We start from the raw sequence: 133704 nt of genomic DNA, 5'->3' as shown, positions 1-133704 counted from the left end.
AAATAAATAAATAAATAAATAAATAAATAAATAAATATTAAATAAAGTACAGATTTATTCTTGTGAATGACAAATCATCCATAAAATCAAGGATGTGGTTTATAGAATAGGTAGATTGCTTGGCTAAACTGTTTATATTATTGTTAATCTTAATAGAATAATTAAGGAATACAGAAACATCTATCAGGAATGTATGTTAGGACCTCTACTTTCAGCCAAGATGAAGGCCAGCGCTCTCACCAGGAATGGCTACAAAAGCTTAAAAAGCTTACAAAATACACAAAACAATATCTGCTTGAAGGCAGTGAGGAACTTCGGGGGAAATTCAGACTTAAGCACCAAGATTCTGGAGAAGGAAGAAACTTGGAGAGGAGAGTTGGCATTCTGCAATTGATTTTTCCTCTGGCAAACTAGCACTTGCTTACTCTGAGCACTAAGCAAGAGGCCAAGGACAAGGTCATGGATGTGGGCTGGAGGTCACTAACAGGCAGAGAAGGCAACAGGATTTTTGGCAGTTTTGGGAAGTAGAAAAATGGGAATTTTATGAGTCTGGGATGCCATTGAGAAGGGTGTTTGGAAAATCAAGCTTGACACTTGATCTGTTTTCCCAAATTCCTATGCTGCATGGAACAGGATATTAAGAAACTAAGCAGAAAACCTGTGTAAGTACAGCTGAGGTTTTTCAGTCTCAAAAAACTCACCAAGAAGAGAGGGTCACAGTGGGCACCCCCAGGTCCTTAGATGGAGTCTTTGGAGGGTGTTTTGCTATATCAAAAAGATAACACATTATTTCTCATAATTCTGGAGGTTGCAAAGTCCAAGATCAAGGCATCGACAAATTCAGTGTGGTGAGAGTAGGCTTTCTGGTTCATAGACAACCATCTTTTCACTGTGTCTTCACAAGGTGGGAGGGACAAGAGAACTCTCCAGGGTCTCTTTTATAAGGGCACTACTCCCATTCATGAGGACCTCTCCCTCATGACCTAATTACCCTCCAAAGGCCCCATCTATAATACCACATTAAGGGTGACAATTTCAACATACGAACTTTGGGGAGACATAAACATTCAGTCTATACAAGAGGCATCCTCTCTAAGAACAGGGATGGATCAGAGGTGGAAAAGAACCTCATAAAAACTATAATGCACTCTATGACATTCTGGAAAAGGTGAAACTATGAGGACAAAAGTAAGATCAATAGTTGCCAGGGGTTTGGGCTTGGGAGGGATAAATAGGTGGAACGTAGAAGATTTTTAAGGCAGTGAAACTATTCTTTATGATACTATGATGGTGGGTACCCGTCATATACATTTGTCAAAACCCACAGAATGCACAGTACCTAGAGCAAACCTAAAGCAGACTACAGACTTTGATGCATGATGATGCATCACTGTAGAGTCATCCTTGGTTTAAAAAAAAAAAAAAAAAAAAAAGCAGCATTCTGGTAAGGGATGTTGATAATGGGGAGGCTATGCATGTATAAAGGTAGGGGCATACAGGAACTCTGTACTTTCTGCTCATTTTTTTTTTTTTTCTGTGAACGTAACACTGTTCAAAAAAACAAAAAAAATCTAAAATCAAAACAAAACCCTGTAATGCAGCCTGCAGTCTATCTCTGATTGGATTAAAGTAGTCAACTCACTCAAAGAGGAAGGGGGAAAGCCTCTCTAGAGAAATATTTCATCCCTAAGCCTCTACAATGTTTAAGAAACAATGTCTGGCACTTTCAGGAGATATTTATCAGACATTCTAGGAGACAGAAACAATTACTAAAAGCCATAAATAAAAAACAGAAATGGACATATTGATCCAGATATTTTAGTTATCAAAAACATTTAATATAAGTATGATTAATATACTGAGGAAAAACAGATGAAAAAATGGATGCTATTAGTATAAATATCAGAGTACAAAATATATCAAAAAGCTAGCAATTTCACAAAGCTAGTATTTCACATTTATTGAATGCTTATTTTGTGCCAGGCATTGTTGTAAGTGATTCTTAAATTTCTCACAATAATCCTGTGAAATAAACACTGTACTATTATTGCCCCCACTTTACAAATGAGAAAACTGAAGCACAAGATGGGTAAATAAATGCTTATGGCCAAATGACTTATAAATGGCAGAGTTAGAATTTGAACTCATGTAGTCCAACTCGAGAGGCCTCAGTTTTATCACCGTGCTATCTAGAGTATCCATCTCCTACAACTACAATAGCCACAGATGATAATGTTTTGGTTAAAGAGATGTAGGACCTTGACAGTTCAAATTACTCAGGTCACCAAAATATTTTCTGTTTTCTCATAGCCTCAAAAGATGAGAATGTGTGAGTTCTAAACCTTAACCAAAATTGCTCAGAGATGTATTCTTGAAGCCATGCTCCCAGTAATACTCATCAGAAAGTACTAAACTCAGAAGAAATGTGTCTAATTTTAGGTAGACTAAAAATAGAAAATAAAAACAAGGATGTGAAATCCGATCAAAAATAGTGCTTAATATTAACCACCACCTAACTTACTTTTGCACACTTTTGCCTGGACACACTTTAATTATTATAATTGCCACCTGTGAATTCTTCAGTGCAGAACTACAGTTAATTCATTCATCCCACCCATGGGGAGATAATTTGGAACAAAATTCCACCAGATGCATAGGTCTCGACTTTTTAGCAGTAGTCACTCCCTGAATAAACCAAGTCTCCATCCTTGGGTACACACTGTTCTTGTTGACAGACAGGATGGTTTACTGTCTTACCAGGCAAACGTTTAAGAAATGTATTTGAAAGAACAGTGGACTCCTCAGCAGGAAAACTCTCCCTGTCTCCTGTACTCCTTTTCCCAACAGTTTATTTCCACTGCCAGAAATATTTGTCATTTGATTTGATTTCTCCAGGTCTCTTCTAGACAGATCAAACATTTCTCATCATTTTTACCTTAGTATGAATTAATGAATGACTCAATTTCATGGACAGCCAGCTGTGATCAGAGACATAAAGAAGTTGGTGTTTCCACTGGAATGTAGTAAGTAAAAGTCATGACAATTTTTGAGAATAAATTACTGGACTGTTATTTCTTAACCACTACAAAATGAAGTGTAAGGTAATCTTCCTCTTAGAATTGTGGTGAAGACTTCATTAGAACAATGAGAATAAATATGCTTAGGATAATATTAGGTGTCTAATAAATGCTGGCTTTTATAATTAATTATAATGACTTTGTCAATAATGGAGAAATTTAAAGGAATAAGATATATTTTAAAAGATGGCAAGATGGTTATGGTAGTAGATCTGAATAAAGTTTAATAAAAGAGTACAAATAAGCCCTCAACTCACAGAGCTACATTTCATTGTTCAACATCATTTTTGCTGCTTTGGATGATACATGAAAGACTAGGATGCATCTTGTGATCTGGTTAGCATGCAAACTTAAATACTCATAAATTTATAAATCCATTTAATACATTTAAGAAATTTTTTGGGGGGCGCCTGGGTGGCTCATTTGGTTAGGCGGCCGACTTCAGCTCAGGTCACGATCTCGCCGTCCGTGAGTTCGAGCCCCGCGTCGGGCTCTGTGCTGACAGCTCAGAGCCTGGAGCCTGTTTCAGATTCTGTGTCTCCCTCTCTCTGACCTTCCCCCGTTCATGCTCTGTCTCTCTCTGTCTCAAAAAATAAATAAACATTAAAAATTAAAAAAAAAAGAAAAAAAAATTTTGTGGAATCAGAATTTCAGGTTTATAGTTAAAATCTTTTCTCTCCACTTATCCAGTAAACTATTATCTCTTCCTATGTCCATTTGCTTCTGAACAAAGTAATCACTTAACGTAATGCCCACTCATGCAGGCTTAGGTGCCCTATGGCTTTTCTTATATGAAAATTATCTTCCTGACTTAGTATCAGCAGGATATGCGCCAGTGAGCTATTTTTTTTTCCAATAATAGCAGTAGATTATATATATACTCCAACATTTTCTCAGTGAGTTCCATTTGTAACCAGAAGCAAACCCTTACAAGCTTGTTAAGAGGTTTTATAAATGCAGTTGGGCTACAGAGTAAAAAGAAGCCAATTAATTGTCTCCCAGGGTGCAAGAATTCAGGAGTTACCTCATTAGTGCCATGCTCTTACCAACCTGGCCTCTCAGAATGATTACTCCGAGTCTAGTTTTCTGGTTAACTTTGTGGATGATGAATGTTTACTCAATCACCTGAGAAATATGTATATCAATGAATTAGTGTGGCTGAAGAGAAAGATCTATAAAGGCAGAAATCTGTGTTTAAACTAGAATAGCATGTAGAGGGACAGGCGTGGCTGGAGTACTCAGAGTCACTGATCATTGGTCAGTGGCTTGATCACTTACCAACTATTTGACCTTGAGCAAGTACTTCATGGGCCTCTTGCTTTTTCACAGGACAAACAATATTGTTAGACTGCAGGGTTTCTAACTTTCCTTTCTCACCCTAACATTCTGCTAATCTTATGTACTGAAGAGGAAATTGAAGTTAAAGACTTTTTGTTTCTTATTAAGAGGTGCCACTTTCAAAGGCTACTATACTAGTTACATATGTGGACATAGAAGATTTCAGTAAAATTAAATTACACTGAAGAGCGTCTGTCTGGCTCAGTTGGAAGAGCATGGGACTCTTCATCTCCAGGTCATGAGTCCAAGCTCCATATTGGGTGTGGAGATGACTTACATACATACATACATACATACATACATACATACATACATAAACTTAAAAAAATTAAATTACAGGGGTGCCTGGGTGGCTCAGTCGGTTGAGCGTCTGGCTTCGGCTCAGGTCATGATCTCATGGTTGGTGAGTTCGAGCCCCACATCGGGCTCTGTGCTGACAGCTCAGAGCCTGGAGCCTGCTTCGGATTCTGTGTCTTCCTTTCTGTTCCTCCCCTGCTCAAACTCTGCCTCTGTCTCTCAAAAATAAATAAAGATTAAAAAAATTTTTTTAAGTAAAAAAAAAATTAAATTACACAGACTACCGAAATAAAAGCCAACTAATTTTCTCAAGAATCGCTTTCAAATGTACCTTCAAAGTCACATGAATGGACCACACAAATATAGTTAATTGATTTTTACAAAGGCACAAAGATAATTCAGTGGATAAAGTGGATAATTCAGTCTTTAAGTGGTGGTGCAACAGGTGGACATTCATACACAAAATGAATAAATAACACTAGACACAGATGTTACACATTTCACAAAAATTAACTTTAAATATCTCATAGAAGGTTGAGTATAACTACTTATCTCTGAAGTGTGGGCTGCATATAGTAGTGACTTCCTTCCGAAGAGTAGAGATGGAAAACAGGAAAAAAAAAAAGTAACTTTCTGGTAGAAAAACCTGACAAACACCACCTCAGTCAGGTGATCAAGGTCAGCATCATCAGCTATAGGTCATGTTGATAACATATACTCCTGATACAATTGTTGCTGGTCTTCCTCCATAAAACTCAAAAACCCAGTCTAATCATAAGGACAAAAATCAGACAAGTCCTAATTGAGAGACCTTCTACAAAATACCTCATCAACACCTCTCAAAACTGTGAAGGCCAGCAAAAACAAGAAAAGTCAAAGAAAATGCCATAAACAAGAGGAACCTAAGAAGACATGATGACTGGGGCATCTGGGTGGGTGGCCCAGTCGGTTGAGAATCCAACTCTTCATTTCAGCTCAGGTCATGATCCCAGGGTCATGGGATCAAGCTCCTAGTCAGGCTCCTTGTTGAGCACATGGAGCCTGCTTAAGATTTTCTTTCTCTCTCCCTCTGCCCCTCTCCCGCATGCCCACACATTCTCTCTCTCTCTCTCTCTCTCTCTCTCTCTCTCTCTCTCTGTCTGTCTCTCCCTCTAGAAAGAAAGGAAGGAAGAAGACATGATGACTACATGTAATGTTATACATTGGACTGAATCCTAGAACAGAAAAAAGACATTAGCTAAAAACAAAGGGAATATGAATAAAGAAAAGACTTCGGTTAATTATAACGTATCACTATTAGCTCATTAGTTGTGTTGTGGTTACCATATTAAGGTAAGATGCTAAAAATAGGGGAAATTGGGTTGGGGTATATGGAACTCTCTCTACTATGTTTGTAATTGTTCTGTAAACCTTAAACTATCCTAAAATTAAGAGTTTATTAATAAAAAAACATATGAACTGTTTGTGTATTTCTAGGCAAAATGTTCATACCAATAATACTGCTTTGAATTTTTTTGTCTCACTTTCCTTCATAGTAAATGGTATAGCTGCTACATAATATTGTTGGTCCTTTAAGGATCCTTCGATTTTGGAATTAAGTTGCATCCATAGAATTACATCTTTGAAAGTAGAGTATTACCAACCAAAACTAAGAGAAAAACAGTTCACTTTTTGTGTATATTTTATCAAACAAAGCAATAATAACAAACCATTATCTTTTTTTTTTAAGTTTATTTTGAGAGAGACAGAGACAGAGAGACAGAGAGAGAGAGCAGGGGAGGGACAGAGAGAGAGGGAGAGACAGAATCCCAAGCAGGCTCCACACTGCCAGCGCAGAGCCCAATACAGGACCCTAACCCACAAACCGTGAGATCATGACCTGAGCTGAGATCAAGAGTCAGATGCTCAACCGACTGAGCCACCCAGGCGCCCCAACAAACCATTATCTTAAGAAGAAGAAACAAACAGGAATCCCCACTGATTTGGGGGTGATCTTATTCTGTAAAATTAAATGATATGGAGTGTGCTTAAATAGGCAAAAAGCTACAGGAGACTGGATTCTCTATTGTACTGTTAGTTTCTCCCCAGTTAGTTACTCTTTGATGTGTTGCCTGTTAAAATGTTTCCCAAGAATGTGGTCTGGCACACACCTTGCTGTGCTGAGTGCTCAGACACTTGCATTTTTGTCCTAATTTACCCACCAACAACTTGTGTGACAGGAAGTCTCTACTGTTTTCTGTGTCAAAATGTGGAATTGGGTAAGCTGACCTCCAAGCTCTCTTCCTGTTTTATGACTGTAGACATAAGAGTAACTTATTACCACGAGGTGACACAGTAGCATGCATTTGTTTTTCAGATTATCTGGTTTCACCTGGCACAGAGTGGGGACGTCAGGAAAAGATGTGGGATGGGCAAGATAAAAAAAACAGCTGAAGTTTAATCTAGAAACGCGAAGTGTTTGAGGGGATCTGGCTCCAAATATTTGAAGAATTGTCGTGTGGGAAGGGATAGCAGACATGTTCTGGGAAATTCCAGGGAACAAACTTAAGGCCAACAGAGATGTAGGAATGGCCTACATCTGAACCAGAGTAACCTTTGAGGATGGTGGCATCAGTCACAGATGTCCCAAAGGAGAGTGGCTCACTGGAACAGCGGTGGTGTCTCCTCACAGCTGAGGAGGTAAATTCCCACTCACCTGCCTCATTTGTTTTTAAAACTGCCTTGCCTTCCTCACCACATCCCTTCCTACCAACCTTATTCCTCTCCCCCAGAGTTTCTGATCCCAACCCTGCAATGGTTTCTACTACAAATATTTCATGACTGTCAGGTGTTTAGGACGGAGAAAAACAAGCTTGAGAGGCACTGCCCTAGATCATTGAAAAGCCCTCTGCTAGGCTAACAGTCTGCAACTACTTGAGAAAGCATCATCTCTGCAGAGCTTCGCCCCTCAGCGGTGCTCTAGTCCCCGGACAGCCGTTCCTCTTTCCAGGCCACCAGCACATCCCCGTGGAATATCTCCGTTCACACACAAGACCTTATTTCATAATTAAGGCCATTTCATCGTACTTGGAATCAGCTCTTACTGGCTTTTTTTAAATGCTTAAAACTCCTCCTACATATTTTAATCCAGCTACCTAGGAGATCTATGTAAGAACTCTCCCTAAATTCACAATCTATTTTGGTGGGGAAAGGCCTGTTTTGCCAAACTGCAACATTAAAATCTGGGGAACTTATTTCTCCCCTCAGCTGGGAGGAAAGCCACAGGCACTGAGTACACATTCCAGTTATCCATCTTTAAGTGATGTATTGGTTGAAAGCCACAATGCATTCATTACAGACGGGCCTTCCTAGGATAATGGCTTTTTCTCTGAGACCACACTTCCCTTCCAGGCCATCAGTGAAAATGAGAAAAGCACAAATACACTTGGCAGGCAACCGTCCTGAGGCATCCTGCCATTCACATCTTCCCTAACAACTCAGAAAACAAGCATATGAAACATAGGAAACGTCCTCACGGAGCAAGGAAATAATCTGAAACCTTTCTTTCTAGTTTCCTCCTGGTCAGAGCAAAGCTTGAGATCACCACACTTCAGTCTAATACTGAAAACACAGTCTTGTCAGAAGACATAAACATCAAAGGACGGCATCTGTTAATTTTTATAGACTAAGTTGAGTGTCTGCTTCACATTTTATCAGTTTTATTGATAATAGGAACACATATAAGCAACCGCCTAGCTTGTAAGTCACATAATATTTTATTGTCTTTTTGTTGTTGTTTTGTTTTGTTTTTCCTAAAGAAGATAATCCAGGCAGTAAAATAATGGGCTGAGTGATGAAAACCTAAATTATGTCTAGCTAGGTTTCAGGCCAAGTTTATTGGAAGTTATCTGCTTCTGACCAGCCTCACCTGTTGCTGAGCATTCATTGCTATAGCAAGGCTATTCATGTATTTAATTCCTTCAAGGGGCCCCTTCCTCTCTCAGGGGGACATCACCCAGACAACTGTCACGTTGTGTGCTCCTGCTGTACTTAACAGCAAACTCTATTGTTGTTCTTATTACATTACATGGACGTCATCTGTTTCTACATGTCTGTCTCACATACTACAGTGTGAACTCTTTGAGGACTACCGGTAAGTCTTATTTGTCTTCATTCAGAATAACAGTTCAAAGTATGTTTGTTGAGGGAGTGACCAAAACCATGAACTGCCATCGGACAGTGAGGCCAAGTGGTTATGAAGATGTACTCTGATGGCAAGCGTCTATGTTTTTCAACTCTGGTTCCCCCATTTTTCAACTGTGTGACATCACACAATTATCCCATTTGCACCTCAGTTAATCTGTTAGATGGGGTAATAATAGGATTTCCTTCATAAGGTTGTTGAGTTAGTATATATGAAGCATGCAGAAGCATGGGTTTGTTGTGGTTGATATTGTTTTAATAAGATTATTATCACTAGGGAACAATAATACCCCTATTAATAATACTGGAAGAATTTCTCACATGGGTTCATGGTTCTTTGCATCAGAGCCTTTGATAGTAAGGAAGCAAGCCAGATATACACCACATGGTAGACAGACAGCAGAATGACATATAAATGTTCTCTGTCATCTGTGAATGAAATATAGCTAATATTGGGCAAGTACTCCCTATGTGCCAGGAATCTATTAGATATTTTATACATATAACATCTATTTTTTAGTAAACTTTATTTTTTAGAGCAGTTTTAGGTTCACAGAAAAATTTAGGGGATGGTACAGAGATTTTCCACTCATGTATAGCCTTCCCCATTATCAACATCCCCCCAGAGTGCTACATTTGTTACAACTGATGAGCCTACATTGACACATCAAGTACTCAAATCTATAGTCTACACTAGGGTTCACTCTTGGTGTTTTATATTCTATTCTATTCTGGACAAATGTATAATGACATGTATTCACCATTACAGTGTCATACAGAGTAGATTCATTGTCCTAAAAGTCCACTGCAAATGACCTCTTTACATTTTCAAAAAAATTGAGAGATATTATTAATATTATTATTTTTATTATTATTCTCATTTTTAAAAGATGAGGAAAATGAGGCTCAGTGAGTGTAAACAACTTATCAAGGATTATACACTAACAAGTGGATCATCTGGCCCCAGGACCCATTATCTTTCTATTCCACTGCTCCCAGTGGAACATGCAGAAAGCAGATGAGTCACAGGAATGTAATTAAATGTTCCCTACAGCAGTGACCAACTTATGAGGATATAATCCAGTGTCACCGGGCCTTTTCAGCCTATGATGCTAATGGGGTCTCAAGAACATTAATATCCAAATAATGGTGGGTTTTCAGCCCTGAATGTAGTCCACTGGATATATTTCTGGAAGTCAAAGTAGAATTAAGAAAAATATAGGAGTGCCTGGGTGGCTCAGTCAGTTAAGCGTCCAACTTTGGCTCAGGTCATAATCTTGAGATTTACAAGTTCGAGCCCTGCATCGGGCTTGGTAGTGACAGCTCAGAGCCTGGAGCCTGCTTCAGATTCTGTGTCTCCCTCTCTCTCTGCCCTTCCCTGGCTTGTGCTCTATCTCAAAAATAAATAAAAACATTAAAAAAATTTTTAATATATTTTAATGAAAGTCATTATTAAATTATTACATAGTCATAATAAAATAATAAATATTGCATAAAATTTCTCCTGGGAGTCCTCAGTCAAAACTACACTATGCCCAACTACAAAATTCTAAGGATGGATTTCATACTTTCTAGTCTACCACAGGTTACAGTTTATTTCCCAAAGAAGCACTAATGTAACTTAGTGTTTAAAAATCACACTACCTATCAAGTTTAAATAGTATCATATATTTTTTAAGTTTATTTATTTATTGGGGTGGGGGATGCATGCAAGCAGAGGAGGGGCAGAGAGCAAGAGGGGGAGAGAGAATGCCAAGCAGGCTCCCTGCTGTCAGCACAGAGGCCAACACACAGGGCTCAATCTCAAGAACTGCAAGGTCATGACCTGAGCCAAAATCAAGAGTCAGGAGTTCAATCCACAGAGCCACCCAGGTACCCTTATATACTATTATCTTCATTTGACTGAAGAAGCTGATTTTTGAGGTTAAATTAAGTTAAATGACTTGTCCAAAGTCATATAGTGAAAAAAAAGCAGAAGAGTGAAACAATTTTCAGCTTCCACGCTCTCTCTCTGACAATCGGCTCTTAGCCATTTAATGTGGCTTTGTGACAGGCACTGTGCCGAGTGAAGGCTGGAAGTAGAAAAGTGAATAAGACATAGTTCCTACCCTTGTTGAGGAGATAGACCCATAAATAATTATAATGAAATATAAAAATGGTGGTAGAAGATATACATAAAATGCCACTGGAACACATGGAATTCTTTAAAAAGGATGTGACATCTGAGCTGGGCGTTGGAGAATGAGTAGGAGTTTGCCCAGGAAGGGAAGTGCATTGTAAGCAGAAGGCAATGCTTGGGCGTGGAGTATGTGGGAAATGTGAGGGAGAGATTTCTTGATTCTTGCTGTATTTTAAAAGGTGAGATGTTTTAAATTATAATATTCATAATACAATAGTAATGAACCTTGCAAAAGTGTCCTTTAAGATGGCTACTTGTTAAGTACATACACACACACACACACACACACACACACACACAGACACATATGGACATATAGATTATTGAGATCCAAACATATGTATTTAAAGTCACTTAATACTGGTATACCATAGGACTATTATCTTAACTTTTGCCCTTAATCTGTCTTAGTGGTTCTTCTCTGGGGCCATTTTGACCCCAGGGGACATTTGGTAATGTCTGAAAACATTTTTGGTTATTACAACTTGAGCAGCGCAGAGATGTTACTGGTATCTAATGAACACAGACCAACACACTGCTAAACATCCTACAGTGTATAGGCCAACCCTGCACAATAAAGAATCATCCTACCTCAAATGTCAACTGTTGAGAATCCCTGCTCATCTGCCTAGAAGGCCATGATTCTCTCTCAGACTGCCAGCAAAGCCCAGAGCAGGAGGCCCCTGAATCAAACCACAGGCATTTCAATTTCAGCGGAAGCAGCATGGAGCTAATGGGCCTGCTCCTGCTTCCCAACCTGGCATAAAGTCTGCTCTGCATTATCTGGGTATGGAGATAGCATGGAAAAGACACAAAAAAACAAGTGGATCAGGGGGCCTGAGAACCAACATATCACTTAAAAATAGTTCACTAATGGTTTACCTAATAAACAGAACCACCAAACTAAGTTTTAAAGGCCCTCTCTCATTCTGTGAAGGGACACAGTATATTTTTGTGCATTGTTTTTCTCTCCTCTGCTTACTCAATAGTAATAAGAGCATCAGCCAACATTACTGAGCACTGACTGGATACCAAGCACTGCGCTGTTGCTTTATGTGAAGTATCTGGCTGAACCTTCCCCTGTTGCAATATGACTTCCAGAGTGTACATTTTCTCCCATTGGACACTTGCCCTTATTCTGAGAGAAAATACTGGAGCAGTTCCACAAAGAGGGCAGTTATCCACTGGGGAAACGACACATGGGTATCAGTTTTCACAGGGCAAGGCAGGACAGAAAATCCAGTCTTCAGACCAGGGGAGCTCAGTAAGCAGTTCTGGAGGACCTCTATCTCTCAGGTTGGGTGCTATTCTCTCAGAAGGCTCTTACCCTCAAGGAGCTAAGCGAGAGGGGGAAAAATATAGATGATATAGATGATATAGATATAGATAGAAATAGATACAGATGATATAGATATAGATTAGATATAGATATAGATACAGATATAGATATAGATATCAGCTTCTATTCCACAGAAGTCCATATTTAGATACCCTTGTGATAGATGAACCACTTATATTCCTCAATGATTCCAGGCAAGAACAGAATTATCTTATAAGCACTATGTTTCAGGGCACTTGGCTTAATCCAGGCCCAGTGCTGGGGTTCAAGCAGGAAGAGTTTAGCTATAAGAATCGCTTTGTTGGAGAAGTTTAGGGCAAAAGGAGACTGGGTAGGTGAGAAAAAAGGAGAAGGAGAAGGAAAACATAATGGCCTTTCCCAAGGCTCCCTCTACAGATTAGTCTGAGCCCTAGAGAGAGATGATTTTTCAACCGTTTTTGTCTTTGACTCCAGTAAGAAATGTGTTTTACCTGCCCCCAGCAAAAGTTTCATGAAACACTATATTTTCAAAAGTGACACACTGATCTTTTCTCCCCTGATTCCAATTTATTTTCTTTAATGTTGGCCTTGAACTAGTGGGTGAGTACATGTCCTGCTTTGTCCAGAGCAGTTCCAGTTTATACCTGTTGTCCGTGTGCAATTCTTTTTTAAAAATTTAAAAGTTTTTTCAATATTTATTTTTGAGAGAGAGAAAAACAGTTCAAGTGGGGGAAGGGACAGGGAGAGAGGGAGATAAAATCCAAAGCAGGCTCCGGGCTCTGAGCTGTCAGCACAGAGCCCAACGCAGGGCTTGAACCCACAAATCATGAGACCATGACCTGAGCCTAAGTCAGATACTTAACTGACTGAGCCACCAAGGCATTCCTGCCCTTGTGCAATTCTTAAAACCACCCTCTTTCACTGACTAAATTGATTTTATAACCCATCAGCTTCCATTTGGAAAAATCCTTCTATAGAGAAAGCCTCAAGCAGCATGTGAAGGAACGGGTTTCACAAGGAGAAAGAGCTGCCTCAGGGCTGAGATAACAGAAGGGAAATAGCTCAGTAGGGGGCTGCCCACTCCCAATTTCCAAACCAAGGTTTGGGGCTTTGGGGACACAGACATCAGGGATGTCTGTGAGATGTCGCCCCCAAGTGGTTTCTCATGAAGTCACCATGGGACTGGGTCCCTCTTCCATCACTCACAGAGGTTATAAAGAAGGCTTGTTGCCTCAACCCAGAGATTCACTGAGACACTGATAAAAGCTCGTGAAAGGACTTAGGTCCTATAGAATGCAGGTTGGGGCAATAACTCAGTAACACGGAGTTATTTCCGATAATATTTAAGCCCAGAGTTTTAAGAAATTAATTTTCACAAACATCTGTCTAACAAAAATATGCTAGAAAGAGATGAGTTGCTTAACAAAGCTGCTTACTCACAATAAGCTACTCAAAAAAATTTTTTTAACATACATTTTGTTTCCTTTACCTTTAAAAAGAAATTTTCTCATAGGTACAAAAGTTACAATAACTTTCCTGTGAATAAAATTTAAATTTGAAATAAACAGCACTGAACACTTTTAAAGTGTTTTCATCTATGGAAAAGGAAACTTTTAGTTACTTTAAACCGCTTTGGATATTCATTTGTTTTAATCCTTCCTCATGATTCCCCTGTCTTAAAATATATTTGAAATGCGTGAAATCAGACAGAATTTGTCATGATGTTGCAATTCTGGAGGAAGTATTTGGAAAGAGGACCGATCCATACTCTCCCCAAATATTGTATTCTTATCAGGAAAAGAGTCCTACATTTTTAAAAAGATATTTTACATTTCTACTTGAAATATTAGCAAAATGCATCAATTCTTTTTGTCTTCTGAAATATTTGTTTTAAAATTCTTATTGCCACTTCTCTCTCCTCAAAAGTCAAATTTTAAAAAACAGAAAAGCATCCTCAAACAATAAAAAAATTTTAAAGTTAAAAAAAATAAAAGCATTCTCAAAATCGATTGGTAACGAATGACATTTCCACCTTCTTTTTATTTGCTGGGGCTTCTGTGAGAGGCTTTAACAGCACCCCAGCATGAATCCGGCAATGTGTGCCGACACGTTCTTCTCATGTACCGGGTGAGGCTGGAGGCTTAAGACAACAGACAGCTTCTGGCTTTTTTTAGCTTTCCAGGCAAGGGCCCAAAAACAACTTGTTAAAATAGGTGTTTTAAGAAAGATAGAAATGAAAGAACTACAGTCCTGACTGAGTGCTTTGAAATGTCTTCTATACCTGTGGGTCCCTCCTCTAGAATACCAGACTTGCTTTGAAAGTGGTAAGCTGAACCTTTATTGTCCAAGTTCCAAAGGGATGCAAGAACACACATTTCTCTAATGCTGCACTTTATTCTCCAACGTTACACTAAGTATGGAGAGTAAAACAGTCAAGGGAACCAGTTCTGGTTGGTTCCAGAGACCTTATGCCTGGCTCCTTCATTCCTTCTGCAGCTCTTCTTCAAGCATCCTCTTTACTTGGCTCCCAGATGGCTCTGTGGCCTGGATTTCTTCCATCTCTCTGCTCCTGCTCCATCTCTTTTGCTGGGTCCTCCTCCTTTCCCCAAATTCTGAACATGGAGTGCATCTGGTTCAGTCTCTGGCTTGGTTCAGTGTCCTGTTTCTCTTTACCCACACTCACTCCTTAGCTCATCATTTATTCTCACCACCCTTAGTAAGTAAACTGTCTCCATTCTCATGGCTTCAAATTCCATCTATGTTAATGATTACAAAGTATGGAACTCAAAACACCTCCCATGGTTTCCAGGCTCACACATCTAGCAGCTGACTGAGTGTCTAATAGGCATCTCAACCTTAATGTGTCTACAACTGAGTACTAATATTACTCCCCCAATCTGCTCCTTCTACTGTCTTCTTCGTCTCAATTCATGACAACCCCAACTTCTCAGTTGCTCAGGCTGCAAACCTTGAAGCCATCCTTCATATTTCCTCTCACATTCTTCCTCTCACATTCTGTATCAGCAAACCTGGTTGTCTCTGCCTCAAAATGTAGCAAGAATTTGACTAACCCGTACTGCCATGTTATACAAGTCTAAGAGACCCCTCTGACATAGAACATATTGTGACTGATGCCTCTGGAAGTTCTGTGAGACCTCTCCCACTGTCACCATCCTAGTCCAACCACCACACTCTCTTACCTCATATGAGGGTACAAGGCTGTTACCCTCATATGAGGTAAGAGACCGTGGTGGTTGGACTAGGATGGTGACAGTGGGAGAGCCTTGTAACTGGTATCTCTGCTTCCCCCTTCCATCTATCCTCAAAATAATGCCACAGAGATTCTGGTAAAACCTAAGTCATAGCATATCATTTCTTACCTCAGAACTTTCCAGTGGTTTCTCAGTTCACTCAGAGTAAAAGCAAATATTTTACATTGACCTCGAAGACCCTACATGATACGGTCACGTATCACCACTCTGACATCATCCTCCGACACCCTGCTTCTCTTTCTCTACTCTTGGTACTCTGACCACTGTTCCTTGAGCATGCCAGGAAAACTACTACCACAGGCCTGGCACTTTCTGCTCCCACTGTGTGGAATATACTTACCCTATATTTCTCTCTTCCTTTAGATCTTTACTCAAATGTCACTGCTAGGTGAGGCCTGCCTTAGCTACCCTATCTATAATTTTAAACATCCCATCCTACACTTCCCTTTGCTTCTCTGCTTTGTTTCTTTTCTTTCTTTCTTTCTTCTTTCTTCTTTCTTCTTTCTTTCTTTCTTTCTTTCTTTCTTTCTTTCTTTCTTTCTTTCTTTTTTTCTCATCAGCACATACCACTATCTAAAGTTTTGGAGGCTACAACATTATCCTCCAGGATCCTGCAATAAACATTATCAGATGACTTTGATATGGTGCTCTGTCCCCAGTAGGTACAATACATGGGTCTAGGAATCAAGTGATGGAAGCGGAAATGCCCCTTTTACTACAATTCCCAGTGATCTAGTTGGAGAATTTGTGCTTCCTGTCCTGTCATCTCTGGCATCTGTGGGTTTAGAGGTCATGGTTTATAAAGGGCATACACTCTCTCCAGGGAACACAGCAAGATTCCCATAAATTAGGGCTGACTTGCCAAGAGACTAGCAAACAAGAAATGCAGCATGAGCCTGGCTGGCATAATTAACCCTAATCATCAGGAGGAGGTAACAACCTCTGCTACACAATGAGTACAAGAAAGAGTATGTCACATCTGGTGATTGACATGGACACCTCTGTATATTTCCTTGTTCCATTTTGATAGTAAATGGACAAATAGTCAAGCTACAGCCTGAGAAGGGCATGGTTACCAGAGGCAACATCATGATGCTAGGTGGGCCACAGAGACATGCAGGGAAGCTGAGGAGAGTAACCTAGAGTGGATCATATGGGAGCAAGAGGCCAACGACAGCAATAGGGACTGTGATTCACATCCCACCAGTCTTCTTCTTACAAGTAGTCCCAGGAAAGAAGCCCAACAGGAGCACCTGGGTGGCTCGGTCGGTGAGGGGTCTGACTTTGGCTCAGGTCATGATCTCACAGTTTGTAGGTTCAGGCCCCACGTCGGGCTCTGTGAGGACAACTCAGAACCTGGAGCCAGCTTCAGATTCTGGGTCTCCCTCTCTCTCTGCCCCTCCCCTGCTCGTGCTCTGTCTCTCTGTCTGTGTCTCTGTGTGTCTCTCTCTCAAAAATAAACATTAAAAAAAAGTTAAAAAAAAAAAAAAAAGAAGCCCAACAAAATTCTGGAAGGTCTGCTCCCAGAACTTTAGTAATGAAATGAATCTGAGCGGCAAAAGGGGAGGACTTCAGTGGAGGCTGTGTTGTGCCACCCAGATCCCCTTCGAGACAAAGGACTTATCCCCTAGGCATTCCTCCATTCAGGAGAGCAGTCAGCAGAGTCCTCAGCCATCAGTCCTCTATGGGGATTGTCTCAGCTAAGGAGATGCACCCTTAGATGCACCCTTAGATACACCCTTAGGAAGTCCACATCCAATGACTGCTTAATGTACAGTATAAAGCTTGTGGCCCCCACCCCCATCCCAACTTGGGACCACTCTGAAGGGCCAGCCCAGCTTTAGAGCTGCCTGTGAGGTTGGGTGAGTCCTTTGTTCAGACTGCATTATAGCCCAGCTTTTCTTTCTGCCAAGCCATGCTCCTTTCCCTTTCCTTCCTTTTCCTTCTCTTCCACAGGTATTAACCCCAAGGGTTCTCCTGGGTAAACTTCTTACTAATATCCACCTCAGATTCTTTCCAGGGAACCTAACCTATGGCCCGTTGAAATGCAGGAATCTTGACTGCTTCATCATACCTTATAACCATACTGAGAAAACCAGTTGATTGGACCATGTACTACATGTCTGTATACCAAGCCTAGTTATGGGCTTCTCTAATACTTTTATTGGAAGAGGAAGAATATGGCAAAATTAAGACTCTATATGTCCTTATTTATTCAAAAGCAAAATTTAAGAGAGAATTTTACTGAAAATAATCAGTGGCTACTGGTCTCCAGCTAAATTTGCTCTTGCACTGACTAATATATAACACAGATACACTGTATCAAGGACAAACTACCATTGTTTACAGACGGATAAAATTGCCTGATAAAGATTTCACTGGTATGTCCCACAGCCATTGTTAGGTTACAACAAATGACCCCAGGAGCCCAGTGGCTAACAAAAGAGATTTGTTTCTCACACATAAGGGTATGCTGTGACTCTTTCACATGATTTTCTCATCCCAGGATCCAGATGGAAGGAGCTGCCCCTAACTGGGGCATGTTGTTCTCATTGCGGAGGAAAAGAGCAATGAGGAAGCTGTGGGATGGTTCTTAAAGCATCGTCGTGAATGAGGCACGTGTCACTTCGGTTCACAGTTCATTGGCCAACGTAAGTTACGAGGCCAAGCCTGACCAATTCAACTCCTTCTCCAGGGAGGCATTCTGCAGGAATAAATCCACTGAAGAGGGGCAGACAATGTTTTGAGCAAGTAATAAAACCTACTACAACTGGTAACATGTAGGTCACAGAATCTGACATCTTAAATAGACGTTTAACCTCCCTGAGTTAATCCTATACTGACATCACATGAAGATAAGTTCCTGTGTTAATCAAGATGACAAAACATTCAGCAGCACACTTCCTGCAGGTATTTACTAATTCTAATATCTCAAAGATGTCAGTCAAGAATATATGGGGAGGGCGGGGGGGATGGGGGGAGTAAAAGAGAGCTTAAAATAAAACGGTAAAGCAGTAATGCACTTCTAAATTCACCAAAATGTTTTTCTAGTAATCAGAATCATTTCTACTCTGAATTTGGCAAAAATTCAGGATGTCTGAAGATAAAGATAATGAAGATAAAGATCATTAAAGATAATGAAGATAAAGATCCTAGGGACTACCATTCTCCCCGGCTTCTTTACTATTCTTTGTCATCATCATCATCATAAATATTAATAGTATAATTTTTATTAGTTATGCTTTTTTCCTTCACCCATTTGTGATGATCTTGAACAGGAAGAATTTTTAGTTTGTTCTAAAAGGTGTGGGACTGCTATATATATTATTTAGTTATTTTTAAAACAAATAAAACACATTACAAAGTGAACAGTAGTGAAACGAGAAAGTGAAAGAATTAAGACAAACGCAAGTTATCTCATCAAAAAGTTTGATTTGAGAAGGAGTCTGGGAGTTATCATGAAAGAAAGAGTAAGTGTAATCCTGGGAATTGAAGAAAGGGCATTGCTGAAGGCCAAAAATTGAGCCAAAATGTTAATAAAAATAAATATGAAGGCCCAAGATGCAGAATAAAAGAAAATCTAAGCAGCAAATAGGAGTCAAACACCACAGCAGATAACAACCAGAAAATCTCAAGGGAGACGGACATTGAAGAGCTCCCTACCGGCATGTCTAGTCCTTTCTTGTCTTCCAGAAATCTAAATGCCAGGCTCCCCAAACTGACTGTGGGACAAGCATGTCACATTTCCCAGCGATGACCATATTACTTAAAGTTATTTTTGTAGTTAAAAACACTGATATGTATTATGGAATAGAAAGTGCCTGGTGGCACAGTGGGTTAAGCATCTGACTCTTGATCTCTGCTCAGGTCATGATCTCATGGGCTGGTGAGTTTAAGCCCCACAGCAGGCTCTGTGCTGACAGTGTGGAGCCTGCTTGGGATTGTGTCCCCCTTTCTCTCCGCTCTTCCCCCACTTGTGCACGTGCTCTCTCTCTCTCTCTCTCTCAAAATAAAGAAAAACAAAAAAAATTTTTTAAAGGACTATTAAGAAACAAAGAAAGAATGAAAGAAAGAAAAATACACACAACCTGTGAAGTGAAACCTGATACTTCAAAGGCATTGTTTTTCCCAAGGGGCCATTTAAGGCCAGTCTGCTGTTCTTGGGGGACATGTTTACTGTCTCTCTTCTGCCAGTGGAAGCAAGCATGAGAAGTGCCAGCCTAGAAAATCCTAACCTATGTATTTACAGAAACCATTAGAACTAATATTAAGAACTGTATATCTAACAATGTTTGTGCTAAAAGGTATGGGTGTGTGTGTGTAGAGTTATAACATATAGAAAATCTTCAAAACAATGTAATGTTATTGATATACCCCACTTTGTGGTACCTTAAAATAGTTAAAATGTGTTTTTACAAAAGAAGTTTGGCTATGCTTTAGAAAATCATTCTAGGTATTAAAATCACAAGCAAACCTTTTGAGGTCGATCTCCTCACGTTTGCACTGAATCTATTTTCTGGAGAGTTCTTTATAATCACAATACTCCCATCTGGTGGCCATAAGAACTCATGGACTGCATAAAGATTTTAGATCCGCTTTGGCAAAGTGTTCCCCAAAATGGGGCCGCTGAGTCCTGTGGTCACAACAGAGGACCACAGGAGCCAAAGGCAAGGGTGATTTGGGGGCACCATATGCTGTAGGAGCAAAGTATGAAAAGGAAGGGAGGCATGGGGAAAACAAAACGGGCATAATATTAGCACCCTCTTCAGGGGTGTTGTTGGGGTTAAGTGAGTAACTACACATCAGCACAGTGCCTGCTACATGGTAAACACTTAACATTATTACACACTTTTATTATTATTCCAAGGTGAAGACATGTGGTGGGTGCCAGCAGAAATAATCAAAGGACTACTCAAAAGTCCACTCTTGAAGGGAACTGTCACTCATGAGGGCAGATCTGAGAGGTAAGATGAAATACTAAAGGCAGACTCCCTCTCCTAGCACAAAAAATTTCACATATAAAAATAGAGTGAGGCTAGGAATTTAATGAATGTGGAGAGAAACTCACATCTGAGGTCTTAGTTCACATCTTGTTATATATCACAAATTCCTGCAGGAGAAAGGACTCAGTTAAGATTATACATATGGAAAAGGTATCTATTATGATTCAGAGACTCTCTACATGAAATAAAGTCTCCAGGTATAATGAATATGAAAAACACTGCAGCCCCTGCTGCTCTTGTCCTTCATCACAGAACCTACCCTGGAGAGGGCAGATGCATAGAGACCCTGGGAGCATCTTCAGCCACCTTGGTGGGCAGAAACCTCACCAACATAATGAGTGTATGACCCTTCGGACCCTCCTGAAGTATCAGAAAGTTCACACTGGGAATATTTAGAGTCTAATCTTGCATCTCTCTCCTCCCTGACTACTCAGACACTCATTAGCGGTGAGCCCATATAGTTTTGGCTCTTGATTATATCCGAGTTAGGTCAAAATCTGCCCACTTTGATCAAATCCTTTTAGTACTACTAACTTCTAATGGTTCAACTGAGCACATAGGAAATGGGTGGAACTCTCCAAAATGTCTCTCTGTGCATTTTGAAGTTCTGGGCAGAAAGCTGAAGGTCCCCAGGGCACAGGATGTTTTTATCTTGCCTTCCAGGAAAAGGCTGTGACTTTGCAAGATAAAGAAGGATGTGAGATGTGACCAGCCAGCTTTCTTTATGAGTAGGGATGTATTTAGATTTCTGGGACAGAGGGCTCCTGCAGAGGCTGGAGTGTGTCTGCATGGGCTAGAAGGAATATACTTGGCAGGAATGTATGAATCTGACATGTGTAGGAAAGGAAAAATTCCCCGATAAAACTGTACACATACAGAGAATAACAGATATGACATGCAAAGAAAAATGGCATTGGAGGGGACTAATAAATCTTGGCAGAAAACAAGGATTGGATTAGGGACAGTACCACAAACTCACATGTCTATACATAAACTAACAAAATATAGGTTATAAATTAACTTGAAATTTTGGTAAAAGGAGACCAATGCTATACCAGACAAAAGTAGATATTGTGAAATGAGACAATGACCTATAATAAAGTGGTGGAAGAAGTACACCTTGTTGAAATATTAGATAACATATATTGAGCACTTACTGTATATCACATATGGTCACATATATTCAAGGCATTTTACAAGCATTAGTATCTGTTTTTTCAGATGGCAAACTATAGCACAGAGAGATGATGCACCTGGGATATAAATGCAGGAGTCTGGCCACAATATCTACGTTTTCAGGCAATGCCTCTTTAACAGATTAGAGCTAGCCAATAGAGGCTGAGAGAAATTCATAAATGATCATTGTAAGATCATTTCAGTGGAAAGTAAAATGAGAGAGAAAAAAAATGAAATTCTTACAAGATAGGTATCTTGGCCTACTATCAGATATAATAATACAGTGTAATTCAAAGGAAAACCTGGCACAGAGACAAATATAGTAGTGATTGGTGATTTCAGCTATCAGAAAAGCTGTAATCCAAATGCCCTCCCTTCCCCTGCTTGGGTTCTGAGAAGCCAAGACTGGCAGAGGCAGTTTCACATTAAGGCTGCAAGGGATGCAGAGGAATCACAGGCAATAGGGTGGGAACTTTGAGTTTGGAGGCAGGGAAAGGGTCTTAAGTGGGCAGTGTGGGTAGGGGTAAGGAGATGATTCTGGAAATTATGAAGGAAGGCTTAATGTCAGTCCACATCAAAATTCTGTATTTAAAAGTATAGTTTTGCAGCATTTAGAAATGAAGCCATCTGAAAACCACTGAATCATGTTTCATATTTTGCACAGGTGGTGATAATATTCTGGACGTAGGTCAATGGTTTCCAGTTCCTTCGACTCCAGCCTTACCTGGCAAGAATCTACTGTGGTTAGAAAGTACACCAGCTATTTCAGCATGCCAACTTTTGTTGGCAATGGGGAATCTGGAATTAGCTCTTCTGTTACCAACCAGACACCCAGGGAGCCTGAGGTAGAACTCTGTTTCCCAGCCTATTTCTACTCATCACTGTGTTGGCCTAGACTACACGACTAGGTTTCTGACTCAGTTTCTTTGCCTTGCTCTCTAATTCTGGTGAGTCCAGGAGGCTTACCCTTTGCTCTGTTCCACTGGGCCCAGCTTCCTTTAGTTCCAGCTGCTGACCCATACTAAATGACCCATGTTCCAGCTAAATGCTGACCCATCTGATTGCCAGATACGCAGTGTTACCTATTGCGTGTCTATGTGTTTCTCTGTAACAGATACGAAACCATGGAATTCTTGTTTGTATGCAGTTTAAATGTGAATAGATAGACCAAACTGCCCTCCAATGTATGTATTCCAATTCCAACTTCTACCAGAGTATATGAGAGGACTTGTTTTATCCACAAGCACCACTTTTTAAGTGGAATATTATCAAATTGGAGGACTTCCAGAAGAGAGGAATCAGAATGGTAGAGCTTTATTCATAATTACCAAAACTTTGAAGCAACCAAGATGCCCTTCAATAAGTGAACAGATAAACAAGCAAATTATAGTATATCCATACAATGGAATATTATTCAGAACAAATAAAAATAAATAAAATTTTGAAATTATCAAAAAGAATAAGTTTGAAGCAATATTTCCTCTTTTATATATTTCAAATTTCTATAACAAAATTTTACACAATACACATACCCAGAAATTCCACATCTAAGATTTTATCCTATAGCTACATGGACATATTGATTAAGGATTTGTGTCAAAAATTATTCAGTGTTGTTAGGAATAGCAAACGCCTGGAAATGAATAAATATCTATTAAGTAAGAGTTGGATAAGTAAATTATGCTTCCTTTCCACATGGAATACTAGAAAGCAGTTAAAAAGAGGCAGCCCTACATGCAGAATGTAAGTAAGCTCCATGAAGAAAGGAATTACCTTTTTTGCTCGTGAATATATTCCCAAATAACTAGGGTTGTACCTGGTACATAGTGGGTGCTCAAGAAGTATTTACTGAATGGGGGACCTGAGTGGCTCAGTCAGTTAAGCATCCAACTACAGCTCAGGTCATGATCTTATGGTCCATGAGTTCGAGCCCCGTGTGGGACTCTGTGCTGACAGCTCTGAGCTTGGAGCCTACATTATAACTGTGTCTCCTTCTTTCTCTCTCTGCCCCTCCCCTGCTCATGCTCTGCCTCTGTCTCTCAAAAGTAAATAAGTGTTAAAAAAATTTTTTTTAAAAGAAGTATTTACTGAATAAATGAATAGGGAATATTTGTTGCATTTTTTAATACAAGGTACAAAACAATGCACATATAATGTGGCTTTATTTGTGTGAATAATAAAGATATATACACATGGGTACATATTTCATAAGTTTAGAAGTACAAATAAGAACCTGGTAACCATGAAGAAGAAATGGAGGCTGGTAGTTAGGGAGGGAAGTGCAATTTAACCTCATCGTGTTCCTATTTATGAATAAAATAACATTCTCCAAGGGAAGAAAAGAAAATATCAACAAAAAAATCAATAAGGAACTAAAGAATGCCCTAATAGAAAGAAAGGGCAAGATATGAATAGGAAACTCACAAAAGAAGAAAGAGAAATTAACAATGTTCAAACTAAACAAAATGAACGCTAATAAAAGCAACACATGAACACTTTTTTACCTATCAAATCTGTAGACTAAAAAGATCCTCAAAACACACAGTTGGAAAGGGTAGAGGGAAATGGGAACACTCATTCACTGTTGATGGCAGCGTAATTTGGTATATCCTTTCTGGAGGATAATTCAGCCTCAAGAATTTGTAACAAAATGCACACTAAAGTTAGTTAGATACCTCCCTTACTTTAGCACAAGCTATCTAACTTCCAAGAATCAAACAAATGTAAAGGTTGTTTGTACAAAAAGATTCAAAGCAGTGTAGCTTATATATATATATATGTGTGTGTATATATATATAAGCAATATATATATATATATATATATATATATATATATGAGCACACACACACAAACATGTTAAATATATATACTTGTTTACCACTGGAAGACTAGGTAAGTAAATTTTAGTATGTATATTCAATGAAATATTATGCAGACATTTAAAATTATTTATCTATATGCTTCTGGATTTGGAAAACTGCTCAAAGCATGTTGAGAAAAAGAAACCAGGTCAGAAGAGAAAACAACAATCATTCACATTAAAAAATGAAGAGAAAAATATACGAAACTTCAGCAAATATAATAAAGGTTAACATTAGAAGTATAATTATTTAAATTAGTAATAAGATAAAAAACAAGAATGCCCATTATCACCAGTAATATTCAACAATGTACCAGCTGTCCTGGTCATTATTATATGAAAAGAAATGAAATAAACTGCATAAATGCAGATTATAAAGCAACAAGACTCATCATTTACATAATATGATTGACCGCCTAGAGAATCCAAGAAAATCACTGAAAAAGTAGTATTACAATACATAGAACAGTTTAATAAGTTTGATTCTTAACTTCTTATGTGAAACACACACACAAACACCCGCCCCATAACAATAGCCAAGAAATTTTTGAAAAATGAAGATCAAATGAGAGAGACAATTGTTCTATCATAGTATTAGTTATGGACATTAAACAGTATGTATATATAATTTTAAACTTCAGTAAGATGAAATAAAAAACAAAGTTAAAACACATACAACTCACCAGGAGAAAATAGTTTCAACTTTCAACTGACAAATGATTAATAACTGTATGCATGTAGTTGATGATTTTATATATACAGCCATCAGATAGATGCATTATGTATATAGTCATTATATATCTGTAGTAAACATAAATTACATATAAAAGGATAAACAACCTATTTTAAAAATGGGTAAAGGATATGAATAGGCACATAGAGAAGAGGAAATTAAAGTGGCCAATAAACATAAAACAAGAGGAACAAACTCCCTTATAATTTTTCAAATTAAACCTATAAGGTTTTATTGTTTTTTGTTCACTATAGTGGCAACTTTTTTAAAGACCCATAATGTCACATACTGTGGAGAAGTGGATAGATATATTCTGGCACCATCATTTAGGATGGAGACTGTCCATATCTACTGACTCTTGAAATTTCTAAACCAATTGACCCAGAAATCATAATTCTGTGAGTACAATCTTAGAAAAATTTGCAACAAACTTAATGTTCATCAATACTATACATCTGTTAAATAAATTGCTGCAGATTCTATATAATTTAAAACAATAAGGATGATTCTATTTTTATTAAAACTTTTAAAACATGTTCCAGTTCCTACTGCTAGAACGAATCTCCCAAGCTTAGTGACTTAAAACAACTAGGATTCAGACCAGGCACAGTGAAACTGGCTGATTTCTATTCCATCAAGTCTGGAGCCGCAGCTGGGAGGACTCAACACCTGGGAGTTATTCACCAGCAGGGGCCCTTGACTAGAACATCTACATGGGGCCTCTCTGCTGAGGCTTCTTGATAGAATGATGATGGCTGCCAGGTAATCCTATCTTACATGGTAACTCAGGGCTTCAAAAGTAGGTATTCCATCAAACAATGGAGAAACTGCATTGCTTTTCTGACCTAGCTTCATGAGTCAGACAGTATCATTTCTGCCACTTTCTGTTGTCACAAGCCTGCTCAAATTCAAGGAGAGGGGATCTAGACTCTCCCTCTCAATGTCAAATCACATTGTAAGAGCATGTGAAATGGGAGACACAATGGTGACCATCTTTTTGAAAATACAGCCTGCCACAACGTATTAGAGAAGAAAGCAAATTGCAAGGTATCCATGGTCTGATGCCATATATATATATAGACATTTTGTGTATCTGCACGCAAATGTGCATAAATGTGACTGGATAACGATGCATGGCAAATACACAGAAAATCGTTTCAAAAGATATACCTCAAACTGTTAACGACAGTTAGCTCCAAAGAGGGGAGTGGGATTACACAATTGGAGATGGAGGGAACCATTCACTTTTCTTCTAATGGGTTGAGACTCTACAGTGAGTTCCAAGGTGAGATGTGTAAAGAACAAAAAGTAGTATGTCTGGAAAACTGCACGCAAGTAAAAATGGGACATGAGACATGATTTGGTGCCAATCAAACCATCCCAGCTAAATTTCTAAAAAGCATGATAAGATATAAGATGGTCAAATGTCAGATACCACTGAGGGAGGGGAAAACATCAAAATGGATGGCCTAATACTTACTTGAGCCAGGCAGTTCAATCTGTGGCTAATACTAGGTTGGTAACAAAGATGGGACTTTAGCAACACATGAGCTTCTATGCTGTGTTTTTTAGCTTTCTAGCAAAAAGCCCCTTTTATAAACTACAGTTTGGTCTCAACTGTAATAACAGGAAGAAAAAGCTTATTTCCTAATTATCCAGATATGTAGAAACACAAGGACATCCCTTTTCACCAAGTGCTACCCCAAAGCTAGATTCAGATTGTGGGTGGAACTAGGATTGAGAATAAAAAAAGCACGGTATTGGGGTGGGGTTCTCTTATTGAATTTGACTATTTTCAACTAAAATTACTGAAGCTCCTTTATTGTGTGTAGATCCAGACTTTAGTAGTTTATTATGGGTTCAGTTTCGATAACGTTTTGTAGTGAATACCAAGACTTACTATAAAACTACAGTAATCAGGACAGTGTTTTATTAGCATAAGAATGGCCTTACAGAGCCCAGAAATACTCCCACACTTATATGGTCATTTTATTTTGATGAGGACGCCCAAGCAATCCAATGGGGAGGGAAAAATCTCTTCAATAAATATGTAGAAAAACTGTGTATACATACAGGGGTGGGGGGGGGGGAGAACTTTTTTAAAAAAAAATTTTTTTAACGTTTATTTATTTTTGAGACAGAGAGAGACAGAGCATGAACAGGGGAGGGGCAGAGAGAGAGGGAGACACAGAATCTGAAACGGGCTCCAGGCTCTGAGCTGTCAGCACAGAGCCCCACACGGGGCTCGAACTCACGGACCGCGAGATCGTGACCTGAGCTGAAGTCAGAGGCTTAACTGACTGAGCCACCCAGGCGCCCCCAATGTTTATTTATTTTTGAGACAGGGAGAGACAGAGCATGAACGGGGGAGGGCCAGAGAGAGGGAGACACAGAATCCGAAACAGGCTCCAGGCTCTGAGCGGTCAGCACAGAGCCCGACGTGGGGCTCGAACTCACGGACCCCGAGATCATGACCTGAGCAGAAGTCGGATGCTTAACCCACTGAGCCACCCAGGCGCTCCTAAAAAGAACCTTAATCCTTACTTCATACTGTATACAAAAATTAATTTGAGATGGATAATAGACATCCTAAAAGTTAAAACTATAAAGTTTCTAAGCTAGAAAAAAAGTACAAGACAATATTTTTGTGGCCTAAAGACAGGCAAAAGTCTCTTAGCGAAAGCAGAGAAAATAAAAAAGATAAAAGGAAAAAGTGGCTAAATCTAACTTCAAAATTAAAAATACCTCTTTTAAAGACATTGCTACAAAAATGAATAGGCTAGCCACAAACTAGGAGAAAACTGCTGTAAAGCATACATCTCATAATTCAATAGTGTCTAGAAATAACAAGCATTTCTATAACTCAGTAATAAAAAAACAAATAACCCCAAAGAAGGCACAATAGAGAAACAAAATCTAAGTGATTCTCAGTATAGAAGAACCAGATACTTGAGGAAAAAATTACCCCAATACCATCACCACCCTTGAATTTTATCCAAACTCCAAATACAATGAAAATATTATTTAATATTTCAAAAGGACAACATTAATTGGCATACAGACATGCCCACTAAAAAGGAAATCTGATATAAAAATAAATACTTCCTTCTATCCATTAATCTCACCCTAATTAACTCTTTAAAAATTATGCGTAATAATAATTCACACACACAAAAAGCTGAGTTACATATAATTATTTTTTTTATTTCACAGCCTTTTATATTTTTAAAAATATAAACCACTAAGTAGTTTGAAAAACATACATGGAATAATCAGTTAGCAGCCACGATACTACAAAAATAAAGAGTAAAACAGAATTAAGCATAACAGAACAAAATAATTCCCGCTGACTCACCCTCACTAGGAACACATAATGTTCACCAGGAATGCTAAATGGACCATCACCACCATTTTTCCATCACCAATTATCACAAAAATCAATCACAGGACCTATTCCCAAGAGATCACTGCATTTATACAGAAATATGTGCAATGTGCAGATATCAAGTTAACATCTTGAATTTAGTTCCAAGATACCATTTTTCCTTTTCTCTGGGAGACAAGTTCAATGGCAAGGTGGAACAGTGAAGACCATGAAACACCAAACACATGACTGGCCCAAACCCCTCCCAGGTGGTTGGTGAAACACAAGAAAAAGAAGGTTGAATACTGGAGCTGTACAATACAATAGCCACTAGTCACATATGGCTATTTACATTTTAATTATTTAAAATTAAATAAAATTAAAATTTACTTCCTCAGTCACACTAGCCACATTTCGAGTGTTCACTAGTTACACATGGCTAATGGCTACCATAATGGACAGTGCAAATATAGAACATTTCTGTCACCACAGAAAGTTCTTTTGGACAGCCTTGGATGTGGGAAGTGTTTCTTCTCCCTTTGCTTAGGCAGGATGTAGGCTGATTACGGAAGCAGCTTTGAGAAGCAAGTCTTCTCCCAGGATATTCCTAGGTTGGTGGTGGAGTCACAGAAGGGAGTAAAGTAGCCTTTCTTTACATAGATTACCTTCTCCTATATATGAAAGGGATGATCCTTTTAGAGGATCAAACAAAAACTAGACTCCACCAAAAATCTGTAAGGAAAATTAGAATACGTGAAGCAGATGGGAAAGCAGCAAGGTAGAATATTCTTTATCCCATTCCAAACCTCCATAGATTATGTCCACTGAGGAAGCGTACAGGTTCCCAGGGTCCTCCTCTAGAAAATCCTGATGTGGGGCAAGCCAATGGCTGATTGTGAAAGCCAGTCCTGGCAGGTGTTTCATGAAAAAACCTAGCATGTCTTCACTCTGCTTACTGTCTGAGCAGAGCAGTGTTGCCTGGAGTGTTGTTAGTTGTGAAGGAGTTGCAGTTTTGATCTGTTTCAAACGTTATGCTCCTTTACAACCGTATTTTGTAGCCAGAGCACAGACTGCTACTCTGTTCCCCAAAGATCCACAATCATCGTTTTCCTTAGATTTCCTCAGATTTTTTTGTTGAAGGCTGTTTTATGTCCAGCTACAAAAACTACATTTCTCATGCAACCTTGCAGATATAACACAGTCTGGCCAATGAGATGTAAGTAAAAGTTGCTGGGCTGCTGAGAAAGCTCTTTAAAAGGAAGCCGACTCAAAATGGTGTGCCTCATTTCCTCTTTCAGCTTCCTTCATCTTCTTGGGGGGGGCTGCAGCAACCATCTTGGGACCTACGGGAAAAGCCAAGGGAACCTCAGGGGCCACCTTGGCCCTGACATCTGTGAGCTGCTGAACCAACACCAGCAATAGTTTACCCCCGACCTCCTTGTCACATGAGAACGAAACAAAATCCCTACTTTGTTTAAGCTACCCTTAAGTCCAATAACTTCCTACTGTATTACCGAGAGAGCAATCCATCTTGGTTCCCAATAGGAAAGCAAGATTTCCATCTTAATGTAAAAAACAAAAAAACAAAAACAAAAAAACCAAGGGGTGCTTTGGTGGCTCAGTCGGTTAAACATCCGACTTCGGCTCGGGTCATGATCTGGGTTTGTGAGTTCGAGCCCCGCATCAGGCTCTGTGCTGACAGCTCAGAGCCTGGAGTCTGCTTCAGATTCTATGTCTCCCTCTCTCTCTTTGCCCCTTCCCTTTTTTTTAATTAAAAAAAAATAACTTGCCAGAAGAATCCATATATATATTCAATAAAGTTCAAGTAACTTCAGAGAGTCATAAAAAAAATCAAGTTAAGTATAAAAATTTTAACTTCAGGGGCACTTGGGTGGCTCAGTGGGTTGAGTATCCGACTTTGGCTCAGGTCATGATCTCACGGTTCATTGGTTCCAACCCTGCATTGTGTGTTGCACTGACGGCACGGAGCCTGCTTTCAATTCTCTCTCTTTCTGCCGCTTGCCCACTTGTGCTCTAGCTCTGTCTCTCTCAGAAATAAATAAACACTAATTTTTTTTTTAATTTTAACTTCAACCCATCCACATCTACACAGCACAACAGTGGAAGAAAATTATTAGGCTTATTACATAAAATAGCTGCTAAGGAAAACAAGAGGATTTTTAGCTGAATTCATCAGGAAGTTTTTTCTGAATGCCTATTATATTCTAACTACTGTTCTAAACATAGGTCGGCCCTTCTGATCACCCAAATTCTTATGTGGTAAGATGCTAACTACTCAGATAATTAACCAGATTATTATTTAATCTGTAACTTTATTTTGTGTGGACAAAGTAAGAAATATAGAGTTGATAATTCATTTCACTGATTCAAAACAAAACAAAACGAAAACAAACAAAAAACAAACAAATAACAAAAATCAACTGCAAGGATCTGCAACTCCATTTTTAGTTAAAAATTGAGTGACACAATTTGTCACTTGTAAGTGACACAGACGCCTGACAGTGATTTCCTAATGATCCCAGAATTTTAATTGTGGTTTTAGCTATAATAAGTACACCTGCCCCAGAGTAGTTATAAAAATTAAAACCAAAGTATAGTACTCTGTAAATACTTTCTATGTATTGCACTAGCACCAATAGTATTCTAAACGTCCCTAGATTAGCAGGTATGAGTTAGAAGAAGTAAATATTTACCACTATCCTAAATGGTTAACTATATACAATGTTTAAATTTGGGGCCATTAAAAAAAATTAGCTCTTTTGCACTTATTTTGAAACTGTAAACAAAATTGGAAATATGAAATGTCAAGCTATAAATGGGGATGTTGCATGTAAAACAACTCACCTAGTTCCAAGTTTCCACCCCTGCAAGTGAACCAAAAACAAATCCTGGCAACCTGTCATTCCCAGAAAAGCCAGTGCATGGCACACTCTGGGTAAATTTTCTCTCTTATTCTGTGGAACTGCACCAGATGGCATCAGTCCTGCATGTACAGCTGTGCCCTAAAATTGAAGTTCAGATATAGGAGTCTACTTTATTAGACATTTTAGATTTTGCAGGTGTGAGTGTGATGTCATTCTCATTCAACTTAAAATGGTTATCTTTCCAAGTGGAACTGCTGATTCACTGCATTGACAGGTTTGGAAATCAGTGAAACAATCAAGATTATTTACCCTAATAAAATTCGAAGTCATTTTAAACAACTGAAATTTAGACACAACAATGAAATAAGAACACCTGACATAAAATACTAACATTTCATAATAACTGAATCATGGCTCATTTCCTTATAATGTAAGAAATTCAACTCAGCTTCTAACATGGCTGAAGAGTCACTAAATACCTTCTATTTGAAATAGAACATAAGAATCTTCTATAATCAAGTTACATTTGAATAATGAGCCGTTATTTTAAATGTTCCTTATTTTTCAAATGTTTTAATGTTTAACCCACATGCATAGCATCTTTGAAAATCAGTTTGGGATAGTGATAGGATCGGAATGTGGTCAGCGGATGGAGCAGCCAGCATGTACAAACTGGGAAACTAGAGCATTGTGGGTGTTAGAGCATTAGATCAAGAATACATACAGATAGAAAAAAAAGTGAGTTCAGAAGTAGTTCTAATTTGGGAGGTCAGTCTTTGTTGAGTTTTGGAAAAATGATGATTGAATAAATGAATAGAAAAAGGCCGTTCAAGTACAGGTGTCAAAGTTTCAAAAGCAGAGTGCCTAACCAAGCAGGGGTGAGGCAGGAGAACAACAGCTGCAAGTTCTGGGAGCAAATGTGAAGAAGCTTAATTCCCAGAGTTTAGGGCCACATTCCAGGCAGGCAGTGATGGAGTAACAGGAATAAATAGTTTTTTGGTTTTTGTTCTTTTTTTTTTTTTTTTTTTTGCCTATTAAAATGGCAACTTAGTAATTAATAGATTACAAGGAGGGTATAAAATGGCACTGGGCACAAGATAGAAAAGTAACCATTCCTTTCATGTCCTTTCATGTCCTTCCAAACAAAGTCAGTAGAACCACAACCCAGATTAATCCTGGGATGGCAGCACACTACTCACCCTCAGTTCTCCAGAGTCTCCTCTCTAGAAGAGTCAGGGCTCGTTTACACCTCTGGACACCAGTGGCACTGCTAGGAAGATTAAAGGATTACAAAATCAAGAAGTCAAGGAGGTGGTTAAAATAATTTTCATTCCAGTTATTAATAAAGTACGAAGTGATTGTTTTCCATCCTTGTAAACAAGTATAATTGCTAATTAACTACTCCTGCACTCATCTTCAGTGTCCATATTAACCATATAACCCTATAGTTAAATGCCACTATGGAGGTGTCAACCAATTAGAGACCTATTGTTTAAAATACAAGATAGAGTCACTGCAGTTGATTCTGGGATTCAAACTGGAAATTCAAATGAAGTCATACTATAGCTCTGATAAAGAGAAGGATGGATAGACAGAATTATATATATTTATACATAGAGAGAAATATATGCGTATATATACACATACATACACACACCTATACTTCATTAACAACAGGTCTGTTCAAGCAAAGTGAAATAGAAATATGGGAAAGTATCTGAATGTCTCAGCCAAATAAAAAAAAATTTTCCCCATAATTATGTTTACCTACATGAGACTATTTTTCCTTACCTTGAATTAACAAAGTAATTGTCTTCTGCTTTACTTTCATATTATCAACTTAGGCAAAACTTAGTATTTTGTTGTTTTTATCCTCTCTACACGGTCATTTTACCTCAAATTAATAAATATTTTCAAAATTCAGTCATGACATGGACAGCTTATCCCACCTTAATGTGACTGACCCAAATCTTCCCTTATGAAGACAAAAGATACCTGCATTACATATTTCAACTCCTAGACCCCCTGCACTGTTTTCCAAAAGAGTAGAATGTTTATTAAAATTGCAAACACTCCTCACATCCCATTCTAATTTCTACGCTCCTCTACATAGACACTGATTCTTATCCTGAGTTAGGAATCAGTTTGGCTCCAGTTCTAATAGAAGTTCATCAGTTATAAGTGGGACAGAGTTCCTTCATTGCTCCCATTTCCTCCATCTTAACCTCTCACTTTTTCAGGCCCTGGGTCTTCAGAAGTTTAGCTGTAACCACGGACAAAGTGTCATCCGGGGCGGTGCCCTCTTACCATTGGCAGAAGACGTCCATCTCGGGTTGTTCAGGTCCCCTCTGTGAAGGGTTTCCCATTACCAACCGGAGCTGCAGTTGCCGCCTTCAAGGCACCAACCCAGGGCAGCAGCTTGACTCCAGAACTCGAGACAGCAAATATCGAGCAAAAAGCATCTGGAAGATGAAACTCTTATTTCCCCAAACTGACATTGCCTGGAGAGTGCTTAGGGCACATTAATGAGAAGTTTATTGCTGCCGGTCAATCTTCTCGCAAATGGTCTAGTCACGTATTCTGAAAAGACATCCTTGCTCCTCCGGTCCTCTTTTTCCTATTGCCCTAAAACGTGTAAACAGTACCTCTTTTCACCGGCCCTCCAGAGCAACCCCAAGGCACCTCTCAAATGACTTCTAAGTCTCGCCGTCCCGCTGTTCCAGATTCTAAACCCACCCGGTGTGGCAACTCTGTAGCCATCAACCGGGTCGGTGGCTAGGAGAGGAGCAAGGATTTAGGGGAAGATAGGCCGCTGCCAGACGAACCCCATTTAGCCTCTACCAAAGGGCAAAGATATTTAAAGCAGTATTCGGCATACTTCAAGTGCGCACTGTTTCCTCCTGCTCCCTGTCCCAAAGCCCATACTCTAAATAATTTGGACATTTAGGTTGACATTCGATTTTTGGAATCAAATTTGGTATGGAAGGTTGGGCTGAATTATCCGAATGATTTAGCTTGCCATCCTTTGGGAACAAGCTAAAATGCAGTGGGACTGGGAAGAAGAGCTTGCAGGTGCCCAAAGCCATTCCGGCTCCAAAGGCTGAACGTCTCTCTTTCTCCCTCTCTCCCCACCCCGGAAAAGCTGAGGGTCCATTCCTAAGAGCACAGCGCTAGCCCACACCCCATACACCCACCATGCCTGGCAACAGAGCGTGCTTCAAGCCCAGAGCCTCCCCGAGGGGCCGAGAAACTCGCCCCTCCGCAGGCCCCTTCCACCTCCGAACGAACCTGCCAGCGCTACCACGGAGCCTAGCACTGGAACCTGGGTGGCCACGCGGACAGAGAGTCGAGGCTAAGATCCAGCCTGGCGCCCGCGCAGCTCCGTGCCCTCCCGCTAGTGCCCGCGCCTTACGGGTCACACCGCTTGCTCTCGGGAGAAGCCCCAAGGCTCCCGGTGCAGTGAGAGACGCCCAGGCTGGAGCGCCCCAGCCGTGCTGGCCACAGAGTTCTTCAGCTGCTTGATGACCACGAAGAGCAAGAGGAAAAGTAAGAAGAGCAGGAAGAAAAAGAGCGCCAGGTAGAGCAGAAAGTTGAGCTCCCACTCCATGCTGGAGGCGCCGGCGCTCGGTGGTTGTGCGCGCTAGGCGCGGATAGCAGCTGGCGGACCAGGCTTGCCACCCGCTCTCCCACCTCCGAGTCTCCTCCGCCCCCTTACGGGCGCCCGGCGTTGGGCGCCTACTTCTCGGTCCGTGCTCGGCCTCCCCCAGTTCGGAGGAAAAGCGCCAAGGAGCTGGTTAATCCCAGCTCCTCCTCTCCCAGCAGGCACGAGAGCCTTCCGCCTCACTGAGATCCTCTCCTGCGCTCTTGGGGACGTGAGCGGATTTTTCTAGGAGCGAATTTAGCGGGCGGGGACGCCAGGAGAAGAGGTCACGGCTCAGTCTCCCAAAGGGTGTTGGGGCTGGTGTTTTGCAAATGATTTTAAGATTTCCAGCCCCATCAACCAATGGGTCCCTAGTCCTCTCCCTTCCTAATTAATTGATTTCTGGATATTTTCCCCTGTCCTGGTTTTCCCAGAGGGAAAACATGCCACGGCCCAGAAACCCAAAAGAATTAAAGGTAGCAGTGAAGGTGGGGTCTAAAGGGCTATTAGATGACTTCCTTCTGTGAGATGACTTCATGGTGCCTGCGTGAACTCCAGTTCAACCTGCCTTGCTCTTCAGAGTCCCACACGTACTCAGTCCAGAGTGCTCTTTTCTATGGACAACAACAGGCCACTTACAAAAGCATTAGTAACAGGGGCACCTGGGTGGCTCAGTCGGTTAAGCCTCCGACTTCCGTTTAGGTCATAATCTCATGGTTCCCGAGTTCAAGCCCTGCGCTGGGCTCTGTGCTGACAGCTCAGAGCCTGGAGCCTGCTTGGGATTCTGCCTCTCCCTCTCTCTCTAACCCCCAACTCTCCCCCCCCCCCCCCCCGCGCCCCACCCTCTCCCAAAAATAAACAAACATTATAAACATTAAAAGAAAAAGGAGTAACTGGCTGGCTCAGTAGGTAGAGCCTGAAACTCTTAAAAAAAAAAAAAAAAAAGGAAAGAAAAGCATTAACAACAAAACGCATTTCAAAAGCTATATTGTACAAAGCTTCACAGAATGTTGACTTGAAATTGAATTTCCTTGGTGGAAAGCAGAAACAATACAATAAACAATTACTTGAAATGTTCGTTTAAGTCCCTAACACCTATCTGTATTTGGTTAAGATCACCCATAGTCTATATGGTGTAGCTTTTAAAGAAATCCAGTTTATCCAGAGCTGTGTAACAAATTGCCCCAAAACTCAATGCCTTAAGACAACAGAAACATTGGTTCTCTCTCATAGTTTCTGTGAGCTAAGAGTTTGGTAGCACTTAGCTTGGTGATCCTGGCCTGGAGTTTCTTACGAGGTTAGGGTCAGATGTCAGGCAAGGCCACAGTCACCTGAAGGCTTGTCCGGAACTGGAGGATCCACTTCCAAGGTAGCTCACTTTTATCACCAGAACAGTGCTGGCTGTTGGTGAGAGGCCTCAGCTCTTTCCCATGTGGACTTCTCCACAGGCCTGCTTGTGTGTCCTTATAACACTGTGCTGGCTTCTCCCATAGCAAGTGGCCCAAGAGAACAAGGCTAGCTCTTTGTGGCTAGCTTAAGAAGTCATATATCAACACTTCTGTAATGTCCTGTTAGTCACACAGGTGAGGCTTACAGTGAAGGAGTCCAAGGACATGAACATCAGGGGTAAGGATCATCGGGGGCCTTCTTGGAGTCTTGCCATCAAAGCTGGTAATGCAGCATGTTGTCATTGTCCATTTTATGGGCCTCCGACTTATTTCATTTTTTATTTATGAAGATACAGGAGAGCCCCCTGGGCTGAATTCAGGGAATAAGTCTTGACATACACATTCCAGATTATTTAATAGTCTGCCTGTAATAAATGGCTACTCCAGGGATGGCAAGAGTTCAAAGAAACAGGATGGTATGGAAAAAGCTGTGAACTGGTAGTCTCGAGGACCCAAATCTAGTTTCTACTCCACCTGTCAGAGGTTACTTCAGTTCTCTGACTCAGTCCCCTCACCTATAATATACCTTGCTTACCTTTTCCCTGGATTTGTTGTAAGGATAAAAAATAAATTAGGATGTTGAATAAGAATGTGTTTTGCTAGATAAATGTCAGATACTATTATTAATCTGTTGCTGAGGATTCCCAGTGCATAAAAATATACTGTGCAAAATTTCTAGCTCCTAGGCATCTCACCAAGCATTGTACTATATAAGAAATCTCTCTCTTGATTATTAATCCATCTCATAGGCAGTGGTGTGCTGGCTCATAAATTATTTGGAAAAATTTTGCAAGCCATTTGTTAAAATACAGCTATTGTTAAAAATTAAATCATATAGGGGTGCCTGGTTGGCTCAGTCCAAGAGCATCCAGCTCTTGATTTCAGCTCAGGTCATGATCTCACGCTCTGTGGATTCAAGCCCAGAATTGGGCACTGCACAGACAGTGCAGAGCCTGCTTGGAATTCTCTCTCTCCCTCCCTCTCTCTCTCAAAATAAATACAAAATAAAGAGCAAAAAGATCATATAAACTTATAAATTATGTTAACAACAAAGGTAATGAATACTCATAAATAAATACTCATAAAAACTAATTACTTCTGAATTATTTTACTACATTTCACTATTTTCTATGCACTTGAGGTTATTTACATCTGTTGTAGCTGTATGGCTGAAATATTATATAATAGTATATTACTGTACATCTTTTTAAAATTTTTTTTATGTTTTTATTTCATTTTTGAGAGAGAGAGTGTGAGCAGGGGAGGGGCAGAGAGAGAGACGCGGAGACACAGAATCCGAAGCAAGCTCCAGGCTCCCAGCTGTCAGCACAGAGCCCCAAGTGGGACTCAAACTCACAGACTGAGATCATGACCTGAGCCAAAGTCAGTCGCTCAACTGACTGAGCCACCCAGGTGCCCTGAAAATCTCTTTTCAGCTGTGTTCAGATGTCATGTGGGTAGCCTGAAATTGGCCACAGTGGGAGTGTTTGCCCTTGGAAATGTACAGATGTTACAAATCAGGGCCAGAGAGCCAGTTGTTAAACAATTACCACCACGCTATGGCTCATGGAGCTACTGAGGAGAATTTAAAGTCTTACCTGAAAGCAGAGATTTGTAAGATTTGTGAAGCACCACATGTTCTTACTGGTAGAATACTCCATTTTACCTAATCTTGATAGGAGGACAGAATCCAGTGACTGCTTTCCACTGCCACCTCCCATTATGGAAACCAGGAGGGTCAGATATATCTTTTACTCACTCCTGATACAATGCAGGAAGAAGGGCAGAAAGAGCCATGCCAGAAACTCAGCCAAATATCCTCAATGCCACAACTCTGAAGTTTGGGAGCAGTCAGAACAGGAGGAAATGTTTGGAGGTTAGATGCATCCCAGTGGCAGAGAAACTCCAAGACCCAGACCAGTCCTGGGAGTGACCTGGGTGTGGCTCTCATTGCCCGACTCCGTGATGTCCTTTACTCTGCCCTTTTCCCAAACTTGACTCTCCTGCCTCTCTTCCATTCTGTGAGCTGCCACTGGTTTTCCAGTAGATCTCCTTATTGTAGCGAGGAGTAGTGTTTAATGGCAGCTTGCAGATGGGAATACTGACTGGGAAAGCATTACTTACACACTTTACATATGTTATATGCTTAAAATCAATAAAGTGTTTGAAATATGCCATTTGGCACATTGCCATCCAGATAGCCAAGCTATCAAAGGATGGAAATTGAAACACAGAGAGGTTACATGACCTCCTTAAAGCCACACAGCTAACAAGTGGCAAAACTGGGATGTGAACCAAGGGAGTTTGGCTCCAGAACCTTCACTCTCAACCCCCATGGTATCCTGTCTCCCAGAAGAAAGTACCCTTTTCTTGTGTATCACCATCAAATTAATGATCACACTTTTTTTTCTTTTGAGTGTCAAACTTAAAGAAAACACATTTCAAGAAATACATACCTTTTGTTTACTTACATCTCAGCTCCTTTCTTTGAAATCTTGAAGGTAAAAGCTTCAAATGAGCCAGTGTTTGCCTGGAGATGCTGAGGAAAGAAGCCAAGGGATGAAAGTTTTAGGTCACCACGTTCAAACCCATTTCAGCCTTCCTGACCATAACTATTTAGATTTTCCATTTATCTGAGCAGCTTAAATAGATTTATAAATATTAACTAATATATCCTCATAGTCACTCTCAGTAGGATCTATATTTGAAATAATGTTGCTACAACAAAAAATAACTTACTACATTTATTACATGTTCCCAGTACTTTTAAGCCTCTGGTCATATTTATACACCTCATAAGATGGTCTGAATTCAGTTTCTATTATATAAATGACTCCATAGAAATAAGACACAATCTTTCTCTACCTAAGTGTGCATATTAATGGAAATATATGGAAAGAAAACCTAAGAATTTAAAGGGCAGAAAGGACACTTACTACAGATAAGCATTTGTCTGGTTCTAGCACCTAAAAAGAAAGCCCTTGTATACAAACTGGTAAAGTAGACGGAGGCTATGTCATTACAATCCCATACAACTGTCCACAAAGTTGACCCTACATATGCCTCCACATAACATGGCACTACTCAGAGTCAGACTTTATGTATCATTCAGCTCCTCAGTCCACTCCTTACAAGTCTCAGAACAACTGGATATTGACCCAGGGCTGTTCCAGGTCCTGGCTTATGGACAGCTATGGTGTATATTAGAATAGGGTTCTCTCTCCCTTTGCCTGCTCTGTTCCTCCTCACCCTCACCTCTGATAGGGAGGGATCTTTTATCATAAAAAGCATCAAAGCTATTTATGAGAAGTGATTAAGGGTAGCAATAGAAGAGTTTGTCTTATAAATAAGTGTGCTTCTCTAAAGACTATAAAGACCCGGGCACCTGGGTGACTCAGTCTGTTAAGCATCAGACTCTTGGTTTCAGCTCAGGTCATGATTTCATGGTTTGTGGGTTTGAACCCCAAGTCGGGCTCTGAGCTGGCAGCATGGACGCTGCTTGGGATTCTCTCTCTCTCCCTCTCTCTCTCTGCCCCTCCCCGCTTCTCAAAATAAATAAATAAACTTAAAAAAAAAAAAAGACTCTAAAGACTTAAGAAAACACCATGGAAGGGCTGTAAAGTTCTACTGTCACCACCTCAGGGTGAAACCTCCCAGGACTTACCTGTTGGGAGTAAGTGCAGGATTGAAGCAGCTTCCCCAAGACAGGGGAAGGATAGAAGTGGGAGAATAAGAAAAAGAGACTTCCAGGCACCTTTATTTTTTTTAAGTTTATTTATTTATTTTTGAGGGGCGGGGGATGCAGAGAGAGAGGGAGAGAGAGAGAATCCCAAGCAGGCTCCATGCTGTCGGGGCAGAGCCCAACATGGGGCTCAGTCTCATGAACTGTGAGATCAGGAACTGAGCCAAAATCAAGAGTTGCCTTATTTCTTTTTTAAGAGTTGCTTTAAAGAAAGAAAGAAAGAAAAGAAAGAAAGAAAGAAAGAAAGAAAGAAAGAAAGAAAGAAAGAAAGAAAGAAAGAAAATATGCATGAGACAAACATGGTAATCTGAACACAGACTAAACAAGATAATGTTCACAAAATCAAGAGTTAGACGCTCAACCAACTGAGCCACCCAGGTGCCTCTCCAGGTATCTTTCTAAGGCTAACTTAATTTGTCCTGAAAGGCACCCAAAAGAAATGGAAGAAATATTTTGCACCATGCTCTGACCTCAAAATATTCTGTGGGCCATGATTATTAACATTGGGTTCTTAAGTCACTGCACACCTTTCTAGGTGGCTAGGACCTTAAAAACTGGGTTACAGGTAGATAGATGGTCTCTGCTTAGATGGGATCTCCTGTAAAGCACTGATGCATGTGCTGAGGATGAGATCCATATTCTATGGAAGTTTCCAGGCCCTAAGAAGCTCTGTCCTAGCTAGTCAGGACCTTTATCACCCCAGTGATCCTGGCAACTCTTAAAGGCCCCAAAATACCCCAGCCATACTATACATGTCCCTCTGACACCCCATATCCCCTGCTTCTTCCCCATATACAAATGTACCACCATGTTGATTTCTACATAATACAAGCTGGGCTTCTTTGGAATTGCCCCTTATTTACACTCTTCACAACCCTTACAAACCCTCTAGGTTAGAATTAGAACATCTATAGGAATGTTTACTGCTGCAGAAGAGGAGAAAAGTGAGTTGTTCTACCTCAGGGAGTCCTCTTAAGTTAACCAACAGTTATTGTAACACCCTGACAATAGGACTTGCTCTCCACACCCTCACCTCTTTTCCTACTCCATCCCAAAAGGATGACTTACGCAGTTTTGCAATACTTACAAAATGAGATCCTGTTCAAGAAATAAGTAAAGTGTAAATGGTAAACTGCTTAAATCACACATAACCATTTAGGAATTCCAGTGGGGAGGAAGGAAAGGAGTGCGGGAGGGAAATCTAAGGAAGAAACTTATTTGAGGAGTATGTGGGAGATCATATTATGTGGGTAGCCTTTGAAATCCAGAATTCACCACTAAGAATAATTCTACAAAAAAAAAAAAAAAAAACCTAGACCCTGTCCTTGGTTTATAATGTTTTAAAACATAACAGAATATACCCAAGTCTGTGCAATATTGAAAAAAAAATTAAGTGACAAATTGTGCTAACAGCCAACCACTATTTCTTTAATTTAGACTCTTTCCAGTAAGTTAGCAGGAACATTAGAAAAAGTCGATGTGACTGTGGGTGCCTTTAGACTTGATCAATACTATGTCATGTAGCAAAATAAAAAATCTGAGCATTATAGAGCAATATATCTTTTGTTCAGCACAACTTCAATAATGGCAGCAGTGAAACTGTCATCTCTAATGGAAGGTCTGCAGACTTCTATATGAGCTGATAATAATCACAGCCATGGGCTTGAAGATGTACATGCACATACATAGGACTAAAACTGAACTGCCACAAGGGAAAAAGAAATTGGAGAAAAGTAGAATTTTTCTGTAATCCATACTCCTTTACTAAAATGCCAGCTTATAAGATCTGGTGACCCCAACAACTAGGGCCCGCATTCCCAGATCTAGGCGTCCACGCTGCCCTCAAGATATACACAGGCAATGGCTGCAGCAACTTCTTACTCAACACATCTCTGGAGGCAAGGGAAACGAAAGCAAAAATGAACTATTGGGACCTCATCAAAATAAAAAGCTTCTGCACAGCGAATGAAACAATCAGCAAAACTAAAAGGAAACCAACAGAATGGGAGAAGATATTTGCAAACGACATATCAGATAAAGGGTTAGTATCCAAACTCTACAAAGAACTTATCAAATTCAACACCCAAAAAAAAATAATCCAGTGAAGAAATGGGCAAAAGACATGAATAGACACTTCTCCAAAGAAGACATCCAGATGGCCAACTGACACATGAAAAAATGCTCAATATCAGTCATCATCAGGGAAATACAAATCAAAACCACAACTAGATACCACCTCACACCTGTCAGAATGGCTAACATTAACAACTCAGGCAACAACAGATGTTGGCGAGGATGTGAACAAAGAGGATCTCTTTTCACTGCTGGTGGGAATGCAAACTGGTGTAGCCACTCTGGAAACCAGTATGGAGGTTCCTCAAAAAATTAAAAATAGAACTACCCTATGACCCAGCAATTGCACTATTAGGTATTTATCCAAGGGATACAGGTATGCTGTTTCGAAGGGACACATGCACCCCAATATTTATAGCAGCACTATCAACAATAGCCAAAGTATGGAAAAAGCCCAAATGTCCATTGATGGATGAATGGATAAGGAAGATTGCGGGGGGGGTGTGTGTGTGTGTGTATGTGTGTGTGTGTGTGTATACGGTATATGTATGTGTGTGTGTATATATATATATATATATATATACAATATATATATACTATATATATACAATGTATATATATACTATATATGTGTATATATGTATATATACACACATATATATTGTATATATACACAATATATATATTACACAATGTATATACATAATGTATATATATACACAATATATATGTATATATACATATATACACATATATATTGTGTATATATATATATACATTGTGTGTGTATATATACTATATATATATATATATATATATATATATAGTATATATACAATGGAGTATTACTCGGCAATCAAAAAGAATGAAATCTTGCCACTTGCAACTATGTGGTTGGAACCAGAGGGTATTTCGCTAAGCGAAATTAGTCAGAGAAAGACAAATATCATATGACTTTACTCATATGAGGACTTTAAGAGACAAAACAGATGAACATAAGGGAAGGGAAGAGAAGTAAAAAGAATATAAAAACAGGGAGAGTACAAAACATAAGAGACTCTTAAATATGGAGAACAAACAGAGGGTACTGGAGGAGTTGTGGGAGGGGGGATGGGCTAATTGGATATGGGGCATTAAGGACTCTACTCCTGAAATCATTGTTGCACTATATGCTAAGTAACTTGGATATAAATTTAAAAATAATAATAATAAATAATAAATAAAAAATGCCACCAAAAAAAAAAAAAAGACATACATAGGCAAACTGGTAACGAACAGCTTTGGGTCCTAGTCCCAGCCCTATACACTCTACCCTACACTGTATTGTAGTGATGTAAGAGTCTTGAGTCCTTTGGACTTGGACATGTATCTTGGCTTTATCTCTTGCTAGCTGGGTAAACTTGAATACCTTTGGTTGCCTAACCAAACCAAGCACCTCATCCCTCTGTCTTCCTCATTAATAGTGTCCTGACTTTATTCAGGTATCTACCTCTTTTCTGTGTATCTCATATGACTTAGAGGAAACTGTATTGGGGATGTGGGTCCCAGTCATCTAAAAGTCATTTAGGGAATACAATGATTCTTTTCTTTTCTTTTCTTTTTTTTTTTTTTTTTTTGGTCCAGGAGGGAGCATATGACCTAAATTGACCTAATCTAATTGAAGAAAAGTATTATCAGTTTCCCAAAAAGAAAACAAAACCACCGTAGGTAACCAACACAGGGAAATTTAATACTGGGAATTGGTTACACAGTTGTTGAATGAATATAAGGAGCAAAAAGGAGAAGGTAAAATACCACAAGATTATAGCCCCCTGGGCTAGAGGAGTAAAAGGGAACATGGAATTACAACAGAGTTGATGTTACCCAGAGCTCACAATCACTGTTAGTTAGAGCCTGTAATCCCTGATACGATTATTTAGGTCCAAACTTCTGGAATTGCAAGCCTGCTATAGACTCCAAAGTTCTAAATTAGTTGTATCAGACAGATCATGCCACCAGTGCAATTGTTGTCTAAGTGGGGAGACAGATTCCTAGTGCTTGCGAACCCATCATCTTCCCAGAATCCTCCTTCTCTTTTTATTTTTAATTCTGGTAAAACACACTTAAGATAAAATTTATCATCTTACCCATTTTTAAGTGTACAGATCAGTGTTATCAAGCACATTCATAATGTTGTGCAACCATCACCACCAGCCATCTCCAGGACTTTCTCATCTTGCAAAACTGAAAGTCTGTACTCATTCAATAATAACTTCCCATTTATCGCCTGCCCTTCCATCCCAGGCAACCACCCATTCTTTCTGTCTCTATGAATTTGATTACTCTAGGTATCTTTTTTTTTTTTCTAACGTTTGTTTATTTTTGAGACAGAGAGAGACAGAGCATGAACGGGGGAGGGGTAGAGAGAGCGGGAGACACAGAATCGAAGCAGGCTCCAGGCTTTGAGCCATCAGCCCAGAGCCCGACGCGGGGCTCGAACTCACGCACCGCAAGATCGTGACCTGAGCTGAAGTCGGACGCTTAGCCGACTGAGCCACCCAGGCGCCCCTCTAGGTATCTTATATAAGTGCAATCATACAGTATTTGTCCTTTCCTGCCTAGCTTATTTCACTTATGATAATGTCCTCAAATTTCATCCCTATCATAGCATGTGTCAGAATTTTCTTCCTTTGTAAGCTGGATAGTATTCTGTAGTGGTTAATTTCATTTGTCAATTTTATTGGACCACAGGGTATCTAGACATTTGGTCAAACATTATTATGGGTGTATCTGTGAGTGTTTTTCTGGATGAAATTAACACTCAACCAGTAGACTAAGTAAAGCAGATTTCCCTCCCTCCCTATCTATCTAATCTCCTTATAGGTTTTGTTTCTCTGGAGACCCCTGACTAATACATATTTTATTGTATGCATATACTACTCTTGTAGATACCTTTTATTTTGAGTAAAATAGGAGCTTTACCATAAGGTCTAAATCGTTAAAATAATCTACTTTGGCTACCGGTTATAGGAAGGCATACTATATCCTCCCAAAGAACTATTTCCCATAGTGTGTAAGTATGCTTAATGCAGAAAGCCACAATGCTATTTAATATATGAGAAAATTACTTCTCCCTGGGATCTTCTTATTTAGTGAGAACAACTCCATAGTGGTTAAGCTATAGGTTTGGTATTATTGCCTCTACAATATGTCATATTAGAAGGCCCATTGTCATAAATACTTGTTAGAACCTAAACAGAAATTCTTAGTGAAAGAGACTGAGAGATTCTAAGGCCTCCAACAGAGAGTAAATCTGGATATTCCTTTTGTAATCCCCACCATAAAGCAGCCAACAATGACTGCCCCCCCAACTCTCCCTCTGGTTTTTTATCAGCTGTCTGGAAGCCACTGGAATCCGTCTAAGGAAACTTCTCATCCTTCCCACTGAAAGTATTACCTCAGACTAGAGGCTGCTGGCTTGGGAGAGGCAAAGTCTCTTTTTACGGCTCATGTGTGTTTTCTTTTGGCTTAATGGATATGAGCATTTAAACACCAAGATGAACAGCACCATAGATACAGTAACCTTCAAAACATTTGTCAAGAATCCAAAAAGTATAGATTATAAATTCAGCAATGAAGAGATTGTCCCACCATTTTCTGTGACCTGAAAAACACTGCCAAAAGAGAATGTACAGGGTGTTTTTGAATTAGTGGTATTAGAATATTGCTACTGTCATGAGGTGTGTGTTTTTTTTTCTTTATCGTGGATACTGTTGGTTGAAATAAGTGATGCTATTATAGTGACTACTCAGTAATGAATACGAAGCTTTGTGACATCTGAAGAAAATGCATATTCCTTGTAGTCTATTGCACACCTGGTTCTTCTGTGTGGCCCTTCATAATCACGACCTCTTCATGTGTTCTATGGCTGAGATGGTGGGCTATGATTGAAACTTATGCCACCAAGAATTTCCTTTCTCCACCCACCCGGCTGGTGGTTGAACCATTTCTCACCTATGAGAAAAGATGAACACACAACTCAATGCACAAAACTTAGCACCTGCTACCTACATTTTTGTCTCTTCGTGTTTTCTTCTATCTTGTGTATTTTTTCAGATGAAAACTCAAAAGTCTATTGCAAGAGGAAAACAGCCATATATCAGTTTCAGCATTTCGCTGATGCCTTGGCTATATTTGCCAGTATGATTTTTCCTCCTTCTTCTCCAGATTTCTTCAGATTTTCTGGTGTCGTGGAAAGAACACTGGTTGGAAACTTAAGAAGCCTGGATTCTCACCATCCCCTGCTAGCATGAGCCATAACATTAGGCGTGTCTTTAATTTCTCTATACTTCTGTTCCCTAAATTAGGGAATTGAACATAATTATCTCCATGTCCCTTTTAGTTCCAAAATTCAAATGACTTATGATTTTTCCTGCCAAAACCAGGGGTGGTGGAAGAGTGAGAGTATCTGTGTGAATTGCTCCCAGCTGCCACAACGACAGGGTAGGCTTGGAATTCAGAGCGCCTTCTTTAAGGAAAGCAGTTTGTTCCCGGAAGGGCCTGGGACATATTAACAGAAGAAGTTAGTTAGCCACTGCTCACTGTTCACCCCCAGCCATGACATACTTCCTTCAAGTAAGCAGAGTTGTTCATGTGTAACCTACATATCAGCTGCTCCCAAAAGCAATCACTTTTTCACTATATGCAAATCATAAGCAGGACTCAGCACAACATGGGTTCCTCTAAAAGAGAAAAATCACTCCACAAAGCATGACTGAAAAACAGAGAATTTATGGAAGGGAGACTAAAGGGAGAATTTAGACCACAGAGCAAACAAATATCCATTAGACAGCTCTGTGGCTCCCAAAGGCCCTGGTTGGCTATTTGCACAAGTTTGGTGTTCTTTCCTTTTAACAGTGTCTTCCCAACCAAATTATTATTTTATTTCCTTTGCTTTCTTTGTTATGCAGGAAGCCTGAGCACCAACCTAAGCTAGCTTCTACCAGTTTATCAAACTCCCTTTTGAGTAAAATTGACCCCACCCATAAGAAAGTCTACAAGCTGCCAAGAGGTTATTTTGCCCCTGCGTACTACACATAGTTCTTCAACTTCTCTGATTAAGCCCATATCATTTCCAAGTAAGAAAGAGTATCAGAGAAAGACTGTTGTATTAATAAGACCTCCCAGGTAGGCTGCTAAGGACAGTACTTCACACACAGTGTGACCATATGCAATGTTTATATTCCCTTTCAGATTAGAATAAATAAAACTCCATTGTGGCTAAAATCAACAACACAGGATACAACCGGTGTTGGTGAGAAAGTGGTGAAAGGAGAGCCCTCTTACACTGTTGGTGGGAATGCAAACTGATGCAGCCACTCTGGAAAAAAAACAGTTTGGAGGTTCCTCAAAAAGTTAAAACTAGAACTGCCCTATGATCTAGTAATCACAGTAATTACTGCTGGGTATTTACCCCCAAAATACAAAAACACTAACTCAAAGGGATACATACACCCCTATGTTTATGGCAGTATTATTTACAAGAGCCAAGATATGGAAGCAGCCCAAGTGTCCAGCGACTGATGAATGGATAAAGAGGAGGTATATATACACACTGGAATATTATTTGGCCATCAAAAATGAAATCACCATTTGCAACAGCATGGAAGGAACTAGAGTGTATTATGTTAAGTAAAATAAGTCCATCAGAGAAAGACAAATACCATGCAATTTCACTCATATGTGGAATTTAAGAAACAAAACAAATGAACAAAGGGGAAAAGAGAGAGAGAGAGGGAGAGAGAGACAGAGAGACAAACCAAGAAACAGATACTTAACAAACTGATGGTTACCAGAGGGGAGATGAGTTAAATAGGTGCTGGGGATTGAGGAGGGCACTTGTGATGAGCACAGGGTGACACATGGAAGTGTTGGATCACTATATTGTACACCCGAAACTAATATAATACCGTATGTTAATTAACTGAAATTAAGATAAAAACTTAAAGAGCAAAAGCAAAAACAAAAAACAAAAACAAAAAACCTCCATTGTACAGGCTTAAAAATGAATTTTTCTACATCCCCATCACCATAAGAAAATAGCTTCACAATTTTCATCTAATTTTGAACAAAAATTGATCTCATCTTAAAAATTATTTAATACTAAAGAGCATTGAGTATTTTTGTCATCAAGCACTTGACAATCCATTATTTTGTATCTTTTGTAATATCACAATAATCATTTCATGACAGTATTATAAAGCTAGAACTGTTTGGTACTCATACCTTTCTAATAAGTTTGCAGACTCACTCTGCCAAGAAACTAATGTGACAACATTTGCTTTCAACTTCAACACAAGCAGAAGATTGATTTAAAGGACAACTGTTTGCCCATAATTCAATGATAAACTATTGATAATCATGTTTGTAAAATAACTCATGCATGATAACAGTGTGTTTCTAAAACTATGTACACACTATGATTTTTTTTAAATACCATGAATTAAATTGTGAAGTAAGCCTGCAAAGATGTGAAAATTATACTCTTCAGTCAGTGAAAGGTAGAAGGGATACAGTAATTCTGTTTTTTCACTGAACTATTAATGAAAAGCAGTCTTTCTTTAAAGTTTTTCTAGGGGTGCCTGGGTGGCTCAGTTGGTTAAGCGTCTGACTTCAGCTCAGGTCATGATCTTGCGGTTCATGGGTTCAAGCCCCACATCAGGCTCTGTGCTGACAGCTCAGATTCGGTGTCTCCCTCTCTCTGCCCCTCCCCTGCTCACTCTCTGCCCCTCTCTCTCTGAAAAATAAACATTAAGAAAAATAAAGTTTTTCTATAGGAAAGTAAATGTACAAATTGTTTAAACCTATCACTGTAGATACAACTTGTCAAAATTTAATACTCATTAATCTGTAAATCTAACATTTTTTACAAACACATAGAAATAAGCATTGCTTCATAGCAGAGTATGGTGATTGAGCCCCTGGGTGTAGAGCCAGGCTGTCTGAATTAATAAATCTTGGCTTCCATCCCAAGCATCATGTGACTTCAATATTCTGTGGCTCAACTGGCTCATCTGGAAAATGGAGGTAATAATAATACCCTCAACACTGGCTTTTTGTGAAGATCAAATGCATTAATACATGTAAAGAGTTTAGAATGTTGCCCAGAACATTGTAAGTGCTCAATAAAAGTTAACTATTATTCTTATTATTATTTCACAAGTCAGGTATTAACACACCATTGACAGTGCTGATGAGCTCTCTCATCATTATATAAACCATTATATAAACATAAATGTATGTTTCATTGCCTGCCTCACTAATCACATCTACTACTCTCCAGATCATGTTTATACTACTGCATTTATAGGGCTTTAAAAAAATTTTTGATACATTTAGAATTTAATTTTGGGGAAGGTAGAGATCCACCCTTATTTTTTTTTATATGTCTACCCTGCTTTTCCCCAGACCATTTTTTTCAATGAATAACCCATCTTTCCTACGTTTTTCTTGTCTATTAGCTCTCCCATAACCTTAGACCAAAGGTCTCCAAAGTAGGTTTCAGATATACCTGACGGTATATAAAGACTTTCTAAAGAGCAGACAAGCATGGTTAGTTTTATGGGTATGTCGAAATCTTCAACTTCCATGTACTTTTTCCTAAAATCATCTGAGTCACCAGCAGTCTATTTTTTATTAGACTTTATTTTTTAGAGAACTTTTAGGTATACAACAAAACTGAGGAGTAAGTATAGAGTTCCCATATACCCTCTGCCCCTACATACACACAGCCTCCCCCACTATCAACATCCTCTACCAGAATGCTACATTTGTTGTAGTTGATGAACCTATACTGACCCACATCATAATCACCCAGAGTCCATAGTTTACATTAGAATTCACTCTTGGTGGTTTACATTCTAGGGATTCTGACAAATGTATAATGACATGTATCCACCATTATAGTATTAGACAAAGTAGTTTCATTGCCCTAAAAATCCTCTGCTCTTCCTATTCATTCCTCCCTCCCCAGTAATCCCTGGTAGCCACTGATCTTTTTACTGCCTCCACAGTTTTGCCTTTTCCAGAATGTCATATAGTTAAAATCATACAGTATGTAGCCTTTTCAGATTGGATTCTTTCTTTTTTCTCAATGTTTTAAAAAAATTTTTTAAGTTTATTTATTTAACTTAAGAGAGAGAGAGAGCATGAGAGGGATAAGGGCAGAGAGAGAGGGAGAGAAGGAGAATCCCAAGCAGGCTCCGCACTGTCAGTGCAAGCCCAATGTGGGGCTCAAACTCACAAACTGCGAGATTATGACCTGAGTCAAAATCAAGAGTTGGACACTTAACCGACTGAGCCACCCAGGTGCCCCCAGATTGGGTTCTTTCACTTGGTAATATGTCAAGAGTCTCTATTCATACTCCTCTTTCCAAATTTCCTCCCACTTTAACAAGAAAGACTTACCTCTTACTTATTCCTAATCTAAATATTGTACATTGCCAAATTCAAAAGTAATCCTTTAAACAATTTCTTTAATCATGGCACCATAAAATATCCTCCCCCATCCATCTCAGTAAGAGATATATTTCCAATGAAGTTTGCTTTTTAGGTGACAAGAAACAAAAACCCCAAAACAAATTAGTTTACGTATATGGTCATAGGATGTTTATTTGATGTGAAGAAGCACAATAATATTGCCAATAAAAGACTTTTTTAAAAAATTTCTTTAACATTTACTTATTTTTGAGAGAGAGAGAGAGAGAGAGACAGAGTCTGAGCAGGGGAGAGGCATAGAGAGAGGGAGACAGAGAATCTGAAGCAGGCTCTAGGCTCTAAACTGTCAGCACAGAGCCTGACACGGGGCTCAAAACCACAAACTGTGAGATCATGACCTGAGCTGAAGTCAGACGCTTAACTGACTGAGCCACCCAGGAGCCCTATAAGACTTTCAACATGAAAGCCTATTAGATTAGGATAAGAGTCTATAGAGAAGTGAAATTAGAAAGGAAGTTGAACGAGAAAAAGAAACAACATGAAATTTCTGTTAGCGAGGAGTTTATTAATGTTTTAAATGGAAGATGATGTTTCAAATCACTGTAGAATCTACATTTCCATTGAGTAATAAAATAGCTTTATTTTGAAATATAGATACTTGCAACATCCATAAGCAACATCCTTTCCTGCTATTTACATTTATAACAAAAATTTTACTTTAAGATACAAAACAGATGAACATAAGGGAAGGGAAGCAAAAAGAATATAAAAACAGGGAAGGGGACAAAACATAAGAGACTCTTAAATATGGAGAACAAACAGAGGGTTACTGGAGGGGTTGTGGGAGGGGGGATGGGCTAAATGGGTAAGGGGCATTAAGGAATCTACTCCTGAAATCATTGTTGCACTATATGCTAACTAACTTGGATGTAAATTAAAAAATAAATAAATAAAAATTTAAAAATGTTCTAAGATTAAGAAGGTGCATTTCAAATATAAAAATAAAAAATAAAGAAGGAAAAAATATTTTAGGGAAAATATACTTTTTCAAAAAGCTTTTAGGGGGATTATGATAAAAAATATCCTTAAAAGCACACTAGGCTGCTTATTCTCTTACATCCCAACTACCTTCTCCTCCCACCTCAAACTTGATTGGGATTATTTAGGTACTTCTAGGTGTGTGTGTGTGTGTGTGTGTGTGTGTGTGTGTGTGTACATGCATGCGTGTGGTTAGGGGTGCAAAGTACCAAGGTTATATAATACGAGCCCATTATAGATGGATGGCACTTCGAAGAACATAGTCTTTAGCTTTATGCTCTTTCCTTTTTATTTTTTCTTCCTAATCAGAAACTTTTATGAAGGCTAGAACCTTGCTGCTCCAAGTGTTTTCTGTGGATCACTAGTGTTGGCATCACCTAGAAGCTTGTTAGAAATTAAGACACTGAAGCCTGAGTCCAAGCTTTTGAAGAAGCATTTTAACAATATATCCAGGTGCTTTCTTTTTTTTTAATTTTTAAAATTTTTTTATTTTTGAGAGAGCGTTAGCAGGGGAAAGGGGGGAAATCTTAAACGGGTTTAAGATTAAGGGACACGGGGCTCCATCCATGATCATGGGATAATGACCTGAGCCAAAATCAAGAGCCAGACGTTCAACCTACTGGGCCACTCAGGCACCCCTCCAGGTGATTTCTATGCACAATAAAGTTTCAGAAGGACTAGATTGGTGGCACCTAGTTGTCTAACTATCTTGTGAGTGTCAGCCACACCCGGTGAGGTCCCAGTTCCTCACTACCTAAATTTATTTTGGCTGTTCCATAATGACCATCATCATTACTCATACTAATGACATATATTTATAGACCAATTAACAAGCACTTTCACATACATAATCTAATTTGATCCCAACTACAATCTTCAATTTAGAACAAAGTGCTTTCTGCAAAGAGCACAAATTCAATTCCACCAATGTGAAGAGACATGAGTATAGCTTCCTGAATTGTTTTCAAAGATGAGCATACTCTAAGTCCAAAAAGTCATTTGGAGCTATTGTCAAATTTAACAACATCAATATTATTAATTCAAATATAGTTTGTTGTTATATTCCAGAAGATTTTAGGAAAAAAACATAATAAAGTAGTGGTTTGGGGGTGGATTGGTTTTATCGTTAAATCATAAAAATTTATATCTGGAAAATATGTTAATAAAACTATGTTGAAAGAGGCCAAACAACCTGTTTAAGATAGATTCACAAACCAAACCACAAACAGAATAATCTGATAAATCAACAAAAGGTTTTTAAAGCTCTAATTGCACATGTACTGTCTCAGGTTCTAAGTAAAGAAATAAAAACCCTTGCTATTAACTCTCTATCTGTGGTGTTCTCAGTTCATCCTTTATGTATCAGATAAAATAATAAATAATAAAAGATGCATCCCATCTTTAAGGAATATTTATTTTCTGCTTACGAAGAGACTAAAGTGAGAGATGAAAGAAACAGGTAACATTTACAGGGCAAAAGATGGAAAAGAGCTATATAATTTAATATTGTATGTCTCAAAGTGATGTGAGCAAGCACAGTGAGGTGGGATTAGTAAAATAAAAAAAAAAAAGACTGCAAGCAGGTGTCTAGAACAAAAAGGTATTGGGGAAAAAAAGCAATGAAGAAGGCGCCTGTAGAGATGTGACACTTAGTGGCCGTTCTACGCAGAGGGTCTGTATGAACTACAGATAAGGAATCGATATACTAAATACTGATATTTCATCCCTCCTCCAGGAAGTTGCTCATTCATATTTAGACAAGTTTATTTTCAAGCGATCATATCTGGTAAATTGGACTACTTAATCTTCTTTGGAAAGCCTGGTGGATCATTGAGGTTCTACCAACATGTCTTCCTGAAACTCAAGAAGCCCTCTTCTGGACCAGAAGTCACACAAGAGACTTGTAGTTTTGTTTTGTTTTAATGTTTATATATTATTGAGAGAGGGGCAGAAAGAGAGGGAGACACAGAATCTGAAGCTGTCAGCACAAAGCCTGATCGGGGCTGGAACTCACAAACAGAAAGATCATGACCTGAGCCTAAGTTGGAGGCTTAACCAACTGAGCCACCTAGGCACCCCAAGAGCCTTGCAGTTCTAATGAGTTGTCTTTTTGTGCCAAGACTGAGCTGTCACAGAGACGCTAGGAGCCCTGTACTAGGTTCTAAACCTCTTGTGTGGAGCCACCGTGAACTCATGAACAAAGCCCATCTTTGACTTCATTGAAAGTTTATCACTAAGTGTCAAGTACACAGCTCCTCGAGCACAGCAACCTTACCTTATCTGTAACTCACTTAATACAGATTGTGACGACCCCCTCCCTCCCACACAGAGTAGGCATCAGCATGTCACAGCTCTGAGGGCATCTTCTCCATCGCTTATTTCCCACCCCTTCTTGGAAATGGGCTTGCACTGTTCCCTTCACCTCTTTGCTCTACCCACCCACCCACAGTCATTCTCTTTTGGCAGCTGGAAAGGACCTGGCACTCCTGATGTAACTACCAACGGCTTTCTGCTTCACCAAACTGGGTTCTGACACCAGGCTCTGTTGCCAAGGGCCCTGCCTCGCTCCAGCTGTTCCCGTATTTCTTCCCCAGTGGCATGACACCCACAGTGAGGGGCGGGGGAGAACTCATCCCCCAGCATCCCTGCTTCTATCCATGGGCTCCACTGGAAGCTTGTAAGTATCCAACACAACTATGTGCTTCCGAGCACAGGGTTTTAACAGAGTTTGGGCTAATCAAATGAGCACAGTTTGTTTTGTGCTTTGGGACAGAATGAACCTTGTTAACTGGTGTCACAAGTCTTGAGCCAAAATAGACATCAGAGCCTGTGGGGAGTAGCCACAGGGTGACAAGGCTGCTGTCTAGGAGTTCAGGTAGACATGAGCCACATGCTTGAACCTGCCACTGGCACAAGTTGCTAGACAGACCTTGTATCTCTCCCTGATTTTGTCTATGGCACATACAACATCTCCACAAAGTTAAGGGGGAAAGAATCCCACCACTCTAAATATATTCATTGGTTTAGGTTTTATATAATTCTTCCCAGTGCTTATTGCCATGGATTAATTTTTACACAAAGTTAATCAACTGGCTTGTAGGGCCTTCAGAATAAAGCTTAAAGTGTTGCCATTTAAAAGCACTCCATCAACATGTACCCTGATCACCTTCTCTGTGAAAAGCAGAGCTTCAAACTGCCTGCTGAAAATCTGATTGCCAAAATATTGACTAATCTCTTACAGAAAAATAGAATGCACTGAGCATCTTGTGAAATACAATTTGGATGGCTAAATATGTTGTGGGTTTTTTGGGATTCTGTAAAGATTCCCAATTCTGAACAAATTTCTTTATGCATCTTAAATTAATGGCCTGGCTCTATGAAACTTGGTACTTTGCCTCACCTCAACTGACTTTAGTATTCTTCATATTATTGTAGATGATGAAAACACCATCTGTCCTTGAGAAGGCTTTGAAACTATTTTGAATAAAGAAGGGTAGTTTCATTGAAGTTTTACATTATTTATATAATGTTGGCAAAGGATCTGAAAAAATAATTTTAACAGTTTTATCATAAAAAGGATGCATGGTTATTTAAAATGAAATGATATTTTCTAATTTAAAGATTTTAAAACTTTGTTTCAGAGAACCTGAAGCCTCAAACTTGAAGTCTGTCATAATCATGTTAGTGATTCTTTTATGCAAAATATGATTAGTAATATATTTTGTTAGACATAGTGAATACTCACAGCTCCCCTACCAAGGAGGAGAAAGCATCAAATTAATAAATGTCTTACCTTTGGTAAGTTACTTCATTTATGTAAGCATCAAAATCCTCATCGACTTAGGGTTGTTGGGAAAAGCACATGTATGGAAGTTGCTTTGAACAGTGCCTGGAACACAGTAGGAATGCAGATGTGACTGTGAAGATTACTCCTGCTAACCAGGTAAATACACTTTCATTTTCATCCTGGCCTTGATTTTCTCTCACTTATTAAATATTGACTAAGTATCTGCCATATTTCGGGCTCAGGCGCTGGGCATAGAAAAGTGAATGAAACAGATTCTCCTTATGGAGCTTTAGGAGAGACACATCCAGGCAAACAGACCACTTAAAATGCATGCCATAAGTGCTCTAGAAGCATAGAGTGGGGACTCAGCCCAGTCTGGGGTTTCAGGAAAGAATTTCAGGAAAGACTTATTCCTGAAACATGAAGAATGGTTAGGAGTTGGCCAGATAGATGTGGGGGAAAGTATTTCGGGCAGAGAGAATCCCAGTGAAAATGCCTGGAGGTGAGAGAGAACTTGGAGCCTTTGAGTAACAGAAAATAATTCAATAAAGTTGAAAATTAGATTTAAAAAAGTGTTTACAGATGGGACTGGGAAATTAAACAGGGACTAAATTATAAAAGGTATTGTAAACCATGGTGTAGAGTTTGGAATTTATCTTAAAGCAACCTGAAATCATAGAAGAGCTGTATGTAAAACAGCATGGTTGGCTTTTCTTTTTTAATTTTTTTTCTTCATGTTTATTTATTTTTGAGAGAGAGAAACAGAGACAGAGCATGAGTGAGGGAGGGGAGGAGGGAGAGGGAGGGATGGAGAGAGAGAGGGAGAGAGAGAGACAGAGAATCCAAAGCAGGCTCCAGGCTCTGAGCCCCAACACAGGGCTCACAAACTCACAAACTGCGAGATCATGACCTGAGCTGAAGTCGGATGATTTACCCACTGAGCCACCCAGGTGCCCCTTGGTTGGCTTTGTTTTAGAAGCATCATACATAATGAGGAAAATGAAGTGGAAGAAAGGAAGACTGGAGACTGGGAGGCTAAGTTAGCCAATACAGTAATTTAGAGAAAAGACGATAGTGACCTGAATTATGGTCATGACAGTGGGACTGGAGAGACCACATGGGTGACGTGTTTAGTAGGTAGCCTCAGCTGGAGGAGGTGATTTATGAGAAGAGGTGGGTGTGGCAAGAAAGGAGTCAAGAATGATCCCCTGATTTACTGGCTACTGAGGTGCTGCCACTCACTAGACAGAATGTAAGAAAAAACAAGTTTGGGAAGAAAGATAATGAGTTCAGATGAAGACACAATGAATTTGAAATGTCTACAGAACATCTAGAGAAACCTAGAATCCAGAAGAGGTCTGGACTGGCACAATAGCTTTGGGAATAATCAGCACATAGCTGGTAATTAAAACGAGGGAAGTGGAAAACCAGAGATAGTGTAAAAAGGGAGAAATTCTCTGAGACAGAATTCAAAGAAACATTGACACGTGAGAGATGAACTGAGGAAGAGGAATCCCCAAAAGGGACTAAAAAGGAATGGTCAGGGGTGCCTGGGTGGCATAGTCGGTTAAGCATCGGACTATGGCTCAGGTCATGATCTCACAATTCCTAGTTCCAGTCCCCTCCATTGGACTCTCTGCTGTTAGCATGGAGCCTGCTTCAGATCCTCTCTCCCCTTTCTCTGCCCCTCCCCAACTTGCACACGTGTGTGGGAATTCTCTCTCAAAATAAATAAACATTTAAAAAATTTAAATCCACAAACACACATGCAGACACATGCATATACACACTCATATGTACTTTATTTATTTTTAAAATGTTTATTTATTTTTGAGATAGAAAGAGCCAGCAAGGGAGGGGCAAAGAGAGGTGGACAGAAGATTGAAGGCAGGCTCCCTACCGACAGCAAAGAGCCCAATGCAGGGCAGAACTCATGAACCATGAGATCTGATCTGAGCCGAAGTGGGATGCTCAACAAACTGAGCCACTCAGGCGGCCTCACATGGACTTTAAATCCTCAAATAATAGATTAGTTTTCCTCTAAAATCCACCAAGTTCTGCTCTGTCTTGTTTTCCTTCTCTTACCACCCCCATCCTCTGTAGTTACACTACAACTCATCCTCACTTCTCAGCAGACCAAACTAAAGGAAGAAAGAGAACAGGGAGTGGGTGCAAACTCAGGTTCTGTTACCAAAGCTAAACCATTGTCCATGTGCCCTGATTGTAACTGTTGTACCAAAACTTCCCAATGGAAGCAACTTATTACCATTTTAAGTGTACATTGTAGAAATGAAATACAATTTGACCAACTTAAGTTATGAATTTTAATTTTCATCTCCTAACAATGTCATTGACCTTTAGAAAGTTTAAGAAGGGAGACCACGCACTATACATTTCAATATTTCAAAATTTTCACTACTAGCTCTTGCTATAGACAATACGTCTAGAGAGAAAACAAAAGCATGCATAACTTAATTTCTTTTCTATATTTAAATAATCAGAAATCATTTATTAAGAACAAATGCAGTTGGAAAGGTTTGCTGCAAAGAAAAATGACCTATTTTTAAGGTCCAACTATAAGTCAGAAATTCAAATGTATAAAATATCTAATTGGTCAAGGGGTTGAATGTACAAAAATTTTGCATTTTTAGTTTTTCTTTACTCTTTTAAAACATATGGTTTAGTTAAAAGAAATAGGATTTATTTAGATAGCAGAAGAATGTCAGATTATATGACTCATATCCTACCTAAATTTTCCTGTTGGAAAATTTCCTCTAACAGATGAGTAATCTAATTTTATGCTGGATCAGCCCCACAATCTGATACAGTTATGGGTTTGAAATAGAAGTGATTTGCTAGTTGTGTGATTCAAATGCTTTTCTAGTATAATGCAGTCATCCCATTACTTTAACAAAAAATTGAAACTAGGTAGAAAATTTCTAATGGTCTTTATCACTAATGAAGCATGTCAGTAATGTAAACTAGATTTTCATCTTGAAAAGAACTAGAAGTTCCCCAAGTTCCAAAAATGCAAAGAAGGCAAATATGTAAATGATGAGCTTGACACTGATTGCAGGCAAAATTCTAAAATAGATTCTCAAACAGATGGTTTGTGGGCATTTAGAAACATAAGAGGTGACCATCAGGAGACAGCATGGGCTCAGTACAAACAAATTTTGCCAGGTAATCCAACAGAGTTATTAGACTACAATGGATTTGCAAAGTTGATGTAAAATATACAAGGTTACCTAAAAGGTAAAAAACAATTGAATTATTCAGCCATAATAAAGTATGCATATAGATTATTTACTATGATATAATTTACTATGACTTTGCATAATCAATCATTCAACAAATATTTATTGAGCACTTACTTAGCGTCTTGCACTTTGCCAAGGGCTTATACACAACCTCTTTTAATATAGTTCTGCCTATGAGGTAGGAGCTGTTATTACAAAGGCAGTAGAGTATAAGGGTTTTAAGTACACAGACTTGGAGCCACAGAATCTATTCAAATCCTGACTCTGTCACATACATGGCTGTGTGACCGTGAGAAAGTCACTTGATCTCTTCCTCAGTTTGCTCATTTGTAAAATGGGAATGATAATAGTAACCATTTTGTAAAGGGATTGTGAAGATTGAATGAGCTAATGTATGTAAACATCTTAGAAAAGTATCTGACACATCATAATAAATGCTACTAGAGTATCAGCTATAAAAACTCCATTTTAGAAAAGTAGGTTGATGTGTTCAAGACACCACTGTTTCCCAAGCCAGGATCTAAACCCAAGGCTGCCTGATGCCAAAGTCCATGCCCTGAATCACTATAAAAATTACATTTAAAAAAAAAAATGTGTGACTTTCTTAGATGATTTCAAAGAACCCCTGACACCTACTGCTTTATACCTCTGTTTTAACAATGTATATTATAACTAAGGTGTCTGGAAAGATATTTCTGGGCTCCTGTGCTGAAACTTTCCTACAGGCCAGGAAAGCTACTTAGGAAATTGGGTTTACAAATTTGAAGGCCAGAGTCCTCGCGTTATAAAAGGCAGATCGTTTTACCTCTGGAGAATGATTTTCTTCATAAAGAATAAATATTGTAATCAAGGAAACTCATTAAGAACAGTAGCTAATGTTTATTATTGCTAAATATGCTCAGGCCTGTTCTATCTAAGTGCTTTTCACACGTTATTTAACCCCCATGACCACTTTACAAGGATGTAATTATTAGCCTCATTTTTTTTTTTCAGAGAGGTTTACAACTTGCCCAAGGTCACCCAGCTAATAAGCTACAGAGCTGGAATTTAAATCAGGAGGTTGGCTCTGGAACCTAGGCTTTTCAAATTCCCTCTTATAAAATCATGTCCAGCTGTGTATGGTACACACCATAGAACCTCAAAGAAGCTGTTTGTTTCCAGCAATCTCCCTCACAGCCTATTTGGTCATTTGGCATACTTAAGTCCACTTACTTAATCATCCATTCCCCACATTTCCAGGTTTCCTCAAATGCCTACTCATCAGAGATGCCCCTTCTTCAGTATGTTATCTGCATAGTAACATTCTGGCCACTCTCTCTCATCCAAACCTACTACTTGTCATCGACAGGCGTTATTCATTTGCTTGTTTGTTGATTATTTCCTGTCCACTCATCTGTATAACATAAGCTCCAGGGAACTTTGTCTACTTTGTTTACTACATTATTCCAGAGCTTAGAATAGAGCCTGGCACATACCATGCTCACAAAAATATTTACATAAATGACTAAATTCTTTCAGATTCTTATTTGCTACATAATCTAATTTTTATTAGTAATATCAGAAACAAAAATAAAAGAAAAATGTCACCATCAAACATAATACACAATCTCTGTTAATTTTGGCCTTCATATCTAGTCTGTTTATAAGCAGATACTGGTATTCCTTTTTACAGGTAGGTACTCATGACAGAGATTCCAACATGCATCTGCCTTTTCAGAGAATATTATCAGATCAGATAAAAATCCACTGCTGGTGGGGCACCTGGGTGGCTCAGTCGGTTGAGCATCCGACTTCAGCTCAAGTCATGGTTTCATGGTCCATGAGTTCAAGCCCCACATCGGCTCTGTGCTGACAACTCAGAGCCTGGATCATGCTTCAGATTCTGTGTCTCCCTCTCTCTCTGCTCCTCCCCCACTCATACTCTGTCTCTGTCTCTGAAAAAATGAATAAATCTGGGACATCTGGGTGGCTCAGTCAGTTAAGCCTCCGACTTCGGCCTCGGGTCATATCTCACAGCTCGTGAGTTCGAGCCCCGTGTCGGGCTCTGTGCTGACAGCTTGGAGCCTGGAGACTGTTTGGGATTTTGTGTCTCTCTCTCCCTCTGCCCCTCCCCTGCTCATGCTCTGACTCTCTCTGTCTTTCAATAATAAATGAATGTTAAAAAAAATTTTTTTTAATGAATAAATGTTAAAAAAAAATTTTTTTTTAATCCACTGCTAAATGGATTTTTGCTTGTCAATGACTTTCAAAAACTACATGTTCAGGGGCCCCTGGGTGGCTTAGGTGAGCATCCGACTTCAGCTCAGGTCATGATCTCATGGTTTGGTGGGTTCTAGCCCCATGCCAGGCTTTGTGCTGACAGCTCAGAGCCTGGAGCCGGCTTCAGATTCCGTGTCTTCCTCTCCTTGCCCTTCCCCCCGTTCTCTCTCTCTCTCTCTCAAAAATAAATAAAGATTTAAAAAACTTAAAAAAAAACACCACATGTTCAGGCTCAGTTTTTTTCTTTTAAGTAAAAGCAAAGTTGGTCAAGGCTTTTACATCTGCATATTAGAAGTCATTTTACCCTGAGGCACCTGGGTGGCTCCGCCGGTTAAGCTTCCGGCTTCAGCTCAATTCATGATCTTGCAGTTCATGGGTTTGAGCCCTGCATCGGGCACTGTGCTGACAGCTCAGAGCCTGGAGCCTGTGTCTCCCTCTCTCTCTGCCCCTCCCTGCTCATGCTCTGTCTCTGTCTCTCAAAAAATAAATGAACATTACAACAATTTTTTGAAAAGAAAAAAAGTCATTTTATCCTACATTTTATATTGCCAGAGATGAAAATTACAGTCCTAATCCAGTAGTACTTAACTATAGCAAGATTCTTGAGATACAAACCATGCTTTCTTTTCAGTTAACCTCTTAGAGATCATCAAAAAATTTAGTGGTCACTAAAAAAGCACACAGATACAGAATTAACATTTATGTGCTACAAATTCCTTCACAAAATATTTTAGCACCTTTGATAAACTCAGAGGTTGTAAAAATGTTAAATGTAGATTTTTCTTGCACTATCAACAAGATGAGACTAGGTCAGTGGAAATATGAAATCCACTTAGGTATGAAATGCTTACCTAAGAGTTTGTGCTAGAAATTGCATTAGCTTTTTATTACTTCTTAACAAATCACATTTATTATCTCACAGTTTCTGTGAGTCAGGAATCCGGGTACAACTCAGTTGGGTCTGCTTAAGACTGCAATCAAGACCAGACAGGGCTGAGGTCTTATCTGAAAGCTCAACTTGGGAAGGCTCTGTTTCCAAGCTCACTTATGTGATCACCAGCAGTATTTAATTCCATCTGGGCTGTGGAATGTGGGCTTCAATATCCATAAGGCTGTTGGCTGGAGGACCCTTACTTCCTTGCCATATGCGCCCCCCTAACATAGAAACTTGCTTCATCAAAGTCAACAAGGGAAGGAAACTGCTAGGAAGATGGAATTTATATTCTCTTGTAATCTACTCACAGGGGTATCATTCCCTCAATGTTAAGGTAGTCTATTTGTTCAAGGCAAGTCCCTCAAAGGGAGAGAAGTATATAGGCCCTGAATACCAGAAAGTGGGGATCAATGGGGGCTATCTTTGAGGCTGCTTATCACTGAAGTACTATCTCAAAATAATACTTTATTGCTTGTTAAAGAGACATGCCCACACGAAACCCCCTTCTTGTCTTAGCTGTCCACTATTACCTCTCTTGAGAGTTACCATCATCTGGTATTCTCCCATTTCTGCTGAAGCTGCTGCTTCTGAAACAATCTAAGACTTCCTAGGCAACTTTAGGTAGAAGTAAACAAGGTGAAAACAAGAAATAAAGTAGACTCTTTTCCTCTTAAATCATTAATTTGAATAAAGAGTTGATCTATTATTATAGGTGCAGCATCCCTGGACTTTAGGGCCAAAGGAGAGTAGCTAAGGTTGTACAAATGACATATTCTGTAAGAGTCTCTCAATCAAGAACCAACATCACTTTTGCACATACAAGTTCTCCTACTGGTTATTAATAAAAGCTAAATTACAATTTCACTCCTGTCTGTATGCAAGCATTGGGATTACAGTTAGATCTCATCATGTCTCTTTGCATTAATGAGCCCTACTTCATGATTGGACTTCTAATTGCATGTCAAGTCTGAGCAGAAGAAATTGAGTTTGGGTAAACTAATAATATCAGCTTTCTTCTCTATGCACAGTTTATCTTTGAACAATGCAAGGGTTAGGAGTGCTGACCCCCCACCTACCCACCACACTGTCGAAAATTTGCATACAACTTTTAACTCCCCAAAACTTTACTACTAATATCCTACTGCTCACCAGAGGCCTTACCAATAACATAAACTATAGACTAAATATATTTTGTGTGTTATATGTATTATATACTGGATTTTTAAAACAAAATAAGCTAGAAAAAATAAAATATTAAGAAAATACATTTACAGTACTGCATTGTATTTATCAGAAAAAAAAAAACCTCATCAACCCATATAGTTCAAACCCATGTTATTCAAGGATCAACTGTAGACATCAATGCAATCATGAGAGGGAAGTTAAGATCTTCACCAAAAGAAGAAAATAAATTGATTCACTGTTAAGGTGAAGATAATACACTTGGCATAGAAGTGGATTCCCATTTATAAGAAGCAGCACAGTATAGTGGTTATAAATACAGTCACTTGAGATAGACTGTCTGCAAATGAATCCTGGTTATATGAATTACTAGCTGTGTGACCCTCAGCAATCAATCTCGGCAATCAAATCTTGGATTTCCCCATCTGTAAAACAGAGATAATATTTTCACCTACTGCATAGGGTAGTTATTAGGAGTAATATTTATAAGTGCTTAAATCAAGACCTGGCACACAGTAAGTGCTACATGCATGTTTGTTAAATAAAAGAATATCTTTTAAGTTTTTACTTCATGTGACTTCCAGTTTCTAGTCTAGCACACAGTCATCTTGGAAATGATCACTCCTGTCCACAGGAAAAGAAAAAAGCTGAACAAACTAAAAACCAACAACTTTCTTAGATGTGTCAGAGAAGTGAGGTCACAGAACAAACCACTGCTGCAAAATCTAGAGAGGCAGACAGGCAGATACAGAGAACCACAATTTACCAGAACAGAAACTCACACTTAACAGAAATCTCCACAGGAACCTTTGTGGTAGGAAACCTAAGCTGTAATAGACTAATTGTTGGAGTTTAGTGTAGACAAGTCTGAGAGTTAAAAACTCCAGTTGGGGGCCACTCATAGGATGACTCCCACTCTTTTGTAAGTTTTACCTCCAAAAGCCCTAGCAGACTCTCACAGTGAGGTTTGGGAAAAAACTTTTCTCATGCTTCTGGCAAGGGGAGGGAAACAGTAGCCATTTTAATATAGGGCAGAACACTCTGCTCTTCTTAATAAGTCCTGCCATAAGAGAAAGTGTCACCAGAGCCCAAAAGACTGGGGTTTTGCCAGAGCCTACCTGACCTAGGAGAAAAAAAGACCCAATTCCATTCCCCACTAGTTTTCCTGTCTTACCTAAGGAAGGTGGGGGTGAGAAACTGAGAACCACTTGTAAAGGTCATATCCCAGGCTCACTGAAAGAGTGGGACCAAATCATAGGACTATAGAATGCTTCCCCTTCCCTACACCTCACCAACACTGAGGGCCTATCGACTCCAGTTCCTTTTATCCAGTACAAAAAAAAAAAAAGTTTTCAAAAAAAAAGTTACAAGGCACACTAAAAAAATATATAGTTTGAAAAGACAGCAAACATCAGAACCAATAGCAGATATGGCAAGGATGTTGGAATGATCAGACCAGGAATTTAAAATAACTATGATTAACATGCTAAAGGCTTTAATGGAAAAAGTAGACAACACTTAAGAACACAAGAGACAATCTAGATGACCTTGGGTTGGAGAGGATGACTTTTAGATAGAATGCCATAGACACAATCCATAAAAGAAACGTTAATAAGTTGGACTTCATTAGAATTAAAAACTTCTGCTCTGTGGAAGACACAGACAGAATAGAATGAGAAGACAAGCCACAGACTGGGAGAGAATATTGCAAAAAACATACCTATCATCCAAAATATACAAAGAACACTTAAAAACTTTTTTTTTACAAAGAACTCCTAAAACTCAAGAGTAAGAAAATATAAAACTCAACTTAAAAGTGGACAAAAGATATGGACACCTCAGCAAAGATTTGCAGATGGCAAGTAAGCATATGTATTTGCTCAACATATGTTAATATCATATGCCATGAAGGAATTGCAGATTAAAATAACAAGGTATCACTATACACCTATGAGAATGGTCAAAATCCAAACACTGACAAAAGCAAATGGTGGTGCAGATGTGGAGCAACAAGATCTCTTATTCATTGTTGGTTGGAATGCAAAATGGGATAGCCACTCTGGAATACAACCTGACAGGCTTCTTACAATGCTGAACATATTCTTACCATGTGATCCAGCAATTGTGCCCTTTGGTATTTACCCAAATGAGTTGAAGACTGATGTCTACACAAAAACCTACAGTGAATGTTTATAGTAGCTTTATTCGTAACTGAAAACTTGGAAATCAAGATGCCCTTCAATAGGTGAATGGATAGACAAACTATGGTACATCCATAAAATGGATTATTCAGTGATAAAAAGAAATGAGATATCATGCCACAAAAAGACACAGAAGAACCTTAAATGCATATTGCTAAGTGAAAGAAGCCAATCTGAAAAGGTAACATACTGTATAATTCCAACTACATGACATTCTGGAAGAGGCAAAACTGTAGAGGCAGTAAAAAGATCAGTGTCTGCCACGGGTTAGGGGAGAGGGAGGCATGAAAAGGTGGAGCACAGATGATTTTTAGGGCAATGTAAGTATCTTGCATGATACACTATTAGCGAATACATGCCATTATACATCTGTCCAAGCCCATAGAATGTACACTACCAAGAGTCAAGTCTAATGTGAATTATGGACTTTGGGTGATAATGATGTGTCAACGTTCGTTCATCAATTGTAACAAATGAAGCATACTGATGGGGGATGTTGACTGTGGGGGAAGCTGCATGTATGTGGCAGGGGTGGGAAAGGAGGGGTATATGGGAACTCTGTATTTTCCACTCAATTTTGCTGTGCTCTAAAAAATGTCTATTGATTTTTTAAAATCTATTCTGTTGAAATATAGCTCAAGTTTAGATTGTAATTGAAAGCTCTCCTATAACATCAGTGAAGAGCAAGTTGGAAATCTTTGCATGGCAGCACAACTTTGCTGGCACCAATCATACTGCCTAGCACACATTGGGAATTCCATAATTCCTTTTCTGCCTCCACTTCACTCCAGAAATCTGTAAGCCCTCAGCAGTATCACCTGGGGGAGGGGAGTGGATGACAGCTGTAAGCACATTTGACGTAAAACAGATTGGCAATCCCAGAGCTATGGACAAGAACGAGCTACCCTCTTCAAGAAATTTAGATCAGTGCTTCTCCAACTTTAGTGTGTATAAAAATCATCTGGAGGAATTTTTTTTTAATAAAAACTGTACAATCCCTCCTGCAGTTTCTGATTCAGTAAGTCTGGGGTGGAAACTAAGAATCTGAATTTTCAACTGGTACCCTGGTGATGCTGATGCTGATGGTCAGTGGATCATGTTTAAAAGTTGCAAGAGATACATGAATTCAGCAAAGTTGCAGGATACAAAATCAATGTACAGAAATCAGTTGCATTCTTATACACTAACAATGAAGCAACACAAAGACAAATAAAGAAACTGATCCCATTCACAACTGCACCAAAAAGCATAAAATACCTAGGAATAAATCTAACCAAAGATGTAAAAGATCTGTATGCTGAAAACTATAGAAAGCTTATGAAGGTAATTGAAGAAGATATAAAGAAATGGAAAGACATTTCCTGCTCATGGATTGGAAGAATAAATATTGTCAAAATGTCAATACTACCCAAAGCTATCTACACATTCAATGCAATCCCAATCAAAATTGCACCAGCATTCTTCTCGAAGCTAGAACAAGCAATTCTAAAATTCATATGGAAACACAAAAGGCCCCAAATAGCCAAAGTAATTTTGAAGAAGAAGACCAAAGCAGGAGGCATCACAATCCCAGACTTTAGCCTCTACTACAAAGTTGTCATCATCAAGACAGCATGGTATTGGCACAAAAACAGACACATAGACCAATGGAATAGAAAAAAAAACCCCAGAACTAGACCCACAAACGTATGGCCAACTCATCTTTGACAAAGCAGGAAAGAACATCCAATGGAAAAAAGACAGTCTCTTTAACAAATGGTGCTGGGAGAACTGGACAGCAACATGCAGAAGGTTGAAACTAGACCACTTTCTCACACCATTCACAAAAATAAACTCAAAATGGATAAAGGACCTGAATGTGAGACAGGAAACCATCCAAACCCTAGAGGAGAAAGCAGGAAAAGACCTCTCTGACCTCAGCCGTAGCAATCTCTTACTCGACACATCCCCAAAGGCAAGGGAATTAAAAGCAAAAATGAACTACTGGGGCCTTATGAAGATAAAAAGCTTCTGCACAGCAAAGGAAACAACCAACAAAACTAAAAGGCAACCAACAGAATGGGAAAAGATATTTGCAAATGACATATCAGACAAAGGGCTAGTATCCAAAATCTATAAAGAGCTCACCAAACTCCACACCCGAAAAACAAATAACCCAGTGAATAAATGGGCAGAAAACATGAATAGACACTTCTCTAAAGAAGACACCCGGGTGGCCAACAGGCACATGAAAAGATGCTCAACGTCGCTCCTCATCAGGGCAATACAAATCAAAACCACACTCAGATATCACCTCACGCCAGTCAGAGTGGCCAAAATGAACAAATCAGGAGACTATAGATGCTGGAGAGGATGTGGAGAAACAGGAACCCTCTTGCACTGTTGGTGGGAATGCAAACTGTTGCAGCCACTCTGGAAACCAGTGTGGAGGTTCCTCAGAAAATTAAAAATAGACCTACCCTATGACCCAACAGTAGCACTGCTAGTAATTTACCCAAGGAATACAGGAGTACTGATGCATAGGAGCACTTGTAACGCAATGTTTATAGCAGCACTCTCAACAATAGCCAAATTGTGGAAAGAGCCTAAATGTCCATCCACTGATGAATGGATAAAGAAATTGTGGTTTATATACACAATGGAGTACTACATGGCAATGAGAAAGAACGAAATATGGCCCTTTGTAGCAACATGGATGGAACTGGAGAGTGTGATGCTAAGTGAAATAAGCCATACAGAGAAAGACAGATACCATATGTTTTCACTCTTATGTGGATCCTGAGAAACTTAACAGAAACCCATGGGGGAGGGGAAGGAAAAAAAAAAAAAGAGGTTAGAGTGGGAGAGAGCCAAAGCATAAGAGACTGTTAAAAACTGAGAACAAACTGAGGGTTGATGGGGGTGGGAGGGAGGGGAAAGGGGGTGATGGGCATTGAGGAGGGCACCTTTTGGGATGAGCACTGGGTGTTGTATGGAAACCAATTTGACAATAAATTTCATATATTGAAAAAAAAAAAAACTTCGCCTAACTGAAAAACAAAAAAGGGAAGAATTAAAAAACAAATAAAAAAAAATAAAAGTTGCAAGAATTTGTATGGTTTTTTTTTTCATTTTTATTTTTTACTGTTTATTTTTGAGAGAGAGAGAGAATGTGAGCAGGGGAGAGGCAGACAGAGAGAGGGAGAAACAGAATCCAAAGGAGGCTCCAGGCTCTGAGCTGTCAGCACAGAGCCCAATGATGGGCTCCAACTCACAAGCTGTGAGATCATGACCTGAGGTTAAAGTCCGACGCGCTTAACCGACCAAGCCACCCAGCTGCCCCTGGATGGTTTTTAAAGATGAAGTCGGCTCAGCAGACATTCTGGAATTTATAAAGGAGGAGTTTGGGACCAGAAATCTGGCTGAAAGGGACTAAGGAACTCCTCAAAAGGGTGAATTTGTTTTTCAAGCACACTGTACTTTGAGACTTTAGATGGATTGAGGTGATGAAAACTGAGAGAAGGCCTAAGAAAACTCAGTCTATGTTTTGTTTTGCTCTCAGGGAGCTATAACAATATTTGGGTCCTCTTAGAAAGGGCATGTGGTGTGTGGGTCACCATAGATCTATTACTTCCTATGGTCCTCTAACGGATCAGCTTCACTCATTTATAATCTGCCTGGACCTTGAAGTCATTTGACTTTGCAAGTCCTGTACTAGATAATCTTTCAGATCCCCACATAGCTTTAAAATTATGAGATGTTATCTGTAGACTTCCCCTTTTTGTGCCAGAGAGGAAGTTCCTAACACATAATATTGGCACATTGGCACATAACATTTTTAACTATAAATCCTCACACTGCAATGAGGAATTTTCAGGTAAAATTTGCTTCATGAATATTATAATTTCCTACAACAATATAACATAATAAATAGTCATCTTCCTTTAGGAAAACTTCATGTATACGGGGCGCCTGGGTGGCTCAGTCAGTTAAGCGTCCAACTTCGGCTCAGGTCATGACCTTGTGGTCTGTGAGTTCAAGCCCCGTGACAGGTTCTGTGCTGACAGCTCGGAGCCCGGAGCCTGCTTGGGATTCTGTGTCTCCCTCTCTCTCTGCCCCTCCCCCGCTCATGTTCTGTCTGTGTCAAAAATAAATAAACATTAAAAAAAAAAAGAAAACTTCATATATAAAACTAGAGGTAGAAATTAATATGTAAGTGAATAAATGAGGCACCTTATAACAGCTTAGGGTTTCCAGACTTAGTAAAAAAATAAATAAATACAAAAAAAAAAAAACCAGGATTCCCAGTTACATTTGAATTTCAGATAAACAACAAATAATATTTTAGTATAAAGTACATCCCATGCAATATTTGGAACAAATTGGATACACTTATACTAAAAAAAGTATTTGTTGTTCATTGAAATTCAATTGTAACTTAGCACCTACATTTTATCTGACAATCTCTAATACTTTCCTATTGCTGCTGTAACAAATTACCACCAACTTAATGGCTGGAAGCAACATAAATTTATTATGTTACAGTTCTAGAAGTGAGAAATCTAAGATATATCCACATGGCTACATTCCTTTTGGAGGTTCCAGGGGAGAATCCCCTGGGAGGGGAGAATCCATTTCCTTGCCTTTTCCAGCTTCTGGAGGCTTCATATATTCCTGCTCATAACCTCCATCTTCAAATCCACTAGTTATAGCATCTTCTCTCCTCTCTGATCTCTGCTTCTGTTGTCACATTCTCATATTGTCTCATTCCCTCTCTCTGCCTCTACTGCCTCCTCCCTCTTATAAGCATCCTTGTGATTACATTGGGTCCACATGAATAAAGACCCCATCTCAAAATCCTTAATTTTGTCACATCTGCAAAATAACTTTTGCCATACAAGGTAACATATTTACAGGTTCTTGGGATAAGGATGAGGATACCTTTGAGGGGAGGGCATTATTTTGTTTACCATATATCTCACAACAGTTATTGGAGTTACAATGAGTTTAACCCATAATAACAAATTCTACTTTCATTATTTTATCTGATTATTTCTAATTCTACTTAAGATATGATCTTCTTTGTAGAAGTCTAATTGGCACAGAACTTTTCTGGAACATATTTATTTTTTAGACATTAAACCATGTAATTTCCTACAGAGTTTTATCAATGAGCATGAATTTTCTTTTTTACAGATGAGAACAGATCAAAGAGCTTTAGCCATTTGCTGAGACAGAGTGATATGCCTAATATTGTTGTGTCCAGGATTACCCACATGTTACAACTATCTGGGTGCAGCATAAATCAAAATGTCCCATTTCTCCCCCCCCCCCATTTTGTTGTACTTATATGAAGATATAATTTTTTATTCCTCTAAAAATACAGAAAAAGCTTAAAATAATATAAGATCATATCTAGATATCTGAGGATAGCAAATGGTAAGAAAAGGAAGCTCTTTTAACTATTCCATAGAAATTAGAGATGAACTTGATAATATAAGTTTTTAAATTTATATTATCAAATTAAAAATATGGAAGGGAAATACATACTACATGTGACTTACAGTGTTCTGTCATTTTTGTCTTCGTTTGGACTGCTATAACCAAAATACCACAGGCTGGGTGGCTCGTAAACAGTACAAATTTATTTCCCACCATTCTGGAGGCTTAAAGACTGAAATCAGGGTCCTGGCACGGTTGGATGAGGGCTCTCTCTGAGTTGCAGACCTCTTATGGCATCCTTATGTGGTAGAGGAGGCCAGGGAGCTCTGTGGGATCTCTTTATAAGAGTATTAATTCTATTCGTGAGGACTCCACCGTCCCCTTCCAAAGACCCCCACCTCCTCAAATGATCTCCTTTGGGGATCAGGATTTCAACAGATGAATTTAGGGGGGGCACAAACATTCAGACCACAGCAGTTGTCAATACATAAAATCTTCTCACATATTAACTAGGTGGTTTCCAGTTTGAGTCTTGAAAAACAACAACAAATGTCTTGAGCCCCACATCCAGCTCTGTGCTGACAGCTCAGAGTCCGGACTCTGTTTCAGATTCTGTGTTTCCCTCTCTCTCTGCCCCTCCCCCGCTCACACTCTGTCTCACAAAAAATAAACGTTAAAAAAGATTTTTTTAAATAAAAAAATGAGGCTATGAAGTAAACGAATTTTGTGATGATATGTAGATGTGAGTGGAGATGGATTATATATCTTTGGACTAACTCCAATAAAAGGCAGATGCTGCAGTGTTAAAGTTACACTAATATGATAATGAAAGAATGGTGGAAATTCTACCAAAGTGGAGGAAAGCAAAGGCAAAGTAATCAAGCAGCAATCTCAGAACAGCAATCTGAGATGGTGAATCTGGGTGGTTTCAAGGGAAGCCCTCACCAAGTCAAAAAAGGAAGGAAATTAGTATTTGAATAGCTATCCTGTTCAAAACGCTGTGTTAGATTGTTTTATTTTTTTTTTTTAACGTTTATTTATTTTTGAGACAGAGAGAGACAGAGCATGAACGGGGGAGGGTCAGAGAGAGGGAGACACAGAATCTGAAACAGGCTCCAGGCTCTGAGCTGTCAGCACAGAGCCCGACGCGGGGCTCGAACTCACAGACCGCGAGATCATGACCTGAGCCGAAGTCAGCCGCTAACCGACTGAACCACCCAGGGGCCCCTGTGTTAGATTGTTTTAACTTTACACAAAGTAATTATTATTTCCAAACTAAGATATGGAAGCTGAAGCTCACAGATTACTTAACTCATCCAAAGTCCTTTTGAACTGAAGTTTACCTGAAGTCGAACTCCATTCTATTTGCACTACCAAGCTGCCCTCCCAGAAAAGGATAGACTACCTCAATTAACGGCCCATTTCATTTCTGACAGGAAGAGAAACTAGTAAATGCCCACTAAAAGACCGTAAGGATTTAAATGATGAATTTAGCCAGGAGTTCTGTTGTGAAATTGTTCTATGAAAGAACTTAAGTTGTTAAAAGAACTTGAATGGCCTACACTCTGTAAGCCCCTTGCCTGTTTTGAAAGTCAATCAACTGTCTGAGCATGTGGACATAATTTCTGTCCACCTTCCTCCTTCACATCTTGTCTACAGGCCATGTTAAGCTCATCCTATCTCATTCTTGGCTCATGCTGCTCCTTCTGCTTCAAACACTTTTCCTTTCCTCCAGATGATATCATGGCTGCTCCTTCTCATCACTGAGGATTTACTAAACTCAAATGCCACCTCTACAAAACGACCACTTTCTGCAATTACCCCTATTACTATAGCATCACCATTCTCAGATAGCATTAGTATGTCAACTTGTTTTATTTTTTTGTTTAAGATTTATTGCTTGCCTCCTACAAAGAGAATATAAATTTGTCAAGGAACAGATTTCTGTCCACCCCAGTTCTGTAACACTTGAATTATTCTTGAGACACAGAAGGCCACACACACACACACACACACACACACACAATGTAACTAATTAATTGAGTGCATGGATTGCAAGTGGTACAACTGGGACTACAATGCATCAGTGGTAGTAAAAAACGTAAGAGACAAAAGTAGCAGAATGGAGCCTGAAAAGGAGTTACAGTGCCCATTACCTCTGAATCGAATGTTAACAAAATAATATGCAAACACTTAAATAGCACTTACTCCATGCCAGGCACTTGTTCTAAGCATTTTACCTGTATTAACTCATTTTTATCCTTCATAATAAATAGGTTTAACACTCCTTTGTTGCAGATGAGTAAAGTGATGCACAAAGGCTAACTTGGCCAGGGTCACAGAACTAGTCAGAGGCAGAATCAGAATTTGAACCTAGGTAGTTTGGAGTTCCTGCTTTTAACTACGCTTCAAAACGCCGAATGGTTGGCGGCACGAGTATCCGGTTCCTCCATGAGCATAAAAATAAGTTTATCCGCTTAAAATACTGGGGAGATTGAAAAAATAAACACATTTTGTTTCAGCTAGTGGTGGTTGTAACACTGTTAGTTACAAGTCGGCAATATTCTCAATTCTTGTCAACTTCTCAAGCCTACCAGATTTCACCTTCAGCCTGCAATAACCCAACCTCACCGTCTCAAAGTTTCCTCCCCTCCCTCCTCTCCTCTTACGCCCGTTTATTCCAGCGTTTCTCCACTGAAAATGATACAAGCTCTGCCTCTGCAGCTTTCTACTGGCTAAATCTCAACTTCCTCATCTGTAAAATAACAATACCCGTCCAGTCTATCCCGCTAAAACTGAGGAAAGGGTGAAATGTGAAAGCCCTCTACTGATATTAATTTCTATCCTTGACCGTTATTTTCTTGTCCTTTTCTTCCCTACACTTCATGATAAAGGAAATAGACTTTCCCGTTCAGAAACTCGCCTCCTTAAACTCACTTGCTTCTCCTAGCCAGCTCCGCGGGTGCCAACCTCGCTTTGAGCTTGCGCACTAGCGACGGCGGTAGCCTTGGCTTTCCCACCTTCAGCCGCCGAACTTTGATGACGTAAATTTCCTGCGCGTCCGAGCGAGCCGAGACGCGTGAAGGGGACCAAGTTCACTTTTCCCTGCGGATTCCGGTGCTAGTGTGGCCTGTGCTCCTACAGCATGAAGGAGACGCCACTTTCAAACTGCGAGCGCCGTTTCCTACTCCGCGCCATCGAAGAGAAGAAGGTAAATGGCCCCGGGGAACTTCGCGGTGCGGGGATGCTCTGGTCGCCCGGCCGCTCCTAGCCTTCCGGCTTAGACGCGCAGAGCTGGCCTTCGCAGGCCGAGGGAGCCCCTGGAATGAACCGCCGGTGCGTTCCCCCAATCCCTAAGGCTCTCCCCGCCCACTCCAGTTCAGTTGAAGGCTGGAGTTACCCCAGCGACTAGTAGTGCCGGGGCACGTAGTTTCCACTCTCCTATGGGGAGTGGTTAGTATCCCACGTTTCTCCCAAATGTTAGGCCGTGGCATAAAGTAGCTGCTCAGTAAATATTTGTTGAAATAATAAACGAATGAATGTTGTGCTTACAGCGGCTGGATGGCAGACAAACCTATGATTATAGGAACATCAAGATCACGTTTGGAACAGATTATGGATGCTGTATTGTGGAACTTGGGAAAACAAGGTAACAAAGGATTCAAATTATTTAAAAGCGCCAATAGGGAGAAGTTTAAAAGAACCTTATTGTTTGTTGTTTACAAAGCAGCTAAGAAGTGTGGACAGACTTCTTTGTTTCGTTGCCAAGATAAATATATTTTCTTTAATGCAAGAGTTTTTGGGTTTTATAGTTACATTTAAATTTTTAATCATATATTAAAAAAATTTTTTTTTAATGTTTTTCAATTTTGAGAGACAGAGAGACAGAATGTGAGCGGGGGAGGGGCAGAGAGGGGGAGAGAATCAGAAGCAGGCTCCAGGCTCTGAGCTGTCAGCACAAAGCCCTATACGGGGCTGGACTCAGGAACTGTGAGATCATGACCTGAGCTGAAGTCGGACACTTAACAACTGAGCCACCCAGGCACCCCAGTCATATTTTTTGTCACATGAGTGTCACATGGTTTTCTGATCTTTTCAAGTCATATATACAGCCAGCAGTAATTGCCCTGAGTTTGTAGTCCTACTTTTCTCATTTTCCTGACACGAGAATTAGGTTTTTAATACTCGTTTGGAAGCTGTGAGGATATTGGTCAGATGTTAGCCAGATAATGCCATATGAAAACTAAGAAATCTCAAGTTTTCATGCCATCTTGTTCAACAGATATTTGTTTTAGAAAAGAGAAGTAAAGATCATTGATCAAAAAAATAAAGTGTATATATATATATATTGTAATAAGATGTTTTTTCTTGTTATTTTGGGGGGTATGCCAATATGTTTATTTTCTGTATATACTCTATTATACTTTATACATAATTTCAACTTCTAATAACATACTATGTTATCACTCAGAGTAAGATTTAAACTTAATTGATATCTGTTTTAGGTTTTATTGTTAATTGGAAAGGAGATATATTTAGTTAACAGATTTGTACTTTATCTTTGCAGAGTTCTTGGACAGGTTTCCTGTGAACTTGTTTCTCCAAAACTCAATAGGGCAACAGAAGGTATTCTTTTTTTTAACCTTGAACTCTCTCAGATGGCTGCCCCAGCTTTTGAACCTGGCAGGTATTTAAATCTTCTTTTAAAGCTGCTTTAGCCAGATGAGAACCTAACAGCAAGCTATTGTTTTAATACCTGGTGTTATATTTCATGACTTTATCCCATTCCTATTTTCATAGGCAGTCAGATCTCTTGGTGAAGTTGAATAGACTCTTGGAAAGATGTCTAAGAAATTCGAAGTGTATAGACACTGAATCTCTCTGTGTTGTTGCTGGTGAAAAGGTGGGGAATATGCCCAAAATTATTAATCTTAGTTGAGTATTGTTGCTTCATGGATTCCTATATCTATACTCTTATTCTCAGCTTCTGTTAATTTAGTTTTATACTGATTCACTTCACTTCAAATGTCCCTGAGTGCTACCCATAGAACTTCATATCGTCTCTCTGAAGGGACAGTAAACATTGATGAAAGCATCAACTTGGATGTGTGTAAAAATGTCTTATTCAAAGAACTTGTGGTTTTTCATATATTCTGATTTATTTTCTTATGTTCTTTAAGTGACTTGATAGAAGCAGGTAATGTGTTCCTTTTTCATGAATGAAGAACTGAAGAACAGATTAAATCCTTTTGTATAGGTTTATTGACATAAAGGGTTACATAGGGGGGCAGTGGTAGGCGGACACTGGAAATAATACTCTCAATAAATTGTGCTGCATAATGATTTTAGAACTTTATTCTTGATTAGGGTATTTTGACTGTCTTTTTGACTATCTTTGAATAGGATTCTTCCTATTTGGATGACTTGTAGTGTTATTAAAATATTAAATATTTTTGACAACATTAAAATATTGTCAAGAAAACCTAAGAGTTTGAGGTTTTAAAGTTAGGAGACACAGTAAAAACATTTAGGCTTGGGGGTGGGGAAATCTTAGTTTTAATTGTATAGTGGTTCTATTTATTTAGAGTATATATTTTACTGTTGTCAGATGACTCAGAAAAGTGAACAATTGGTACGTCAGATGTTGGCTAGGCTTAACATTTTTTAAGTATTTTTTTATTGATAGGAGGAGTAACTGCATGTTTTAACAGCAAGAGAAAAATTTGCACACAATGTTACTTTTCCTTATATATGGCCACTAGTTGTGATCAGTTAGGATTTATTTTTGTTTTAAATTCACATTCAGGTTTGGCAGATACGTGTGGACCTACATTTATTAAATCACGACGGGAATATTATTGATGCTGCCAGCATTGCTGCAATTGTAGCCTTGTGTCACTTCCGAAGACCTGATGTCTCTGTCCAAGGAGATGAAGTAACACTGGTAAGCTTCCATGATTTGAGCTAGGCTTATTCCTGTCATTGAATGAATATCCTTGAGATGCAGGCAACTTATTAGTGAATTGTTACTATAGATGGTAATTAGGGATGTCCTAAAATTGATAAGGCCCAAATGATATATGGTCGAAATTGTCCTTGAAATCTCTTAAATCTCTTGTATTAAAGTGTCAATAAAAGCACACCCTATCTTTGTTTCTAGAATAAAACCAGATGACTTTTTCTTGGGATTGAGCATTAGATGAAGTAGTTGGCTTAGGGACCATGTGTGTGAAAAAACCCATGATTCTCAGCACACTGAGATACTTGTGATTGTTACTCTGGCCAAAGTCCTTCAGAAACAAATGCTAAGTTCTACCCTCAGAAAAGGGTAGGGGTAGGATCTACAAATTTGTACTTCTAACAAAGGTCCCAAGTGATACTAATGCTGCCAGTGTAAGGGCCACATTTTGAAAACTGTTAACTTTTACTATTTCCGTTGCCTTTCTCTTTTTTGCTCGATATGTCAACTTCAGTTTCTATGAATTCATGCTGGAATGATAAAGGTACACTGTGGATGGTTTGAGTCTTGAAGTTGTGAAAGTAAATATCACATGCCTAAATTTCTGAGCAGTCATTCATGTGCTGCTTTTATGCATTAGACTAGAGGAGACTGTTTAAAGATTTAGAAGTAGAGACAAAGGTTTCTTAACAATAGAGACATGTTCCCTGAGATAAGGGAATTGGTATAAGAAAGTAAAATAGAAAGATTAAAAAGTACTGTAGAGTTATTGCTGGTGGTAAAGTAGAATGGAACAGCCACATTGGAAAAGATTGGCAGTTTCTTAAAAACAAGTGTCAACCTATACAGCCCAGCAATTCCATACCTAGGAATCTACTCAGGAGGAATGATAATACGTTTTTAGTAAAAGACTTTCATGTGAATGTTCATGGTAGCATTATTCGTAATAGCCCCAAATCAGAAACAATCCAAATGTTTATGCACTGATAAGTCTAAAAACAAAATGCGGTGTCCATGCAGTATCCGTACAGTGGAATACGATTCAGTAAAAAGAACCAGACTGTTGATACGTACTACAAGATGGATGAAACATGCTAACTTCAGAGGAAACTGATGTAAAAGACAAAATTACTTGATTCCACCTAAATGGAAAGCTTGGGGCTGGGAGTAGGAGTGAGAAGTGACTGCAGACAGGCTCAAGGAGATTTGGGAGGTAATGGAGAGGTTAAAAAACTGGACTGTGGTGATGTTACATAACTGTAAAGTTTACTACAAAGTGAATAGATATATACTTAAAATGAGTGGATTTTATGGTATTTATACCTCAATAAATTTTTTTTGTTTTGTTTTTGCATAAAGTTTTAAGGAACGAGTGGCAAAGTCAAACATAATTGTAAAAGAGTTATTTAAGTACTGAGGATTAAAGGGATTTCATTTTTTATTTTAATATTTGATGTGCCAGATATTTTTTATATGTTTATCATTTAGTGACTAATTATTAAACTTCTGTTTCCAAACAGTATACACCTGAAGAGCGTGATCCTGTACCGCTGAGCATCCACCACATGCCCATTTGTGTCAGTTTTGCTTTCTTCCAGCAAGGGTAAGTCTCATTCTTGTCGTGGACTGAAATTATAAATGCAGCTAGGACTTTTATGTTCTGTTCAAATGTGCTATGGACAAATGAACAAATACCTCCTCTAATATTAAAGCACCTTGTAGGGTTTTTTTTTCTTCTTTGTAAGGGCATTAGTTGACAAAGAGCCTTTTCAATAGAATTGACAACACTTTTCATAGGATACTTAAAAATTTACTGCAGGATGGTGGTGCTAGAGACGCAGGTGTTAGGAGAGTTGTGTGCTAGGCCGTAAGTAGGGAAAATGGGGTGAGAATTTCTGTGGATTAAGGGAAGACAGAGGACTTTGGAGCATGTTAGAGGAGCATATTAGATGGAGTGGTTATAGCAGCAAGTCATAGGGGGAATGGTTCACAAATGGGGAAAAATAAATCTAGTTTTCATTTCTCTAGTAGTTTCTTCACAACTCACTGCTAATTCTTCCTACAACAGAAAAACTGGAGTTGTAGGTCCATGTAATGGTACCTTTAAATGAAAGCTTGAGCCTTAAATCTCTTCAGAAACAAAGGGAGATATAAGTAAGGTATTTGAATAATTTTATGAATAAAACTAGAGAAAAGCTTTCAACTTTTAGAAAGTTGAAATTTCATTAGCGGGAAAGTAGAATTTCATTAGCGGGAAAATAGACTGTCCAGTAGAAATACAACATGAGCCGTATATCTAATTTTAAATTTTCCAGTAGCCACATTAAAAGTAAAAGGAAACAGGATTGCCTGGGTAGCTTAGTCGGTTAAGTGTCCGACTTTGGCTCAGGTTGTGATCTTGCCATTAGTGAGTTCGAGCCCTGCATCAGGCTCTGTGCTGACAACTCAGAGCTTGGAGCCTGCTTCAGATTTTGTGTCTGCCTCTCAGTTCTCCACCTGCCACCTGCCCCCCCACTTGCACTCAGTCTGTCTTTCTCTCAAAAATAAACATAAAAAAAAAGAAGAAACAGGTAAAATTTTTATATATATTTTACTTATATCGAAAATATTAATATATAATATCTTAAAAATTATTTGTGAGATGTTTTACATTCTTTTAGCTCTACTAAGTCTTTGAAATCCAGTATTTTTCACTCATGTACATCTCAATTTGGACTAGCTGCATTTCAAAGGCTCAATAGCCACATGTCACTAGAGACCAACATTACACAGTGAGGAAATAGTATTTTTTTAACGTTTTTTTTTTTTTTAATTTTTTTTTATTTTTGGGACAGAGAGAGACAGAGCATGAACAGGGGAGGGGCAGAGAGAGAGGGAGACACAGAATCGGAAACAGGCTCCAGGCTCCGAGCCATCAGCCCGGAGCCTGACGCGGGGCTCAAACTCACGGACCGCGAGATCGTGACCTGGCTGAAGTCGGGCACTTAACCGACTGCGCCACCCAGGTGCCCCAATAGTATTTTTTTAAAGAGACATTAGCAGAACCTGGAAAAATCTCAGAGTATAGGATACCAGGGAGCCTTTAAAATTAACCAAATTAATGTTATCTAAGTTTTTATTAATGAGCCACAAGTCATTTCATCAAAGTGATAGCATTAGGTTTAGAATATATATTATTTAAATAAAACCAATATGAATTTAAGTGGTTTTACTCTAATAGTTACTGATACTCACTTACCATTCATTTTGTCCATTAAAAAGTAGAATTCTCATCTCATTTCATTAAAGTGACTCAAATCCACGGGCTCAGACCTTCACTGTGTTAAACTTTATTAATGCTATCTTTTAAAAATGTTCATTATCTTAAAATTGACAGGCATTCAGCCTCAGATTTGCTTAGGTCTATTTAACATTCATTTCAGTACATATTTATTGGTGGATCCCAACGAACGAGAAGAACGTGTAATGGATGGCTTGCTGGTGATTGCCATGAACAAGCATCGAGAGATTTGTACTATCCAATCCAGTGGTGGGATAATGCTGCTGAAGGATCAAGTTAGTGCATTGATTAATGTTTTATTAATAGGTCTTGGGGCACCTGGGTGGCTCAGTCGGTTAAGCATCCGACTCTTGATTTCGGCTCAGGTCATGGTCTTGTGGTTCATGAGCCTGCTTGGATTCTCTCTTCCTCGCTTTGTCCCTCCCCCACTCTCCCATCTCTTTCTCTCTCTCAAAATAAATAGACTTAAAAATTAAAAAAAAAAAAACAAACAGTTCTTTTTAGAAGCTTTTCTTGTTTAACTAAAATTCATCAGGGATGTTTTCAATGTTTGATTCTAGGGTATGTTAGAATCTGGTTTCAATATTATCATTATGTTCCTTTGACTGGTGGCTGCAAGGGATCCTTCTTTCTTCCTTCCTGCTCCATTTATGGCCGTCCAGAGTCTAGCCCTTCTATGCAGAGGAACATTTTTTTCCTTCCAGTGAGGAAAGAGATTCATATCCCTATTCAAAAAACAAGTGTCCAAAAAGTAGAAATTAGGTAAAAAAGATAGTTTTACTCTCAGAAGTTGGGTACAATAAGCAGTAGTTCTCAAATACAGCTACATATCAGATTCACATGGAGGCTTTTAGAAGATAGATCAACATATAGCATATAGCACAGGTGGGGCAGAGGCTGCTTTAGTTGGAATTCCAGTTCTGCTTTATACTAACTGATCTTTTACAAATGATTTAATATCTTTGTGCCTTGGCTCCGTTATCTGTAAAATAGGGAATATCGACACCTTGTTAAAAAAGAATGTAGTAAGTACATATGGATATATTGCACTGTGTAACATTTCTTAAGTATGCTGTAAATGTTAGTTTCTATTACCGTTATTAAGACCATTACCAGATCCCTATTTCCAGAGATTCTAATCCATTAGGTCCCTGAGGTCTTGGAATCTCTGCTTTATAGAAGTTTCCCTGGGGACACTGTAGCCATAACTTGAACTAGTGCTTTGTGGATCACTCACTCACACAGCAAGGTAGTTAGTGCATCCCTGAGTATATAATATATGTCTGTGGCCTTTTCAGTGGTATCTTTTACACTGTCAGGGAAGTTTTTGGTCTGTTTTCTTAATATGATAATCCTTCAGATATTTTAAAACAATGCTCACATTTTGCATTAATTTGTGTTTACATTGTATTTTCATATTTGAAAAGGTCAGGCTTATAAAGGTAGAAAAACTGTTCTCATATGCATAGTTTCGTTAGAGAAAGCTATGTAGTTTGGTGTCTTTAAATAACAGAATTCACTTTTATAAATAGGTATTGAGATGTAGTAAAATAGCTGGTGTGAAAGTATTGGAAATTACAGAGCTAATACAGAAGGCTTTGGAGAATGACCAGAAAGTTAGGTAAGTTTAATTTTTTTAGAACTAAACGTTCTAATCTATTATTTTTAATAGATTTTTCCATTAATGACTTTTCTTGCACAAGGGTAACCATGTAATTTTCACACTCCATCGTCCATTATTTGTTAATCTAATTTGAATATACATACTACTTAATATTTTTTGAAAGTTGATGGAACTGTTATATTGTATTCCAGTTTAAACATAATCTGTATTGAGAAGCCACAGAATATTTTTCTATAAAAAAATGAACATTTTTTTCAGAAAAAAGAATCTAGTAGCCCAAATTAACAGAAGGAACACAAACGGGTTGGTTACCATCTCTGTTTCCTACTGTGTGACATTAAGCAAGATCTATAACTTATCACTTCAGTATTCTATAATATGGGAGGTAATACCTATTTGGTTAATACCTATTTGGTAGAACTGGTTTGAAGATTCGAGAACAATATACTTTTAAGCACTTAGCATTTGCCTGGCACATGGTTCAGTAAATGGTAATTATAGTAACTTTTTTATTTCTCTTGATAAGCATAATAAATTGGTGAGGTTAAGTTAGTCAAATAGCTTTTTTCTAATTTTTCTCCTCCATCAAAAGGATAAAATGGTTAACTTTTCCCTTCCTGTTTTCTCTTCCCTCTCTCATTCCCCCCTTTTCACTTCTCTTCACCCCCAAATACAAAAAAAAAAAAAACAAAAAACACCCACACAGGAAAGAAGGTGGCAAGTTTGGCTTTGCAGAGTCTATAGCAAGCCAAAGAATCACAGCATTTAAAATGGAAAAGGCCCCTATTGATACCTCTGATGTGGAAGAGAAAGCAGAAGAAATTATTGCGGAAGCTGAACCTCCTTCAGAAGTGTATCTTTATTGGGTGGTTTTTTCAGGAACAGAATTCATATCACTTTTGGCATCGTTAGGTATATGGGAAGGTGTGCATACTGAAGTTTGTTTTCTGAAACACTGCTTTGTTAGAGAAAGCATTTAAGATACAAGACAGTGATTAGTTATATTAAGCCCTTGGTGTAACATCCACCTCTTTAGCTATCCTACAAAAACAAGAAATCTTCTATCTTAATGAGTTCACACCATTTTATTTTCCTTTGGAAAATGTTTTTCATTTATTTTGAGAGACAGAGGAAGCAGACGAGGAGCGAGAGAGAGAATCCCAAGCAGGCTCCACACTGTCAGCACAGACCCCTATATGGGGCTTGAACTCATGAACCAAGATTATGACCTGAGCCAAGATCATGACCTGAGCCGAGAGTCGGACACTTAACTGAGTCACCCAGGTGCCCCTGGAAAATTGTTCTTTAATCTCAATGGCATGGTCAAGCATTTTATATACTATAAACATTGTTCTTGGAAATTATTTATTCATCCAATTGCCAAATTTGTTACTACAACTGTTAAAAGCCAGTATGTCTTGGTGTTTCTCACCATTGTTTCCATAAAATCTTATCTGTGTTACATGTTTTTTTTCTTTATTGGTCAGCCATCCCGTAGCGTAGCTATTAGTAAAATTTTTACATACAAACTTGGGGAACACTTCAGTTTTGAAACCTTTATTCTCATCTTTTTTAACACTGCATCAAATAGCAGTAAAGTTTTCTTAACTTGTTACGTGTTTCTAAACCTGTGCTTTGGACTCCTGGAACTGCCCAAATTGGAGAGGGAATAGAAAACTCCTGGGGTGATCTTGAAGATTCTGAGAAGGAAGAGGATGATGAAGGTGGCAGTGATGAAGCTATCATTCTTGATAGTATAAAAATGGACACTAGAGAAGTCTCCAATATTGGAAGTCAAGGTAGGTAACACTTTATTTACGGCTTTTATGTAATACATGTGAATCTTCCTATTGTAGGGATCTTATTTTTGTATTAGCAGTTCTTTTTTTAAAGGGGCTAAATATTTTGTGATTTAAATTTCAGTTAAGCTGTTGATGCTGAACTACTATATTACTCCAGTTCTTTTCTAAAACAATGTGCTTATCTTTGTGGAGTAGTGGTATTCTGGTATGTAGTGGCATTTTTAATAATTTTTTTCTTTTGTATGTATATCTGAGCCAGTTTTAAAGGGAGGCTTTTCTTAAAGATTTCATTACTACATGCTGTTTTTCCTTTGTAGTTTCTAGACTCAAACATAAAAAGCCCATATCGTAACATCTGTTAGAGTAGTACTTTCCAAATAGAACTTTCTGTAATGTTAGGAATGTTCTATATGTACACTGTTCAATAAATATAATGGCCACTAGCCACATGCAGATACTGAGCATTTGAACTGTGGTTTGTGACACAAGAATTTTAAATTTTAATTTTAGTTAAAATTAAATAGCCGTATATGGCTATTGTATCAGAGCGGTATTAGAACATACAAAACTCTAGAATTACCTGGAATACTGTAGAACTGAAGAAAATTGTTTTTAACCTGTGGTTATTTTTACTGTTAGGAAAGCCAGTTTCTTGCTTGGCCCATAATAATCGCGAAATTTTTTTTTTCTTAATGTAGTAAAAACAAATCATACAAGTTTGGATGTAGGAAGTAGGCTGGCAGAGAACTAAAGGGTGCATTTACTAAATCTGGCTGAAAAAAATAGTGAAGGGGATACTGTTTACGTATATAATATGCATAGCTGCCTACTGTCAAGGAATGAAATTGCCTATCAACATTGCTAAGAACCTGCTAGGGTTTTTATAAGGAAAAAAATCCCCATTGATTGGGACCCTTAGGTTTTTATTTACTGTATTTTTACACCAATATAAGCTGCTTGAATGCAGGGACTGTGAATGAATCGGTAGAATTTCATGTCATTGCATATAGATCAGCCACGCTTTTAACTGCTGCATAGAATTGTAGGTTTGACAATAACTAGGTTGGCCTAATCATTCCCTTATGGATAAATGTTACCACTTTCTGTTATAGTGCTCCAGTAGGCATCCTTGCATATGCCTCTTTATATATTTGTGAAATATTTTTCTAAGATTAATAAGGTTAGTGCTAAACATTCAGTTGCTGCTTTGAAGAATAGTATTTTCAACTGAATAATCAAAGTGGACCTAAGATAATTGGGAGGATAAAGCAGGTAAAGCCTTTCTGAAGCCTTTCTCCTTGTGGAACACAAGGAGAAACTAATTGAAAACTCAAAGACTTGGTATGCCAACTGGGAAAACGGTTAATTCACATTTTATATATATCGTTCATTAACTAAGGCTTAGGAGAAAAACTGGTCAAAGATAAAGAATACAAACGGCCAGTAACATTATTTCATAGGCAACCCTAGTAGTAACAAAGGAAATAAATTCAAGGCAAAAGGGGATGTTTTCTGAGTACTGTATTAGGCAATATTAAAAATGTCACCATTGGCAAATGTGAATAGGAAGATGCCTTCTTCATATACTTATTTCTTGGGGTATAAATTGGAACAGTATTTTTGCAGAATTTGGCAAAATATCTTTTAGAATGTGTATGCCTTTTGACCCAATAATTCTGCTTCTAGGTATTTTCCTTCCAGTGTTGTTTCTAATAGAAAGTTATATAGATTTTTTTCTCCTATTATGACATGTATGAAATGTAATTATATTGAACACATATAATTGTCATGTAATTACAGAATTTTTAGGAAATAAAGTAATGTTATTTTTCAGAGCTCCAAGGAATTACTTAAGGAAAAGAACCAAGTAGTTCTGTAAGCCTCCACTCAGAGTAGTTTGGGATATTTGTACAGAAATAGAATGTTAGAACTGCTGACCTAAACCCATGTGGAAAATTTCTAAGAGATTATTTATATTGTTTCCTTAACATTTTCTTAAGATGCCCCCATAGTACTCTCAGACAGTGAAGAAGAAGAAATGATCATTTTAGAACCAGACAAGAATCCAAAGAAAATAAGGTAACAAGTTTCTGATTTATTTCAAGTGTATACACATACTCAAGACTTTTCTGGTTTTATTCTCATCTTATCCTACTATAAACAGACACCCCCTTTTTAATTTGAAATCCAGCTGTTCTTTCTGTGGTTTCTTCAAACTGAGATTTAAAAACATTAGGACCTAATTCTATAAAACTGGATTACTTTTAAAGTAATCCTGCATTTTATTCTCATAGTTGGCAAGTGTTCTATATTCTACTGGAAGAAATAAGGCGCCTATTTTGGAAAAAATAAGGCCTCCTATTTTGGTAATCCAAAATTAACGAGCAAAATATTATGAGTGTGGCAAACCACCCATGGTATCAGCTTGTAGTGCTAATACTGTTAGTAAACTGTTAATTTATTTTATTCACAGAACACAAACCATCAGTGCAAAACAAGAAAAAGCACCAAGTAAAAAGCCAGTGAAAAAGAGAAAAAAGAAGAGAGCTGCTAATTGAAGCTCACATAGTTGTATATTTGTGTATATAACTATTAAAAGGATATTTATTCAGTGCTAATAACTTTGGGTATTTTTCTCTTCACAAATCCATTATAAAATCTAGTCAATTCCATAATAGTTTTTTACATTATGCTTTAAAATAAACCTTTTGGACAACTTAACAGGTTTTAAATAACTGTCACTTCAGTAAAGTGTAAAAGTTGATGAGGAATGAAAAAGCATTTTCATAGTGTGTACAAAGAGCTGAAAGATTCTCAGGATCATCACAACAGATGAATAATAAGCACAGATTTATTCCAGATATGCTTGGATTATGCGCAAGTCACCAAATTGATCCAGTGGCTTAGGAAAATGGATGCTCAAACTTTTATCCATTTTCCTACACAAGAGAAGCCTTCCCAGTCCCCTTCTATAGTATATGAAATTAATTTTTCTGAGTGATACCGTAGCCAAATCAAATTTGACTTACAAAACCAAATTTTCTAAATCCATTTATTCTTATTCTTATTGTGCTGACAGCTGGCATCATTAATACTTTAAACCACTTAAAATTAGCCAAATATCTCAGATAGTTACATGTACAAAAGATATACAAATTAAAACCATTTAAAAAGTAATAGATACCATAATTTGTACTTTGACCCTAACTTCTGTATTCAGAAATGATTGTAAAGATTAAAACCTTAGAAAAAACTGTACACCATATACTTGGAGTGATTTACATCTTAGAAAGCAAAGGCAGTCTTTCACTGTTACACATTTAGTGTCTCTGGTGGGTTGAGGAGAGAAACACCATGATACCTGGAAGTAGGGAAAAAAAAAAACTGTAAATATTCATTGGGTAAAGGGGCTCATGGAATGATACATATACTAGGAACTCAAAAATGCTGTTTGTATGCTGATTGAGTTAATGGTTATACAATCATTGTCTGGTCCACAAAACATGCACGCATACCCGTTCCTCTCCCCTCTTTTCCCTCAAATGCAGGACAGAAAGGGTAACTACAGCATACTCAGAACACCTGGCCTACTAAGAGAACAGTTTCTTAGGGAGGCTGTGTCTGTTTTGTGAATCCTTTGATAAAGTTAAAATGTCAGGCGTCCCAGAATCATGCAATAGCCTGGAAAAGCAAGCTTCTTTAGTATCATGTTAATTCTTACTTTGAACTTTTATACTTTTCCCTTATTGACTGTTGTGCGTGCTGTGGTGCTCTGAGGTAGGTCTGGTGAAGGTCCATGAGGCAAGGCTTAAGACTTTCCAAGGTATATCCAGTCTTTTGAACTAAAGATTCAGGCTGCAGACAAGTGGGTAGAGAAGCACTGAGTTTTTTTTAGGAACAGACACCAAACACAATGAGTTAGTAGTTGGCATTAAGCTGGAGTTTTGTTACATTTCAGGGCTAACACCTCCAGCTAAGAAATCTAGTTTTCTCAAGTCATTATTCCATCTTTTATGCGGACTTTGGTCAATTTTTACTACTTTCCCTGCCAGCAGCAGGTCCTATGGCCTGATCCTTTAAGCACACCTTTCAAATCCAAGTAATAACTAAGCTTTCTACCTAACAAACATACATTACTAAAACAGGTAAGACACTTCAAACAGTGCAGAGTTTTTGAAGTTTTTCCAGGTTAGTACCTCTAGTCCACCATCTCTTGTATAGGACAATTATCTGACTTAACTGACACAAATATTTAAGTTGCAAGGCAGAAGTGTGAAGACATCGAAATACATACCCAGCTTTGTCCTGTGACTGTGTAGAGTGCTAAATGAAAGGCTGCTGCAGCAATAACTGATGGCAAATACTTTAGGTATGGGTCAGCATCTATCAAACTTAATTCTCCCAAAAACTGCAATGAAAATGTAAATATACTTTATGATCACAAGAGCTCTAGAATTCAAACCTCAAATCCTTGCCTTCTGTCCTAATATTTTCCTGTTTTGAAGACTGGCTCTATGGCAGCCATAGGAAAAAAAAAATTGTCACAGCCCTTATCCATTATCTTAGTGTTTTGCTCCATCTTCATTCATCCTGTATTTTTTCCTCTTTTAATAAATTTTTAAAACTCTTCTGGCTACCATTTCCCAAGACTCAATCCTCATTCCACTACTCCTAGTTACTTTCCCAATTCATGTTACCTTTCACCAATGGTAGGTTCTCTTTATACTATAGCATTAATTTGTCCCCTAAATACTAAATCCCTTGACCAAAGCTATGTAATTAAACTGTGTGACCTAAGAATCTTCATTCAACAAAATGAAAAGAACTTACCATTGCTAAACTTTCAACTTTGCAGTTGGCAGACTGCTGATGCAGAAAGTATTGGGTAAGAAACTGATTTACTGTTGGTGCAGCTAGGTCAAAAGCAAGCACTTTCAAAACTAGATGCTCCATTCTCAGGACTTGTTTCTTGGTATAGGTATCATCTGTAATGTACACAAACTCTGCTACTTCTGGGGGGTATATTTCTTCAAACTTTCTACAATGAAAGAAGTTTTAAGTAATCAGTCTTTCCAAAAGAGAAGCAAGCTGTTTATCTAATTCTGAAGTCCCTTTAGCAGAATACATGGAATGAGTCCCAAACCTACACTCCACCAGTTGCCTGTTTCCACTGATTTTGACCATTACCAGCAGAGACTAGATAGATGCTAACGGAAAGACCCAAATCAATACAGGATTCATGGGATATCTGTCCCAATGCAGTCAAATAAGAGGCCTAAGAGTTCCCAAGATGGTAACAATGCCAGAGTTCAAGTAAATGAAAATTTAGGAAATTCTTAGAAAAATAAACATTTTTAGTTTTTAAATTTAATTTCCATGTCTTAAGAAGATATGATTTTATGCCAGAAAGCACTTTTTGATGGAAGGAACCACACTTTTTTAAATTTGGTAATCTAGTCCAAGTGTATTAAAAAGTAGCCAGTCTCCATCTTTAAGGTACCCTGGAATCTAGATCTGGGAAAATTAATATCCTCAACTAGTTTCCACACTGTTTCATGCTGCTACCCCTAAAGTAGTTTCCAACTCTGCCTTGTGTATATTAAAATGTCAGTGTTAAAAATCACAACCTCTTCCTTACACAGAAAGGTACCAATCACTTAATCCAACAAACCAAGTTGGACTTACGAGGCTAACAGCATAGCAGCAGTGCCCACAAGCTGAAGTTTTCCTCTCAACACAGACATCGATGAAAGGAACCTATCAATGTAGTTCACAGCCAAATGCAGGGTCTCATTCTGTAGTTTATATTCTTCTCCTACTTCAACTAACCAGTCCACAAGGATAGCCCTCATACTGTTAGTGATGTCTGGCTGTTTCTTCATGTAACCCACTTTAGGCTTACATTTAACCTGTTGAGAAAGTTACTTAGTATAATGTTAAAATTACAATTAGATTATTCTACCATTAACAAAGATGCCACATACCAGAAACATCAGTATAACATTAGACTAATTCACCACCAGTTAAGGAACTTAAAAACATCCTCTCAGTTTCATTTTGCCACAATGAGTAAAACCGTATAAAAATTGGATTCAGAGAGCTGTTACCTCCATTTCCCTAAGGTATGTGTGAATGTCCTCATGGTAGTCTGGGACTTCATTGACACTCATTGGCTTTTCATCGTCTAATACAATTGATATGTCCATAGTATGTGGTGACTCTGGGAGAATACAGAAGTATGATTAAGTTCATTGTTTAATTTTCTAATTAATTTAATAGCCAAAACTGCCCTTGTAAGGAGTCCCATATGAAAGCATTTATTTCATCCAACTAAAAAGGGCTGTTCATGAAAAAGTACAAAGAATAGTTCACTGTGGTTTTAGTACCTCTCTCCACTTGGTTTTAATCAATAAGAAAAAATACTAATAGGCCACTAAAAGGAAAATGAGTTTGAAGATCAAGTACTATGTTAATATTCATATTGCATGAGAAATAAGAGCAGATGGCACAGTGATTCTGTTAGGACTGAGTTAAAATCCAAAAAAGTCTGGAGATATTATGTAGTATTTATCCTGAGAGTTTTCAGACCCCAAAGTCTGACATATTCAAAGTACAATCTAGGCAATAACTAAGCAGTGCTTCTATGAGTATATGAATGAGAAAATGAGGTTTGTTACAAGCAGTTCAAACAATTTAACACTACAATCAACAAGTAATTCATGTCTGTAACTTTAAATTATCTTTTAAGGCAAAGAATATCATTAATTATTCTTTTCACTTCAGGGTTCACTTTGAGGTTAAAATTTGTGGCAAATTTTAAATAAAAATACAAACATTACTTTATTTCCAAAGGCTTTTTCCTGCAATTTCTAGACCACTTCTCACAGTAGAACTAGAGACTAAACTAAATGAGTTGCCCAGTGACTCAGCAGACCTATGGTAAAGAAGTTGCATAAACTGTTGGCAGAGCTGTCTTTATAGCAGCTACTTTTATTTTTATGTGGTTAAGTGCAAAGCCATGGTTCAATGCTTGACTTACAGTAGAATAATGTCCCTCTCTGGTATCAGACTGGATTTACAGAAACAAAATTTTAAAGCTATAACAGACAGGTGCCTGGGTGGGTCAGTTAGTTAAGCATCCGACTTCAGTTCAGGTTATGATCTCGCCATTCGTTCAAGCCCTGCATCAGGCTCTGTGCTGACAGCTCAGAGCCTGAGGCTGCTTCGGAGTCTCCCCCTCTCTGCCTCTTCCCTGCTCATGCTGTCTCTCTCTCTCTCAAAAATAAATGTTACCTTAAAGCTGTAAGAGATGTTAGATATCACAATATTGAAAGCTGCATCCTTTTCAAATACTGAGTGGTATGTACAAAGTGAGTCTTATGAATACAACTGAAATCTATTCTCTGGAAGCAAGCAAACATTTCCAGGGTCAGACTAAAGTGTTTCAGGTCTAATTAAATTGATGTGACTGGCAGTATACGGGAAGGGAGGAATACCCAATTAGGATTTATAGATCACTAGGTCAGCATATTAGCTGTGAAATCTGAGATGAGTCACACACTTTCTAAATTTTGTTACATTAAACCAAGTTCATAAATGTGCTAAGGATCAAGTAAGAAAATGTCTTAAAGTACAAAATAGCATTAATGCAGCCTATTTTTTAGTTTTTTAAAGAAAGATTATTATTATTATTATTATTATTTATTGTTTTAGAGTGCAGGAGTGACCCGGGGAGAGGGGCAGAGAGAAAGGATCTCAAGCAGGCTCCGTGCTCAGCAGGGAGCCCGGTGTGGGACTCGATCCCACAACCCTGGGATCATGGCCCGAGCCAAAATCAAGGGTCAAAAGTTCAATCCAGTGAGCCAACCAGGCTCCCCCAGTGTATTTAATAATTACGATTACATTGATTTGATACAGATGTTCTTTAAAACTTACCAAAACTACCATCCATTGGATAATCAAGAGGTACCAGTGGTTTTCTTGGTCCAGATAAAGTAATGGCTGAATTAAAAGCCAGGACATTTTCATGTTCCGTTTTTTTAGGTTCAGCTGGCCTCTTTTGAGTCTCTTCTTCTGCTTCATCCACATGAATGGTAAATGCAGGCTGTTTACTGTTTGCTTTCCAGGGAGGAACAGTGACATGCTCATCATTTATAGGAAGATCCTTAAGAGGTGCAACCTAAAAAGAAATAAATATTTGGCTTTGAGCCTGTTGAATGGAGTTTTGGTTTCTTCCCCTTATGGGTCTCAGTGTCTGCTTTTTACTCCCAAATACTCAGGAAATTAAACTGGGGCTAAGTCCATGCGGTAAAGTTTGAGTGGCTGAAGAAAGGGATGTTCAAATTCGTTACAGGCATTCCTACATAAGTTATAAAAAGAGTCACACTAAGTGGAAGATACAAAACTAATCAAGGCCACAAGATGGGTGGAGGGGCAGGCTGAGAAATGACAAGTTTAGGAGAGCCGGCAAAGAGGTGTCGGTTCACTACTTTCGCCCAAGGGTGGAGCAACCGAGCAAATGCGGCAAAATGGCGGAATTTACTAAAAGCAAAGTATTTTTTATACCCTTTCTTAAAGTTGAGGTAATCTTAACCATTTGGAGAGGGGAAGGAGGTCCAGATACTAGGGCAGGGCCTGGGGTTTAAAGCGGCGAGAAAAGCGGGGACACACGTAGGACTTGATGAGGGTTTGGTTTGACCCCCATTATCTATAGAAAAACATCCCCAATAAACAGCAGACAGGCAACATAACAGCTGGCGAAGAGAGCAATGGGGGAGAAGCTATTAAGTGGCATCCCACACGCCAGAAAACTAGGGATCAAGGTGACTCAAGACCCAGGGCTCCCTTTAAAAAAGCTCGGAAGATGCTTTCTTGCCACGCTCCTCGGCCTGCTAAACCTCGTGCAAAACTCCCTCTCGGCCCACCCTCCTGCAGATACCGCTCATCTCTTTACCCGTCGTGTCTTGGGCCTCTGCTGCGGTGCTGGAACGCGCGGATTCCCAGCCTTGAGTACGGCCAGCCCGGCACGAGTGCGGGGCTGCTGGGTGGGCGCCACCTTCTCAGGGTTGATGTTCTCCTGGTCCTCTTGGAGCTCCGTATGCTGCAATGCTAGCAGCGCCGAGCCCGCCTCGCGGGACGCAGGCCCCGGCGCGGAGCTGCCCAACATCACTGCTCCCGGGGTCGCGGCGGAATCAGCCTGGGGCGCCTAGCGGCGTGTACTCCGTCCCGCCGACCCCAACAAGAAACGCTCCAGCCGTAGCAATCCGCCGCAGCCCGGGCCAGCCTGCCCGCTTGAGATCACGGAGTTCCAAGTAAGTTGAGAAAGGCGTAGGCAGGAACTGCCGGGCGTGGAGGGCTAAAGACGCCCCCGAGATGTCGCGAGCAGCCCGCCGGAGCGGCGGCTGTTCATGCAGTTCAAGTATCCCGCGACTATTGAAATGAGCCAATGGAAAGGGCCGACGCCCGTGACGTCACTCTGGGCGACACAGTCGCAGGCGAATGAAGGCGGCCGCGAAGGCCACGGAACAGAGGCGGAGAAACGCCGAACGGCGGCGGGAGGGAAAACGCCTGCGCCGAGCGAAGAGGCGGGTCCCGAGTTTCTGGTGACTTTAAACTGGGCCACTAGGTGATCCCTGGGCTCTGGGCTAGGGCTGCCTCTTGGATAAACTGAGTTAAACTTAAGCAGTTATTAGTGAGCCACCCCAGTCGTTAGCTGTGGAACCTTCAGTTAGCCTGCCTGGTTTCCCAAAGTCCAAAATCGGACCCAGCCACTTACTGGCCTGGTAGTCGTGGACCAGTTATTTAATGTCTCTGATCCTCAGTTTTCTTATCTATTAATTGGGAGTAATGTCTACATGTCATACGGCTCTCATGATTATGTAATGAGCATAAATCATTTACCCGCTGCTAACGTAATAACTGACACTCAAGTGGTAGACTATAATATCTTACCATTTAGGTGTTTCTTCAGTCATGCTTTTTAATTTACCTAATGAAGATGCAATTAAGTAAGGTGCCACTTTGAACTGTTGATGTCTATATAATAAATATATATATATGATACGCATCATATATACATATGATACATATATATGATACATCATATATATAACATATATATAAAAAATAGTAATGTTCTACAAGAAATTCAACTAGACAGTCACTGATTTTGATGAATATTTTGCCAAGCTGTGGCAGCCAACAAAAAGCACCAGTGAAATTCTAGTGACCTAGATATAATTATTTGTTCCATTTAGAAATGAAGGTTAAATATAATAAAAATATGACCTTATTAAAAGAAAACTCTCAGTGATATGTGACTTTAACAAATTTTCAAATTTAATATACAAGGCTTGCATATAATAAATATAATGGTATATGATTAAGAAGCATTACTGTTTTCTGACAAATTCATGAATGTGCCCTTCTTGAAAACATAAAGAATAGCTTATCTCCATTATAATCTTTATGCCATTTTAAAACAACCTTTAAATACAATATTTCCCTGAATATGACAAAATGTAAATTAAGATTAATGAATAAAACTTCTGTATTCTGTAACCTTAAAGTCATATTTCCCTCCATATATGATAAAAAGGTAATCAGTGGATCCTAGTACAGGAAAATCTAAGAAGCCATCACTATTTCTGCACTATTCACATATAGTACATTTGTACAGCTCTACTTGTTACAGGACATCAAATTAAGATCCCTTGAATCTGTGCAAGCTCTGCTCATTTCCCTGGCCACTATTTATAGCACTGGGGCAACTCAAGCATTTCACAAACTGAGCATGGGTCATAAAAACATTACCTAGCAAAAGTGAAATCAGTTGCAAATCAATCTCAACTCCTAGAAAAAATAATTGGTAAGTTACTTCCACTAGTTAACAACGTATACAGTAACCAGGACACAAGCCAGGCAACATAACTTGAAATCTGGTCCCAGTTTTACAAATAACAGCATGTCCTCTTTATCACTTAACCTCACAGAGAATTGGTTTTCTTATAGACCTGACAAAATAATATGTATTGTGAAGATCAGATGAAGTCATGTATGTAAATACATTTTGAAAACTTTAAAGCAATTTATACATGTGTGTAGCTTGTTATATATTTGAATAGATTTTTATTTTCCAAATATTTCTCAATTTAAAAGTTAAAACATCCACTTGCAAAAAATTCATTAACGTCCCTTATAATCATTCCACTTGTTTTAAAATAAAAATTCCTTTATTTTTAAAAAGCTCCATTTCTCAAAATAGAAGCACTACTAAAAGAAGTCACATCTTAAATATTTTTAGATGATATTAAAAAGCATTTGAAATAAAAGTGTGTACAGTTAGCATGTCCTGTATTTCTGTTTTAACATACTTTGTTTAAAAAGACAACTCTGGAACTTTACCTTGTTTATATATTTCATGCAGCCTCAAAGAAAGCAATCAATGCATTTTGATCATAACTGTCCAGAATCTCCAGTAAAAGAGGTACTTTGGTTTTTACATTGGTGCCTTTGAACTTGAACTTATCTATGAAAAGATCGGTGATCATGCCTATAAAGAAAAATGTTAATTTCCTATCATTGATTAGTACTAATTTCTAACACAGTACTTAATGAAAGTAAGTTATTACTTGAAATTCTCTAAGCACTCATAATTGTATTTAATATACAAGGCTAAAGGGATTGATACTATAAACAATATTTATTTGGGGGATTTTCTTTTTAAAGTTTATTTTGAGAGAGAGATAGCCATCAAGCAAGTAGAGGAGGGGCAGAGAGAGGGAGAGACAGAATCCCAAACATGCTCCATGCTGTCAGTGCAGAGCCTGAAGTGGGGCTCTAATTCATGAACTGTGAAATTGTGACCTGAGCCAAAATCAAGAGTCAGACGCTTAACCCCTGAGCGTCTTATTTGGGGTACTTTATTTGGGGTGCCCTTATTTGGGGGTACTTTAAGGCAAGTTTCAAAACATAAATCATTTGGCTAATAATCCTCTTAACAACTGGTTAAAAGCTACTGAATTCAGATAATTAACTCTTGGCCAGTTCTGAATTGCTTTTGGTATATATAACATCACAAGTGGTTTATTTTTCCCACCAAGCTGGCCATTTTGAGATAGTGTAGACAGATTCTGTTTTTAACAGCTGTATTTGAAATAAAACATTCCATCAATATATTGACCATTCTTGGGATTTATCCAAGACATGTTTCAGAATTTTTTATATTTTAGAAAGATAATAAAAGGAACATACCATATATGGCATAATATTCAAGGGGAATAAGTGGCAACATCTGATAACAAAACAGAATAGTGTTTCTGCAACAAAATATGTAGATAAATATTCACATTAAGTGGAATAAAAATGACTATAAATAACCCCATGCCAGTTTAAGTAAGGTTTGTCATTAAATTATTCAGATCGAGTCAAATTTGCTACCAAATGATTTATGAAACAAGCTTTAGTTTTCAAAGCTTTCTGGATTTTGGAACTGGTGGTAAGAGATGGTTTTCTGTACCACTCATCTTCATGTGTTTGCCATATTGTAAATATTAAGATATTAGATATTGTTATAGTTTGTGAGCAAGTCCCAGGGTAAAAAATAAATTCATTAGACAGGCTTAAGATCAGTGTGGATAGATGATACCAATTGACTCTAAAAGATTTGGCATAGCGCAAACAGCATGCAGTTTGGGGTGAGAAGTTCTAATGCAGGCTTTGCCACTACGAATGTGACAACAAATTCTTTAGTCTCAGATTTCAATTTAAGAAAATGTAAAAAATGAAGATAACACCATCTATCTTGCAGAGTTGTTGTAAGGATTAAATATCCCACCTTATTAATAAAGATGTTATAAATCAATAGGTGTGCTATACACATAGGTCTTACATAAAGATTGCAAAATAAAAGAAGTTTTCCTTAAGCTGTTCCATTCTTCCTCTTTCTCTCCTTTCCTTCACATCTCCCTCTTGCTCTCACTGTTTTTCAAGACAATTTGTGAAATATCCAACATGTCACCACCAAAGCAAAAAGAGTTTTGAACTATAAATTTATAGCACAATGTATCATTTATTACATTTTGCCAAAAAAATACTAAATGCTGCATTTTATAGTATAGTTCATAGTATCAACAAAACCTGAAAATTATTTGTGTGAAATACAGCCTACATTTTAATGCTTCATAGGTTATATTCACTTCACACCGGGTTTCTTCATATATAGAAATTAATTTACTGCATTACACCTATTTCACTTTTTTACTTTCATTCTACCCAGTAAAAATATTAAATATGAAAACTAATTTGACAAAAAATTTATGCAATAAACTAGTTGTCACTGGTTAATGAATGCTGTAATCTTTGCTTATCTTTCTGCCCATTTTCTCTCACATGATCCTTCGTAAGCAGTAGGAAAGGAATATGGCAAGGTTTTCTAGAATAGTTTACTAACCATAGAGTCTTTCCAGATGTGCAGGTTGCTTTTTGTATTCTTCCTGTAGGTGATCTGCCTCTTCTAGAATACACCGATATTCTGGTATCAGAAAGTTTGTATTTCCTTCATGAACCTGCAATTCCTTATTTAAAATTAAAAACAGAAGCACTTTAATGTTCAAAATTCAATCCAGTGTAACTTTAAAGTCTTTACAATTTTAGAAATCCCATCACAATAAAACAATGATTGTGAATCCACGAAATACATACTTACTTTTAAAGCATCAATTAATTGCACTTTCTTAGCCAAAAGCAACTGGTATTCCAGCTTTGGGTGGATTAGCTTTAAAGTGTGTTTGACTGATACTTCATTTATCTCTAGAAGAAGTTGATCCAAACACAATTAGGTAAGTCACTTTGATCAGAAACATTGTTACTGTTAACAAAAATACCCCTCCAAAATAATTCATTTTTTTCTTTTTTTTTTTTTACCATACGATATGTTGAGGTTAATTTTCCTTTTTGTAGCTTCTTTAGAGAGCACATCTTTTAGGATTGATATAGTAGAAATGTTGTCAGATTTAAAAACTCCTTCTCCTTTCCTATAAAATTAATATATTTTTAAAAGAACAGTTTTAGAAGAAAATATAGTAATTAGGTCCAGTGAATACATATTTTGTGACTAGGAGCTGGTTTTTAAAATTCATTTGATTTTAGATCTCTTTATATACATATCACATTATTAATATAAAGCATATTTAAGTGTGTAAACTTTTATTATTAAATTCAAGTTCTGAACATAATTGTGAAACTAAACAAGATGTTAGATATATGCCTCTTAAACATGACAATTACCTGTAAGTTCTTCCTTAAAGCATCTTTCTTTACTTTCACTAATAAAATTTCCAACAACTAACCCCATATGTATATAAAATGCATTTATAATTGCTTATTTACATGATTTTCTTTGATGTAATCACACAAATCACAACATGACTACATTCTTCGTTCTCAAAAGAAAGCTGATATTAAACCTAAGAGTAATATCTTTCATTCTTCCATGCCCATCATTTATTGCCACTTATTATGCACAGAGGACTCTTCATCTTCTTTACAGAACCATTTCTTTGTTCTCTTACCTTTCTCAATCCATATATAGTTGACCCTTGAACAATGTGGGGGTTGAGGCGCTGAACCCCTGCACACTCAAAAATCCGCACAGAACTTTTGGCTCCTCAAAAACTTAACTAGCTGACCAGAAGACTTACCAATAATATAAACAGTCCATCAACACATATTTTGTATGTTATATGTATTATATACTGTATTCTTAAAGTAAAATAAGAAAAAAGAAAATGTTACTAAGAAAATCATTAGAGAAAATACATCTACCATACTGTACTGTACTTATATATATATTAAAAAAAATCCATGTATAAGTGGTCCCATGCAGTTTAAACCTGTGTTGCTTGAGGGTCAACTGTAGTCTCACTGGCACTGGCCTCATCCCCATTTGTGGGGACTTTCGAAGGAAGCATTTAGCAGTGTATTCCAACCTCATGGCTTTATACTGACACTCAATCCTGGGGCTTTTATTTGGAACTATTCAGAAAGAGAGGCTCTAGGATAGATGAAAAGATAGAAAACTGGATGGAATTGCTGGTAGCCACATGGCACTTATTTGAAAAGCCAAAAAAAAGACAAAAACAGAGCTGAGCAATGGAAAGAGACAGTTTTGATGATATCAGGTAAGCCAGGAATCCTGTTCTGCCTGAGGCAGATTACTACTAGACTTTTAAGTTATATGAGCTAATAAATTCTTTTTATTTGGTTAAGTCTTCTTGTATTTGGTTCCTTCTTATGATAATCAAATTTCCTAATTAATACATATACCACCTTTCATGTATTAAATGCTTTTTATTTGGTTTTCACACACACCAATAGTTTATATTTACTAGTTGTAGACAAATGCTAATTCTTTTTTCTAGAAAGGTGAATCCTACATACTATATTGATTTCAATTATGTTTTAAAAATCATGATATTTTCACTAGTATTTAATTTTAACTGATGATATTTAATTTTAAACACTTAACAGTACCTGGCACTGTAGAATGACTCACATGGTTTATCTTTTTTTAATCATCACAGCTCAACAAAGTGCTATTATTTCCGACCCCCAAAAAAGAAAACTGAAGCTCAGAGAGTTAAATAATCCAGGTAGGTCAAATAGTTGGTGAGTCACAGAGCCATGATTCAAACCTAAGTATGTTTGCCTCCAAAGCACATGCTTCTATACTTTCTCCACATAAATGTATTTTATTTAGGCACCCAAAAAACATTGAGCAAAGCCATGTGGTAGGTACTTGGAGGAAACATACAAAGATAATTAAGAAATTGACTCTGCCCATGAAGAGCTTAAAGTCTAATTTGAAGAAACAAGTTTACATAAAAATTATTATATACTTCAAACAAATAACAATAAATACCTAAGACAGGTAAGAATAAAATACTATGGGAACAGAAAAGAGAATCTCAAGGAAGGCTTTTTTTTATAAAATTTTTTTTAACGTTTATTTATTTTTTGAGACAGAGAGAGACAGAGCATGAACGGGGGAGGGTCAGAGAGAGAGGGAGACACAGAATCTGAAACAGGCTCCAGGCTCCAAGCGGTCAGCACAGAGCCCGACGCAGGGCTTGAACTCACGGAGTGCGAGATCATGACCTGAGCCAAAGTCGGCCGCTTAACCGACTGAGCCACCCAGGCGCCCCTCAAGGAAGGCTTCAAAATACAGCAACTGAGTTGAGCCTTGAAGGATAAGTAGAGTTTTGATTGTTAAGGAAAGAATATTTAAGGGCACAGAATGGGAAAATACAAAGGTATGCTATTATAATAATACAGAATATGCCAGGGGCATGTTGAATTGTCTGTTCTGATTAAAGTGTGAGGTTTACTGTGGTACTTCAGAACAGGAGTCATTATTACAGGTTTAGACACATGTAAGATCCCTTGGAGGGCAAAGTAAAACCTCAACAGAACTGATGCAAAAACAAAACAAAACAAAACCAGCTATACTGCTGGATACTTCTTGGTCCCAAAAGGCTGTATTCTGAGGTAAAATTATGTGTTCACTCCTATTTCCAGAATTTAGCATGGTAAAGTCTCAGCTAGGAAGCAAGAAGTAGAATACCTCAATAATCTGCTTAGGGAGAGAATCCTAGACAGAGACAGGTATAAGCTCAAAGAGCAGATGTAGAGAAATCAGCCTTACCCAAGAAATAGGTCATTTCACATTCAAGAGACAGGAACAAAAGAGAAGGAAAATGTAGCCTCTACTATATTCAGAAACAGAAATTATAGAAGCCTATTGGAAATGAATGAGCAGTGACAGTAAAGGAGCAGGAGTGCAACTGGGAGCTTGAGAAGAGTGTAGAATATGACCTCTACCCTTAATAGGATAGCTTCAAAACCCTGTACTGTTCTAAACTCTCAAGTTCTGAGCCATATTCTATTTTTGCCTAAAGAAATTCAGTGGAATTTTTACTGAAACTAGAATAAATGAATCAATTTGGGGAAGTACTGCCATGTTTATGTCTTCATATTGATGACTACTGAATATATTACTCCATTTAATCAAGTCTTTTATGTCAATAAAATTTTAAAGTTTTCTTCATGTAAGTTCTGCATATTTCTAATAACAGATATTTCTGCAGATCTTATATGGATATTTTGTTATTGTTATTGCTACTCTGATAGGGTCTTTTCAAATCATTCAAATAATTTATTTTCTAACTGGTTATTGTTGGAAATAGGACTTAGAAGCTCTATTTACATAAAAACATTCCTGAACCAGTAATAAGTTTTATTTACCTGTAGGTACTTTCAAGTTGTGTATCCAGGAAGGTGTTCTGAAAATAAAATGTCACACATTCTCCTGCTGGAGGTTTCTCAGGGACTTCAGGCAGGCAAAAAACCACCCAGGAGTGAACTTCAGCAAAACTGAACTGGCCTGTTAAAGTCAGTGTATTCATGGGTCTGTAATTTAATAGTGGAGGTACACATTTGTGTGTAGGAATACATGGAGGTATTATATGTATACAACACATGAACAGAATTTTGCAATAGTAGTTAAACAAATATAAAAGTATCTATTAAATTTTCTTCAGATTAATATTAACCATAAGAAATAAAATTTTCAATCTCATGGAAAAGAAGGAATGCTTACCTGTATCTGTGCTTTAATATTCAATTAAGCCTCCAATCATAACTGTTTCCTGTATCAGCAAGTTACTTACTTTTCCAAGTCTCTATTTCTCATTTGTAAAATGGGGACATTACTTACTACCTGTCTTGCTTGCTGTAAGGCTTAAATGACAATGCATAAGCATCTAGTACAACATACAGCAGAGGGAAAATATTCAGTAACTGTTCATTTCTTTCCCTTCTCCTTCATTTAAGCTCATGGTCTCTCATCTCAGGAAAGAAAGCGAAAAACTACCAACAGGAAGATGCTTAAGTTGGACTGGAACTCAGAAATAACAGGGACTATCACAACCAATTGATTTGCCAATATTCCCTGAGGTGAAAGAGAAAGGAAATATAACCTTTGAGGTTAATATTATAATAAGATCCTGTTCACAGAGAACTCAAATGCTAAACAATATTTATTCACAACAGGTATTTGGGAGAGAGAACTGTTACTCTACTGAGATCAGAATGGTAATATATGAGAAAATAGGAAAATAGGAAAATCCAACTCAAATCAGCCTTTAAAAGAAGACAAATCTTATATTAAAAAATATGAATCCACAGTGTTTAAATATTTAATTTTTAAAATGTACAAATAGCTACCAGATTTATACTATAAAATGAAAAGCAAGTTTATCTGTATCATGTAATATGCTAAAAAATAAACTGCTCCCTCCTTTGTCCTACCTGTCATGATCAATAAAGTGAGTTCTTTGATGGAGTGAAAGGGGTTTGATAAGGTATTGGCGGACCTGACAGGTTTTGGGTTGAATCCTTGGAGTCACATATGCTTGAAGTGTGCCATACTGGCCTTCAATTGAACGAATCTGAGTAAACACAAAAGAAAAGAAAATAAGAATAACCTAGCAACATAACATAAATGTTATCTTTAAAATGTTCAACACAAGTAATCAAGTAATTAGACCTTAATCTCTTCTGTAATATTCTGAAGGAAATAATGACATTTTATTAAACAATTACTTTTTACCACTAGAGTAAAGGAAAATTTAAAAAGCTTTGGCAGGCAAAAGCAAACTTAATCTATCTATAAAAGTTATCCCCACCACATATTTTTAGATGATCTGTCTACACTTAGTAGTGCTGTGTCATTCCAAAAAAAGTACATTCTTACATACTAACCCATCACATCTAAAACCACAAGTGTCTAATATAGTTCATAAGATTCACATCAAAAATGGTTAAAATTTAGACATTTTGTTGAGGTGGATAAGTGAGTTTTTTAAATAACTAAAACTTAAATGTAATACTTCATTTTCTCATAAGTAAGGGTATTATAGCATATAGCTATTGACAGCTATAAGCTATAACAGCTATATAAGCTGTTGATAGCTATTGACAGCTTATATTGACATATAAGAATCTACTGACAGAAAAAAAAGTTTCTAAGAACTTAATTCTTGATTTTCTATGAAAATACAGAAGTATACACCATCTAATGATAACATATTTAGATTAGGAAATTCTTTTGAGTTATTTTAAATATACCTGGTTGGACCTCCTGAGGATTCAAAACACTTAACAGAAAATAAAAATTCATTACACTGTGAAGAATTAATTTTTCAGGGTTTGGAAAGCTGTTCAGCTTCTCCCTCTTGCCCCCCATCTCCGTTTCTCTCACTTCAAATTCATAGATGGACTGTAGTACTTCTTGTATTACAATGGTAGCTTCTCTAACCATAGCTATATTTTAACATAGCTCTAACCTGGCTATATTTTATTTTATTTTTAATGTTTATTTATCTTGAGAGAGAGGGAGAGCACGCATGCAAGTGAGAGGAGGCAGGGGAGAGAGAGGGGGAGAGAGAGGGAGAGGGAGAGAGAGAGAGAGAGAGAGAGAGAGAGAGACTCCCAAGCAGGCTCCACAGTGTCAGCGCAGAGCCTGATGCGATGCTCGATCCCATGAACCATGAGATCATGACCTGAGCCAAAATCAAGAGTTGGATGCTCAACTGACTGAGCCACCCAGGTGACCTGCTAGCTGATATTTTAACTCACACTTTTCCTAGCATGTGAGGGGGACAGAAATCAATGTTTTACCTAAATGGGAAAGAGAAATAAAAGTTTAAAGCAAGGTCTTTTGCAAATGTTACACTGCAAATATTGCTCTAAATGGAAAGAGAGGAAAAATAAAAAGATGAAAAATAAAAATACAGAAAAGAAATAAAAAATAGATCTGATACAGCTATATTTCAGGGTTTCTTTTTTAAAGGTAAGCTTACACTAGCACATAATTTTTTCCAGAATAAAAAGTCATAATGCTTTGATTATATAAAAATTCATTTTCATTATTAAAAATATAAGCAATACAGAAAAATTAGGATGAACATACAAGTCGCCTGAAATCCTACCACCCAGAAATGATCATGATTGCTATTTTGGTAGTCATACCTTCATACATTTCTCTATGCAGAAGTACAAAAACAAAATCATAATTTCACATGAAGAAATTCTATTTATATCATAGACATCTTTCTTTTATTTCTAATAGTCACATTTTCCCCTTATCTTTGTCTTTCCTAATGCCATCACCTCCCTCCCACTCCTATCCCACCCATGCTTTCTCCTGTGGCATACGCTATCATACCAGACAGGTATGTTTCTTTTCATACCTTTATTCATATGTAAATAAAATGTATTTACATATATAGGAATTTTATCCACATCTTGTTTTTCATGGAATTCACTCCATGTTAACAGGAATAGATCAATGCCTTATTTATTGCAGCTGTGTTATATTCCATGGAATGCATAAATAGCTAATTATTCAACCATTCAATTATTGAATGTTCACTTTGGTTCCACTCCTCTGCTTCTACAAGCAATACTGCAGTTAATTAAATACATATCTGTGTGTATAATACTGTGATTTTATTGCTTAAAATAGATTCCTCCAAGTAGGACTATTGCCTGTTTTTCCAAAGCAGCTATAACAATTTTTATTTCCTTCAGCTATGATTTAGAGTGTCTTTTTCTCATCCCTGCCACATGGTGATGTTGCTTTTTAAAATTTTTTGCCAGTCTGTTAGATAAGCAGAAAATGTTTTTTGTTATTTTAATTTGAATTTCCCTAACAGTAAGTTAGAACATTTTCTTTTAATATTTGCTAGCTATTTTGACTCCCTCTTGTGTGAACTGAGGCACAGAACATATTCTCTGCCTATTTTCCTTACTGAATAGTTGTTTTTATAACAAGTTACAGGTAGTAGTAGTCTTTGTGTTTTACTGATATTCACCCATTACTTAAAAGATAACTAAATTTCCTTCTTTTGAAAAATAATTAGGTACCTAATACATCTATATTTATTTTTTATATATGGCATTAAGATAAGAATCCACTTAATTTTCTTCCAGATATATACCAGTTGTGTTGACACCAATTTTTAAATAGAAATAGTAATTTAACAGAATTTTTCCCTACATAAAAATGTCACGCATTAGGTGCACCTGGGTGGCTCAGTTGGTTAAACGTCCAACTCTTGATTTCAGCTCAGGTCATGGTCTCATGGTTGTGAGATCAAGGTCTGCATTGGGCTCTACAGTGGGTGTGAAGCCTGCTTAATGTTTTCTCTCTCCCTCTTCCTCTGCCCCTCCCCCACCTGCCCTCTTTCTCTCAAAAAAAAAAAAAAAGTCATCCATTAAATTTCCATAAATGTATGTTAAGCTCTAGTTCTATACAATTTTATTGCACTCCCTATTTATTTAGGCCTTTTAAATACCCTGCATTATTTTTATTACAGTAGTTTCATAGTATATTTTACCATATAAGTTTCACCTTTTTCTTCTTTTTCAGTAGTTTTCTTGCATCTATCATTGCATCCAACTTAAAAAAAAGAACATAGCTTTTTAATCTATTTAGGCCTACTTCCCAATTTATTGGCACAGTCTGGTTCAGTGGATATGTAATTTAAAATGTTTAATTAGGTTACATAAAATATGTTTAAGTATAGTCCTTTAGAAATAAATTTATTCCAGTTTTCAATTTTTCTTTCAAAATACACAAAAGGGGACTTATGCAGACTAAAATAAATTGTTTAGGGAAAAAAAACCTACACTTAACTGGAACTTCCTACTAGATGTGAAAAAGTTATTGTATAACATCTCTCTTGAAAAACACAGACTGAATCTCTGAACATCAACAACACTTCTCCAAAACAACCATTCCTTAATTTTTTAGATCATAAATATATCAAAAATAATTTTTAAAAACTCACACAAATTAATTAACTAAATTAGATTTGTGTGCTACAATCAGTATTTAATTATGAAAGAGATTATATTACTAAATTGCTGAAGAAAATACTAAAAGATTTTTTTTAGAAAGATGGTAATGCATGACATTATTGGAACACAATCAGAAAAATCCAAATGGTAGGAAAATATAGGACAAATGCTCAAATACTTCAATAACCAAATTACCTTCAATAACCAAACCAAATTAGTCTGGACCATGACTGGATCAAACAAACTGTAAAAAAAAACTCAGTGAAATCTAAATACTAAATATTTGATGAAACTAAGAAATTATTAATTTTTCTTAGGTGTTATAATAGTATTGTGGTTATGTTTTAAAAAATAGTTCTTATCTTTTGGACATATGTACTGAAATATTTACAACTGAAATTTTTAAAAATCTTGTATTTGCTTCAGAATATTTTGGGATAGACAGTGATAGTATAAACAAGAATGTCATGAGTTGATGACTACTGAAGCTGAAGTCATTACTTTTCCGTACGTTTGAAACTTTCCAGAATAGAAAATTCGAAAAAAAAATTCCACTAAGAAGAAATTCAGGATTGGTAATTTTAGAGAAGGTGATTGGTTGTGTGCCAATAGCAGAGATAATGGTTTGGGCTGAGTTAAAACCCAGCTGGTCATCCAACAGTCATTACTCATTTCAGGGAGAAAACAATACAAAGAAGTGATATGATACGTTGCAAGATATACCTAGGGGGAGAAACATTCAAACTTTCAATTAAAGGTAATGTCAAACATTTTTACCTTGAGTTCCAGCCTTGTGGTATTTGCCTGGCACCGATAAGTGGCGAGAAGAAAGTTGTCATTTGACTAGGAAAAATTCAAAGTTAAGGCAAAGGATAAACTCACATTTTTATAATAAAAACATCATCAATAATAATAATGGTTATCATTTATAAAGCACATATCATGTGGGTGACACTGTGCTAAGTGCTTTTTTCTTATTCCTGCAAACAACCCTATGCAAACTTTTACTAAATAAGTTTTTACAGATGGAGAAACTGTAGCATTCGGGTTAGGAAAATTTCCCAAAAGCTCATAAGTAAAGAAATCAGAATCCAAATGAATACTTTGAAGACACAAGCTCATGCTCTTTCCATCCTGAGTTTCTACAATAACATTTTTTTAATGTTTATTTTGAGGGAGAAAGTGAGGGGGGAGGGGAAGAGGAAGAGGAGAGAGAGAATCCCAAGCAGGCTCCACACTGTCAGTGCAGAGCCCAACACAGAGCTTGAACTCATAACCACAAGATCATGACTTGAGCCAAAATCAAGAGTAGGTCGCTCAAATGACTAAGTCACCCAGGTGCCACTACAATACTTTAAAATATTACTTTTTCTAAAAATTTAACTGACAGCACAAACTTCTAATGTTTATACTATTAAAAGACAAAACATGAATGTCTTTGATTATCACAAATAGTTATAGAGGACTAAGAAATATCATATCTCTGTATTTCCAGCAAATAGCACAGTGCCTGAGATGATACTGTAAGCATTCAATACATGTTTGTTGAATTAAATCAGACAGGTTACTTCAAATATGATAACTTCCGGAAACTGAATATTAAACTACTAAAAACAGAGAAATATATCTGGGTTATGAATTGCAAAACCAGACAAAGCAACATGAAATACTTAGTATGCAATTTTCATATACTACTATTTCCCTATTTTTAATAAGTAAATGAAGAAAAAGGATGCTAATATCAAGAAGAAAATCTGAACGTTTTAATTTAAAATCATTTAAATTTAGTAAACAGACTATCAATCAACCTGAAAATAAATATACTTTCGTGTGGTTAAAAACAAATGTTATATACCTAAGTATTTATGAATAAGATGATAAAGATTAAAATACATGAAATGTCTGGGATTAGGTTTGGGATAGGAGACAGAGGAGAGCATAAAACAAGACTGGCCGTATGTTGAAGTGAACAATGAGTATACTGAGGTTATTATACTATTCTCTCTACTTATGTATATACTTGAAATCTCCATATTAAGGCTTTTTTTTTTAAAGCCATTTCTAGAAAATGGGTTTTAAATTAGTATAAAATACTCATTTCAAAGAATCCTGTAATGATGTAAATAGGTTGATCTTTCACAGTAATTTAGGAATTAAGATTTTAAGATTAACTTGATTTTTTGAATGAAAATAAAAATGTAGGCTTTAATCTTTTATGTTTTATTCTCAAACAGGGATGACAAACCACACATATTGCATAATACAACTGTGATAAAATCTCTCTCTTTTTTTTTAAATGTTTATTCATTTTTGAGAGAGAGACACACACACAGCACAAGTGGGGGAGGGGCAGAGAGAGAAGGAGACACAGAATCCCAAGCAGGCTCCAGGCTCTGAGCTGCCAGCACAGAGCCCAACGCGGGGCTCGAACTCACAAGCTGTGAGATCATGACCTGAGCCGAAGTCAGACGCTCAACTGACTGAGCCACCCAGGCGCCCCTGATAAAATCTCTTATTCTCAAACAGGGATGACAAACCATACACACTACATAATACAACTATGAAAAATCTCTCTTAAAAGTAAAGCTTTACTATAAAATTATATTAAAAACTATTCCCTAATATAGCTATCAACTTTGTTCTTCATCTACTCTTTTTATTCTTCCCTTCAAAAAAAATTTTTTTTAATGTTTATTTATTTTTGAAGGAGAGAGAGAGACAGAGTGTGAGTAGGGGAGGGGCAGAGAGAGAGGGAGACACAGAATCCAAAGCAGGCTCTGGGACTCCAGGCTCAAATTCACAAACTGCAAGATCATGACCTGAGTCACAGTCAGAGGCTCAACTGACTGAGCCACCCAGGCGCCCCGCCCCTATTCCTCCCTTTTTTATATGTATAATGACTTGCCAACTCTAATCATCATCTCCTGCTCTGGCTTGCCTTCTCCAGAACAACCGTTCCAGACCTTATTTTCCCTAACTTCTCTCCAGGAGCCACACTTAGTTCTGGGACTGCTAGTGTGTGCTAGTACTGAACAGAAAGAAGTGATATATTAAGCATATCCAAAAGCTCTGATACAATCTCATCCAAGATACTTTACACATGGTAAGTACCCACCAAATGTCTGCTAAATAAAGGTTAAGCAAGATTCAACAAGCCCAGAAATGGTGAAAAAGAACAAGCAGAAGAAACAGACCATGTTCAAATGTAGGAATGTGTGAAACTATATAGCATTTTCAAGAAATTTTAAGAACTTCAGTTTGGCAGCAATAATGTGCATGGGAGGGAAGGTAGCAGCTGGTAAGAGATCAGCTAGAGATGTAATCAAGAGCTGAATCATGGAAAGCTGTTATGCCACAATGAGGAATCTGACTTATATGCAGCAGGAAATAAGGAATCTTTAAAGGTTTTGAAAAAAGAAATGACATGGTGATATTTACATTTTAGGAAGACCTCTCTGGTGGCGGTGTACAGCAGAGCCTGGAGGTGAGAGACAATACTGGAGATAGAAAAACTGATAGATGAGTAGTTCAAACAAACATGGTAAGGGCCTGAAAACTTAACAGAAGTGGAAATGAAGCAGAGTAGAGACATAGGAGCCAAGGACATAGACTGGCAAAAAATAGTGACTAACTGGATTTAACAGATCAGAGAAAGGAAGGAATCTAGGACAACACCCCAGTTTTCTGCATTATCTGAAAATAGGGGAAATGAGCTGAAACAGATTTTGAGGGAAAGGTTATGAAAAACAGATTGAAGAAACATTAAACCTTAGTAGCATTTATTAGGCTTTATTCAAAATGGTATAATAGAAATGAAAAAGTGTCTGAAAAATTCTTGATACTTTTTACTCACCTCAGAATCACAACTGCTAAAGCTGACAACAGCAGAATTTTTATCCACATCAAGTAAATCTATTGGAACATCACTCTACAGTCAATATTAAAAAAAAAAATGGTTCAGATGGAAAGCTAAAAAATTTACAAAACATTATTTTCTCTTAGGGTTCTCTTTAGTTCTAGTTCATGTTCATCTTTAAATTTGAGCATATGAATTCTCTTAATTTACATTTGATAATGTACTTCTAGAAAATAAATGCAATAAAAAATAAATGTTATATCACAATGTTTATTTTTTTCTAATTTGGACTATTAGAGATCATAAACGATCACCTCTCACCACCCCCTTAAAAGTATAATCTTTCTACCGATTTTTGTCAATGCTAAAAATGTTACCATAGTCTAAAAATAATAATATGGCCATTCTGATTCTATCAGTTCATTTTTATCAATTTAGTTTTTACCTGCATCACAAAAATGAGATAATTTTTGGTCTCCTCTAGAGAGGTAGTTCCTAGGGCACTGTTGTTGCACTCAGTTCTATCTAAATGGTGCTCCTAGAGTTGTGTAATGTAGCCCTTATGCTAGCATTACCTAAGACAGATTTCAGCCTTTAAATTTTAATTAATAATCTGATCTCTCCCCCACATCTTTTTAAACATTATCTTCTTTCTCCACTTTATTCTCTTCTCATCTTCTTATGGGTTTTCCATCTTTTGCTTGTTTTCCATTCATCCTACTACCATCCTTTCTCACTCCCTGAATATCTTACAATTTAAAGAAAAACTGATTAAATATATTATTGAATGGAGTTGTGTATTATTACCCCTATATTTCACCTTTTGGGAATATCTACTTTGTCTACGGACCTACCCAGAAACTGGTGGTTAATGAGCAAGCTGTACTGTAAGCTACCATTTTAGAATTGAGAGCTTAAAAAAAAGGTTCTAATAAGGGCATTAAATACTGCAGTTTTCTAAATCGCATCTCTTAAAATTCTCTTAAGATCACCAAAGAACAAAACCTTTTCCTGTTCTTTTTGATGCTCTTAAAACTTAAGTCCATCAATCTTTCGTTTAATACTTACAGGATAAATAAAAAGTAAAGATATAAGTTAGATAATCTATGAGCAAACTGATTATCTAATAGAAGATTAGATAAACCTTTAAAATTACTATCTAAGCTAAATGCAATTTAAAAGAAAAACACTTAAAATTACTGTCTAAAATTAAGTGTTCAATAATAATTAGTGCATACGGCTGGTCTGCAAAATAGATCCAATCACAAAACAAAGAAATTAGACACTGGCTTACCTGTATTAAGACATTATCTATTGCTGTCTGCACCTCTAAGATGAGGCTGTAGCTGGCATCATCTTTATTTAATGTAAACTTGTCATTTACACTAAATGAAGGTACTGCTGATTTTGCTTTGCTTGATTGGGAAGACTGTTGGTATTTCTCTCTTTCCTGTAGTACCTTATACTGCAGATGTTCCAGCTCACTCCTAGAGGAAATATATACAACTGTCACCTATAAGTATAAACATTTGAAGTCCTTAGAATGATTACAAGAATTTGAGACATTTACTTGTGCAAAACAGATTTTTATTAGTTGAACTGGAACTATGACACTAATACAAAGTTTTGTTTCTATGACTAACCAAACAATTCCATATTATTTATCTCTAATCTAAAAATTAAAACTCAGTCCCATACCAGCAATATTAATAAAGAATTGTAACTATCAAGGCAAGCTGAAAATAATCAGTTCTAACACACAAATCTAGTTATAGTTAATCAGAAGAGAAACTAATTGTACTGGAGCAGAGAAATATGTTAGACTTAATTTGAAGAAACAAAATGTGTAAAACCAGTCAATATGTGCCTTTCAGTAAAAATTAGGTGAAACAGACAAAATAAGAAGGAGGCTGTGGAGTACTAACATTTTGGGGACCATAAGATGATCATGAGCCAGTGGTACAGCTGAGTTTCTTCTATCAAGTGTTTTAAAGGATTCTGCTGACCTTCAACTGTACAGACATTGCTTCATTGCTTAGAGTCACTTCAGTTAAAGGGAAACAACATATGCAAATGTAGCAACTAGTAACTGAGAAACAACATGAGGCTTAGCCAGCCCCAATTTAGGGGAAAAAATCTGGGTAAGAGCTTGGAAGGGATTTGTGCGATAAACAAAACAAAGGAAAAGATTCATTCGTACATGAAATATTTACTTAGAGCCTCATATGTACCTATGTTGCAGGTGCTGAATGAACAAAACAGACATAAGCTTCTCATGAGCTTACATTCCACTGGAATCAGGAGGGACAGACTCGGTTATAAATGTAAGGTATACTGACGATGTGAGAGAATAGCCATTAATTCTACTTGGTTTCCTTATTGCATGAACGTTGGAGCTTGAAGTCCAGGTGGCTTTGCTAAACTCGCTTGTGGTAACCTGTGGTGTGGCTTTAGTGAACTAGTACTTGTGGCATTTTGCTGCCTTAAAAACTTAAGTAGCCCTCAACTACCACCAAAAATAAAAATAGATCAGCCCTCACTGCCCCCAAGAGGTTGGTAAGGGTTGAAGTAGGGAGAGCAGTCATTAGAAGTTTCAGCAACTCCCACTTCTTCACTGTATGAAGCAAATTTACTTGAGTCTGGGGTCTCTTTTCATAGGATCTGTCAAATTGAACAAGCCACAAAAGCAATCCCTGTGCCTAAGAGTCAACATTACTCATTTCCAGTAAGAAAACTGATAAGCCAATGTTACAGATTCATAAGGGTCCACAGGAGCAGTAAACAGTACAATTAAGAAGGAATACAGTTGTCTGTGTTGGTCTCTTTCTAATGTCTGTGAAAAAACAAAACACTACAACTATCTATAAACAAATTAAAAATGTAATTTTTGATCTAGGAAAAAGTCAGTATAGAAAAAAGTAATAATATGTATATAAATAATATAAAAAGTATATTTATAACTTTAAAATACTAATTAGCACTTACTGCAAATTTTCTCAAACTGATAAATTTAATTTAAAAAGGTGATAAAATAATTAATTGTATAATTCCTTCCAATAAAATATAAGAACTACACACTTCATGAAATAAAAAAAAAAAGCAAACAAAAAAATCCAAAATTACCTTAAGTTAGAAATTTTATTTTGCATCTCCTGATTAATTTTTACTTCTTCTCCTGGTCCACTTTCCTTATGCATAGGCTCTGTTGTCAGACCTGTAACCCAGCCTGCAGAGATGAATTAAATTGTGCACCATTAAGTGCTGCTAGTATTAAAAGAAACCCCAATATACATGCCCCTTTGTCCACCAACATCAACCTCATTTAGTCCTAGGACTTATTCTCCTTCAAAAAACAAGACAAAACAACAAAATATATCAAGCTGGAAAATACTGAAGCCATAAAGAAACTACATAATAAACATTTGTGATACTATTTTTATTTTGTGTAAACTACTATAATACTATGATTAAAGAAATCTTTCACTTCTCAATTTATAGTTTTAGTTTTCAAGTATGGAATAAGTCAACACAATTCTAGCAAGTTCAAATATACCTGATGAATTAGAACTGTCCTTCAAAAATCATGTTTATGGAAAGTTAAACTCTCGCATTGGCTATTTTAAGAATGTAAAAGAATCACTAACTCAAAAGCAAGGGAATTTTTATAAGAAATATAGACAGTAACAAAACATAAACTAAAGTTCAGTAAATACTTCTTTTTAAACCAAAGAATAACATTTAGTTTTCAAAGATTAAGTAGAGTATGCTAAGTACTCCATTATTCACATATTACCTCTTTTATAAACCAATACACCCACTCCTTCCCTCCTTAGTTTTTAACCAGTATAGGTTTTAATGCTGTAGGTAAGACTGATTTACTAATAACACTTTTTTAAAAAAAGTTATCATCAAAAATAATTTATTAAGGGACGCCTGTCAGGTAAGTGTCTGACTCTTGATTTCAGCTCAGGTCATGATCTCAGGATTGTGAGATTGAGCCCTGTGTTGGGCCCTGGGCTGAGCATGGAGCTTGCTTGAGATTCTCTCTCCCTCTCTCTCTCTCTGCTCCTCCCCCACTCATGCTTGCTTGCTCTTATGCTCTCTCTCTCAAAATTAACATTAAATAATAACATTAAAAATAATTTATTAAATGTATATTTTTTCTTAATGATTCTTTCTTTACCTATTACCATTTCCCTTACCTGAATATGTGGATACCACAATTTCATCATAGCCTTCTTTCCCTACACAACCACCCTGGATAGATGTGACACTTTCAGACAACATCTAAAATAAATTTAAGATCAAGTACTTCATTAATAGCTAAAAAGTTCACAGACATATTAAAATAAGCCATAAAACCTATTTTCCTCCCTCCAGACATTCAACATACATTTATTGAATACTTATCATTGGAAACACTGAGATTGGAGAGGCAAAAATCCTGCACAAATGGCAGAAAATTCCAGTGCTTTTAAATTTGGGGGAAAGAAGACTGAAAATGACTCATATATGTGTGTGTAGCACTCAGCCACAGTAGCCACATAATGAGCAAAAATCATTTATTTATATAAAGAGTTTTTTTTAAAAAAATTACATAAGCAAAACTCCCAATATGTTTAGTCTATCATCTGAATTCTACATACCACCTCTCATGTGTTTTTTCCAAATAGTTTTTGGAAATGAACAAAGAATAAAGTTTTTTTAGATGAATAAAGGAGATGATAGCCTCTATGAAACCTTTAGGGAATTTTTATTCCCATATTATCTATGTAATACCTTTATCTATACATCAAAACATCTGTATTTGCTGATCTACAGTTAAAGCTGGGACTGAGGGGAAGCACTAGTAGTGAAATCAGACAAAGAAAACTTGATACTGGTTGTGGTTTTTGTTGTTGTTTTTTTTTAAACAGCCTCAATCCATCCTGCATAAGGCAGGATGAGAAACCCTGGACTAGAGAACACCACTTCATGAAAACGAAAGATTCATTTTACAGCAGACTGATTCTCCATGTAACTCCGTACCTTGGCATAAACAAGCTTAACTACATTAAAATCCGTGAACTAAAATTACTCATATTTAGTAATTCTTCTCATTTGGTAAAGTCTTGGGTGGTTAGAAGTGAAATTGCGACTTTTCTCTCTGCTCAAGGATATTTTGATATTGTTCTAACAACATGAGTTTATTCCTAAAACATTATTACTTTAAAACAACAGTCTTGTTTGTTACCCAAACATATAAATGTTACTCCTGTAATTCACTATGCATTGTAGAAACTAAGGCAAAATAATTAAAGTTCAGGTATACAATATTTAGAAACCAAATGAAGAAGCAATTTATTATTTATCTGGAAGGCAATAGTCTATTATTCAAACATAAGAGCAGTCTAGAGAAGATTTTGATAACATCAAAGCAGCAATATTCTAAGCCAAACACAAGATTTTAATATATTTAATTTAATAAAACCCAAAACATCACAATCATCTCTATAATTATTTGATGAATATAAGTATATATAGTCTTTTTAAATGAACTGACCTGATCAAATCGTAGAACAGGCTCATTTGTATTGTCAAAACTATACACTTGTACCACTCCATCATCTCTCCCAACAAGTAAATCTTTAACCCCATCACCTACAATGTCAAAGCTGTCAACACACAAAATACCTTTAAAAAAGAGGATAGAGGTGACAAGTTATTAATAAAACTAATATTAGGGCCAAGTACAGACAAAGTAAGGCTGAAAACATGTATATACTGAATCAGAATGGGAAAACAAATAACAGAAAACTTGAAGCATAATCAGGTATCCCCTTTCTGCCCACATTCAGCCATTTCCAAGACTTTATATATAATCTAAATGGAAATGGCTCATAAGTTTTTATCTCTAGCTCTGGCCTCTCCCCAGAGTTCCAGACTTCTACATCCAAGATCCTATACAGCATCTTCTTTGAGACGTCCATTTGCATCTCAAATGTCCTATGCCTCAAAGAAAATTCTTCATTCCCCTTTAGCGCACCCCATCAATGGTCCTTCCCCAAACTCTCCTCATCTCAGTAAGGTATCACCCAGTTGTTCAGGCCAAAAATCTAGACTACATCTCTGATTCCTGTCTTTTTCTCACCGCCCAGACCAAATCCTTAGCAAATCTTAACAGCTCTATCTCCAAAATATATACTGAAATTGAGTCCTTCCCATTTCCAACTACCATTAGCCTAGCTCAGGCCACTTATCTGTAGTCTAGACTAAAATAAATTATAACAACTATAACAATGACTTCCTAACTGATTGCCACACTTTCAATTTTGAGCTGCTTCCCCCAGATCCATTCTCCCTGGTATGTTTTTTGTTTTGTTTTGTTAGATTAGATCATATCATACTCCCACTTACAATTCTCCAAAGACTTCCCACTGCACATAGATAAAAATTCAATCCTTTTCCAAGGTCCACAAGGACCTACATGATTTGGCCCTATGCTAAGTCTCTGACTTGTCTTGTCATGCTAATGCATTTAGCCACACTGACCTTCCCTTTGCTCCTCAAATGAATCAAGTTTACTTATGCCTCAAGTCCTCAGCCCTGATTTTTTCCTCTTTCTGGAGCATAATTTTCCCCCCAATTTTTACATTACTAACTCCTTTTCTTATGAATCAGATCTCGGCTCAAATTTCACCTTTTATAAGACACCTTCCATTACCACCCAGTCTAAATTTAGTTTTCTTCCTTCCACCTATCACTAATGCATCACTGTCTGATATTTTTTTCAGATGACTTAGATGAAGTTATCTATTTATTCATTTGTTTATTCTCTGTCTCCCCTAACAAGTATTTGTTGAAGGAATAAATGAATACATGAATAGAATTACTATACCTATAAATAGCCATCTTACTACTTTCTAAGTCAGATATAAATTTCCTCAGAAAGGTATAAATCCTTTAGAAAACCGGAATATTCCCTGACTCACTATACTTCTTCCTTGCTTAATATCAAATATTCCTAAATTCCAATTAATTTCCTACACCAAACAGTGAATAATGGATTTGATACTATGGATGGACATTAGCCCACAAAAGCCTACCTATCCTAAATTACCATTAACATTTCTTAATTAAAAAATGATGCCAAAGTATGACAGACCTGCTAAATAAACAAAGAGTAAATAAATCTGAGGTGGCTCTGTAAATTGTGAAGCTTACCAAATACTGTGAATAAATAAAACAGAATGAACTATATAAAATTTAGGATATTTAATAATGAATGACATTTCAGAATCTAAACTACATCAAAAACATACCTCCCAGCTTTTTCTCATTTCGAATTTCCCACTTGTGTATCGGTTTGGAGGTAGTGATCTGAATAAGCCCAAGTTTTCCATCTGATGTTCCAAACAAAAGGTCTTCTCCAGAGTCACCTAGTTTATAATTAAAGTTAACATGTTAGGGGCACCTGGGTGGCTCAGTCGATTAAGTGTCCGACTTCAGCTCAGGTCATGATCTCATGGTTGGTGGGTTCGAGCTCTGCGTCAGACTCTGTGCCGACAGCTCAGAGCCTGGAGCTTGCTTCAGATTTTGTGTCTCTCTCTCACTCTGTCCCTACCCCACTCATGCTCTGTTTCTGTCTCAAAAATAAATAAACATAAAAAAAAATTTTTTTTTAAGTCAACATGTTATACTTATCTCATGACTCATAAGATCTCCTTAAAACTGAAAAAAATTTTCATATACATGGACTTTAATGTAAAAATATCATTTAAAAAATATAAAAAGACAGAAAACTTAATTTTGGAGGATGGTTATATAGTCACAGAATTTTATAAACTAAGAGATAAGACCCTTCCTCATCATCTAATTTTAAGATGAGGACACTGAAAATTAAAGTTCAACAATTCATTATTGTTAGTTACTGGCAAGTTATCAGACTACTGTCTCAATTCCAGTTCATTAACATATAGTTACATTATTAAAAACTTAACATTACAGTTAAATGATTAACTATACTTAATATATAGTTAAATGATTAAAAACCTGAAATATCTAGACTTAAATAACATAACACACTTCCTTATTTTATTGTGATTACCGCCATTTCCATTGTGTAGTGCTAAAACAGTAGGTGGGCCAGGAACTTCAGTTTCATACATCACATCAGATCCCTGAAGAAGAAAAAGTATTTTAAAACTGAAACAGAACATAAATTTAGTATACATACTCCTTGATAACATCAGTATTCATATAAAGAAAAACTCTAGAATAAAACTGCTGAAAAAAGTTAGACTGTGATTATTAACTTGCATTTCTTTAGCAATTTTGTATATGTTAACTCATTTTAAAATATACAATATTTAAAGATCATGAAGAAATATTTAAAATACTCAACACTTAGAAAAGTTTTCAATTTAAATACTTTGTTTGCCCAAAAACTTGACACTGGTAAATTTTCCTATCAAATCTTTCCAGGAATAAGTTGTTTGTTCTGTTTTCTTTAACTCAGAGCACAAATATTTAAACAGACCCAAAGTTACTTCCTAAGAACAAGACAAGCCCAGGGGCTCAATTTTGCTTCCTGAAAAATGTGAATGAAGTTTGCCACCCTAGTCCCAGAGTGGTATCAGACATGTGTCATCTAAGGCAGAAAATAGCCCCTACCTAACCCTCAACCTGATTCTCTTCGTCAACCTTAAGAGGTCGTCCAGGTTCTCAGGATGGTAACTGACACAAGAAGGTTATGCAGATTTTTTTTTCAACAGGACTTCTCACTCTTTAATGTGCCATTACACTTTTTGATACTCCAAGAAGGTAGGTGGTGAGTATCACCAGAACAGCAATATCCAACATCTAGGGTGTTATCTTTTAGGGTAGTACATTGAATGTATTGTTTCATTTAGTTGGATAATACCAGCAGGTGGGTTCTCAGTGTTTTCATTGTACAGAAGAAGAGACTGAAGTTGGGAGCAGTTAACTTGACATAGTCACATGGCCAATAAGTATTTGGGTATTTCCAAAACCTATTCCAGTGAGAGGCAGAATGACCTGTTATTTAGATAAGAAAATAAGTTACGTCCATTTATTTGTCTTTTTTAAAATTTTGCCACTTCTAATGTTTTCATTTAGTACACAGTATTTTGTGAAGCTATTAAAGAATAGGGTACTTATAAGTATCTACACTTACATGGAAAAAATAACTATGATAAATCATTCAATGAAAAAAATGTGAAATTACAGTAAATATGTAATGACCTTTTTGTTAAATTAAATATATATAGAATATATAAAAGTCATGTGCTTTATCTTTTATTTATAATTACATTTGAAATTTCATATATATCAACTATATAAACACAAAAGAATCCACAAGAAAACTGTTTAAAAAAAGGCTTCTTCTGGGGCAATGGATAATGAGCAGTAAAGGGGAGGAAGGACATATGAAGGGCAGAGCAAAGGCTTCAAGCTGTAACTTCCCACAAATCCTTACTGAATTCTTTATTTTTACAGCAAGTACATGGATCTCTTCTAGTTAAACAAAGCAGAATCCTAGAATCAGCTGGAACAATTTCTAACTGAATTCTAGCCAGCTCCTGTTTAAAAGCCTTATTCAAACAATTCATATTTGGGAGTACAGGCTATGGAAGAAATTAATTATTCATCTCTCTAGAATGAATCTTGAACATTACTTTATCTTCCCTTGGCAGGGGGTGGGGGGGCGGGGAGAACCTCATAGAACCATTGGATTTTTCCTTCTATAAAAGGACTAATACCAAGAAATGGCCATCTGACTATGAAATTCCAAAGAATGAGATAGCCTGTGATGGCACAGAATAAACAGCAAGATTTTTTATTCAACTGCACTATCATTAGCCCAAGTTTCTGATCCAAATAATCCACCTGTTCTATGTTATTTGCATTAAACTTTATTTTATGGATCCTGGTGTTTGTATGTATGTGTATTTTATTGAAAGTCACTTTTGAAGAGACATAGGTGTAACTATTATACTAATAACAATACCTTATGCATCATGGTTTTTAATAGAAATATAAGGACAATAAAATGATTTTCCCTCTATCATTCATTTATTCATCCAACAAGTATTTACTGAGTGCTTATTTTGTTGCACATACTGTCATAAATATGGAATAAACTCAAATGATACATCCTTTGATCTCAACTATTCCTTCTTTGTTAAAGCCTAGCATCCGCTCCCCAACCCAATTTCCTCCATTTATTTGATTTTGGCAGGGAGGGAAGGGTAATGGAGGAAGAAAGCCAAAAAAAAAAGCTGCGAAGGGTTCTATAGCCAAGGCACTCCATTCAAACTGGACTAACTCAGAAATTATGTATGGGATTGGGAGGAAGCATCCTTTTTCCCATGTATGCCTAAAACTCACCAAAGATCTTAATACATTTGGCTCAAGTTAAAAAAAAACAGCATACCAATTAAAAGGCATTTTTTCCAGATATAATTTTAAGTAAGACATTTAAAGCGGCAGTAATAAGTAATTTAACTTAAATACACATTGTTCAGTAATACTTATTTAACATAAATTATGAAAAACTATAAAAATGCAAATCACAGAAACCTGTAAAACTCTGAGCACTCTGTCCTGGCAGGCCAATACTGGTGTAATACTAGGTAATCTTTCCACTGGAAGGCAGATGACGTCATTGATTTTGTCCCCGGAAAGGTAATAATGCTGGTCTTTGCAGTCACAATAATGGTTATAGATGTAACTTGCACTGAGAAAGAGGTCTGAGCCAGATATATGCCTGAGAACATTAAAAGTAATATAAAATATCCATATTTTTAAAAATAAGCATAGAAAACTCCTGAACTTTTATGAGATGAAAATAAGTTTATACAGTTTCTATCATTTTATCACAGACTTAAAGAATAGATATTTTTCCCCCTCATTTCCCCCACTTAATTTTAGCCTTTAGGTATAACATTGATTTTGAAAGCTGTGAAGACCTTAAGGTCTTAGGCATCTCAAAAATTAAGCTCAGAAAAAATGAAAACAAAGACAATGATAATTTAACTGTCTATATCTGAAGACAACTTGGAAAAAGGAACTTTTTTTAAATGCGTACTATGTGACAAGCACTGTCCTAAATGATTTACATGTATTACATGGATTAGCTTAATCCTCATAATGTTATAAAGCAGGGACCATTATTATTCCTTTTGACAGAGAACAATAAAATGTTAGGTAACTTGCCTAATGGCACACAACCAGTAGTGGAGTAGACTGCACTAGGTAGCTTTTAGCTTTAGAGTTAGCTTTCCTACTACTTTTCTGAACTGTCTAGCAAAGGCTGTTGGAAATGAATCTACTTTAAATGGTAAACAGTGAAAAAAATGATTTCATTAGATTTTTATCTTGAAAAAAAATGAAAAACATTCATTTTAAATTATATTTAACAAAATGTAGGCAATAATCATAACAACATTCTAATTCTATATCGAATCCAGTTTTCACTTGGGGAGCTGAAACTTGACAAAAATTATATACTAGTATATTACCTTTCACTTGTAGACTGCTATAACCATAAAGAAGGTGATAATAAAGAAGGTAATTTTATTTGAAGGTTTATTTGAAGGTGAAACTTCTAAAGTCTAGTTAAAAAGTTTTGGAATTAAAATTATTTCTTATCCTATAATTATCCTCATTGATTTTCTCTTCTTCAATTATTGCTTAAGTGGCCTCACTCTGTGGCTCTGCATATGATTTCAGTAGTCCTCAATATCATTTTTATCAACTAACAAAATTCTTTTTCAAGACTTAAAGTTTCATCTAGAAATCCATCTGTATTACATTTGCAATTATATTGCAGTTACACATTTTCCAAAGTACTGCTTACAATCACTATTGTTGACAAGAGCAGGGATAGATGGAAACGTTAAGCAGGGAAGGGATGCATGAGTGGTAACCAACTTGTAAGTTGTTGTAAGTGCTTTCTTACTGAATCTTGCCAAGTTATAACCTTGCTTTCCTATGCACCCTTATAAATTTGGGGATTCAGACAATAAATTTTCAAAAATTAAGTAAAGATCTTCTCCATCCTGCCACTGCCACTCCAATAAAAACATTTAAGAAACTAGCAAAAGCGATTATTGTCTAGGAAATTCCTTATCTTTCTCAAACCTTTGCCCACATATCCTTCTGAATGTGAGTTATGCTAATTATTAATGTATTACTTTGATTTTAGTATTTTACAATTATCATTGACCATGTCTATCTACAAAAGCATTTCAAAAGTATTCTATTCTTATTAAACCACTGAACTCACTCCCATGTACCATTGTTTAAATCTTACCTAATCTCACCAAACCAAAGTTTTGCGGCTTGGATGTCAGGACATGAGACATGCATTATACAGGACAGCTGTGCATTACACAGAACGCTGAACTGAGTTAGCAGTTTTCAAACCAATGTCTGGTTGCTTATAGAACTTGGCTGCATCATAGTCAAATGAAGAACTTTTTTCTTTTAACCCACTCCTAATAATTCCAATTCTGCAGGTATGAGTAAGACAAGAAATCTACTCTTTTAAGCTGCCAAGGGATTCTCCTCAGTAGTAGGTTTGAGGACAGTGTGTTAGATAAACTTTAAAGGCTTTTCAGACCCCCATGATTAAAAAAAACTAAAATTTAAACTGCAAAATCTCACATATCCAAAAGCCCTTAAGGGAGTTATTTTTACTCAGGGTCTTAACTGATTTACCTAAAATTATATCCTATTGGTAGTTACCAACTTTGATGGCCAGCTTTTTAACAAAATGATGCTACCTCATAACCAAAATTACCAGAGACATCAAAGGAACAGAAACCTAAACATCTCTAGATTTCTTTTACTTTTTTCTTTTATACCTTAATCATGAATCAATTGAACCAATTAGTCAAAAATTAATGTATAAATACTATGAGAGTCTTTAAAAGAAAACATTTCAACAACCAATTGATTTTGTACTGATTCTAGGTTAATTAGTTTCTTACTAACAAAGTGCCTTTAGGCAATTTTACTTCCCAGGAAATCTATTAAGATATGAGACTCAATCTGATGTTTGTCACCTATCCAAAATATTGTAAATGGATATGTAAAGATAAAAGAAAAGGATGAACATACATAGCTTTAATGCTTTCAGTGAGGTTTGTTTCAAAAGAGAGGAACTGTTTTCCTCTCTTTGTGAAGCCTCTAATCTCAGATCCTGCAGCAACAAAAATTTTCTCCTGGGGTGTATTAAGAACCCCTCCTAGCTCCAATCTTGCAATCTTCTGCCCTGGTAAAGTCTTGAACACTGCCTGCAAAAATCATGGGGGAAAAAATTAAGTACACAAATTTATTGTAAGCATTTTCTTTTACCATAAAAAATGCTGTGATTTCAAACACACAAAGTATTATAGTTCCATTATATAGAAACATCTTTAGATACAAATGTATTTACTTCAGTGGGTCTTCAAAGTTTTTGGCTAAATATCTTCAAAATTTAGAATATTTATTGCCACCAATATTTCAGCAACATCATTAAAATCTAAACTCCTGCAACTCAAAGTAGAGTTCATTAAGCAGTGCGATTAGTAATGATTAACCTTATTAAAAATGCAGACTTTTCTACTGAATGAGAACCTGCATTTTAACAAGATTCCCCCACTGGCTCCAATGGACATCTTTTTACGCTTGAATTGTCTGTTTAAAACTAATCTCTCCTGCTTTCTTCATAATTTTTATAAATTTTAGCAGTATAAGTAAAAGATTGTAGAATTTACTGAAAACCTGAATGTATAACTTGATATCTAATTGGAAATACCATTTGTATTATTAATTTCTTCCTGGTTATTTTCCATTTTATTATTGGCACCAATTTCTCTCCCTCCCCTCCAATGACTTTATACAGAGAATAAAGTATCTGGGAGAATGTACAAATAATAGAAACACTGCACCTTCTGACAGTTTTTACCCTATCCAGTTTTTTTTTATAAATTCTACATAATGTATAGTGAATATATAAGTGTTCACAGCTCAGACCCATTACTTGTAAACTATGATCTGTCAATATGATAATGCATTAATCACATCCTTGATTAGGTTACATTAAGAGGCAGAGGTGATGGGATAGTCACTTCCATGTTATATTATGTTACATAAGTTACATAAGACTCTACCTTAGCTGACTGGACAGATTTTCCTGCTGGCTTGAAGCAGGTCACCATGAGAGGGCCAGTGAGAAGACCATATGGCAAAGAACTGTGGGGGCCTCAAGATGTTGAGAGCAGGCCCTGGCTTATAGACAGCAATAAAATGGGGACCTCAGTCCTACAACAGCAAGAATCTGAATCCCGTCAACAACCATGTAAGCTTGGAATAGGACCCCAGCTCCAAAAAGGAATAGATCCTGGCTAATATCTACGCTGTAGCCATGTAAGACACGAAACCATATTCCTGACCCACAGAAACTATGAGATAATAGTATTGATTCAAACACCCAAAAGTAATCCGTTACACACCATAGAAAATTAATATGTCACCCTAGGCTGTCAAAGGTGTTTTACAGCTAGCTAGAACATGACTGTTGTCTTGCCTGTAGCCTCATACTTCATGTAACTACTTTTCTCACAATGCATTTTTCATTGTTTTTAGGACAATTTTAACCTAAGAGTATTCAACAAGTAGTGTGTTTCTCTTTTAGAAAATCCTTTTTTCAAGGCACCTGGGTGACTCAGTCAGTTAGGTGACTGACTTTTGATCTCAGCTTGGGTCTTGATCTTGGGGTCATGAGTTTGGGCCCCACATTGGGCTCCATGCTGGGTGTGGAGCCTACAAAGGAAGGAAGGAAGGAAGGAAGGAAGGAAGGAAGGAAGGAAGGAAGGAAGGAAGGAAGGAAGGAAGGAAGGAGAGAAAGAAAGAAAGAGAGAGGAAAATCCTTTTTTCTCCTAAAAAAAAAAAAAAAAAGCTATACATACCACTGCTTCTCCCTTCTTCATTCCAAAGCACATAACTACCCCATCGTGATCTCCAATAACCACCTACAACAGATTGAAGAGAATATGAAATTACTATAATTATGTCCTATTAACTTATATGGGGTAAACAAGATCTCAAAATATAAATCATAATTTTGAAAGTAGAGATCAGAAAATCTAGGAAAGTGCCTACACAAAAAATAATACTCCAAGAAATTACAAGAAAGGGGCAACGAGAAGGTAGGGAGAATCATTATTGAAGTTATTGGTCATATATTCTGTTCCTACAATGTAAAGAGAGCAAGAGAACAGAAACAGAAATGTCAGGGAGGTAATTTTTTTCCTTAACTAGAGGATAAGAATATGTTAAGATTAACTTTCAAAACAGATTATCAGTAAAGTTGTGATTGACCTACTGGATATTTTTAAAACCTTCTTAATAGAAAACTTTCACCCTATGCAAAAGCAGACAGAATATTATAATGAATTCCCACATATCCATCATTCAGGTTCAACAACTATCAACATGTAACCAATGGATTATTTTGAAATAAATACAGAGGGAGATTTTAACACTTGTTTCTCAGGAATTGGTAAACAAGCAGACAAAAGAGGATATAGATTAGAAAAACAATTACCTCTGATCTAATATGTATGTACATATGTATGTGTACATTCATGTACATATGTGTAAGATATGTGTGTGTGAGTGTGTGCTCACACGTGCATAAATAAGCAATTCACTCATCCTAAGTACATTATAAATGTTCTTTTCAAGCACACAGGAACATTAGAAAATTGACAATGTATTAGGACACAAAACAAGTCTCAATTATCAAAAAGTTGATGTTGCACAGGCCACATTCTTGGGTCCCTGATTCTTAACTTTGGTGTGGGGATCACAAATCCCTTTGTGCATTTTATGAAAGCTATGGACTTTCTTTCTAGAACAATGAACATTCACAAATAATTATGCACACATTTTCAGAAGATTTATGGACCTTTGGTATTGGCAGATTCCTATTCAGATGAAAAAATACATAAGAACAGTTAAGGTTTTGAGTTTTTTTTTTTTTTAAACACTACACTACTCCAATAATTTGTGAAAACAATAATTACAGGGATTCCCAAAGTGTGATTCCTAGATTCCTGGGGTCAACAAGAACGTTTTAGGGAATCTGGCAAATGAAAACTATTTTTCTAAGTAAGTCTTTATTTTTCTTTTTTGCTATGTTGATATTTACGATGATGATGCAGAGCAATTGTGGATAAAGTTGCTGGTGTCTGGCAAGAATCAAAACAATGACAACAAACCTTACCAGTTGTCACTGTAATCTTCATCACCACTTGAGAGTAAAGAAAAAAATCAAACTTCATGTAAGAATGTTCTTGATGAAGCAATAAAAATTATTAATCTTCTTGAATTTTGGCCCTTGAATCATGTCTTTTTAATATTTAGTGTGAGAAAATAAAAAATATGCATAAAGCACTTTTGCTGCATACCAAAAAACACTTAATACCAGTTTTAGTCACAAGCTGAACTATTCAATTTTTTCAAGAAACACAATTTTAAGAATGAAAGAACAACTAGCAACTATTAGCAATGGTTAAGGGGTGCCTGGGGGGGCTCAGTGGGTTAAGTGTCTGACTTTTTGTTTCAGCTCAGGTCATGATCCCACTCACGGTTTGTAAATCAAGCCCTGCAAGCACCCAGCTCTGCCACCCAGCTCTGTGCTAACAGCGCGGGAGTCTGCTAGGGATTCAATCACTCCCTCCCTCTCTGCCCCTCCCTAGCTTTCTCTCTCTCTCTCAAAATAAATAAACATTAAAAAAAGAAGACAATGGTTAATAACAAGCTGTTACTAACACTTGGTATTTGTAGACATTAAAAACAAAACAAAACAAAACAAAAAAACTAAAAGAAGTGAGCTTGTCATTTTAAAGGAAAACAACTGAAAGTATTTGCTCCCAATGATAAAATTTGGGTTTTCAAGTGAAAGTATTTCAGAAGACTTGAATCTGCCACTGTGAGCTGGACAGCTACTCCATACTTAACAACTTTTCTGATGAAATCAGTAGTGACATCAACAAATGTGATTTGCTTTATATTTTATAATAACATTTGGAACAATCAACATTTGAACATTCAACTTTTGGAAGATATGTATATCTCAATGAACCAATAATCTCAAATGACCATTACAGGATGCTATAAAACTATGCATGGGTAAAAGATCCATTTAAAGTACAAATGGTTTTTAATGTATCAAAGTATGAAAAGCTAATCAATATGGCTTCTTAATCCACATTGCAACTAATGTTTAAGTAACTACTATTTGTCAAGTATATGTGAAGAGCCATAATTACCTGGAAAAGCTATTTAAATAACTCCTAAGTTCAACTGTATCTGTGTGAGCTGGATATTCTTTGTATGCTTCAACCAAGACAACAGATTGAATGTAGAAAACAGATATGAGAAGTTAGATGCCTTGCTTATGCCGGACTAAAGAATTTGCAAAAGTGTGACACAACACCACTATTCTCACTAAATCCTCTTTTTGTTTTTGAAAATGCAGTTATTTTTTATTAAAATGTTATCTTTGTAAACATGTAATGGGTGTATTGTTTAAAAAATAAAATAACAAATATTTTAGATATTTGTTTTAATCTTAATACAGTAATATTGATAGATATAACCTACATAAACAAAAGTTCTTTGGGATCCTCAATAATTTAAGAGTGTAAAAGGGCCTTAAGGCCAAAAAAATTTGAAAAGTTCTGATCTAGTGGACCAAATACAATAAATGGCAATGAAAAATATGTTGATTTATATTAGTAAAATGTTACTACATCAGAATACTGTATTTATTTTGCAGCTATTAAAATATCCTACCAATAGGGGCGCCTGGGTGGCGCAGTCGGTTAAGCTTCCGACTTCAGCCAGGTCACGATCTCGCGGTCCGTGAGTTCGAGCCCCACGTCAGGCTCTGGGCTGATGGCTCAGAGCCTGGAGCCTGTTTCCGATTCTGTGTCTCCCTCTCTCTCTGCCCCTCCCCCGTTCATGCTCTGTCTCTCTCTGTCCCAAAAATAAAAACGTTGAAAAAAAAAATTAAAAAAAAAATATCCTACCAGTCTACTAAGAAATTATAATTGGTTTATAGAAATCATAGGATCAATATTGCTACAAAAATTATTGTCATTGTGGGGCGCCAGGGTGGCCCAGTTGGTTGAGTGTCCGACTTCAGCTCAGGTCATGATCTCACAGTTCACGGGTTCGAGCCCCACATCAGGCTCTGCACTGACAGCTCAGAGCCTGGAGCATGCTTCAGATTCTCTATCTCCCTCTCTCTCTGCCCCTCCTCCCCAAATAAATAAACATTAAAAATATATTTAAAAAATATAGTTATCATTAATTAAATAAAAAGTTCAACATCAAAATACTTAATTACTCTTAAAAATACAATGAAGTTTAAAAAGGATTTTCCCAGGGCGCCTGGGTGGCTCAGTCAGTTTACTGTCCCACTTCAGCTCAGGTCATGATCTCACAGTTCAGGAGTTTGAGCCCCGCATTGGGTTCTGTGCTGACAGCTGAGCGCCTGGAGCCTGCTTCAGGATTCTGTGTCTCCCTCTCTCTCTGCCCCTTCCCTGCTCACACTCTGTCTCTGTCTCTCTCTCTCAAAAATAAATAAACATTTAGAAAAGTTTTTTTTAATAAAAAAATAAAAAGAATTTTCTCTATATCCTAATGTGCTTTATGTTTCTTCTTCATATACACAATCTAGTACACACAATTACACACTGAGTAAATTATTAACAGGGGAATGGAATATATTTTTCAGTCAGTCAACAACATTTATCGAGCAGCTTGGAATATACTTTTCAATAAGTTTGCTCAAACTATTACAGATTGTACATAAAAATTAGAATATCCAAGAAAATTACTGACTGTGGATGTCCCTTGGTATTCCAACCTCTGTTCAAATTAAAAGATATTTATTTCCATTTTAACATCAGCATTTTCTTTTTTAAAAAAAATTTTTTTTCAATGTTTATTTATTTTGGGGACAGAGAGAGACAGAGCATGAACGGGGGAGGGGCAGAGAGAGAGGGAGACACAGAATCGGAAACAGGCTCCAGGCTCTGAGCCATCAGCCCAGAGCCCAACGCGGGGCTCGAACTCACCGACCGCGAGATCGTGACCTGGCTGAAGTCGGACGCTTAACCGACTGCGCCACCCAGGCGCCCCAACATCAGCATTTTAAAAAGAGTAACTTACTAATAAAGAAAGGAATATAAACCTCTTCTCTGTCAGAGCAAAGAGATAGGGAGAAACCAGGATCTGTACAGTACCTTTTGTGTGGCTCTATGTCTTGAGGCAGGAAGTAACTTCATAGTCTTCTGAGAGGTCACTCCCACCTAAGGAAACACACCAGCCACCTAGTGAATGTTTTCTGATACACTAATTTGAAGTGATTACATGAGAGATTAAAAGAACCAGCAGATTCAATTCATTGTGTATTGCAATTAGTGATATGAAACAACTACTATCAGTGATGAACTTACTTTCTAATGAAATATATGCCACAAATGACAAAATATAGGAACCACCCCAAAATAGTAAAATTTATGCTATAAAGTTGTCAAGCCAAAAATAATGTGACACTAGTGGCAACATACTTTATGAACACATATTTCTAGAAGCCTTCATTAAAACCTTCATACAGTTATTCGTTTTCGTACAGTAATTAAAAATCTTTGGAAATAGATTACAATTATTAAAAATGCGACATAGAAGACTTCTGCGAAACACCGAACATGCTGAGGGTCATGTCATCCACTCTAATAGTGAGGACTATTTTACAAAAGGTATGGAAGATGCAAACAGCAGGGAACTGTCACTAGTGGCGCACAGTATGAGAGAAGATGTGGGGAGGATGGAGAGCAATGGGACAGACATCGCAGTAAACAACAGATCATAAAAGGATTTACATATAGTGTAGAAGTACAACTTTCTTCTGTATTCTAAGGAGTAGTACTAAAGTTTAAAGTAATCTGTTTAGGGGGCGCCTGGGTGGCTGGGTCGGTTAAGCCTCCGACTTCGGCTCAGGTCATGATCTCGCGGTCCGTGGCTTCGAGCCCCGCGTCGGGCTCTGTGCTGACCGCTCGGAGCCTGGAGCCTGTTTCAGATTCTGTGTCTCCCTCTCTCTCTCTGACCCTCCCCCATTCATGCTCTGTCTCTCTCTGTCTCAAAAATAAATAAAACATTAATTTTTTTTTTTTTAAATAGAGTAATCTGTTTAGATTTGCGTTTTTGAAACATCATTCTAACAAGTGATGTGAAGGACGGCTTGGAGGGAGGTGAAGCAGGAGGCTAGGAGCCCAAATAACAGGCTATTTCAATTACTGGAGAAAGAGAAGATGAGGACCTGAATTGGGGGTAATGGAGATGGGGAAAAACATGGGACCAGTCAAGAGATGTTTAGGAGACAAAAGCAGTAGCAAAATGTGGTGACCAGTTCACTAAGGAAGATATTACGGTGAAAAGTACCTAGCATAGCTAGCAGGGAAACTGAGGGGGCAAACTTTTGTATCATGAGCCAAGACGGGATCACTGAAAAAGGAGATGAAAAAGAGGGAAAGAATGGCTAGAGCTGAAATACTGAGAGGCAGGATAGTGTAAGAGAGAGAATACCAGCTCCGGAGTCAGAGACTTTGTTTCAAGTTAAGAACTTCATCCTTTTTCGCTGTTAAGTAATTACTTTCTCTGAGTCCCTAGATCCCCATCTATAACATTATCTACTCAGAGAATTTTTATGAAGAGTAAATAGTAATGTAAGTTAAGCTCATGAAGAAATTACATGTGCAATAAAGAGTTGTCGTTGGCTTTTATGATTATGTGGCTGGTGACGTCCAGCTCAAAGCGAGAAGTGTCTGGCGCTCGGGAGAAGGGGCTGGGGAGAGATGGAGGGAGATTCCCGGAGTTACGGGCCAACAGGTAGCTGCAGCCTGGGAGGCGTACGGCCTTGAAGAGGAATCCGAGATCACGTCAGCTCTTTTTAGGTATTCAAGGTATACTCTTAAGTGTATACATGTACATTCTATCTATTCTAGGTATGCTGGCAGCCTCCAGCAACGCGGGAGCGGCTGCCGCTTCTTTTCCAAGTCCCCGCGGACCCTCAAGGGCGAGCAGTAGTTGCCCGTGACAGCGACAACGAGAGCGCAGCACCCAGCCCTGCACCTTCGCCGCCGCACCCCCTCTGGGCGACCCCGACAGACGTCAGTGGAAGGACAAAATCCTCTCAGGGAGTGGGGCTCTTCCCGCTTGGCGCCCGCTTTATTCCCTCAGGTTTACCTGTAAATAATCCGCTCGGTTTAAATTTAGATCCATGACGGTGGCACCGATGCTGGGGGCAGCGCCGGAACCGCACGGGAACAACAGAGGCTGCTGGACCTCAGGCCTCAAGGGTCCCGCTCGCGTCCCCTCGAAAGGCCAACCCCCGCTACGACGGCCTCAGTTGGGGATGCACAGGCGTGGCGTCAAGGCTGCGGCGTCCAGTGTGACGTCAATACGTTCACGCGAGGGGAGCCCACGGCCAAAAGAGAAAGCCCCGCCCCTCTCCCAAAGAACCGCCCACTGACTTAACCTGCTCCAATCACAGGCGGAGAGGAACGGAGGACTAGGCCCAGGACACTAGAGAAAGGTGGTTTCCAGGGAGACTGGAGACGCAGTCTTGGCTCCACCCCCACCGCGGTCTAGAGAAGCACCTCTTTAAGTCTTTCTCAGTGTAGACCCTTGATGTGAAACTTATGTTGACTCTGAACTAGTTTACTGACACGGGAAAGAGTCCTTCAAAGAATTAGGTTCCACCGTTACAGGAGTTAGCTTACCACAATAGTTATCAAACTTATGGCCTTACAGCCCCTTCCCAAAACTCTTAACAAACTATTGAGGACCCCAAAGACCTTTTGTTTATATAAGATCTGCTGATATTTACTATATTAGAATTAGAACTGGAGGGGCGCCTGGGTGGCCCAGTCGGTTAAGTGTCCGACTCTTGATTTCAGCTTAGGATATCTCAGGCTTTGTGAGTTCAAGCCCCGATTTAGGTTCCACAAGAGTGCAGAGCGTGCTTGGGTTTCTCTCTCTCTCTCTCTCTCTCTCTCTCTCTCTGCCCCTTCCCTGCTCACAGGTTTGTGCTCGCTCTCTCAAGAATTTAAAAAAAAAAAATTAGAAATTAGAACTGGAATTTTAAAAGTGTACTTAAAAATAAACTTATTACAGGGGCGCCTGGGTGACTCAGTCGGTTGAGCGTCCGACTTCAGCTCAGGTCACGATCTCACGGTTCGTGAGTTCGAGCCCCGCGTCAGGCTCTGGGCTGAGGGCTCAGAGCCTGGAGCCTGCTTCCGGTTCTGTGTCTCCCTCTCTCTCTGCCCCTTCCCCATTCATGCTCTGTCTCTCTCTGTCTCAAAAATAAATAAACATTAAAAAAATTAAAAAAAAAATAAACTTACTACATAAACATTTTAATGAAAATATTTTGGGAGAAAAAAAGAGATAAAAAGTCTGCAAATTGGTGTTTGCAAATCTATTTACTGTCCACCTGTATAGACAAGCAAGTCCCAGATCTCCTACTGCATTCCATCTGTTGGTATATGTGGGTTGTTTTATTTAAGTATATGAAGAAAATCTGGCGCAAAATTAACAAGTGGTAGTTTTTTTCTTTTTTTTTATGCTCGTAACTTTTGGCCTTTTATTTTTTATTACATGAAATTTATTGTCAACAAATGGTAGTTTTTTACAAGCCAATTGCAATGTGGAATGTGTCTTCATTATATAACATCAAAGAAATCCTATATGTTAATATCACCATGGATTTAATCAGAAAAGTTGTGAAATATTGGAAAGCTATCTACCTCAGACATGGAAACAAATTTTGCAAACTTCTCATTTATGCTTAAAAGGTCAAATTTTAAGCATTGGCAACAAATGTCAGTTGTTTTCCTTAAAATGATAGGTTCCCTTCTTGAATTCACATGAAAGTGTATACGAAATACTCTAGTCTGACTAATCATATTTTTTGTCAGTTGTGCTTTTTTAAAGAAAGTGTTCCAGCTACCATCTCCAATAATCACACAAATGCTTTTCCTTGAGACAATACCCCTCAGTATTCAGTAGAAATGCTTTATGCATACTTCGCATTTCATCACACAGAATATCTGAAAGAAATGTATTCAAATTGAGACTTAAAATTAACAACTTTTACTGCTTCACAACGGACATATTTATGTAGTTTTGTTTCCTGCCAATATGTGGCATGAAGAATGCAGTAACTATTGAAGCCACTGCTTTGATTCATGTTTAAGCACCAACCGTACTTAACCACCATTGCTTTTGAACCATCAGTGCAAATGTCAACACAGTGCAAAAGGCAGATAACATCTTAGTGTAATAAAAAAGAGTTTCAAAATCACAGACCCCCTGAATAGGCCTCAGGGACCTGCAGACTACTAGTGGCCTATAATGACCCAAGGTCTGACTGAGAGCTAATATTCCCTGATCCTTTGATCATTTCTTCCTTAATGTACAGTGTTGTGACTAAAGAAATACTAAATAGAGATGAGAAAGATACAGCCTCTTTCCTGATTTCTTTGGTTTACTAGGAGAGAGTTCACAAATGATTGTGAAACAAGAATTGAAACCCTGAGAAGGGGGTACTTCTTAGGAAGAATAATTATTTCCAGCAAGGGACTTGAGAAGGTTTTGTCTAGATACCAGAATGTTCTAGACAATTCTTTTTCTGAGGCTAAATAACTCCACATTAAAATAGACAGCAGGGCCTGGAGATGGATTAGCTATGTAGCAATTTGCGAAAAACACATACCAATTTAGACTCAACAAAAATACAGATACATTTCAGAAGTAAATTGAAAAATAAAGCCATAGGGGAGACAGGAGAACACAGAGTTGTACAGAATTTTATAGAATTTAGGGAGTTGGAAGGTGCAATACTTAGGGGCCCCATAATAAATTACCACAAACTGAGTGACTTTATACAACAGAAATTTATTTTCTCACAGGTCTCACAGGCTAGAAATATAAGACCAAAGTGTGAGCAGGGAACCAAACCAATCTTCTAAGGCTTCTCACCTTGGCTTG

The 133704-nt window shown here is 37.7% G+C and overlaps 4 protein-coding genes and 1 long non-coding RNA gene across 8 annotated transcripts; 1 reads left to right on the top strand and 4 right to left on the bottom strand.

Annotated features, from left to right (window-relative positions):
• Positions 1-28615: 28615 nt before the first annotated feature.
• SMIM43 (small integral membrane protein 43) lies at positions 28616-36116 on the bottom strand. Its single transcript, XM_053217001.1, has 3 exons — positions 33993-36116; positions 32885-32955; positions 28616-30143 (listed from the first exon to the last, which is right to left on the bottom strand). Exon 1 carries the CDS (start codon positions 35290-35292, stop codon positions 35101-35103), a length of 192 nt encoding a protein of 63 aa, XP_053072976.1. The 5' UTR covers positions 35293-36116; the 3' UTR covers positions 28616-30143; positions 32885-32955; positions 33993-35100.
• A 96-nt stretch (positions 36117-36212) lies between these two features.
• LOC113600544 (uncharacterized) lies at positions 36213-74192 on the bottom strand. Its single transcript, XR_008296157.1, has 5 exons — positions 74083-74192; positions 55895-55990; positions 46025-46241; positions 39245-39312; positions 36213-36993 (listed from the first exon to the last, which is right to left on the bottom strand). It is a non-coding gene; the product is annotated as an uncharacterized LOC113600544 (long non-coding RNA).
• On the top strand, positions 74187-111926 carry EXOSC9 (exosome component 9). 2 transcript variants are annotated; one of them, XR_008296155.1, is made up of 16 exons: positions 74187-74356; positions 74700-74794; positions 75713-75832; positions 75946-76048; positions 76952-77089; positions 78625-78707; positions 80527-80659; positions 81917-82005; positions 82715-82861; positions 83626-83807; positions 85811-85889; positions 91937-93435; positions 95236-95295; positions 99392-99460; positions 108679-108834; positions 111830-111926. XR_008296155.1 is itself a non-coding variant. In XM_015074599.3 (12 exons), the coding sequence occupies exons 1-12, from the start codon at positions 74291-74293 to the stop codon at positions 86366-86368; spliced, it is 1320 nt and encodes a 439-aa protein (XP_014930085.1). In that variant the 5' UTR covers positions 74187-74290; the 3' UTR covers positions 86369-86431. The 2 variants fall into 2 exon arrangements, 1 of the variants encoding a protein (XP_014930085.1); XM_015074599.3 differs by lacking the exons at positions 91937-93435; positions 95236-95295; positions 99392-99460; positions 108679-108834; positions 111830-111926 and adding an exon at positions 86284-86431.
• Positions 85886-92984, bottom strand: CCNA2 (cyclin A2). Its single transcript, XM_015074600.3, has 8 exons — positions 92764-92984; positions 91746-91989; positions 89918-90030; positions 89496-89719; positions 88641-88848; positions 88105-88218; positions 87532-87665; positions 85886-87171 (listed from the first exon to the last, which is right to left on the bottom strand). Exons 1-8 carry the CDS (start codon positions 92974-92976, stop codon positions 87123-87125), a joined length of 1299 nt encoding a protein of 432 aa, XP_014930086.1. The 5' UTR covers positions 92977-92984; the 3' UTR covers positions 85886-87122.
• BBS7 (Bardet-Biedl syndrome 7) lies at positions 94127-131106 on the bottom strand. Of its 3 annotated transcripts, XM_015074601.3 has the most exons (19): positions 130900-131106; positions 128898-128963; positions 124548-124610; positions 122713-122888; positions 120169-120355; positions 117674-117746; positions 116889-117005; positions 115130-115260; positions 113790-113874; positions 112711-112813; positions 110882-111074; positions 109585-109659; positions 106509-106574; positions 102177-102316; positions 101112-101276; positions 97734-97843; positions 97516-97619; positions 97261-97384; positions 94127-95361 (listed from the first exon to the last, which is right to left on the bottom strand). In XM_015074601.3, the coding sequence occupies exons 1-19, from the start codon at positions 130933-130935 to the stop codon at positions 95228-95230; spliced, it is 2148 nt and encodes a 715-aa protein (XP_014930087.2). In that variant the 5' UTR covers positions 130936-131106; the 3' UTR covers positions 94127-95227. The 3 variants fall into 3 exon arrangements, with proteins under 3 accessions (XP_014930087.2, XP_014930088.2, XP_053072975.1); XM_015074602.3 differs by lacking the exon at positions 106509-106574; XM_053217000.1 differs by lacking the exon at positions 124548-124610.
• Between the last annotated feature and the right edge of the window lie 2598 nt (positions 131107-133704).

Source organism: Acinonyx jubatus, chromosome B1 (genome assembly GCF_027475565.1).
Source record: "Acinonyx jubatus isolate Ajub_Pintada_27869175 chromosome B1, VMU_Ajub_asm_v1.0, whole genome shotgun sequence".
Taxonomy (NCBI): Eukaryota; Metazoa; Chordata; class Mammalia; order Carnivora; family Felidae; genus Acinonyx; species Acinonyx jubatus.
Note: the sequence above shows the minus strand (reverse complement) of the source record. Positions and strands in the feature narration are given on the sequence as shown.

Excerpts from the sequence above, each read along its gene's own strand:
- EXOSC9 (XM_015074599.3), top strand. The coding sequence starts at position 74,291 with ATGAAGGAGACGCCACTTTCAAACTGCGAGCGCCGTTTCCTACTCCGC. Across the intron at positions 75,833-75,945 it reads CCAGCTTTTGAACCTGGCAG|GCAGTCAGATCTCTTGGTGA; the intron begins GTATTTAAATCT and ends CTATTTTCATAG. Across the intron at positions 78,708-80,526 it reads TTTGCTTTCTTCCAGCAAGG|TACATATTTATTGGTGGATC; the intron begins GTAAGTCTCATT and ends CATTCATTTCAG.
- CCNA2 (XM_015074600.3), bottom strand. The coding sequence starts at position 92,976 with ATGTTGGGCAGCTCCGCGCCGGGGCCTGCGTCCCGCGAGGCGGGCTCG. Across the intron at positions 90,031-91,745 it reads TCCAATGGATGGTAGTTTTG|AGTCACCACATACTATGGAC; the intron begins GTAAGTTTTAAA and ends GTATTCTCCCAG. Across the intron at positions 88,219-88,640 it reads AAGTTGAAAGTTTAGCAATG|TTTTTGGGAGAATTAAGTTT; the intron begins GTAAGTTCTTTT and ends TTTTCATTGCAG.
- SMIM43 (XM_053217001.1), bottom strand. The coding sequence starts at position 35,292 with ATGGAGTGGGAGCTCAACTTTCTGCTCTACCTGGCGCTCTTTTTCTTC.
- BBS7 (XM_015074601.3), bottom strand. The coding sequence starts at position 130,935 with ATGGATCTAAATTTAAACCGAGCGGATTATTTACAG. Across the intron at positions 128,964-130,899 it reads ACCGAGCGGATTATTTACAG|GTGGGAGTGACCTCTCAGAA; the intron begins GTAAACCTGAGG and ends GTGTTTCCTTAG. Across the intron at positions 95,362-97,260 it reads ACATCTGGAAAGACTCTATG|GCATGATCACCGATCTTTTC; the intron begins GTTAGTAAACTA and ends TTTTCTTTATAG.